This window comes from Leuciscus leuciscus (assembly GCF_965113295.1).
Source record: "Leuciscus leuciscus genome assembly, chromosome: 18".
Taxonomy (NCBI): Eukaryota; Metazoa; Chordata; class Actinopteri; order Cypriniformes; family Leuciscidae; genus Leuciscus; species Leuciscus leuciscus.
The window spans coordinates 9,212,985-9,334,880 of NC_138742.1; the positions used below are offsets into that span (position 1 = coordinate 9,212,985).

At 37.6% G+C, this 121,896-nt stretch overlaps 7 protein-coding genes and 2 long non-coding RNA genes across 14 annotated transcripts in view; 5 read left to right on the plus strand and 4 right to left on the minus strand.

Moving 5' to 3' along the window:
* Positions 1-2,089, minus strand: part of pip4k2ca (phosphatidylinositol-5-phosphate 4-kinase, type II, gamma a) — a 13,494-nt gene extending 11,405 nt beyond the window's left edge. Inside the window, exons 1-3 of the mRNA XM_082146237.1 lie at positions 1,637-2,089; positions 376-473; positions 21-117 (exon numbers count right to left, since the gene is read on the minus strand). Coding sequence (XP_082002363.1) covers positions 21-117; positions 376-473; positions 1,637-1,798 — 357 coding nt within the window. The 5' untranslated portion in view covers positions 1,799-2,089. The remainder of the gene's footprint in view (positions 1-20; positions 118-375; positions 474-1,636) is intronic.
* Positions 2,090-4,709: 2,620 nt separating this feature from the next.
* igfbp6b (insulin-like growth factor binding protein 6b) lies at positions 4,710-8,676 on the minus strand. Its single transcript, XM_082146287.1, has 4 exons — positions 8,080-8,676; positions 7,205-7,239; positions 6,594-6,713; positions 4,710-6,137 (listed from the first exon to the last, which is right to left on the minus strand). Exons 1-4 carry the CDS (start codon positions 8,447-8,449, stop codon positions 6,024-6,026), a joined length of 639 nt encoding a protein of 212 aa, XP_082002413.1. The 5' UTR covers positions 8,450-8,676; the 3' UTR covers positions 4,710-6,023.
* A 3,009-nt stretch (positions 8,677-11,685) lies between these two features.
* spryd3 (SPRY domain containing 3) lies at positions 11,686-60,075 on the plus strand. Of its 2 annotated transcripts, XM_082146239.1 has the most exons (11): positions 11,686-11,843; positions 13,127-13,263; positions 17,895-17,970; positions 22,185-22,309; positions 22,566-22,701; positions 25,910-26,098; positions 40,695-40,844; positions 49,865-49,922; positions 56,392-56,511; positions 56,658-56,791; positions 57,843-60,075. In XM_082146239.1, the coding sequence occupies exons 2-11, from the start codon at positions 13,136-13,138 to the stop codon at positions 57,975-57,977; spliced, it is 1,251 nt and encodes a 416-aa protein (XP_082002365.1). In that variant the 5' UTR covers positions 11,686-11,843; positions 13,127-13,135; the 3' UTR covers positions 57,978-60,075. The 2 variants fall into 2 exon arrangements, with proteins under 2 accessions (XP_082002365.1, XP_082002366.1); XM_082146240.1 differs by lacking the exons at positions 11,686-11,843; positions 17,895-17,970 and having other exon boundaries at positions 13,129-13,263.
* Positions 60,076-60,415: 340 nt separating this feature from the next.
* On the minus strand, positions 60,416-80,868 carry lima1a (LIM domain and actin binding 1a). 4 transcript variants are annotated; one of them, XM_082146203.1, is made up of 11 exons: positions 80,658-80,868; positions 78,809-78,960; positions 76,989-77,031; positions 75,017-75,316; positions 67,156-67,219; positions 66,754-66,860; positions 65,937-66,014; positions 64,814-64,859; positions 64,422-64,465; positions 64,147-64,280; positions 60,416-62,037 (listed from the first exon to the last, which is right to left on the minus strand). In XM_082146203.1, the coding sequence occupies exons 2-11, from the start codon at positions 78,928-78,930 to the stop codon at positions 61,080-61,082; spliced, it is 1,896 nt and encodes a 631-aa protein (XP_082002329.1). In that variant the 5' UTR covers positions 78,931-78,960; positions 80,658-80,868; the 3' UTR covers positions 60,416-61,079. The 4 variants fall into 4 exon arrangements, with proteins under 4 accessions (XP_082002329.1, XP_082002328.1, XP_082002331.1 ...); XM_082146202.1 differs by having other exon boundaries at positions 80,652-80,867; XM_082146205.1 differs by lacking the exons at positions 76,989-77,031; positions 78,809-78,960; positions 80,658-80,868 and adding an exon at positions 75,702-75,888.
* On the plus strand, positions 62,045-64,028 carry LOC309481400. The gene is made up of 2 exons (XR_014200000.1): positions 62,045-63,553; positions 63,703-64,028. It is a non-coding gene; the product is annotated as an uncharacterized lncRNA (long non-coding RNA).
* Positions 80,869-82,048: 1,180 nt separating the features above from the next.
* Positions 82,049-87,923, plus strand: LOC309481374 (uncharacterized protein). The gene is made up of 4 exons (XM_082146283.1): positions 82,049-82,211; positions 84,698-85,088; positions 86,085-86,153; positions 86,240-87,923. The coding sequence occupies exons 2-4, from the start codon at positions 84,764-84,766 to the stop codon at positions 86,518-86,520; spliced, it is 675 nt and encodes a 224-aa protein (XP_082002409.1). The 5' UTR covers positions 82,049-82,211; positions 84,698-84,763; the 3' UTR covers positions 86,521-87,923.
* A 694-nt stretch (positions 87,924-88,617) lies between these two features.
* Positions 88,618-98,311, plus strand: csad (cysteine sulfinic acid decarboxylase). Its single transcript, XM_082146222.1, has 14 exons — positions 88,618-88,776; positions 90,970-91,100; positions 91,456-91,582; positions 91,741-91,831; positions 94,137-94,359; positions 94,462-94,541; positions 94,626-94,680; positions 96,010-96,126; positions 96,286-96,350; positions 96,463-96,544; positions 96,731-96,930; positions 97,554-97,605; positions 97,708-97,797; positions 97,885-98,311. Exons 1-14 carry the CDS (start codon positions 88,761-88,763, stop codon positions 98,056-98,058), a joined length of 1,503 nt encoding a protein of 500 aa, XP_082002348.1. The 5' UTR covers positions 88,618-88,760; the 3' UTR covers positions 98,059-98,311.
* A 371-nt stretch (positions 98,312-98,682) lies between these two features.
* znf740b (zinc finger protein 740b) lies at positions 98,683-109,862 on the plus strand. 2 transcript variants are annotated; one of them, XM_082146269.1, is made up of 7 exons: positions 98,683-99,857; positions 101,815-101,975; positions 102,843-103,052; positions 104,830-104,964; positions 105,082-105,211; positions 105,304-105,422; positions 108,626-109,862. In XM_082146269.1, exons 2-7 carry the CDS (start codon positions 101,931-101,933, stop codon positions 108,794-108,796), a joined length of 810 nt encoding a protein of 269 aa, XP_082002395.1. In that variant the 5' UTR covers positions 98,683-99,857; positions 101,815-101,930; the 3' UTR covers positions 108,797-109,862. The 2 variants fall into 2 exon arrangements, with proteins under 2 accessions (XP_082002395.1, XP_082002396.1); XM_082146270.1 differs by lacking the exon at positions 101,815-101,975.
* On the minus strand, positions 99,260-101,808 carry LOC309481404. The gene is made up of 2 exons (XR_014200004.1): positions 100,622-101,808; positions 99,260-100,591 (listed from the first exon to the last, which is right to left on the minus strand). It is a non-coding gene; the product is annotated as an uncharacterized lncRNA (long non-coding RNA).
* Positions 109,863-121,896: the final 12,034 nt, after the last annotated feature.

Genomic DNA, 121,896 nt, shown 5'->3' on the forward strand with positions numbered 1-121,896 from the left:
AATAAAGGAAAAAAGGTCACCTGGTAGTCAAGATCTTCAATTCCAAATCGCTCCCTGAGGTTCCTGAAAACTTGTGGACAGTACTCCTTAAATTTAAAATGGCCTGGAAGATTCTCCCTGTAAGGCACAGAACGGTCATTTTACATTTGCATTGAAAGCTTTTTCAGTATACTGCATTTCACACTCTGCATTTCCCATCATCTGAAGGCAAAATGCTGCATTGATGTTACTGTTTTGCAGAAAAGCTGCCAATTACAACCTTTCACTTTCATTACATCGAAATGAAGGTGAACATGTTCCTACTGCAGCTGTAGGCACAGCACACACTGTGCAATGAAAATGTGTGTAAAATAATGATGTGCTTTTGATAAATACTTGTTGAAGAGATGGTTGTTCACTTTAATTTTGGTGTTGGCTTTGAAGTCGTCAGGGAGCAGCATGACGGGCACTGGAACTTGATTTAAATCATTTATCTGGAAAACAGAGTGGGTAAAAATTCATTTAAAAAAAAAGTTGCATCTGAAATGAATTCTGCACTGGCAGATTTGAGATCCATATCCCAACACTGAATGACTCAATGCATGTATATGCTCTCTTCTGACAAGTCACTGCATGAAGATTTCCCAGTCTTCTAATTATGCAACAACCAAATGCTTCATATAACACAAACTTGCACCTATAGGCAATTACTTCCCAATCCCTCGAAAGTCTTAAAGGAATGTGTAAAGGATTCCAGTTGGAATTTCAATGATAATTTGTACTGCATTTAAATAATTTAGATCGACTGCATGATTAGTGTATTTTGACTAAATTGTTTAATATAAATAGGGGAAAATATTATATGGAAAAGACAAATTTAAGATTATGAAATGTATATATTTACAATATTGACTTTCTCTGAAACAGTTAGTGATGAGAAATCGGATTCTTGTCAAACGGTTCTTTCGAACAGTGACAATGAACCGTTCAAAGCAACGATTCAGTGATTCGTTTACCTCATGACGTTATTATTACATTACGTGGTCCCCGTCATTCCAGAGTGGCATATTACATGCTCTAAAACGTTACAATAAAGTTATATACAGGCACATATGTTTAATACGTTTAGTAATATGGGTGATTTTTGGAATTAGGCTACATGTGTGCCATTTCAATGAAGCCGCGATTCAGATCACACACAAAAAACGTTTAGAATCTAATTGTAATTTGTATTTAAATTAAACTATACTAAAATTAACAATTCAAGTCAGACATGTCCTAAACAGCCGACTAGAATCGGATGACTCCGATTCAGTCTGTGAGTCGTTCAAGAAACGACGAGACTGTTAGCTCTGATCCTTTCAAAGATTCGACTCAAAAGAACGATTCATTCACAAATCGGACATCGTTCGCTAGCAACAGTTGCAAATTCGCCGCGTGCATTGAAACAATGTATATCCGGTTTGCGCGTGACCTCATATGTCAATACCATATCAATAACAGTACACACTAATCATGTATTTTTTTATATTACTATAGACAATGCTTTAAATATCTCATATCCCCAAATATACGTGCTTGCAGCTAACTGTTAAGTTAGCTCATAAAATGGCAGTTGTGTGATGTAGGATGTAAAGTGAATCAAAAACCACCTTACCGAATGATTAACGCCCCACATGAACACGCTGAGCATCGGGTCGCTCGCCCGGAACACTTTCACCTTCTGCTGCACGAAATGTTTCTTTTTGGTCTTGGTTTTGGGGGCGAGCATGACCATCGGGCTGGAGGCGCTGCCGGTGTTACCGAGAGACGCCATCATCACTGTCGGTCACTCCCCTGTAACGCAGCAGCAGCGGTCTGTTTTCCTCTCGGATCCGCCTCCCTCTGTTCCTGCTCCGGTTCCTCTAACTGACAATCAACGGTCGAACAGCACAAGCGCTAAGCTTAGCCGCGGGGGCCGGTTTTCCGCTGTGTTTTGCAGGCCCAGATGGACCGATTCTCCATGGAAGTGAACAACACTAGGTTGCTGAAGTGTGGCAGTGATCCAGATGCTCCTCCCACAAGTTCAGAGGAACAGATCTTGATGTATTGTGACAGCAGGAATGTGAGTCAGGCAGGATCTCACCTGAGTGTAGCCTACGTCATGTCATGTAGTTTTACAGGTGAGATGAGATAGTGGGAAAATATAAGCATTTATCTAACCATAACTATTAAACTCGTTCTTGCTAGTGACATGAATGACATATTTGATCAAACCGTTCATTTTGAAGTGGATCTTTTCAATGATTCAGTTGAACCGATTCACAATATCGGTTCGTTCACGAATTGGACTGGATCGGACCTTATTTATATTATATTAAAGAAGTGACTCATGTGTCTTTCTTGATTTTTGGTTTCTAATGTCATTCTAAGCAGATGTTTGTTTATGAACTTTTTAAAAGATGGCTTCCCTTACAACACATAAAATTATGGGAATATACTGGAAAATAAAATGCTTACATTACATAATACTTTTCCATGTGGAAACTAGTGCTTATACTTTTCAATATACTACAATATATGCATGAAACATGTATGGCTATACTATATATATATATGAAGACAAAAACTAGCCTACTAGAATTTTAAATGAATTAATTTATCTTTCATGACTTAACGCATAAAGCTAAACACATACTCATACACTTTTATCTCACTTTATTGTTTGCATATAGTTACACATTTCATAATGTCATATTTCTCAATATATCAAAAGTGGCAATTCCTTATGTATTATTAAATATATTGTAATATATTAATACAATGTATTATTCTGAATATTCTATATAGCCTATTAGAAATTAAATTGGCTATTGGTTGTTAATCATAGGCCTATCAGGAAATATATATTTTGCGTATAGCTAAGAGGCAGCTTTAGTCCATTTTCTCACATTAATATGATACTTTCCAAGACAAAAACATTGTATGATCAAATAAATAATAGGCTACTGTTGCAATTAATGTTTAGAGCATGTAATATACGCAAATATGTCAGGCGCTTCGTAATGACATCAAGAATCAACGATTTGTACGAAAGAACCGATTCGCGGAATTGAGTAGGACTTCCAGTCACTGGACTGAAAACTCAAATCGGAGGGCGATTTTTCATGATTGAAGGACGAACTCGAAGCGTTTGGGGATCAGAATAGAGACTTAGGGGTGGACTTTTGACTCGGGCAAGTAAGCAACTACCCAAAACCTGCATAACAACGCCTGAAATGTCACTCAGAGGACTGTTTGAATTACTCATATAGCAATGCCCTGACAACCACCAGGGCATTACTTTAAGTGCAGCTTTTGCACAGGTAAGCACTATTCACATTTTCCTAAAAGCTGTCGAAATCAGTAAATTAGTATATTTATTTTTTGTCAGTCAAATACACTCTGAGGGCCCTATCTTACACCCAGCGCAAAGCGCGAAGTGTTTTTTGCTAGTTTCAGTCCGACGCAGTTAACATTTTCACGTCCTGCCCCACATTGTTTAAATAGCAAATGCATTTGCGCCCATGGGTGTGCTGGTCTGAAAACGAGGTGTGTTCTGGCGCATTGTTGGCACGTTGTTAATTTTGAGGCAACAGAAATAGACTTCGCCATTGGCCAACTGAAACCTGGTCTAAAGTCAATGGAGCAATTTTTTTATTTTTTTATGTGGCGGGTCCACAACGCGCATACACTCTGCTTATTAAACACACATGGACGCACAGCAGTACACAAACATGCCTAATATTTAAAATAAAAGGATTACAATGTAAAAGATTATTATTGTGTACATAAAGATATGGTGAAATCCGCCTTGTCCCGTAGATCGTCTGCTTGTGCACTTTTACCTCACACACGAGCAGTTCTGTTTGCGCCGACGACTTCGGTCTTTCCACTGCGCTTTAGGCCATGCGCTTAGATCGTTAAAATAGGGCCCAAAGTATATTAACAGACAGTTGGAGTTGTCTTTTGAAAAGTCATTATTTCGTTTGATGTCTCTAGTGGCGCAGAAATCTTACATTTTAAGAATAAGGAACTTTTTTTATTATTATTATTATTTTATTACTTTATCAAATGTCGTGAATATGTGTGGGTAAAAATGTCATTTAGGCCTATATTTTTGCCCATATCACCCTTGCCCCGAATAATACATGCATACAAAAATGTTTCTTACTCTCCAAGTGACAGTGATAGAAAGTAGGACATGATGAAAGCGCAGACATATGCTATATTCTGCTATAGGCTATGTTGTTACCTTGGAAACAAGCATATGGATTGCTGTGTGAATATACATGTGCATGAATCTGTCTTGGCACAAAAGCTCCAGCACTCAAAACATTTACTCTTACATTTTTATGATAATTAAACGGAATAAATAACATTATATGTATCTACTTGGCTGATATAACAAGATATTATAGCCTGATACAGCATACACAGTCATTCTTAGTAAGCAAAATCTGCTCTAGGCTCACAGAAATGCACAGTCACCATAGCTCAATATGCACAAGGCAATATTTGAATGATGACATTTGTATGACCATATGGCTGTATTTTGGCTGCCAACAGCAGCATCTGCTCTTTCTTGTTGCTTTTGCTAATTCATCGCTTTCTATCATCTATTTCAGTGGTGCATGTATATGGTTTGATAGTAGTTTTCACATTCAATTTCATGCATTTGAGTTTCTAAATGAGATTCTGCAAAGAGTCCGTTTTTATATTAACATATGCATTTATTTTTCTCTGTATCCGTTTTTTTTTATTTTTTTTTTCATAGTTCTTGCACACGTTATAATTTTTGCAATGGGCTCCTTTTCAAGGGCCCACAACTACTGGCACATATATTGATACAACAAAATCATTGTGAGGTACATTGATCAGACATTATTTTGTGCACTTTTTTTCTCAATGCATTGTGGAAATGAGAAAACACAGCGTTCTGAACAAATTACCCAGAATACAATCTGAAATATTGAAAATTAAGCGATATAGTAACACTTTCCAATACTGAAGGATCAACATAAATAATGAAACAACTGACAAGAAATAATAATAATAATATAAAAAACACATGTACAGCAGTAAATGCTCTCTAAAGGGTATGTTTCAATTGTGTTTTTGTTTTTAATCCCTTTGTATGGTGTCACCAACATATGGCACTGATTCACTTAGCGAATAAAATAAGCTCTGTTTTGACAATGAAAAACTGCTGACAATATAAAAATACATGGCATCGTAGTTCATTAAATAAATCCACAATTTATATATATTTATATATATATATAAAATAGCATATTGAAATATATAAAAATATGCCTAACAACTTCTCAAAAAAGGTAACAGCCATCAGCATTCAAGAATATTCCACCTCATGACACAACCAACCACAATAAACTCACTTATGTACAAATAATCCACGATGTGTGTTTGCAGTCAGTGTCTTATGAATGAAAAAGGAGTACTTTCCGAATGTGCACATTATGATAGTGTTTAGATGTCGATTACGTGACAATGTGTACAGGTCCTCAAGGAAAGTATTCAAGGAAATTTAGTAATACTCCAGAATAAATTAGACGAGAAGGTATATTCCGTTTTCTTAAGTATAGTTTAGTCAGTGTATCGTTGGAGAAGGGGAGAGGGGACGGTTTTAACAGTATAACAGCCCATTGAGAAGCAAACATAGTTATCACACACACACACACACACGCACGCACACACACACACACAAGAAGTTCTACTGTAGGGCAAGGAATTAAAGATCTCTCTGTAAGAGCTGACCTATCTCGACTTAAGCTCATGTGGTGTAGTGGTCATTATTTCTGTGTTCTGATGCTGATGCTCATGATGGTCGAGTTTATGGCAGTGAACGTGCTCTGGACGTTCTGAGTTAGGGCCCGTTCCCATGTGAAGTGGTTTATCCCTGGTGTGTCCTGGTCAGGCAGTGTCTTGCACCGAGCTGAAGTCATCCCCTCTCCCTGTACCCCTCCTCTTCCTCCAGGCTCAGAGCTGTGGGGCCGTCGCTCCCCTCACTCTCCGTCACATGGTAAAGTGCCATCCTCCCCGGCACGTGGCGGCACGGTGATGCCCTGCTCGTCCACGCACCAGCAGTGCCCGCGCTGCATGCCCTTAGAGGACCGACACTGCAAGACCACAGGAGATTGTTCTGTTCTGATTTGTCATTTTTCTGTGCTTTACTACCCTTTTATCAGCCTCGAATTTTGTGTGTGAAATTTATGGTTAAACTTTAAACAAAATTATGACCACTAGTGAATGAAAACTAGATATGGACGGTTCAACTTTATACAAAATTAAATATGCCCACTAGTGGATGAAAATAGATGTAATCAAATGTTATACTAAACAATTAATCTCAACAAACATAATGGGAAACATGACAGTCTTAATTCTTCACTGAGTCTCTTAGGATGTACAAAATACATATAATAAATACATTTAGCTTAACAAAAGTCTCTTTAATACCCCTTCAGATTTCAAAACCTCCTCCTCAGTTCATTTATTTAAAACTAAAGCGGCAAAACCAGCTTCTGAACTTCCGCAAGGTCAAACAATACCAGCCTAATTTATTCAACCAATACCTGCTTTTTCCTGTAGAACCCACGTGTGTCACAGTTCGGGATGTAGATGTCGCGATCAGACTGGAAAATGGTGAGCTCAAGACCTCGCAAGACAGTGTTGAGCAGCTTACGACATGGAGCCTGGTGAGGAAATGTTGAAAACTACATATTGGAATATCGCATATCATACCTTTCAATTTGTATTATGGATCATTCTAAGAGACATTTTGATCATTCCATTGTATTTTGCCAAAAAAAATCATTCATAACACAACTCAGAGGTACACAAAAGAGTTTGGTGTAATAAAATCATAAAATAAGATTTGGATTTTCAGGAATACAGAATGTTTTAAAACCATTTAAGTTCCATTTAAATTATACAGCCACAATCTGACCTGTCTTGCACATTTATATATTTATAAATGCAATATTGCAATACTTAGAATTAATTATTAAATGTTTTTATCAGAATGTTTTGAGCATAATTCATATAAAACAAAATTAATAATAAAACACAATTAACCCTATTCCAGTATGGTATTTTTTTATTAAATTTTTTGTTGGTCTTTTTCATGCTCAATTGAGATAGTAAGCATTAATTATAGAAGTCAAAAACCAAAGGATAGACTCACCTTTTCTGTTTCACCACCGTGTGAAGGATGTGACCCTGTGAGAAAAAGGGACATCAGTACTGAAAAATGACTGCATTTTTGAGAGAAAGACAGTGCTTTGACTGAATTAATATATTTGGCTGTACTTTTTAGAGTATATTGCTTGCTTCAGGCTGCTTGAACTATAAACCCCACACATTTTTAGGGAATAGATCCTCAAATCATTGTCATGAATTGACAATATAGGCTCTCTTAAATTGTAATGACCTAAAGTAAACAGTAGATGGAGACATAAAATTAAACTGTCAGAATGTGGGTGACACTCACATATACTCAAGATCACACACACACACACACACACACACACACACACACACACTACTCTCGCTCTTCATCTCCTCTGTTGCTCTTCTCAATAGTTCTGATGCCCATATGCATGACATACGTGCACAATTGCAAATACGCACACACACACAGACACACATCTGTACTTGCACACTAGCCTTGCACATTCATACCCATGACCATAATTACAAGTGATCTTCATCGTGCACATTTATGATGTGTGAAAGCCTCAAATCACAGAAATGCCTTTACACCCTTCAGGAATTTACAGCCATCACATGCAAACCAGCAGCTATTCCCGGCACTTTATGCACATGTCCTTGGTTCAGTTACAGTTTTGTCATCCTACCAAGCCTCTGATATGGACACTGCAGCACAGCGGCTTGCAGCACATCCGTGGAACCTGAAATGCATCCTCGAGCTATCTTGCTTTGGCACTTAAAGCAGATTACCGTTCACCGCATGCGGCACGGCGCGACGCCGCTGAAAAAGAGCACGCCGGGAACGCGGAGGAAGGAACCGCAAAGGCATCCGTTGGCTGAAACTCTTACCTGTGGGGCGGGGCTTCTCGGTGGGACTCATCCTGCTCTGTTTGGCGCAGAAGCCTCTGCCCTGCAGCAGAGCCTGAAGGGGGCTGTGTTCACGCGGAGGGGGCACGCAGCGAAGCCCCCTGGCGCAGCTCAGGGTGTACACCCCACAGGGCTCCCCCGACGCCAACACGGTCGCGCTGGCCGCCCCGGCCGGGTCCCTGGAGGCCCGGCCCGCGCCCGAGGACTGCCCATCTTTACAGGTCAGGCAGTTTTTGTGGGGGCCCAAGCGACCCGCCAGGGACCAGGACCCACAGTGGACGATCAGCAACAGGACAACGGGTGTCAAGTTGGAAAGGAAAGACATCTTGCGTCTGGGTCTCAGGTTCTCCATGCTCGGTTCTGTCGTACGTGGCTGATGCTATTTCTGGAAGTCTGTTTCTTTTTCTTCCCCTCTCTGTTTCTTTGCTCGCTTTTCAGCTTTGCTTGGTGAGGCTGCAAGCCGGGAGTCCCCTGCAGTGCCAGAGGATACAAACCGAGAACGAGTGAGAAACGGCAAGCAGCGGCTTTTAAAGATCTGAAAGGCGGTGATAGAGAGCGAGAGGGAGAGAGCACAGTTATGACACCTTCAGGGGCTGGGACTGAGAGAGAGGGAGAGAGGGAGAGAGAGAGAGAGAGAGAGAGAGAGAGAGAGAATGTGTGTGTGTGTGTGGGGGGGGGGGGTGGAAAGAAAGAGAGAGAGAGAGATTATTTTTCCTTTTAGAAATCATCAAGCACTGATCCAGCTTTCCCTCACCCATTATTGTATCTGGAAACATTCCTTTGCCCAGGATACTTACTCTGGCTATGATGGTTACTTTTTCTGCATCATCTGTGAAAATCCTAGAGCATTCTAGTAATCTTTTCCATGGTAACAATGAAGATTCCATTTTTCTGGTGATTACATGCGACTACGGTCATTTGCTCGTGGGAGAGTCGCTCCATTAACCCTGTTGCTTCTAAGAATGCTAAAAAGCTCAGCCACTTCTTAGAAGTCAAGCTTTTTAATGTAGGATCGTAGTATTAGTAACTTTTTGAATGGTTTTATGATATTTCAGATGCAGAAAAAGTTGTGATGAAACTGAATTAGCAACAGGTCTTTTCTTCCATATTGCGCCGTATTATCGTAATGAAGGGCGTGGACTTGGTTCAATGAATGGGTTGTTGGCTTGTGATGAATGTGATCTTGCTGGGGCGGGTTTTATTCTGAGTAAATGATTGGCATACATCACCAGAGAGAAATCTACCGTTTTTACTGGAAGGTTATAACATTTTGATTAAACATTACATGGCCAAAAAGAAAAAAAAAAGAAAGAAAAAGAAACATTTTCATGGATCAAACGTTCACAATCTGCTTGTTAAGTCTGACACCATTTCCAGGTCCAAACTCTCTATCAGGTGCCAAAAGCAAAGAACAAACAGAGCTAATATACACTCATGGTGTGCTGTAAAACTTACTGAAAAATCATGATCCTAAACTTTATCTCAATGCCGAAATGTCACATGTCCTTTGTTTCATCTGAAATGAATGGACGCGTGAGCCTGGAGACAGTAGTACACTCTGAGTGATATTAATAAATAGTGAATAAACGGCTGTTGAGATTGTATTCTCAACTGAAACGAGTAGAGGCTTGGACCTGGAAACAGTATTCCTTATGTCATGACTTAGCAAGCGGATAAGATCAATAACATGCATTTAGAAAATATATAGAATTTTGATTTTACGTGACTTTAAGTGAATGTGAACTCAGAAAGGCACCTGCGTTGACCTAATTGAATGAGCACCTGCATTGCATCGAGAACGTTGCCTTATGTTGGAGCGATTCAACCAAGGGAGATTCTGCCACTTAATCGTTTATTTTGGAGAAGGGACCATCTGGATAAATGGGGCAGTGTTTTCACTGGAATGTACAAAAGACAGTAAATGCCAGCAACTAATAATGCAATCCATCAGCACTCAACCAGATAAATCTGATCTCTTTGGAGGACTTCATAAAGTTTTAGTCGTCCTTTGGCCCAGATACCGTTAATCGAGAGTTTATGAGTTGTCTTTTAGTGCAAAGATGTCACAGAGTGCTTTCGTAGAAGACGATAAAAATTCCATACAGTTGCCAAGGGGCTTTATACTAACTATTTATATCATCAGGATGCACCAAAGAGATGTGTCTGATGGGGTCTCTACATGCAAATGGCTGCTTTTAGGTCACACCCAACTGCAGGGGTCCCATAAGGACAGAGCTGTGTTTATTTGTTGTTGTCATGAAGCATGATGGAAGTTAAGATATCAAAGATGGGGTGGGATGAGTGCAGAAGGCAAACAGGATTTAGATGATTATCTTATGGTATTGACATGTGTGGTCATAGTTCTTTTTAAAACAAACATGTTTGCCTTCAGAGTGTCTGTTTGTGCTGTGGAATAGTTCTCTTTATCGGTTACGAATAGCATTGAACGGTCCCGATATGATAGGCCTACTAGTTATTCAACTTCTGCAAATCACAAAAGCTTGGAGCATTCCTTGTTTGGATTGATGTCGACTGGCTGATGTTCTCTTATTAGAGTTGACTACCCTTGGCAAAGAATGCAAAAATCACCTGCCGTCTGACATTCCCATCCGCACCACAGCACGGCCCGTTCTTTGTTTCCACATGTTCTGGCCGGAGAATGTTCCAAGATGTGTGCCAAACCGATGGGGTCTCTCCATTTTCAAATTCACCAGATTACACGGTTTTCCTCCTCATCTCTGTCTGCAAGTCAGACTTAGCTACAGTAGATGCTTCCAATGCAGTGTTTCTTTTTAAACCTTGCTGCATTCGTTTGTCAGCATTTTCTCAGTGTAACTTATACCAAAAATAAGATGCATGCATCATCCTGTCTTGCTGGTGTTATGCTCCATACGCTTACAGTATTATACTGCAGTCATTATGAGTCATGATTATAAGGTGCCCTTAGATTGTGCCAAATGTTCTGTAACCCACTTTTCAACTATTTGAGGTGATGAAATGCCAGACCGTTATAGTGGACTGGAAACAGGTATTTATAGTGAATAGAAAATGGAAATAGTTGTGTCAACACTTCATAATGCTACCTCATTATGCTTCTCTCTGGAATACTTGATTCTGATTGGTCAATCACTATATTCAATGGTCAAATATCTAGGAATAATGACACTACTCCAGGATGGATGTCTCTCTGATGTCTCTATAAGTAAAATAATCAAATAAATTCAACTCAAATCAGTGTTTCCTGTCTATTTATTTATTTTGTTAATTAGCTGTGAAATTATGTACAGTCTGGTTTTAATTTAACAAATGTGATTGAGGCCGTGTTTTAAGGGATGATGTATTTTAAACCCTGATTATTTGCGATAATGAACATCTGACTGTATATTTTCCCTTACATATTGCCACAATCACAGTCTTTTTTTAATAAAAAATAGCATGATTCTGTGATTATACCGTACTGTGCATGTGAGTTGTGCTGTGCTCATTCCTCGGCATTTCTTGAAGCCCAGCTTAAAAAAAACAGTCCGACACGCTGCGAAGTTTCTCATTGGCTAAGCGCCTGTCAATCAACTCTGTGACGCATTTCATTGGTGCGCTGCGTTCATTCCTCCACTGACGCCATCCAGGAAGAATCGCTCTCACTTCTGCGAAGTTTGTCAGGTAGCTTAGCTAATGGAGTCGATAGCTAAAAGTAAACACAAGTGGCCTTAGAATGTTATAACGTCTTACCTACTGATGTACATAAGGTACGTATGTGACGTCATCATATTTAGATACGTTACTCTTTAGAGACTGTGGGCATGTAGCGGTTATTGTATTTTATTTCGAGAAGGCCTCAAAGTAGCTAATAATTTGTTAGCTATGCAAGGTGATTAGCAGTGATTGAAACTATCCTGCTACAGCTAGTGAGCGATTGCATCTCTTGTTTTTGCATCTCTTGTTTAGTAATTATTTCGTTTCAGAATTTTCATTAAACACACAAATATAATTGTAATAGTATGCGGTTATAATATAAGTTATATAATACTTTATTTCATCATTTATGTAGTCAGTCTTTACATGTCTAAATACTTTATATTTGGTATTTTCCCTGTAGTTTTCTGTCTAACTTGACTGTAAACTGATTATGAAAAACTAATAATATCTGTGATATGTTGTTAAATCACACGACAATTAACGACAATCTGGAATTTTCCTCAGTCATGTCCTGGATGCATGAATGACAGCTGACACGTTAAATTATCTCTTGAGGCCTTTGAGACTCTTGGATAACTTCTCATTGAAGGAATTTATTGCATGCTTATAAAGTTCAAATATGAAAATGAGGCCCTACAATAATTGTTTGTGTGTGTGTGTGTGACTGATGACGTAACAGTTGACTCGTTAGATGATAAAGTATTTTGTGCTTAGAGATGTGGCCATTTTTTTTTTAAACCATACCATTGCATTATCCAGAGTAGGCATTCCCATTTTTTATTTTTATTTATTTTTTGTCAGTTCAGGGGTGCAAAAGTTCCTGGAGGGCCACCGTACTGTAGAGTTTAGAGCTATGTTGCAAATTATATGACTGTAATTAAAGTGAACCTAATGTACATTGTGTTCCCAAATGCACGTTTAGGCTAACTCACAACACATACAGGGATTGAGCTTGTGAGAACCAGCATGATAGCGATTTCACTTATTTTCCCGATTAACTGTGCAACCCTATTTGTTCACTTTAATTTTATATTCGATTTAATTAGTTTAATATTTTCATATTTAATAACCTCCTGTGGTTTCCTCACAAACCCAAGAACCTTGCTCTAAAGTTTAAAAAACTAAAAATGAAAACATAACCATGTGAAGGGGTTAAAAAAGGAGTACAAGTCATATAAAATGTGCACAGGCATTAACGCAATTTATGAACAGCATGTCAATTATTACTTATTCTTGTCTTGTCCATTATGACTCATGTCTTGAATGAATTGCATATCTCAGATCCTCAATCTAAAACCTTTAAACCTTACGCCATCTGTTCTCTGCTCCATAGCCCTCTGAGATGGATGACATCAATTTACACTACAGATTTCTGAACTGGCGCCGCAGGATCAGAGAAATCAGAGAAGTCCGCGCTGTTCGTTATCAAGAGCGATCCAAACGAATGTTGAAGAATGGAGACACGCTAAGGTAGGTTTGCCCAGCGCTTGACCCTTTCCCTGTTCTTTTTTCCACTTTGTTTGGAAATCAGCTCCCAGCCTGGAATTCATGTGTTGACCCCCCTAGTTTGTATGGAAAAATTCTGCACTGCTTTTCATTTATCCTTATTTATTTGTTTATTTTGAATTGCACAACCATCCACCCACATCGATATCAGTGAGCCGGGCTTGCGAGCGCAAAGCACTGCGAGTGCGTGTATTTGAGCCATAAGTCTGTACTAAAGACGTAATCAGCCTTGACCTCACTTATTGAAACAATTATAATTTCTGAGAAAGTCAGTGGCTACTTGTTTTTATTTGATCCGAAAAAAGATGAAAAGCAAACTCGATCCATCGGAAAAATAAATAGTTCTCCCACATGTGATGTTGTAATTCCCTTTTTTTAATATTGGAAGTCTCCAGCTTCTTCAGAATTAATTCGTATCAGTATGTTTGTCCAGTTTGAGGAGTCAAACAGTGCAAAACATGTGTTCAGTGACTTTAAACGAACAGTTCACCCAAAAATATTAAGGGGTTTGTTAGCCTAGATTTTCAAAACATTTTTTTTTAAAAGAATTCCCTTAAGCTCAACAAGGCTGCATTTCTTTGATCAGAAATACAGTAAAAGAAGCAATATTGTGAATTATTATTACAATTTAAAATAACTCTTTTATATTAAAATGAAAAATGTAATTTTTCTAGTGATACATTTTTTGCATCATTACTCCAGTCTCACATGATCCTTCAGAAATCATTCTAATATGATGATTTGCTGCTCAAGAAACATTCTTTATTATTATCAATGTTCAGTGAATTATGATAGATTATGATAAAACCATGATAGACTTTTTTTTTAGGATTTCTTGATCAATAAAAAATTCAAAAGAACAGCATATAATTGAAATATAATGATATTTTGTGTGACCACCTGGTTATCGGTCTGTTGCAGGACATATATGTGATTTTGTGAGATAAAATCTGGGACACGCATGAGAGAGATACATTTGCCAATATTATACTATGTAAATATTTATTTACATTCTTTGGAAAGCCGATTTGCTATTACATTGGATGATAACACGTTTGTGAGATGATCAGATTCTTATTTCACAATACGAGTCATTTTAAATATCTGTGAAATTTCACAATAATCGATACTTCAGCAAAAGGTCCTCAAAAAACATTACATAAGACAAGTAAACAGTTAGCAATATAATAAGAACAAATAAACTAATTATATGGAATCAAATTGTAGATCGGGTATCGGTGACAATGGGCAGGATCCGTAGAGGCATCAAATTACAGCGAGAGCGATTCGAAAGCTTACAAAGCAGTCGGCTCTCTAAACGCTCTCGCGGTATTTCTATGCTGTTCGCAAGTGTGTGATATCACGCACTAGCAACATGCGCAGCAAGCCGGCGGCAGGTAAACAGTTTCCAATTCAAACAAGCTAACATGCACTCCCGTTTTCCCCGGGAGCCAAAATGTCAGTTTTGTCGAGTATCCTCATAAGAGCAGACTGAGCAGTCTTAAATGAACGTAAAGCGTTGTGAGAGAATGAGGCGCGTGTGAGATCCGTGTTTCAGTCAGCAGCGGCTGCTCTTAAAGGGACAGCAGCCAATAATGCTGTCTGTCAGTAAAGTTACTCAAAGAACAAAGGGAACCGAGAAAATCACTCACTCCTCTTGACTAAAGAACTTTTGTAACTTTAATAAGGAGTAACCTATATATAATTTAAAATGTATGCAGTGCAAACTGTTTGAGAACTTTATAAAATTTCTGTATATTTCCTACCTGTTAGAAAAATATTGAAAATATACTGTCTTTCTTTCTACATTAATTTGGAGATTAACTGTGAAATTATTACATTATAAAATATATTAAAAACGTAAGGTGATTTATCACAGAAAAAAAAGTGTGATTAATCTTGTTAATTTTTGCAATCGATAAAAATACATAAAAAATAAACATAAGTCTTATCTATGTTTTTTTTTCTTTTTATTGAATATCATGTATTTATTTATGTTAATATCTGCGCAATTAATGTGTATTCAGCCTGCCTCTGCCATCCAGCACACCCCATAAAGTTAAAGTAATGTTTAAGTCAAGCCTGCCTGATGCCTTTCACAAAAGAATGATCCAGTCTCTTCCACACAGTGAGGCATACTGTTTATTAGGTAATTCAGCACTGTTTTTATTTTAGTATCGGATCGGTATCGGCCGATACTGAATCCCAGATATCGGAGGCAAAAAATGCTGATCGGAGCATCCCTAGTAGCGGTGTTCATTTCGACCCAGAGTCGGACAATAGTGCCTACAGTGTCCGAGAAAATACGCTGTATGGAGGTAGACAGGTATAGTTTAGTTTAATTACGGTTATAACGTATTTGTCATCTGCTTTTATCCACTATTAATACAAGCCTGCTGTAGCGGACCCCGTCCGAATGATGGCCAAAAATATACTGATGAGTTTAATGAAGTTTATTGTACATTACACAAGATGAAGCGTTAGTTTTACTCCAGAAAATCACTGTAAGAGCTGAATAAACACAGTATAAGAAGTGCGCTGTGCGCATTAAAGTCTTATCCATAAACTTTAAAATTAGGCTGCTTATTAGGCTTCTTACTCAACTGTGTACATTCACTTAAGACAAAATGTATGATTTTAGGCGCGTACCCGAAGCCCGTTTGATGATCCGCGTTCGACTCCGACTCGGAGCACGCACACAGAAAGCCGCCTGGGGAACAGTGTCTCTTTTGCGGCTTAATGCGCTTTTAATAACAGTGTTTAATATCAAACGTTCTGCAGTTTAGCAACAGTAGACTAAATTTTACAACACTCACTTATTTGGCTGATTTAAATGTTAAGTTTGGCCTTTAAGGGAGAAAATGTGGAATGCGGCAGTGGAACAATAATTGTTTTACCTTGATTATCTTGTTTTCATAATCGTTGGAAGCCAAAATCAAAAATCCGTTATGATTAATCACACAGACCTACAATGTAATATGCTCTCCAAGACCTATTCAGTCTGCTAAATATAATAAACTGAGTAACAAAAAGTTGGTAAAAATCACATTTTATACTAAAATAAATATCTACAATTAGCGACTGATTTATTATCCTTTATCATTAAATGCATTTTACTGGATTCAGTGCATCCTGAACTTGTATTCTTTGTTGAATCTGGCAGGTTTGATCAGGATGTTCTTATCCAGTATGTGTCTAGATGAAGTCGTGGCTGGTGTAGCTGTATTTAACAACTTTTGATGAGGTCCAAACTGATGTATTTGCTCTGTCCACGCAGTCGTCATTGGCGAAAAAAATCCCTCTCTATGATTGCGTTGGTTGGTTATTTTAAACAGCAGTCTCATTTTTCATTATCATATTTCTTATTGTGGTATTGTAACAATACAGACATAAATGAAATGCTTACATTATCCCACTGTTTACGTCTTGCCAAGCTCCCAAGAGGTCAAGTGACAGGGACAGGTGGTCACCTTAATATTATTTAGATTTAAATTAAAGGGTAACTCTCGCCAAAATGCAACCTAGGGTCTTTTTATTAATCTACCCGAGGCAAACATTCGTTTAAAAGCATAATTAGAATGGAAACGGCACTTTTAAGTTTGACCATATTTTCGTTTTCGGTCAAATTGCCTTTTGAATGGGAGTGCTTGGGGCACGGCTATGATAGCATTAAAAATCGCTATTTTTAAAACACTAAGGAGGCTCGACACAACATGAAACTTTCATTGAAGTATCACCAGGGGCTCTACACATGAACTCGAGCATTGAGAACATTGTTTGTGTACACAGAGTTTACTAAAAAGAAAGATTTTGAACATCTGTGTCCGCCGGCATTTTGTCAGTCAAAAATAGTCGATCTCCGAATGCAACGTGACTGGGAGGAGAGTAAAGATGGAAAGCTCCTAAAGCTTAGTTCCACATAAATTCACGGATAATTTGTTGTTTTGTCGTTAGTGAAAATCAATATTGACCTTGTATTTGAAAAAGGATCCTCATGTAAGAAACAATACTAAAATTCAGAGTCAGTTCATTCGCATTCGGAGATCGACTATTTTTGACTGTCAAAATGCCGGCGGACACAGTTGCTCAAAATCTTTCTTTTTAGTAAACTCTATGTATACAAACTATGTTCTCAATGCTCGAGTTCATGTGTAGAGCCCCTGGTGATACTTCGAGCAAAGTTTCATGTTGTGTCGAGCCTTCTTAGTGTTTTAAAAATAGCGATTTTTTATGCTATCATAGTTGTGCCCCAAGCACTCCCATTCAAAAGGCAATTTGACCGAAAACGAAAATACAATCAAACTTAAAAGTGCCGTTTCCATTCTAATTATGCTTTTAAACACAAGTTTGCCTCGGGTAGATTTACAAGAAGACCCTAGGTTGCATTTTGGCAAGAGTTACCCTTTAAGATGTGGAAGAGGTTATAGCATTCTCCAAAAGAAGCTCTCATCCATATCAGTGTGAAACATGTAGAAACACAACTGAACCTGATTTCAGCAGCTAGTCCACTAATCACTGGCCATTTTAATAACGTACCTATAGCAACAGTGCTCTGGTTATTAAAGATTAAGCTTTTTATTACTTCCCTGCTGTAGTTACCAAGGGAACTCTGATGAAGTTGGCTGCTACGTGGCTCCACGCCCCTTATCAAAAGGAAACTGTTACTTCGAGGTAAGAAGCACACCTATGTTGTCGGGTTGCTAAAAACATTAGAATCATTTCAACATCCTTTCTGTTGCCTTTGTTAAGAAAAACAGTAACCTAAGTACTAATAACTTTTTTGTAACTGTATGCTCGGAGATGTCGAGTTATTTCAACTTTTTTTAAACCAGTGTTTTCAATTTCATTATGATTTTGTAGATGTCTCATGCTTTAGTCAGTTCTATAATTTTTTATGTTTATGTTTTTAGTTTTCCAAATGTTTGTCTTGCATCTGGTCTTTGATTATCTGCCTTTTTCCACATGCCATTTTTCATAAAATTTCTGCAAAGAAAATAAGCTTTCTAAAGTGAATGCTGTTTGGAAATCTTAATAATGAAGATCTAATATGACACATTGACACTTTTATGTATTTTTGTCTCTGCATTTTTGTTACTGTCTATTGTAAATGACTTCAGACAGGATTAGTTTTCTAAATGACATTTGAGTTTTTACATTGGATGATTTCATTATCTGATTTGGACAGGATTTATAAGCTGGGAGTGAAGCAAGGTTGTGTGCGCTTGAATGAGTTAAAAATCACTTACAAATTCATTGTTGTCAACAACAAATTTCAAGAGCTCCTAGTCATTTAGACAGCTCACAGACTAGTCCGTTTTTAAAATGTTTAATGTTTCCTGTGTCCCTCCACGTCAAAATAGACACTGCCCTTTGAGTTGATGTACTCCGATATTACTGCTGCCTCTGTAGCAACTTTGCTATAAAATACAGTTTGAAAAAGAAGCTCCCAGGTGATTTAGTACCGGAAAACTTGCAGGGATTGGGCTATAAATTAGTCTTTGGGAGAGGGCAAGCGTGATTTAATTTATGGAGCTCAGTAGAAGCCGTCTGGTTGTGTATCTGAGGAGGGAGACAGCTCTGATGGGTTTTCTGCTGCTGGCAGATTGAGCTGGTGTGATGAACTTCCTCTCTGGGGGATTGGAGCGGGGAAAGTAACACCCTGTACGTTACCCTGATGAGTCCTTCATACAGCCAGTGTTTTTTGTGTCATAGTTTGAAATTTGTAAATATTTTGCCATGTCATATTGATTCATTTTAGTCCTTTTTAGACTTTTATCAACTTAAACGTATCTAGTATTAGCTACTTTTGAATTTTCTGAGTTTTTAGAGACCTGTCATTTAGGATATTGTATTAGGCTATATTTATCATGCAATGTTGTGGGAGTGTCTCCAACGAGAGGTGTGCATTTAGACTCATTCTCTATGCAGATGTGCGTTGTAATATTTAAAGTGTTAGTTCACCCAAAAATGAAAACTCTGTCATCATTTTCTCACGCCCTTGTCGTTCCATCCAAACCTCTAAGACTTTCGTTCATCTTCGGAACACAAATGAAGATAATTTTAATGAAATTGAGAGAGTTCTGTCCCTCCATCGTCAGCTACGCAACTACCACTTTGATGCTTCCAAAAGTTCATAAAGAGATCCATAAATGAATTGAGCGGTTTAGTCAAAATTTTCAGAAGAGATTGAACAGATTTAATTTAGGCTTTTATTCACATTTTAACATTGATCAGTGAACATAAACAGAAGCTCAACCGAACCTGCTTGACAAGCGAGAACAAACCTCATTGGTTCTTAAGGAAGCTCAAACATAATGCGTAACACATGAGAACAAACCTCACTGGTTCTCGCACGTCAAGCGAACATGCTTGAGCTTCTGTTTACCACAACTGATGTGTGTTGATGAATGTTTATATGTGAATAAAAGCCCTAAATTCAGTCTGTTCATCATATAAAGCGATCGAGTCTCTTCAGAAAATTTGGACTAAACTGCGCAATTCATATTGATTAGTTTTATGATCTCTTTATGAACTTTTTGAAGTGTCTAAGTTCTTAAAAAAGTTCTTCAAAAAGTTCTTCTTGCGGGTTTGGAACGACACAAGAGTGAGTAATTAATGACAGAATTTAAATTTTTGCGTGAACTAACCCATTTAGTCGAATTAATTTCGTTACACTTTAAAGCAGCACTCAGTAGCTTCGGGATTTCTTCGCTGTATTCTCGCTTTTTGCTCGCAGGTTTCTCTCTAGAGCTCCCCCCACAGCTTCGGGAATAGATATTTGACAACACTGTCGTAAAAACTCGTTGCTGATTCTCAGACACCAGAGGCTATAGATCAACGACATCAAAGCAGATGGGACATTCTTTAAAACGTCTTCTTCATTCGGGTTCGGACAGCGTGAGGGAGCGCAATAATGACAGCATTTTAGCAGATTTCTTTTGGCCGTAAAGCAATTGTTTACATCGCGAGACCTGATATCACGCGAGACTTCCTGACGCGGCGGCCGTCGGCCCGCCGGCTCAAAGTTGCAAGTGCGTATTTTCCGCTCACGGGCACCAGGGGGGTGCGAAACGACCACCATTCAACCCGAAATAAGTAATATAACCATTCCAATGACTCCGAAGCTGTTCAGTTAAGGTAAAAAAAGTTACTTAGTTCACCTTTAAAATGAATTTTGTCACAACGCTTTTTTTGCCTTTTCTTCATTATCAAAGATAATCAAAGAGCTCATTTTCATCAGTTAAATACAGTCCATCCATGACTGGTTGATTTTGAAAACATGTATTTTTGCACATCCTCCTTGTTATCTCCTAAATCTAGGGGTGTTTAGTTTGGTTCTGCCCAGCTTTGAAGGAATTATTGAGACTGTAACATTTATTCTAATTTAATAATCAACTTTGGCTTGTAAAAAGGGTATTTCTTAAAGCAGAAGTCACAAACTAAACTGTATTGCAATCTTATTGACCAAAAGCGTCACTCCATGCGTGAGTGTGCACCCTGGGAATATCTGCAGCCAGTGGAAATGAATGTGACATCTGCAGCAGTGAGCTATGAGTAATCAATAAAGAACTCGCTCTTGCTTTATATGCTCTACATCACCTGATTGTGACGCAGAATCATTCAGATTTGCAAAGTCTGGGAACTTTTTTCTTTTTCTTTTCCGTAAAGGTCATCTGCCAGTCGGGATATGCGTCAGCGTCGTCCTCATGTTTCCTTATTACTCTTTCACAGGGGTTTCATTTTAGCCCCTGTGGGCAGGGAAGCCAACGCTCCATCACAATTGGACTGTGTTGCTGCACCTTCACCGCCTATTTCAACATTGAAGTGCCATACAGTGATTAACCCCTGCTCTGTTTTCTCAGTGTGCTCACATGTGCATGTGCAAATCAATTTTGTCCTTAGTCAAGTGGAAATATCTCTATTAGTGCAATTGATTATTTTGCCTGGAGCTTCGACGTGGAATTTTGTAGCCACAAGGTTCATGGCACGGTTCTTTGTTGAAGTTGCGGTAATATAATTGAGTGCCCTTAAATTAATCATTGTGCAGCTTTGAATTTACAGCAGAAAAGGCTTGGAACCAGCAGCAAGCATTCGTATATAGGCTTATCAGGATTTACGGTAGCATTATAAAGCTTGGAAAGCAAATCCTCGAAAGAAACGACAAGGAAGATGAGGAAACTTGGACTTAAACCTCTTGGAAGTGGTGGGGTTGCTTTCTAAGTCCGTTTGTGGTTTTGGATGAGTGTGCTGTTAAGTTTAGTTTGTGGTGCAATAACTGGATTAATTTGTCTATGCTTGCCCCTTCCAAGGGTACGGCTACAACGGTTGAGTCATGTGTGGCAGGAGTAATCCGTCTTTTTTACATGATAGTCCCTCAAAATCAACAAATCCAATTCCATGTTGAATTTTAAATAAAACGAATCGCTTGGTCTGTCTGAAAACTTGATTAATGAGCATGAGAAAATTAATAAATGGGCTTTGGCAGTTATTACTACATTGCATAGCTGTATGTTGGAAATTTACTAGCGTTGAGGAGGTTGCAGAGGAGAGGGTGTGGAAGTTGTTCGGAGATGCTTTGCATACAAGGGAGAGATAAGTAGTAGCCGAGACTTTAAAATTCTTAATAACAGGTTACCTGACATTTCCATCCTGTGACTCAGCCGAACGCTCCTTGTTAACTCTTGATTCCTACAGCGTCTGTTATTTTGTAATCAGTGCTGCTCATGACGCACATAACCGTTGGCATTTGCTTAGAAGTCCCTGAAAGACATCTTTTGCCCTTTAGTCATTTAAAAATAAACTATCATAAAAAAACTGAATTGCTCAGCTGTACTGCACACATACTGAAGCTCATGTGTTTTTAATGGTTTTTATGATATTTCAAGGTGACCATTATGGATACTGGAGTGAGAGGGACAATTGCTGTCGGGCTGGTTCCTCAATATTACAAACTTGACCATCAGCCCGGCTGGCTTCCGCACTCAATTGCTTACCATGCTGATGATGGGAAGTAAGTTCACATTAAGAGTTGGTACTTATTTTTTATTTATTTATAAAATGCCTACTTTTGCTGTTTTTTTTAAATATATTTAAATATATTTAAATATTTATAATTTAATACATTTGTCTTTAACCAAAATGCGTTAGTTTGTAAACTTTGTTTTGTTGGTTACCTTGTGGGATTTTTTTTTATTAAAGATCACTTCCTCTTTCCATGAACCTTTCCAGTTATAAGTCATAAATGACTGTATCTCTCCTTTTCACAGGCTGTACAACGGCAACCCTGTCGGTCAGCAATTCGGTCCTAAATGTAACCGGGGGGACCGAATCGGTTGCGGAATCTATGCAGACACTTTTGATGCCGGACTCATCACTGTGTTCTTCACAAAGAATGGCAAGGAGGTGAGTCCATGCCTTGGTACTGAAGTCACAGAACAGTAATGTTGTCAAAAAATATAGATTTTTCGATACATATCGATCCTTAAATACCTGGTTCCATTTCCAGCAGTATCGATACACCGATACCAGTTGTGCATTCTCACTCTTTTCTTTACAGAGTTAACTCTCTATTGCACATCATTTTACAAATTCCCGCAGGTTTCCCGAACACACATAAAGCCGCCTCTCAAAACGTGTACCATATTACTTTTCCCGGCTTATTGCACTTAAATGGTTGCCTGGCTAACGTCAGACCTCTTTCTCTTTGAGACGTGGTCTGGGAACCACATGTTCATTTTCTCGTATTTGAGGCGTGGTTTACGAATGCCCAGAGCCGTTTATTGGGCGCTACAAATGTCTATCAAATGCTCCTGTACGTAGCTCATAGCCAATCGTTTCAATTATACCAGATGACGTATGTAGAGCGACAGATATTCAACGAAGACGACGACGACGATGGGTCAGAGATTTATGTGTACACCAGAGTCCTGCACGGGTCCGGTTTTGTAAACCCGTACCCGCTGTGCTTAAAACCGCACCCGACCCGTTTTCCGACAGCAGCACTAATTAAAATCTGCACCCGACCCGCTTAAAATAGAACCGACACCCGACCCGCACCTGAAATAAAATCAGTTTAGACTATCACATTATAGACACACTTACAAAAATGTTTATTGCCAGGTCATACAGAAGTTATTACACGACAATTAACACAAGGACAACTTCAGCCGAAGCTGTCAAAAGGCCGATACATGAAGAACATGGCTAACGTTACCACAAAACTGAGTAGCCTTATAACATTTTACCAATCGAACAGTCGCGGCTACAACACTATATGCCACGCAATTTCGTCTAGCCTACATCTGACCATTATGAGTTCAAACACGCCCTGCACGCCACACATACTTAACAGTGTTAAATATGAAAAATACCGTTCGATAGAACTGCTTTGTTACCACAGTTATCTGCGTGCTTCCTCAGGGATGAAGTTCCACATTTGCGGCTAACCAACACGAAAATGTTTGCAGCAAAGCCTTTCACAATATTTTCTTCAGATAACTCCAAATTTCTCCCACACACTGGACTTGATTTTTGATGACGTATTGTCGACAACTTTACAATCTCCACTAGCTATTCTTTTCTTCAACTCCTCAGCATCCATCTAGACGACTGCAAGCAGATCGCGTGCGCGGTTATGATGAATTTTTAAAAGTGAAAGTAGCCTAGGTAACGTTATAGATCCTGGGAGGGCGTGGCGCGTCGGCACAAATAAACTGATGTGGATTTTAAATTATTTGATCAACTTGAAATACAGGCATATTTTTGTAGATGTGTTCCTAAAAATATGCATATATTTTTACGTCTGTCATGTTGGATCCATAGATATAAACAAACTGCTTCGGTGTGTCGCATAGATGTCGTCATCGTGTTGCTGCTCCCTCCCCGTTCTGTGATTGGTTCCCTAGCTGAGGCGAAAATCTGGTCCATGGAATCCATGCTGACTAGCAGCGTGAATAAAATCGCGCTGCGCTCAAGGCAGCATGGGGAAACCCAGGCTACTTAAATGGTCAAATACACACAAAATTATGTAAAATGCCCATCTTTGCGAGTATTTATGTAAACACAATCAGTTATCTTAAGTGAATGTAAACAAATGCAAACAAAGAAAACATGTATAACAGTACATTCAGTCTTAAAGTGACAGAAGCCTAATAATACTGCTGCAGTTTGTGTCATTATTGTTAATCAAACAACAAAAGAAAAAGAAAGTTTAATTTTTACAAAGAAGACTATCCAGTGTTATTTTACATTTAATTACTTTGTGCAAGGTCCTGCTACTGAAACTGAATAGACTTTTTGAGGGTCAGTGTTCCAAACAAAAAGGAGGGGGGTTGTCAGTTTCACTGACTGTTTAAGTGTCTTTTTTTGTAAATTAAATTTGAAGTTTAAAGATCAAGCTTACTTGTGCATGTAAGCTATTTCAAATACATTGAGTGAGCAAACATTTAGGTGAGGTAATTGATCAATGTTTATATGTGAATAAAAGCCTACTTTAAAATTATGTAAAATAATATAAAGCGACCATGTCTCTTCAGAAGACTTGGGTTAAACCACTCCATTCATATTCATTTGAAGCTTAATATTGATTTCCTTGACTTTCAATGGTTCGGACAAAAAAATATGAGATGATATTTAAAATATTTATATGGCAGTATATAGGGCAGTTTTCCCCCATGGTATCAAAAATGGAATTTAATATCGATATTTTTTTAAGGTACCGAAGTTAGAAATTCCAGTATGGTGACAGCACTACAGCACAGTCACTCTGATGCTCACTACTGTTCAAAATTTTGGTTCAATAAGATTTTTTTTTGTGCAAGAAATTATTAAACTTTCTGTTCATCTGTTCATACAAAAAGTATCACGTTTCCACAAAAAAATTATAAGCAGCACAACTGTTTTCAGCTGATAACAATAAGAAGTGTTTCTTGACCAGCAAATCTACATATTAGAATGATTTCTGAAAGATCATGTGACACTGAAGACTGGAGTAATGATGCTGAAAACTTAGCTTTGCATCACAGGAATAAATTACATCTGGTAATATTTTAGAAAACAGTTATTCTAAATTCACAATATTATTGTTTTTACTGTGTTTCTTATCAAATAAATACATTAAAATTCATACTGACATATCAACGTGTGATATATGTATAGGTAATATATCATAAACTATTATAATGTCAAGTTGAATAAATGCATTTACAGTGTTAAACACCGTTAATTAAGTACAATTGTAAACTTTAACAGCACAATGTAAATATAATCAGACACCGTATATTTACGCATTCTTTCACAAATTACATAACATCTACATCAAACTATGAATTCTATGTACCATTGTGTGTAATGGTTTTGTTTATTACTCCATTATAGTGGTTACAAGAATCTGTAGAGCTAAAGTCTTTGAACACACAATAGTCTAGTCTTCTAATTGAGGGTTGTTTTCTGATGACTGGTTTTCCTGCAGGCCTGATAGAAGGACCAGGAGTGATACAGACATCATTTCAATGAGCAGTCTTTATTCTCAGTTATAATATGCTGTAAAATAGTGGTTAGCTTTATGGAATGCTTTAACAGAGCTCTCTTTATGTGTATGTGTGAATGGAAGGTGGGGTCAGTGGTGGTGCCGGTGGCTCCAGATGGGCTTTTCCCTGCCATTGGCATGCACTCCCTCGGCGAAGAGGTACGGTTGGACCTGCAGGCGGAATGGGGTTCAGAGGAGGAGGACAGCGTCATGATGGTGGACAGCCATGAGGATGAATGGGCACGCCTGTATGATGTCAGAGTCAGCGGCACGGTGAGTGGGGGGGGGGCTATCGAAAACCAGACCAAATGTGTAGCCAATTAGTTTCAGAATCATTTTTTAATCTACAGGCCCTTGGAAAGTGTGACGGGTTGAGTGCAAGCATGGTGAAAGACTCTAAAGTAAACCATATTTTACACTGGGTTATTGGGAAGTCATTTATGTTAGGAATTAGTGGTGCTTGCTAAGGCAAGAATCACGATTGCTGTTGCCATATGTAGGGTTAGGGATTGTAACAGGCCTCAAATCTATTGAACCTTGGTGCATGACTCGACAATAAGGACTGCCCGATGACCCGGGGTCGGTCAGCGTGAAAGACACTCAGACCAGTTGACGGAACAGTCGCTTGCCCGATCGGGCCAGTGCTGCATCTTCACGGAAGTGTAAAATTTGCTCATTTTTAAGCCTTGCCAATTTAAATATTCAAGTGCAAGTAGATGCGAAAGTACCTGGGTCTCTCAGTTTGGTACTCGCGCGCTGTATGATAAGTTTTGTGTGCGTAGATTATTTGTTCTTATTTTATTACTGATGGTATGTAACAATATTTAAAATTTAAATGAGTTTGGCTAGTGGTTTTAGTGTCATAACCTTATTTATTAAGGTTACATGGATCAAAAACAACTAAAACAATTAACAACTCAGCCTATTTTATTTTATTTTATTTTATTTTATTTTATTTTATTTTATTTTATTTTATTTTATTTTATTTTATTTTATTTTATTTTATTTTATTTTATTTTATTTTATTTTATTTTATTTTATTTATAACTTTTTTTTGTGGTGGGGCCAGGCCAGTAGAAAAAATCCCTCGCGTTGAGCCCTGATTGGTGTGGAACTAATCCTGCAACATTTGCATGGACATGAATGATGACGTTTTGCTGGCTAGTTTCTAAGCAGTTGAATGTACAGTTTCTGCCTGGTGTATGATGAAACTGGCTCATTGATTTGCAATGAAAGAGGAACATGAGCCATATCTAGAGACTTTCTGGTGGCATGTTTTGCACAGAGAAGTACCAGCCACATTTGCAATACCATGTTACTGCACTATATCCACAGTTGCTAATAAAATGTCCCAAAATAGCTTATTTCTTAGCGCCAATTACATGGCGTTGCACTCCACCACATATTTACATGGCAGTGAAGTCAACCAGAGCACCATGTCCTGTTTTCCTGGTAAGAGAGGATAATGGCCATTGCCATAGAGTTCTGATTACCACCCACATTTGCTTTTACCTGGAAAATCAAGTCCTGCTATTTTTGTTCAGATTCTTCTTAAAGAATAAATTTTTTTTACTCCCGGTTTCACAGACAAGGCTTAAGCATAGTCCCAGTCTAAAATGCACGTTTGAGCTGTTTTGTTTTGTGTTAAGATGCACACCAGTAATGTTTTTTTCTAAGGCATGTTTATTAAAGCTACTTAAATGCCCTATTTAAGCTAAAGCCTAATCCTGGCTAAATCAAAGCCCTGTCTGTGAAACCGGGCCTTAATGTTTTTAAAGTCTCTAATGCTCACCAAAGCTGAATTTATTCCATAAATGTTATGAAATGTTGTTACAAATAACTGTTCTATTTTAATGTATTTCAAAAAAATATATTTTCAGCAGTCATTACTCCACTCTTCAGTGTCACATGATCCTTTAGAAAATTTCTTATCAATTTTCAAACAGTTAAAAGTTTTTGACGGAGCTGCTTAATATTTTTGTGGAAACCATGAAAATAGAAATCTTGAAAAACATGATAAATGTCTTCACTCTCACTTTTGATTAATTTTAATGTATCTTTGTTAAACAAAATTATACATTTCTTAAAAAAAAAATATCGTACTGACCCCAGACTTTTGAATGTTAGTGTTATTGCGATAAATAAGGTCTGTGTTCTCAGCACTCAAGCCTTTTAGTGTTACTTTGATGTAATCCTTGCTTGAAGTATTTTGAGTCATCATACCTCACAGGTTTGCCCCAATAAATTCTGACATGAATGATGTGAATCCAAAAAACCACACATTACTTTACTTCCTGTCAGCCATTTACTAAGTTGACATTATCATTCTTAGAAAAAAAAAAGAAAAAAAAAACACCTGGAGGAACACAGTGATAGAAGAGTCTGCCGAACTTAAGCGTGTGTGCTGTTGTGACTGAGTGGAGGGAATTGCTTGCTGGAGGCAACGTTTTTTCACCCATAATTCCTCAGAGTAGTGTTTAGATAAAGTTGAAAGGAACAAGCAGTCTTGTGTTCGGGTTGGTTATGGAGTAAAAACCTCCCAATAGAGTGAGACTCTGGATCCAAGAGACCAAAAAGTGCAGGGAAAGGATTGTGCGCCCATCATGCTCACCTTCCCATCTGATGCCCTGGACCTTCTGAGGCATATTAATGCTATACTGAGGTCATGAAAGCATACAGCATAAAGTGCCGCACTGTCGTTACGCTTTACTGGGCTGATGGCACGAACCGGGCAGCGCAGGCCAGAACTGGCACTAGACCAGCTTGTAAAAACTCAATAAGAGGACTTACGGGGTGCCAAGGAATCTTTTTGCCTGTTTAAAATGTGGTTGAAGGTTTTCTCAGCTGTGTGCCTTCTCTGTGAGTCCTGTTGGCTTGGCGAGAAGGTGTCCCAAGACTTATAGACTCTGCTGATAAGGGCATGTTTTGACAAGATGGAACCAAGTCCTAATGCCCCATGGTTTAGTTTCCACATTAGTCAGCATCAAGTAAGTTTCTTTGAGATTGGCGATCTCCCTACAAGATAGATTTTGTGCAGAGCACTCCTCGCCATCAGCAGTATGCTAATAGTAAAGTGTAGGTTTGATGGCTGAGGTTCGTCGGGCAGCTTTTGACGATACTCATCTCCTAGTCTTAAGGCACGATCTAATGTAAACCAAAACTTAAAGTGTTCTTTAGCAATCTGTCACAAGAGTCCATTTTGTGGTCTGTCTCTGACGGATCCAACATACTGTCTGTGTTTTTCAGAACTCCTCCAGTCATTCCTTCCATATATGGAGCAGTTCTTGTCTTTCGGTGATAGTTTCTAGTAGGAACACATTCTCATTCTGTGGTAAAATGAATTAGAAATATCTGTCTTTCAGTAAGCCTTTTGGAAAAACAAGTATATCAGTATAGATAACAACATCAGTATCTTTGTTAAACCATCTTTGTTTATTTATCAAACAACGCCAGCTGAGTTTTACGGAACTTTTACGTGATGTCACCATAGAACTATGCAGTGAATTTATTACAGGGACAAACCTTAAACGACCTGGGTAAAGGTAAAGTAGAAATTCCCCCAATGATGGAAGCTCTGTCATCATTTAATCTCTTTGGAATACAAAATGAGACATTAGCACATTTGCTCATTTATACTTGGTGTGTCATCCTGGGATTGACGTCAATGGCACCAAACCCTATTGGTCCTATTGGTGATTGTGACATGGTAAGAATGAACATGCAAAACTGGAAATGAGCATTTTAGGACATCACCTTACATAAAAGAAAGTCATACAGGTTTGGAATAACACAAGGGTGAGTAAATGATGACAGTTTTCATTCATAGGGGAATCATCCCTTTAAGTGCTCTTGCGGAAGTGCCAGCAGATCTGATTACAGTAGCACTAATTTGCTCTGTTCTTCTACTGTTCATGTTTACTTTCATTACAATCACAGGGCCACCCCTGTTTAGATGAGAAAATATCACATTCTGACACGCTGCTAACCGCTGTCATAGCGTTCACAAACACTCCTTGATTTCTTTTTTTTTTTTTTTTACTGTCTATGGTTTGTCATCGGTCTTCATGCATGTGATAACATGGAAATATTTTGGTGTGCGAAATAGTGTGATTCACAGTTATAATAGATTGTGTGAGATGTCTCTTACAACAGCTCATCATGGCCTTTCCTTCCTCTGAGTGCCCACATAGCTACAATAAACTTTATAACCTGTAGTTGATGAAAATGTAATGCAATGCACTTACTGCCTCAGATCCGGGCGGCCGTTCTAATGACGGACTGGTCAGAAACCTTGTAACTTAACTTTCGGTAGAATGTTAGTAATATGATGACACATGCAAATGTCTGACCATATATAAAGCCACAATATCAACTTTGGCAACACAGGGTTAAAAAAAAATGTTAAAGCATTTTTTTCCATTTCCTGAAAAGTAGCATTTTTGGATATATATATATATATTTATATACAAGGACAATATATAAAAGGTGTTCCTAGAACTAAAATCGTTCCCAGTTCCTGCACAGAAAACACCAAAAAAGAAGATATTAGCAGAACTATGAAACGGTTCCTCCGGTGCAAAAGCCCCTTTTGTGAGCATAAGAGACTTCTTTCAAAAACATTATTATTTTTTCTTTGCACAATCTGGGATATCACGCAGATCAGTGCTGTCCAGATGAGATTATTGGTTTCGGTGGAAGATCCCTTTCACAGATGAATTGTGGGAAACTGAAGATTTGCTGACTCCTCCACTTCTCTTTCCAGTTAGCTTGTGTAAAGCCACTAATTAGCCCATTTCCATCTCATTTAAGTGGTCTTTCTGGGTTATTCTGGAAATTCTGGGTTAAATTTAGCATTAGTTTTACTGGATCTGGCAACTTTAAACAGTACTATGTCTGCCGCCATTTCTGGTTACAATTAATGCATGAAAACAATCACATCATCAGAAAGAGATAATTACAATCAAATGATATGGAAAATGGTGGAGTAGTATGATTTACTCAGACCTATAAATCTTTAGATTAGCTCTGATATGTGTAGCCAACATCTACAGCATGCAATCTCGCATTGAGCAATGAATTGTCACACATAGGTCAGCCCTGCCTTTGTATGTGTCTTCGTGTTATGAGGAGGCGTTTGGCTGGCGCCGCTGTGTACGTGCGGTTCTATGCGAACGCATGGCAGAGATCAGTTTAGCTGTTACTACAGCAGAGCCTCTGCCCACCGACTAATCTCCCTACGGCTCTGTGGCCGCCAGACAGCAACCTGGACTACTGCACGCTTTACCCAGCATACACATCCACACCAATGCTAGCTTACACATACTCACTTCCAAGGCCTTGCATACTGTTTTATACTCATGCATTGCACATACACTGACTCACACGCACGCTTATGAGCTGGTTGGGAGTGATAACGTCTGAGAATGCTGGCTTCAGAGCAAAGATTTATGGTCATAGCCTCTTTGGCCCTTTGTCTTTTTTTTTAAAAACACTTCAGCTCAGAGTGTTTGTGGTTTCATCAGGCCTGGCAATGTTGCTGAGTGTCTGAAACTGAAGGGGTGACTCAAAGGGTTCAGCCCATTACTGTACGTTTCCCCCGTCCCAGTCAGAGAAATGAATTAATCTTAATGTTGTACACAAGAATGAATGACAGTCCTCAAGCCTTCTGGCGCTGTAGATGTGCCCTGTTAATTCTGGTTAGGCTTTTGGAGCCACACTCTTACAATTAAGCCTGGACGGGAATACATTATTCATTATCGTTATGGCCGCTTTAACTGTATTACTGTAACACTAACCACTGTCAGACGTGTTTCATAGTTTCATCTTGAATAAGCTACCAGGGAAGTCTGTTTCTTTCCTGCTCTTTTCTTTTCTTTTTTACACATCCCTACAGGGCAGTTGGATACAGTTTTCTGTATTTCCATTCGGTTTTGATTTCATCTGATGAACCTTTAGTGTCCATTTCAATGGACGGTCTTTTTGGTTAGCCTGAGTTCATCTGTTTCCCACAACAGGACGCTTTCAATTGAACTCGGTGTGTGAGAACACTGGAACATCACTTCAACCCTTAAACGGAACTTGAAAGTGTGAGAAAAAAGGAAATAATGACTTATCTGTAGCAGGGAGAGGCTGTTAACCTGCTTTAACATGTAATTTCCGTAGGGTTTGCATCCTTTTTGATAAAAAAAATAAGATAAGTTGACCCGAAGTTCTCAGCACCACCATTCTGTTGTGAAATCGCATGAAAATTGCACAAATAAATTCCAGACCTAACAGTGATCCTCACTGCGGCAGATCTTTGGGAAAGGAAATAATTGTGACTACTTACTTTATGGGTGGATTTGTTTCTAACTTCTATTAACTTTACAAAAAGTTTTGATTCTTATAGCCAACATGAACTAACAATGACAAATATATTTTTTTACAGCATGCAATTAATTTTTGAAATGTTATTTAATTAAAGTTGTTCATTATTCATTTATGTTAGTTCACAGCACATTAAAGGAGCTGTATGTAAGAAATGTATTTCAATTAATCATAAAATGGCCCTGATATGTCACTAGACATTAAGAAATCATGTTCATTTCAAATACTTATATCACTGACAACAGTAGTCCGGCCAGGATATTGTCATTTAAAAGTGAAGTTGCAGCCCTCAACTGATGTTGATGTTGTCATCTTGTGTTTTGGCCTGAAGCTCCACCCTCCACCTATCTACCAATCACGAAGGCAGTAGTGTTTCGGCATCGGGGTTGCCAGCTCTGCTCTAGTTACCACAGCTAAGTTCCTGCTGGATCCTGCAGCCTATCTGGCAACCTCGAGTAAGGGGGGAGGGGGAGGGGATACACCGCTCTACAGTAATTTGAAAGTGATTGCAGTACCAGTTTTGGCCACAATCTTACATAAGGCTCCTTTAACTAATGTTAACAGATGCAACTTTTAATTTTCAAAATGTATTGGTAACTTTTGAAATTGATATTGAATAAAAATTAATAAATGGTACCTAAGTACTGTTCATTGTTATTTCATGTCAACTAATAGAATCTTAAAAGAAAGGCTTACCAACTAAAATGTCATTAAGTTTAATCATTGATGACCCCTGTTTAGTTTTGGGGTCTCTTTTTTTTGTTTTGTCTTTAGTTAAATATTTCTCACCATCTGGTTAAAAGTGAATAAATGTTCTGAAAAACTTTTATTTTTCCTTTTCTTTTCTTCTTCTTCAGTGAGACATTGCAGTTTCGGGTATTGACAGAAGAGTCAAATATGTAGCAGTCAGGGCTCCAGACTGTAACCAAATGCATTTTGTTACCGTTTTTCCTGCCTGTGCGACTAATTTTGTTAGAGGTCGCACTGCTGCCACCACCACATTATCCAACTGATAAGAGCTGCCATTTCTGTTGCATATGAGAAACAGCACAAGGCAAATGAAAAGAAAAAGCGGAAAAGAAACCGCGTTACGCGTTTGAGCTGCGCAGCACCGACCGTTTATCATTTCGGAGCAATAATAATGCAGCACTAGCTCAGAACAGGTTTTACTAGCGGACCGATCTCGATCACGCAACACTGTTACTACACTGTGCTGTAAGATCCTGTGAGAAATCTTTAATAGAATTAATAACACTATATATGGTGTTATAGACCATAGATATTAGAACACTGGACGTGGAAACCAGGAGAAATATTGTCGCATGAACAAACAATTTATAGAAGGCTTTTCAATCGACAAATCACCAACATTCACCATGGATTTAATGTAACATCGCTAACTGTAACCATGGTATTGTGACAGAAATAGTAGAATTATTATTTTTATTTTTTCATTATTCTTCTCAGGGTTCAACCTTTTGAGAGTGAAATTCAAGCACTTTTCAAGGGCTTTCAAATGCTTCACACTTTTTCCAGCACTTCAAAGATCTAAATAACATCCAGTTGTAACTTTATTTTTAATGTGATGATTTGTAAAACTAAAAGTTTTAAGATGTAGGAAAACTAACACTTAGGGCCAGATTTACTAACAGCTTGCGCCAGCGCAAACCCTCTTTTGCCGTTAAAAAAACTACTGTCAGGATTTACTAAAGACACGCTGTGAAAAATTTGTGCCGAAAAGGTGTGGACACAGTCAATTTTGTCGCTGACCTTATTGCATATGCATATGTAGGAGTTTCCCTTTCAGGCGCAAAATGTATGGGAGGAGAGTATTTAAGTGAATCACGCAAGGTGATTTACTAAGGTTTGCGCCTGTCAATGTACTGGTGTTTGTGCAATTATTTATCGCCCCAAAAAAGCATGTCTTAAACATGAAAAAATTCATTATGGGAATTATCTGACTGCGTCTGTGTTCTTAAATTTGCGCATCGTCAGTGGATCACGCGCAGAACCACTCCCGTCGGCGCTGTTTTGGAATTGTGCTCTCATGCTAAATTGCCCTGTTTAGTAAATCTGCCCCTTAGTGTCAAACAATTAATTTTATTTAAAAACAAAAAGACATGAAATTACCAGTATAACCAGTAGATGGTGGTAGACGAGCTTTTTTTTTCTATACATAGAAATGTACGTACTAGCTGTACTTGCTTTCTATGTAAAAAAATAAGTGTGATACTACAGAGACAGAGCGCAATGCGTCATAATCTGAAGACAACGCCCACCAAGGGGGAAAACAATCCAACCGTCTCCATTGACTTTGCATTGCGAGAGGCTGCCTCCTTGTCATTTCTTGCTTCTAACAAAAGACAGAATAATGCCTAAAAGCTGCTATGTGACAAGGTGTACAGCAAACAAGCTAAGAAACCCAGAAATAAGTTTTCATAAGCTGTCGACCCCAAAAAGCGAGCGTTTGAGGACATAAAAGTGGATACAGGCTGGAAACGAATGGGTAAATTGTGGGATCCTGACACTCAGTATGCACTAAAAATACACTACGTGTGCAGTAAGTTAAACATTTGGTCACTGGTGAGTCAAATATCCAAATGTCAGTTTTATATATTATATTTCTGTAAGATAAACTATCCTGTGTTGCCGATTACGGTCTCCTCCAGCGGGCGTACGTTAGTTCTCAGAGTAATGAGACACGTGACGCTCTGTCTCAACAGCCTGTATCCACGTTTATGTCCTAAACACTCGTTTTTTGGGGTCAAGAGCTAATAAAAATGTATTTCTGGGTTTTTTAGCTTGTTTGCTGTACACCTTGTCACACAGCAGCTTTTAGGCATTTGTCTGTCTTTTGTTAGAAGCAAGAAATGACAAGGAGGCAGCCTCTCGCAATGCAAAGTCAATGGAGACAGTTGGATTGTTTTCCCCCCCGGTGTGGGTGTGGCCTAAATGCGCTCTGTCTCTATAGATTAGAATGACAGTAGTACATTTAATATGAGTATAATATTTATATTTTGCTAATAAAAATTTGTTACTGTTAATAAAAGTTAATTTCATCTGCATCTCAATTGAAGCTCAGTGCTTTACTATAAAATTTCCCCCAAAAATGTAATAATATTATTAATAGCTGCACTTATTAATGCGAAACAATAGTTATTTTATGATTTACATCATCTTTATGATTAAAATTCCACCAAGCGCTACCAAACAGGTGCTGGTGCCACCATCTGTAGAACTTAGTGGCACCGGTGCTACTGCTCTCAAATGTTAGTCTGGAGCCCTGGTAGCAGTTTATTTTTAACTCCTCCGTCATTTCAGCTTGAACTAATCAAAGAAGAAACCAAAAGAATTTTGTGGTTGATATTGTTTTTCGTGTTTTTTTGGTTGTTGTTTTTTTTGTGGAGATTTGCAGAGCCATCTAAGTATGTAAATGTATTTTATCACGCTATGTCCAACAGCATCAGTTGCAGCAGTACTTTGGCAGGAGTGAATGATTATGGTTGGGCAACATCTTCCCTGCTGCAATAACTGGTAGTGATAGTTGGATCTATTAAAAGGTGGTGAAAGACACCACAGACCAGGCCACCGTTGAGATTTCCAGCTAAACACTAGTAGTTTTATTTTGAAGAAATGCATGGGGCTCAGTTTTGATTACATAATATTCATAAGAACGTAAAGAGTTCTATTTTTATATTTTAAAAAAATCTTGAGGAATCTTAATTTTTAGGAATACTGAATCTGTTTTTGTGAAGTCAGATGAGTTAAAACATGCTCACATTTAGTCTAAAACTACAATAACCATCATGTTTACTTTACATAGCGCACACAATGCCTCCCGATTTCTCTCAACATGGGGACAGGAGAGCTGTCAGTCAATAAATAAGAAAACAAAATAACTTGTACTTATTTTAAAAAAGTAACTCAGATATTTTGTTGTAATGCATTACTCGTTACATGAAAAAAGTAATCTAATTTTATAACTCACATTACTTTTAATGCATTAGCCCCAACGCTGGTAATGAATACATTTTTCACTCTGTCTCTCGATTTAAACGTGTGGCTTTGGTGCTTCTCAAACACCCACTGTTATGATTGGCTAATATCTTTGCATAGGAAATTAGTATGCTGACAACATTTAAAATGATCCAGTCAAACAGTGAAGGGTTTATAAATCTGCATGTAGCTGTTTTTCTAGCCCAGGTAGTTTTACTACACCCTAAGCCATAAATATTAAATATCCAACAACAGATGCTTTACATTACATTATGGCTTGGGTGCTGGCAAAGTCCTTTTTAAGGAAAGTCGATTCACTCTGTGGCCATATTTGCAACACCATCCAAGACCAAGTCCTATCTACTTGAATGGGGGAGTCCTGAAATCTTATGAGTCTCCTTCGGAAAGTCATGCTGGTTTCCACAGCCACCAGCAACAACTTTTTAACTTGTCTTGGCGTCTTAAAAACGTGCTAGCGAGGCACACAGTAATGGTCAAAGACATCCGTCAAGTGCATATTTATGTAGAAAAATCATTAAAAACAGTGCAGACTGACATGTTTTTGCTTTCTCGCAGCTAGACACAGCAGAGTGGACGTGACATGCTGAACTTCTTTTAACTTGAAAACTTGTGTCCTATCTGAACAACCTCTAACTGTAGCTTTTTGTGTGTAGGAACAGTATGGAGATGATGATGATGATGATGTGAAAGTAGACATTGGTGTGTCCTTTATCTAAAAAATAAATGAAGGAATAGGGATATTCCTGCCACATCTTGTCCTAAAAACATTTAAGAATTGTACTGGGATACCATGATGTAAACATACCAAATACTTTTCTATCATAGATCATATGAAATCATTTTGTTTTGCTTTTTAGGACTGTCTGGGAAAGTGACAGGAATTCTCAGCACTCCACAAAAAGGAATCTGCATGTTGAGGCTTTTAATATATTGTTGTGTCAATTAGACAAGCAGCTGAATGCCAAGTTAGGCTTAACACTATGAAGAAGTAAGGATAAATTGTGTTTGGACTGACTGTTAGTAACTGCTAGCCGACAGACTTGTAACGACATCATCTGATGCTGTCAAAACATAGATCTTATTTTAAAGGCTGAAGACAAGTAATGAACGAGACAAACATCTCAGTGGCTCCAATTGTAGGCGTCTCCCTCTTTGTGTCCTCCACCTTTTCCACATTCTCCGTACTCTGACAGGAAGTTGTGGGGCTTGCTCGCAATGTTGCACCTGTTGCCGGGGCAGCGGGTCAACAAAACAAGCTGCCGCCTCCACGCAGGTCTGGGGATGGTGACGTTCGAGAGCATATCAGATCTGTCAGCGCTGTCATTCAAGCATGCTGGGAGCTGTTGAGAGCCGTTAGGAGTGGTATAAAGGTAGACAACCTTCCCATTACTCAGCATCAAGGAGGCAGGAATGTGTGACTAGGTGCAATTTTGCCTCCATCCTCAACTGAGCAGGCAACTGTCCTGGCACGAAAACTTGAAGATGTTGATGTTGAAAAGAAGAGTCGGGTGTGGGCACTACTTTGCGTCTATAAAAAGCAACACATGATTAATACTGATTAATGGATTTCAGCCCTTCGGTGGGTGCATTCTCCATTGAGCATCAAGAGATGAGAAGAGAATAACTTCTGTTTGTGAAACACACATTCTTCCATATTGAACACTGATCGGTTTAGTTGGAATGATCAAGCCTGCTTTGATCAAAGTGATGCCTGATTGTTTGCAGGATTGTGCGTCTTACTTTCTGTAGTTCATCAGTGTTTTTGATTTCAGTTTGGGATATTCTTGGACGACTCACGGCAATCTGTTCCTGCCTGTTTAATGGCTGCTTTTGTCTTTTGCACGCACTTTTCTGTGTTTTATAAAATGTGTGGTCATAACCGGCATGTTGCGGTACGAGGCCCTTTGTCAGAGTCTCCTTCTGACCTGCAGTCATTTACTGGCGTAAACAAGAATAGCAAAGACTGTTGTAGATGGCATCAGAGAAATCTTTCCATTGCACCTGACCAACAAAGTGCCGATTCTGTCAATGCAAACGGAAATTTTTAAGTAATTAATGACAACCAGTTGTAATCTGAAAGTAATCATGAGGATGTGTTGTGAGTTTAGAAGCTGTGTGGCCAGAAACAGAACATGAGAGAAAGGCAGTAGCTTTTTTAGGCATCATAGGCATGTGGTTCCCAAAAGTGCTGTCTAGGTTGGCAACTCATTGTGTCCTTTTTGATCATTCAGAAGTCATATGACGGGCAAAAATGTTGTCTAGGTTTTAATCTGAAGCTGAAGTTTAAATTGAACCTTTGAATGTGCACATGATGCCCAAAAATGATGTCTAGATTGGCAGCTTACTAGTTTCTAATTCGAACTGTAGAAGAGCACTCATATCATGGCAAAAAAAAAATTTGTTTAGGTTGTAATCTTAAGTTTAATGATGTCTAAGTAGGCAGCTCACTAGTGTTCTCCGTTTTGACCATTTAAACAATTGTCATGCCCAAAATTGCTGTTCATGTTGTAACCCAAGTTAAAAGGTTAATTTAATCTCCAATAATACAGTCTTAAGTAGGCAACTCACTAGGTTTTAACTTTTTGGATGTTCAAGAATGCATTTGATAACCAGTCTAGTTTTGGGCTTTAAATTGAATGTTCCAGAAGTGCATATGTTGTCCAAAGAAGCCATTTGGGTTGGCAGTTCATTAGGTTTGGCCATATTTTTGTCCCTTTGATCATTTGAACAGACATATGATGCCTAAAAGTGTCATCTAGTAGGCAGCTCTCAAGGTTTAACCTAAAGTGTTGAAGATTTGGCCTTTGAATTGAATGGTTGAAGGTTGAGATGGTCTATAGGAGAAGGCTCAACCTGGCATTAGTTTCACCATCTTAAAATCTAATTAAACCTCTTAATCTGCCACATACAGTCACAACAGTAGAAAAGACCTTCATGCATGCAAGTGATGAATTGTTTTCCATTTGTATTTCATAATATATGACAGAAATTTGATCTCTTGCCATGTCAAAAGTGTTCCATTGGTGAATTTCTTTTCGTAGGTGGGGCTGTCGATACCACTCACATGTCTGTAATTGAAAGATCTTGCCCCACCCTCGGTATTCCATGAACGTATTGAAGACATGTCAACCTTTTTGTCTTCTCTAATAATCTTATTACACCTTTCCTAACACACCTGATGGGAAAAAAATAATCAGTCAGAATATGTGTCATCACTCCTGTGTTTGAGTTTGCCCATACTTGATCTAATTTATTGTAGATTATTTTTCTAAATATTCTTCTTATAATATTCTCAAGTGCCTTTATCTCAAAAAACCATTCAGAGTTTGTTTTTCTTTATAAGTGTGTGTGTGTGTGTGTAAGCCTGGGTGAGTAAGATATCTCTTAAAAAAAAAAATTGTGTGTGTATTAGTAAGAGATATCTTACTCACCCAGGCTGCATTTATTAGATTTAAAAAAATACAGTAAAACAGTAATATTGTGAAATATTATTACAATTTAAAATAACTGTTTTCTATTTTAATATATTTTAAACTGTAATGTATTCCTGTGTTGGCAAAGCTGAATTTTCAGCATCATTACTCCAGTCTTCAGTGTCACATGATCCTTCAGAAATCATTCTAATATCTTGATTTGCTGCTCAAGAAACATTTAATAATATTATCAATGTTGAAAACAGTTGTACTGCTTAATATTTATGTGGAAACGGTGATTGATTTTTTTTCAGGATTCTTTGATAAATAGAAAGTTAAAAAGAACAGCATATATTTGTTATATAATTATTTTGTATTCATGTAAACGTCTTTATGGTCACATTTAATTAATTTAATTCATCCTTGCTAAATAAAAGTATTAATTTCTTTCTTTTTTTAAAATCTTACTGACATCACACTAGTTTAACTGAAATGTAAGCTTGGCCAGGTGTGTTTGCAGCACATCATTTACTAATAATTCATAATAATTCATTACATTTATATAGCGCTTTTCTAGGTACTCAAAGCGCTTTTACATAGAAGGGTGAATCTCCTCAACCACCACAAATGTGCAGCATCCACCTGGATGATGCGACGGCAGCCATAGTGCGCCTGAACGCCCACCACACACCAGCTTACTGGTGGAGAGGAGACAGAGTGATGAAGCCAATCACTATATGGTGATGATTAGGAGGCCATGATGGGAAAAGGCCAATGGGCAAATATGGCCAGAATGCCGGGGTTAAACCCCTACTCTTTCTTTTAATGACCACAGAGAGTCAGGACCTCGGTTAAATGTCTCATCCGAAGGACTACTCACAGTCAGACTGATTAATTTGGTTTATGCCAAGTTACGCTTTAAACTGACCAGATAATCCACCCAACAAGATCCTGTTTACTTCTAAATGAGCAAACAGTTGAAATCTCGAGATTACAACATTTGTAATGATGTCTAATACGCTATAATGTATCTAAATTAAGTCTGATTAAGGCTATGATATGTTCTGCCACAGCTTCTGGAATATGTTGGGAAAGGGAAGAGCATCATGGATGTGGGTCTGGCCCAGGCCCGGCAGCCCCTCACAACACGAAGTCACTACTTTGAAGTGGAGATTGTGGATTCTGGAGAAAAGTGCTACATCGCCCTGGGCCTGGCAAGAAGAGTAAGTCAATTGTGTTATTATTCCTCATTTAAAAGTTACTTCTGATAAAAATGTTCGCAAAATCGATTAATGTAGGGAAGTGCATTCACACATGCATGACATTTCCCATCCTTCGTTATATTCTCCTAAATGCTCTGTAATACTTGTCACATTTCATCATGCATTGCGAATGCCATTTAGATGCCATTTAGGTTTTTTTAAGGTATTTTTGGCAATGGTAAAGTATTACCAGAGTTCAAATTCCCTGTGGTTTTGGCCTGCACAAGAATGGATGTGTACAGTAAGCTCTGGATATACACCAATATTGCAAATGCGGCTCCACAACAGTGCAACCTCATAACAGTTACAGTTTGACAGGCCCTGAGGCACAGTATGTAAATAAAACAGTGGTTTGAGAGAATCACCTTGCTGTCAAGCTCAAATGAATAACTCACTCCTCTGTCATCATTTACTCATCCTCTAGTTTTTCTCATTACTTTTTTTCTGTCATAACTTTTCCATAACTTTGTTTCTTCTGTCAAATGAGGGGCTTTCGCAGCAGAGGAACTTTTCACAGTTCCTATAACTAATGGCTGAAGTACCTGCTTTTTGTGGCGTGTTCACACTGCAGGAACTGGGAAAGATTTTAGTTCTAGTAACGTCTTTTAGGGGGGCTAAATTAGCTCCTACTTGAGTAGAGTCTTACCCAGCACAATAGGAACTACCAGTGACATAAAAGCCGTGTAAACATAGTTCACGTATACTGACTCTACAATCTAACTCCACAAACACGTTCTGTTCTTTTCTCAGCCTTGATGATATGTTGTCATGACGTAAGTTGTCATAGAAGATTTCGTCTCTTCAGGCCCTTTTACACGGAGCGCGTTTAGGCGATGCGAATGTACGTCACGATGACGCCCTTGAATCGACACAATAGTTCCCTATGGAGCCATTCACACCTGCCGTGATCAATCGCAGCATGTCCAGTATGTCAAAAGTGTGAGAGTAGTGGTGGCGCTGTTTTGAAAGGTATTCCGGAAGAGAGAAGGGAATGAATGTTATCATTGGTGTTTGAGAACAGATTTATACTTGCATGTTCTTTATACAGATTATAATTTTTATTCATTTTTCACTGAATTATGTGATTTGAAGAGCTTGATACAGCGTACAGTCACAGAGCGTGGTTTTGTTCCGTGCGTGTATGTTGTGAGTCAGGAAGCTTGTCTGCTCTAGAGCCGTCAATCATAGTATACGATCATAACTCCTGCCCTTCCGAATGATGACGTTGTTTTAATTTCCTCGTTCTGAGTTCTGCATGGTTCCGCTCATAAACAACTGAGAGAAACGTTTCTACAGATGAAACATGAAGCCAAACAAATATATGATTACGGCGATTAGTATTCCGGTACCAAGTCGGTACTATTTTTTTTTTAAACGTCACGGTACCAGGTTTTCTCTAACCCGGTACTTGATGCGCGTGCATGCCCGAAGCGCGTGCAGTTGCGTCCTCTTCATAAAAGCGCTGATGGCGATCGGCGGTGCTGCTGCTGATGTGGTGCTGATGTTTTTGCGCGTGCAGATACGTTATTTCAAATGGCGCGCGGCAAGCGCGCTCATAATAGAAGCGGCGCGCTCGCTTTTCCATGTGCGTTCACGGATGCATAGCAACGACAGACGCCACGGGAGTACAAACGCTTGAGCGAACTGCGCTCTCCATGACGACGAGGAAGTGTGACATAGGCCTATTAATTGATTTCTAGCCCTTGCATTAGCTTTACTACTAGATATATTTATGGAGATGAGAAATAAAAAGCCGTCATTAATATCAGTCCGTCAGAAAAGCAGTTCTAGTCTTATTCTTGGCTGGATAACTCTTAGCAGGTTTTGGATTAAATAAAAGTATAGTCAAGTCAAATAAAACATATTTTATCTCCTGTATAGTTTGGTAATGCTACAATAAGATACCATTCATTAACATCACTTAATGCGTTATCTAACATAACACATTGAGTGAACAATATATTTTTACAACATTAATTAATGTTTGTGAATGTTATTTAATACAAAACACTTGATTGGTCATGTTTGTTCACTTCATTCATTGTGCATTAAATAATGTTAACACAAATAATGTTAACTTTTGATTTTAAAAATGTATTTTTAAATTAACCCCTAAAGGAGAATAATTGCGACAGTATATAACTATTGTTTTTTTTGTTAGGTCATTTTATCTAATGTTATCTAACAAATGGAATCTTATTGTAAAGTGTTTTTAATAGTACAGTTTCCATCTTTGTGATATACACTTTAATATAATTATGTAAATTTAATCTAAATTAAGCTTTGGTACCGAAATTGGTACCGAGAACCGTGGATTTTCACTGGTATCGGTACCGAATACTGAAATTTTGGTACCGTGACAACACTAACGGCGATATATGTTCTGTATGTGTTTTTCATGCGGCTTGGGGTATTTTTATAACAAAGAATGAGAAATGCTTACATGAGAAATGCTAAAACACTACAAATAATGCATCTCTGCCAAATAATGCATTCTCAGCGCCATCTATCGGGCAGGCGTGAATTAGCTGAAGGCAATCAGTTGTTTCCTGTTTAGTGTGAAAACTATGTTCGTCGGTGATTCGCTTTATCACGCCATGCTCAGTGTGAAAGGTAGCCTAGAAATCTAGACGCACCCTAGCAGCAGCAAAATTTATTTTGCAGCCAGTGTGGTCTAGCAACTCTCCGTTGACTTTCGAGCTGGAAAAACCAAACTCAGGTCAGGCCAATCACATCGTGTATAGAGTAGGCGGGGCGGGCTTAACATAATGACGACAAATGACGAGTTGCGACGGTTCCCTGCTACTTGAAAACAAAGAATGGCTGCTGCGTCTGACGAACAGCGGTCTTTCGAATCGGCTTTGGCCGCGACTCTGGAGGACTTGGAGTTAAGCTTTTCTTTGAGAAAAGAGCAAAGAACGGCACTTAAGTCATTTAAAAAAAAAGGAAGATGTGTTCGGAGTTCTGCCGACTGGATATGGCAAAAGTTTAATATACCAACTAGCCTTCTTCGTTGCTCTGATTGGTTGTAGCGCTATCCTATTGTGTGCAGAGGGATTTTGAGAGACAACCGTTTATCCCGCCCCTCGGATTGAGCCGTGCCAATGGTGAGTTGCCAGACCTAACATCTTGATGTAGGCCTTTAGCCCTCCTTTTTAATCTTTCAAATCGCGTTACTTAAATGACTACATTCCATCTCAGTTATCACGAAACCCACGACACACAACAAAAACACCGCTCTGTTCACAGTGTCCTCCATCCTACAGTTGTTGATGTTGTTTATGTCGCGCTTAAATGACGTCGCTGTCGGCCAGCTTACGCCATTTTAGAGTTCCTACTGGCGGTGCGAATATAACCAGGAAAATGGCTCTAGGGGAAATGTAGTTTTCTTGGGCACCACCCTGTTTGAAAGCCCCTATGGTGACCAGTGGCTGTCAAGTAGGGCTGTGCTGGTCAACTTGACAACCGCACCACCGCGGTTGTAAAGCGCCACTGCGGTGGCTGAGTAGCACTGGCGGTGGTCCGCCAAAACAATTGTTTTACATGAATATTATGACAGGAGTGAAGCACAAAGCTTTGTGTACAAAATAAATAATAGGTTAGCAATTAAATGTTACATCGCAGCCATGGAAACGTTTGGATTCATGACGAATGAGAGAGTTGTGCGTGAGCCCATAAATTTAAGCTTTGTCGGCTTTGTATTCTGTTTTGCGATCCGGTCACCCGATTATCAGCGAATTTAACAATATTCCAATAGTTATTATTCCACTGGACATGGAATCTCTTGTTTCTTTTCCCAAATCTTCACTCACGTCTCACCCATTTTCGCAGGGGACTATAAACGTGTCTTCCTTTGGTTCGCTTTTAAGTAGGCCTATTATATCCGCATTCTTTACTGTGGTAAAGTAGAAAAACACTGTAGGGAAGAGAGCCTATCTTTTTACTTGCACATCAAATTCTTTTTAACACCGTTTGTGCTTGTTGTTATACTTGGTAAGGCGCGTCAAGTTTATTTGTAAAGCGCGTTTCACACGCGCGGGTGATTTTTTTGTTGTTTCGCTTTCTCTGGCAGCGCAAAATCAAACATAGCTTAAATGTCTTGCCCTTGTGGAAGATAAAATTCGCTCTTCGGACCTTTTACAACAAGTAGAAAACATGAAGATATATAAAAAAAGAAGAGCGGTAGGCTTAGGCTATATCACAAGTCTTTGTGTGGAAATATTAAACAAATGTTTTTTAAATATTTAACTATTATATTATTTAAGTTGATATTATTTACTGATATTTATTTCAATGCTTTACAGGCTTTAGTGTGATGTTTCACTGACGGAAGTGCTCAAATAAACACGCATGTCTGTTACGAAATGGATGTTTGAGCCTTGTTTATTATTATTATTTTATTTAAAAATGTAGCCTATTTAATTGAGGTATATATATATATATATATACACCACGAATGCATTATGAATGGAGTCCAGATGGCTCATGTGCAATATTACAAGTCTTTGTTAAAGCCCTACAAAGTCATGTATGAGCAAGAGACCAGAATTCTTAGTCATTATTTACTCAAAATTCTCTCCTCTGGCATAGTTCTCAAATCTCTGAATATAATGGAAGTCATTGGACTACCTTTTAGGGTGTTTTTAAGTCACTTTTTGTGATTTTTTGGTGCTTGACAGCCCTTGGTCATTCATTTTTGTTGTATGAAAAAGAGCAGCTTGAACTTTGTGAAAGAAATTCATACAGGGATCATGACAGTATTATTTACAGTATATACCATTATAGTTTTTATTAATTTACTTTTAGTTTTAGTTTTTAATTTAATTTTAGTAATTTTATGTGCTTTGTCATTTTTATTAGATTTTATATAATTAATTAGGTTTAAATTATTTTTATTCCATATTAATTTGTTTAGATTTAGTTTTTATTTCCAGTTAGTACATTTAGTGCTTTAACAATTAAGTTTTTAATCTACTATTTATAATTTATTTCAGGATTATTTCAGTGACCAACATTTTTTTTTAATAGTTAACAATAATAACCCTTGTTCATGAGTGAGTAAATGATGGCAGAGTTTTTTATCTTTGAGTGAACTATTCCTGTAGTCAGTAAAAGTCATGTAGTGATCATGCAGGGTTGGAACAGGAACACTGCACTGTGTTCTCCTCTCTTCCTGACGTTCTGTACAAGAAAGTGAAGGGTAATTAGTCTCAGGTTGGGAACTGCAGACAGTAGACAAGTCTGCTGTGTCGAATCGTGGAAAGGCCTTTGGTTGCTCAGAGAAACGGAGAGATTTAGCTGCCTAATTACTATTTACTCTCATTAGATGTGTACCCTGTGTTCCCTGCATCCTGTTGTCTGGAGAGATGTTTGCAAACAATGTGGTTGTTAATTGTTAGAACATCAAATGCGCGTATCACCTCTGCCGTTTGAGGAACAACAACAAAATGGTGACCAACCTTGTTAATGACTTGATGTCTACTGCGGTGGGAACATCAGATGAGCCGAATTATAAGCTAGCCTGCTCTCTGATAGTCCCAGTTTCGGTCTGAGGATGATGGTGGATGTGGAGAGGAAGAGCCAAGCTCTTATCTGCAATCAGTGAACCCTGACCCCCCTGTGAACGGGGACTGGACCTGGCCGTACGAGCTAGTGCGCATGCATCCGGAATACACTGGGTTGCTAGGATGCAAGACAAAGATTTTCTGGGTTCTAACAAGGGGCGGAGGTGCGTACCGGAGCCTCGGCGGCCACGTCTACGTGAATGGGTCCAACCCTTATCACCTCCTGACCTTCCCTTCTTTCACCAGCCCTTTCCTCTGCTCTCATCCGGCACCGCAGGCTTCGGTTTCAGCTTGCTCTCTAGCACTTCCCATGGAGCAATTGAGGGAGTGTGTGTTCCTGACCCTGGTGTCCTCATTTATTTTGGAAACATTCACAAGTGGAGATCAACTCTTGAAGTGGTCGGCAAGGAACACAATCTGTCTGTCTGTCACCAATCCATCTGACCTATTCCAGTGCTCCATTTTACTGTATGTTTGGGTGTTCACTTCAAACACATCATTATTAAGGCCAATCAGATACAAGGACTTGAACTAACTGGTGTGTGTGTGTGTGTGTGTGTGTGTGTGTGTGTGTGTGTGTGTTGTGTGTGTGTTGTGTGTGTGTTGTGTGTGTGTTGTGTGTGTGTTGTGTGTGTGTTGTGTGTGTGTGTTGTGTGTGAGAGTGAGTGTGTGTCTGTGTACATATATATATATATATATATATATATATATATATATATATATATATATATATATATATATATATATATCTTTACTTTCACTTTTGATCAATTTAATGCATCCTTGTTGAATGAAACTGAGAAAACTGAACAGAATTTGATTGTCATTTCCGGCCAATCTGTAATTTTGAAGAATTTTAATCAGTAATTTTATTCCAAAAGAATGTCAATTCCACTACCATTATTTCCATCACAGAATATTGAAACATAAGACATGTTAAATTTCAAGTGTGGTGGAAATGACAATTCTCCTGTGATGTATGAATATACTCTGTCAGAGGTCAAATTAAAAGTGTTTTAAGAGTTAATTTTCTAAAAGTGCTCATAGTTCATGGTTTAGTGATGACAGGAGCTTGCACAGATGCCATTCCAGCGCCCGTATTGTGGTGTTTGGGGGCCTGTACCCTCTTGGCCTAATCTCTGCTCTGTATGTCATGTGCAGATGTGCATCTGCCTCCACCGGCAGCCTCTCTGCTACTTGTTGTCTTTGCCACAGTGTGGAAATGCAGGCAGCTCGAGTATCGCACATAAAAGCCCCGGGTGGATCTGATATGGCTCTGCCACGGACACATATGCTACTGTTTGTGTTTCTTGGAAGCTCGATGCTTTCTCTCTAATGGCTTTTGCAGTCTCCTCAGGGGGCCAAAACACTATATGCATGAATAGCTCCTCTTCTCAAACAGGAGTATGTGGTATATAATTTCATTTGACAGATTTAAAAAAAAAACTGTTATGTGGGTCGCTGGGGCGAGCGAGGTGATTTATTGCTTGTGTGCTTTGCGTGGCATGTTGAAGTGTCTGTTTGCTTGTGTGTTTATACATGGTACTTGATATAGAGCACAGATGTAATCGTACGAATACACGGAATGCACTATCATTTTTCACCTTGTCAGGGAGCAGATGTAAACTCAATTGAAATTAAGTAATGTTTACAAACAGTTTACTTTCTCATGTGTTGTTCCAGAGAGCCCTACTCTATTGTCTCTACATGTTTAGATCTGTTTGTCAGATTCGCCTAAGGTATCATCATCATCCCCGCGCGCTCTGTTGCACAACTTCATTGCGCTGGAGCCGATATAGCGCTTCACAACACTAGTGGGGTGGAAAGCGACCAAGGGATGTTAAACGCGTCACCTTATTGTGGCTCTCATTTAAATCATCTGTCCGTTTTGGGTCCGGGCTTAGATCGCGAATAAATCAGTTTTAAGTCCCCCTGGTCTATGTTTACTCCTCTTCCTTATTAGATAAACAGATTAAAAGATCTCGACTTGAACCATAACACAACCTTCTATCAGCCTTAACCAAAACAGATCTCCATGTAAATCCTCTAGACCAGATTACAGAAATGCCAGCACACGGAGACGGTAAAGACATTTATAATTTTACAAAATATTTCTTTAGAATTTTCTAATGTTGAAAGAAAATCCATCATGGTTCCCACAAAAATATCATAAATGGATTTAGCAAATAAAATAAAAAATGCAATAATTCTGTGCATATGGAATTATTTTATTTGAAAACAATTAATGAATTATCTATTGTTACATAATATCTTATTGTACATAATATTTAGTCGTAATTCAGTTAAGAATTGATGACAAATGTTTCAGCAACATTTTAAAAGACTTAAAACGTTATAAGGTTCAATATATTAACGGTCCTTAATGCATTAGGTATGAACTAGCAATGTATAATATCGTGTACAGTATTTATTAATATTGGTTAATGTTAATTTCTACATGTGCATTTTTAACCTTTTAAGTTATATAAATTAATTTTAATATATTATAATCAAACATGAATTAACAAAAGCATAGGTGGATTAATTCTGTAAAATATTGTTTATTCATGATACAAGTCGGCATGAAATGGAAGTTGCTTCCAACTTAGTGTTTTCTTCCTTATTGTGAAGTATATCCGAGGGAAATGGCTTCTTGAACAAGACTTTTTTTTTAGGTCGTTGCTTGCTTTTGTCCGTCGGGAATTGAAAATTGGTGGTTTGATGGTTGTGATATTGCTATCGCTGGATTTCATGTGAGTGACAGGTTGTCCCGCCCTCACGCCAGTAAACGGTTATTTTAATTAAAGATTGCGAGGTCACATGAATTAAAAATAATAAAATAATGACACGCACAGATAAATCATTTATAATTAATACTGCAATATAACATTTAAAAAAATAACAATTGTCAATTTTTATTTCATTGTGACTAACAATTTGGATCTTTTGAAGATTATAAGCTGTAAAATGAATGCATTAAAAATGTTTTTTACAGTGCATTACACATACAGGCTTCAAAGGGAATTGTTAACAGGCTTTAATAGTCTCTTCAAATGACAACAGAGAAATACCAAAAATATCTTTGCATGTTAATTGCATCTCAGGTCTTATCAAAATATTGGCTGCTCCTTGTGTTTGTGCTGGCACGGTTTATCTGTATATAAAAAAACATAACCTTTGCTGCTATGTGACTTCAATTCTTAAACCTAAAACATTGAGCTGTGATGCTGTAATCGTTTTCTGTCTATAGAGCTCAATTCTCTCTCCACCACATTAATATGAAAGTGTTGAGTGAGATTGTTGAAAGTGAAAGCGTCGCAAGTACGTGTTCACAGTAAATCCATCATTGGTATCTATAAAACCAGACTGTTGTCTAATTTTTAGAATTTGTGTCTTATTCTTCCTCTCTTTTGTCAGGATTACCCAAAGAACAGGCATCCGGGCTGGAGTCGAGGTTCTGTTGCATATCACGCAGGTGAGTTGTTGATCATTTTTAAAGATCTTGTCGTTACAACAGTCGGTATGTTTACATGCACAGTTATTTTCGAGCTACAGTATTTTTTGTGTGTAGTCAAGCTAGTCGTCATCTGTCTAAATGCATAACACAATGCATAATCAAACAGTTTGAAGGATTGAATGCACACAGCGCTTCACTTTTTTCATCACATATGCACTATTGGTGTGTTCAAGACCTTGAAATTTCGGATTTATGAGTTAGGAAGTCGTAATTACGACATCAGATGAGTTCAAGTCACTTGGTTGGAGGAAGATGGCAATGTACTACCTTTTCTACAAAAAACAATCAGCAATAAGCAGTGTTTTTAATTTTGATGTTTTACTAATTTATGAACAGCATCATAATTGTACAGTACTTTCGCATTTTTACATGAAATTCAGCTAGTTTTATTAATTTAATTAATTTCAACAAATTTACAATCAATACAGATGCTGCATCTGTTAGGGAACATGGGGAAATGCCTGTTTCTTTCTCCTCCGATTGGCCTAAAACACTGTTCATAGTTAAACGCATCATAAGCCCAGGCCAATTGTAGCCTGATGAACATGAACACATGCTGGACACCCTGATCTTAAAACGCGTTTGTTCATTAATGAGTAAAAGTACAATCAAACTTGTACAAAAGTATAAGTTTGTTTAAAAGAGCAATTTTTTTTTACCAGGTGCTTGCACATTAAATAATGTATTCAAACTAGGGGTGACCCCGAATAGTCGAAGATTCGATGCTTCGATAGGAGGAGCCTGATTCGACTACCGATCTCACGGTCGAATCTTCTCAGAGGTGTTATGAAACGAGGATCATGCCACTTTGGCTATATGAGGGCGCTCAATGTCTGATTTCACATAGAACTACCGGTTTTCTGTCAATACGTTAATATTCAGCCTATTATGATAATGCTTTATATAAAAATGTGCAAAGAAAGAAGCTTTAAATAAATATTTTTTAACGTGCGTGAATAAATCCAAACACCCCGTGACAGATTTAAGTTTCACTTTCAATCCGTGACCGACAGAGGAGCGTCTTCGCGGCAAGGATTTAAATCTTTAACAATGTCTGGGATAAGAAAATCTAAAGTGTGGATGTACACGATTAGAAAGGATATTCTCCAAGGCTGGATTTAGCATCAGGAAAACCATGATCGCACTTCTGCCGGCCAACGTTAACATGTTTCACGCATAGACTGGGTTTCACGTTAGAATGTATTTTATCCGCGCGCACAATTTGAAAATACTCCAACGGACAGACAGAGTGAAAGACGTTCAGGATTTGTTCTCTCGATCAGGTAGGCTACAAGTGATTTCAAAACTTTTCAGCCGGTTCTAATTTTATTTTTGGATGCTGTGAAATTTTTTAGCTAAAAAGACTGCCTCTCCAGTTTAGCTTATTGTTGTTTCTGCAGTTTAAAAGACAAAGTTGAAAATTCTGGATACTATCGTTATTTTAATAATTTCTTTATTTTTATTTTATTTATTAATCTGTCAGGGTTATCTAATCGAACTATTTGTGGCTTGTGTTTTGAATATGTTCCCCTGCACTTTAGGCATTTTGCACACATTTGCTCCTCATCCTGTGACTTGATTCTGATTTATTTCGTTTTGTATTTTTATTTATTAGAAAGGTATATTCTGTTCTAATTTAATTTAGTAAATTAATTGTTTATTTTTTCGGTGCATCGATGTTGTGCTGTAGGCTGGCCTGCTCGCACAGGTAATTTAGCCGATTTAATTTGATTTGCATGTGAAATGCAAATCTGCAGTGTGGCCTTTCTGGAGTTATTTATGTTATTTCTTAGTTTTATTGATCAAAAATGTTTTTATACATTTTCTTCTATATCTTTGTGTGATTTTCTGTACATCGTGGCTTTGAAACGTTAAAGCCCCGCCCCCAGCCCCACCCCCATACACATGATTCGACTATTAGTCGAATATAGGCAAGACATGACGATTCTGATTCGACTATGAAAATCCATAGTCGGGGACAGCCCTAATTCAAACCATCTGAATGTTGCTATTATTGCTCATTTGCCAGGTTACAATCACATTCTGTAGATCTGTTAGCCCAAAAATTGCATTGCCATGATTTAATTCAGACTAAGGACATATTAAAAAAAAGACATGCCTTCATGTTCACTATCTGTTTTAGTCCGAAATCTGAAATGAAACTTTCATGTAATGTAGAAGTACTAAGAAGTCCCACATAAAGTTATTTTTATACACACAAGTCCACAGATCCTGTTTACATAAAGTTTGTTTTGTTTTCTCCGTTTTGTCATCTCTGGTTGTATTCCTATCACAGGTTACGCATGGATTACCCAGAATTCCTGCAGGTGGTGACTTTTTTTTTAAAAAGCTTTATTATTTGGCTCCTCTTCTCTTTTCAAGCCTACTCATCTATGGGCACCATCTCTACAGTGTGTGGAGGTCCTGGATGATGATGATAAGAGGAGTGTAGAGAGGAGATCAGTGTGTTGATTTGAAGAAAATCCTCTTGAAAATGGCATGAGGATAAATAGCCCTATCTCACTCCACAGGTCCCATCTTTCAAAACAACTCAAAGGAAGTTGATATCGGATAAGATTTGCCTCTCAATGTAAAGATGGCAATCTTTGTACTCAAACCCTTCATGCCTTCATGCCACTCCACATAACAGATTAGTCACTGAGTATCATCCTGAATGAAACTGTGCTTCTGTGGTGACTCAGAGCCTATTGTTTAAGGGTGAGGGATTTTGCCTGTAAGCCAGATAAACAGTGACGGTTCAGATTTTTTGATATATTTTATATATAAATAATGTAATGTGGCAACGTTACTTCCATTAGTGTGTTATTTGGGTTGTAGCTGCAACAATAGAGATGCTATAAAAAATAAACTGGACATTGATAGATCTGTTTTCCACTACACTACTACCAGACCAGTGTAAATCACTGTGCAATTCTTGTGACTTTAAGTACTTCACAACTCTCAATTTGACATTAACATACCGTTGGATATACTTAGTGAAGTTTTTTATGCATGTATCTATTTATAACAACCGATATTCAATATTTAATTGTGCATTACCATTCCTTATATTTTTATGTTTAGATTACATTTGGCATTAGGGATGTGCTCGAAGCCGAATACTGTGTTCGGGAAGGAAATGACACGTTCTACGGAGCCCTTAAAGGAACAGGGTGATGAAAAAAAAAAAATGAGATGGGAAGAAAAATTATATTTCAATGATTTTGCGTTTTCTCGCAATTATATAATTGGGTATATTGTATATAATCTGCGGGTATCAGGCAGCCACTATCTATATGCGGGATATTGAAATTGCTTTTGAATGCACGCTTGCTTTTTACTTTCACTTTCAAATGTGCGATCACACATACTCTGTGTATAGGGAGCGTCAGTACTGACCACACATTTTACAAGATAAGATATTTCTCAATGACACTCAGGATCTGCTGCACATTAAATCCTCAGACAGCGTCCTGTCGGTCCTCTCTCCTTACTATCTTTGCGTGATAAGTGAAATCTGATGTACTGTAATATAAGCGACTACCACAGCAAGCCTAACCATGTCCCTTTAGGGGCTCCGTAGAGTGCGTTACTCATTTTCCGTGCCTTTCCGAATTCACAATTAGGCTTAGAGCACATCCCTATTTGCATCTAATGCTTACTTAATCTTTAATAACTCTAATAATATAAAAACATTGTTAGATATAGTATTTAGCAAATCTTAAAATAAATATCCAGTTTCATAGCACATTGTAATGACATGATGCCTAAATTCGTTCAATTCAATTAGTTTAAAATACATTTTAAATTTAGATATATATATAAAAAAAATTGTTTTTTAAATATAGATAGATAGATAAAAAGATATAAAACTTGAAATACAAATATTATACTTTATATCAAAATAACTGTGTGTGTGTGTGTATATATATATATATTAAAGCACACAAACGTATATATGAATTCATTTAAATGGCAATGAAAATGACTTATTAATTGCCATTTAAGTGAAATTACTGAACTTAAATATACAAGCTTGATAAAAATGATCATTCTAGAAGAAAATTTCAGATGGCACTTAGAGGCTTTTGCATCTGAACTCTTCAAATGTATGTGTATTTTTCTTAGCATTAGTATCCTCTATTTATTGGTTGACCATAACATGACAACAATTATTCTACCGATCCAAAATTTTCATAAGGGTGCATCCCTAGTGATGGAAGTTTGTTTATTTGCTAGTGAATTCACCCAGGCCCCGTGTTCTTCTCGACTGTGAAGAATTCAGCCATATCATCACTCGCATCAGGGCGATGCAGTTTGTCAAGCCCTCTTGTCAGCTTTTGCGGAGCTGCATTTATGGGGCATATCTTTTTGCGCCTCATTGCGGCACCCGCTGATGGAGGTCTGGCATTGCCACAGAAGCGGGTCAGATTAGGGGGGCATGACTCATTGTCCTGCCCTGATCTATAAGAGACCCACATCTATGACTCATAATCCAGTTAATCATCACGTAGAGACGCGTTACGGCCTCTGATTTGTCGCTCTGAGGGTCAGTGTCCTCACGCGCATCATAGCCAAGGACAAGAGGGGCTCTTATAATCTCATTTGGATTGAGAAATGAAGTCGGAAGTCGTGTGATACGTTTTTTGGAGTTTGGAACAATGATTTTATGCCGTATATGATCCCCGTTCCTGTTTTAATTAATCTGCTGACCGTGCCAAGTGGGTCAAAATAGTTGTCAGAGTCGCTTTACCCCAAATCACTATTTTCAGGTTTCAGTTCATTTTCAGTTCACGTTTGGTAATGCAATAGGGCACGTGACCTTTCCCTGTTTAGGTTACTTTAAAATGTTGACGACATGAACAAGCAAATAGTTTTTCCTTTCTGAGCCCCCCAGGCTCATAAAACTGCCTTCTTGTTTGCGGAAGCAAGTCTACATTCCCGGTCTTTTCCAGAGAACAGCTCTGACATTCGAGGAAAGCCCTCTCTGCACTCCGGTGTAGCGTTTCCTGCCAGAGAGCCTGAAAGCTCAGGCTTGGTGAGAGCGCGTGCCCAAGCCCCCGTCTATTTTTAGTCGCCTTCTTCTCCCACAGTGGTCGTGGTGTTTGCGGAGTGTGGTGTTGGGACCGAGGCCCACATGGGAATCATAATGATGCAGTGTTTTCATCTCCCTCCGCATGTTCAGATAGGGATTGTTTAAACAGTATCCTGAGCTGGGAACGGGTCCCATGACAACTCTACAAATATTTACCAGCCACACACTGCAATAAGGTTTTTTTTTGTCTGCAGGCTACCTTTCCGTGTTTTTCTTTCACTTGCTCTTGATTGTTGTTGTCTTTTTGTTTTGTTATCTTCTTATATAAGGAGAACTTTGACTTAGGAGAAAGAAAAGTACAGAGGCATGAAAGCACATCTCCTTTCATCCTGTCAGTTTCTGGATGAAGAGTATAAGTCTTCTCTGGATCATTAAGAGCAAATGTGTGAGGAATGCAGCATTAGTGCTTGCTTATTCAGATTCACTTCAGGTCTTCACAGTGCTCTGATGCCAAGCACTAACTTTAGCATGGCTTTTTTTTATGTCCTAAAATTCATTCAGATGTTCAGTTGTTAGCTCTGTCAGTGACTATAAATGAATCACCCAAAAAAGAGACTTTAAAAAGATAATCAGATGAGATACAGAAACAAATATTATGAAATATGAGCTCAAGCACTCATTTTACCTACAGTGATGCTGTCCAACAGCGACACCAGCAGATGATGTTTCTGGTGGAGGTGGGACTCAAATTAATAGGGCACCTTTGGACCTGTGACTCATGACATCTGTGTTTACCATGGATTTGTTTATTTAATGGTCTGAAAAGATATATATACACGTGTAAACTACTATTCATACTACCGTTCAAAAGTCTTGAAAGTTCTTGAAAGAAGTCTGTTATACTCACCAAAACAGTAACAACTGTATTATTGTGAAATATTATCGCAATATAATATAACTGCTTTCTATTTGGATACATTTTAAAATCTAATGTATTCCTGTGATCAAAGCTGAATTTTCAGCATCATTACTCCAGTCTTCAGTGTCACATGATCCTTCAGAAATCATTCTAATATGCTGATTTGCTGCTCAAGAAACATTTCTTATTATTATCAGTGTTGAAAACTGTTTGCTGTGTAGTACTTTTGTGGAAAAGGTGATATATTTTTCTCAGGATTCATTGAAAAATAAGAAGTTAAAAAGAACAGCATTCATGTGACTAATAGAAATCTTGTGTAACACTATAAATGTCTAGTGTGACTTAAAAAAAAAAAATCATAGTATTAATGCCCAGGATATTTAGAGTTGATTTGCATATCAGATTTGAAGCAAGGTCATGGTTTACTGATGAAAGGAGCCGCATTTGAAATGTCCATCTTATCTGCTCCATAGATGATGGGAAGATCTTCCATGGAAGTGGAGTAGGTGACCAGTTTGGCCCTCGCTGTTTCGAAGGGGACATCATGGGCTGTGGAATTATGTTTCCTCGCGACTACGTGCTGGACTGTGAAGGTGAGAATACACACGTGGTGCTCAATAAAAGAGATGAGAAGAAATTTCCTACTGCCAATTCATACTTTGATCCATTTAGCATGCTTGTCAAGACTGTAGTCCAAGTTTTTTAGATGTCCATCCAGCTCAACGTGTTTCTCTGTTAGATGAAATTGACGACTGGGATGCTGCTGATGTAAGACCAAAGCATGGGCGTGTCGAAAACTTACTGTATTTGAATGATGAAGATGAGGAAGAGGGAGATGACCCAGAACAAGAACATGAGGGCCGGAAGGTTATGGTGAGTGTGTATATATATATATTGAAAATTCAGCTTTGCCATCAAAGGAATAAATTGGGTCTAAACCGGTTTGATCTTGTCCACTTTTGACCACTTCCAGAAGTAGTCAAAAACACATTCGACCGGATTATGCTTTCGTAGTGTAAACGCTCATGTGGTCGAATGTGTTCGAACAGCCACAAAAGACTGTCTACTCTCCGCCTACTGAGCTAACGCTAAACAGTGCGCTAGCCAGACGGGATTTAAACTTTGTCGGCTGAAGAGCCAAGTTTGGTTTGAAGATGAAAAACGAACCAAGCACAATGTTCTCTCATCATTCCTGATTTCTAACACACACTCACAGCGTTCAGCTGGTCTTGTGGCTGTCAGAGAAGTAACTAAAGCTGATGCTCTCCGTATATTTCATCTCCGGGCACGTTCATATGTAAATTGAAGAAATCAAGACAGAAGTGGTTGAAAGTGGACGAAAGAGACGGATCAAAACACCAGGTGTAAACGGGAATGTGTCTCCCTCGTCTACTTGTGATCCGATCGACCAAAACACATCTTAACACCAGGTGTAAACAGGGCCAAGGTCTCCCAGTGGGACGCTAAACGATCAAGACTGCTAGGTGCCAAAAATTGCACCGCACGACTCTGTAATCAACCAGTTTCCGGCCGTCGTCTGGTCAGTTTTCACCCCACTGGGTGAGGCTTGCTTCCATGCTTGTGCAAGATTATGGATGACCTCGCTGTCAAACTCTCTCATGAGAGCTGTCTTTTGAGGGTACAGGATATCCCAGATGTGGTCAAGACGAATAAGCTCGTAGATATTTCAGTCACTCGCCTGGAAAGGCTTATTGGAAATAAAAGAACACAGGATACCCTCAAAAAACAGATGTTTGCTAAGTGTTTTCTTGTGCTCATGTCGTGTCCTGAAGTAGCCAGAGTTTTGGCACTAGCGTGCACCAGGACTGTCTGATACCCTGTACCTATGGAAATGCTGACTCACTCTCTTCCCTCTCCAGCTGTGGAAATGCTGACTCACTGTCGCCCCTCTGTGCTCATCTAGGTGTTCTTCACCCGGAACGGCAAGATAATCGGCAGGAGGGAGGTGGTGGTCCCGGTCGGAGGGTTCTACCCCACCATCGGGATGCTCAGCAGCGGGGAAAAGGTGAAGGTGGACCTCCATCCACTCAGCGGATAATAAACCAGGAACTTCGCACATCAGCCAGACTCACCCACAAAAGAGCTAGAAACTTATGCTGAGATTTCTGTTATTTCTTTATCTCTGAAGGCACTTCAAAAAAAGTTTAACCTGTCTAACACGTTCACTCCAGTGCATGTCTCGCGGTAGAACATATCTACAGCGTTCACCTCGGCTTAAAAACGGTTTACTGTGAAACCACAAATGTTTAATATTAGGCCTCAAAAGAACTGTTTAAATGGTGACTGAAAGAATATTGTACCGAAGATACATTTAGTTTATTAAAAATGCATAGAAAATATAGAATTATATATTTTTAATGTACTTGTACATATGTAAATGTATGTATTGGCTGCTACACAAACATTTATTTTGCTAAATCAATCATGAATATTAATAAACAGAAGGACACCCTAGAGAAAGTTAAAGATTAGGCATGAGCGGGGTTAATAATTATGAATTATTATAATATTGTTCAAATAACTTCACAGTTTTCCACAAGCACTCCCTTCTCACAAATGACTTGTGAAGGTGATGAAAGGTCGTTTTTTTTCTTATTGTGATTTGTTTGAATGTCATATTTAATCAAGTGCCATTTTTTTGCTGTAATTTCTGTCTGAAAATGAGCGGTTGAGGGGATTGTGCTTGCCAGTAAATAGCATGAATTAATTGCTAATTGCGATGTCAGCGGAGGCAAGTTGTATTGTCTCCGGTTGTATATCTTACACGGTCATCAGGAAACGCCATACAGAAGCTCAAGACCAGAGAGCGGAAGACAACACACCGCGTCGGCTACTCTTTGTGTATCTGTCTACGAATGCATCTTTACAAATCAATTGAAGTTCTTTAAGCCTTCATTCTGTAAATGTAGAATTTTACTTTAGTTTGTGGACGTTTTATCAGATGTTTCAGGGCGTTGGAGTCAGGTTGTTTATTCAGGCATAGTCCACTGTAACGTGAACTCGTCCGGTTCACAAATGCCACAAGCACTTTAGAGATGTCAACTTAAGCTGGTAGTCGGATGGGCGAGCGGCCATGATGCCGCCCTCCAGACTTGTTGCATTTTGCACACCTCGCTGTTGCAATAATGCGCTTCCTCTTCTGTTCTGTTACATATCACTTATGGAACAAAAAGCTTTCATATTACATACGTTGCCAAATTTAATATCTTAATTTTGTCCCGTTCAGAATGGGTTTTCCTTCTTGTTTTGTATAAATGGAATCTTTCAGTGATATTAAACTTTTCTCTATATTGCCCTAATTTAGGTGCCTCGGTTTCATAAGTTGCATCCTTCAGTTCACTAGCCGAATGTCAGGACATTGGTTGTGTTTGCTTACTGCAGTGTATACTCTGTTTATAATTAAGTGATTGTGTTCATTGGCTGCTGGAAATGGAAGCTCAAGATGAGTGCATTGCATTATGGGACACAGCACCCAGTGCAGTGTGCACGTCTTGCCATTTTTAGGGGTGTTCTATGCATAAATGTTAATGCTATGCACAGTATACTGAAGAAATGGAAATGGTATGCTATTCTGAATATAGCCATAATCATATCTGACACATTGGTTTTCAAAGGGCATCATTGAATAATGGGCTTCGGTTTATTCATTTGAAAGATTATCGGTGGTTTATAATCCTGCATGTTTATCATAGACTATTCGGCAACATTTGTTTGGAAATATATTCTGTGAGAATCATGCGGTTGTTAATGAAAAGAAGCATCTCTTTAGAGAGAGGAATGGAACTCACAGTGAATTAAAGCTCTTCCATTTAGTGGTGAAATGAATATTCCAGATCAGATCATTTAACATAAAGAATTGCTTGTGTTCCAGACATAAATTGACAGCACAGGGAAGCCAAAACCAAATACCTCTATCAGTTAAGCTTATTCAAAAAGCCAAGCGGTTGTCCTCTCCAAGATCATCTGAATTCTTCGACTGGAATGTGGTTGCTTGGCGCATAAATAGGTGATGATCGTTTTGGGTTCACAGTCTTACTAAATGGAGATTTGCGTTGAAGATGTTATGTTGTTTTACTTGTAGCATGCACTCTTTTGCTAATGTGTAAATAATAAAGACATAATTATTTCCACACAAACTACTTGGGTTGCAGTGAAATTCCTTTTTATACATTTTCATGTTCGCACTTTTCAAATAAACTTTAACCCATTTGATCCCACTAGATAAATTGTATGTATTGTGTACATATAAACACACACACATATACATAACTTTACTATCATGCAATATTTATATGCAGTTTTACGAGACTGATTTTCACTGTAGTTTCCCAACTTCTTACAATTGCTACCAAAAAAAATTATCTTTATAAAAACTTTTTAAAAAGGCTTGCCATTAGCCAATACATATGCTCACTTTGCTGGGAACAAATATTGAATTAATTGTAGGGTCATTGTAAGAAAACAAAGCTCACTTGCTCAAGATTTTGTAATAGTATATTTATTTGAAAACAAAAGTATTTCAGGATATTTGGTCCCATGATAGAAAAAAAAAGGTGACATTTAAAATAGTTAAATACAATTTTGCAATAAAACATTCAAAGGTTGCCAATTCAATCAAATGTGGTACAGCCAGGGCGTGTTTAACATAAAGTACATCCAAGTGCATTACAGTAGTGATAAAAAAGAAAAAGAAAAAAAAAGATTGGTGCTTGAACTAAACATACTAAAATTGGCCTAAGAATCACATTTAAACTCAAAGCAATATCAAGTAAAAAAAATAAAATAATAATAATTGTATTGCTTCGAAATGCAAATATTTTGAAATTGAACAGCATCAGAATAAAATATTCTAGTCTACTAATATAGAAAATATAGAAAAAGTACCAAACAAATTAAAATATAAACCTAGGCTTGAAATGACTGTAAGAGCTCTAGTGTATCGTCTAGACTAGAGAAGTCTTCTGAATAGCCTGACAACTACTTGGTTTTTAGTTCATTTACATTTATAGGCACATGTAAAAGCTGAAGACATGAAAAAATTGCACAAAAGACAGACGGAGACCCACAACGCAGACTACGTGAAAATACGCTGGTGCTTCTGGGAAATGAAAGTCCACGGACATCTAATCTAATCGCTCAGTCAGACCACATCATCCTCATCCTCGTCCTCGTCGTCATAATGCCGGTTCCTCTTAATGAGGTCCTCCACAGAGACATCCGCTTTATCTTCCTCAGCTTCTTCTCCATCCCAGAAGCCAACGTCTTGTGAGGCCTTGTTCTCCTCGGGATCCAGCCCGGACTCGTTCTCGGGCGACGATGGAGGACTGATCTCCGGTGAGCTGCATTTCAGAGAGGAAAGTTCCTCTTCCTGGACATCCACTTCTTTCTCCTCCTGTTCCATCCTTTCCTCATTGGTCTCACCCTGTTCCTCCTCCTCCTCCTCTTCTTCTGATTGGTTGTTTTCAGTCATGTCCTCGGAAGAGATCAGCGTGTCTGTGGTGGAAGAGACGGGTGACATTACCTCCGAGGAGTCTGGCTTCTCATTTGAAGGAGATCTTTGGCATGTCTTGTTGGGTTGAGTGACCGGTGCAGAGCTGAAGATGGAAAACGGTTTGCTTCTCTCCTTGAGAGAGACGCTCCTGCGAAGCTTTGGAAAATCAGATTGGTCCGAGTTGCTTGATACAGAGTCGCCCTCTGGAGGCCATTTCGGGCGGATGGGTTTGATGCCACCGCCGTCAGTAGCTCCACACACATGGGTCGCGCTCTCGTCCCCTTCTGACTGTGGAGGCCAGGATATCTTGAGTCGTCCCGTCTCCAGCGGCTTCTCCACCCTCTCAGAGTCGACCTGTTTTCGGGTCTCTAAAGTGGCCGCAAGCACATTAACCTTTACCAGTGGAGACTCCTCTACTGTTGGGCTGGAGGTTGTTTCTTGAGGCGAGAGCTTCACTTGCTCCTCGGCTCCTTCTCCTCGAGTCTCCCAAAGCTCCTTATGGGGTCGGTGGCCGAAACCCTCGTCATAGTTGCCCTTGGCTTTAAACAGCTGGCAGTAGTGTGGCTTGCAGTAGACGTTGTTGTGCAAAGAAGCATAGTTCACCAAACTGTCCAAAAGAGGGCGGCAAAACAGAGCGAGAGATTAGAAACAAACCAAACTGAGCATCAATCCTGTCCTAAATGCCATAAATGTCCTAAATTAAACCATCTTAGTGCTGCCGGGATGGCGTATTTTTGTAGGCCAAAACCAGGAAATGAGTTAGCATTTTAGCACTTCTGGTTCCATCGTCCTGAAGTCAATGGGATTTTGAATGGGTATTTGGTTAAATGCCTGAAATATGGCTGGTGGTATAAAACAAGTTTAAGATAATTTCATTCATTTTTATTCCACAACATAATATACAAAAGCAATGCACACTAGTGAATTTTTTAAGCTCTTGTCTTGAAGGTGTCTGCCAACAAGTGGCTAAATGGGTCTACTACAGAGACATTAAACATCATCACACTGAACAGGTAAACTCATCTACTGACTGGTCTGCTTTTACAGCCTTATTGTGTCTATAAATCACACTAGCAAATTGTTTTTGTTTTTTTACATGACTGAAAGAGTTGTCAAAACGAAAGCTTAATGTTGGTGAGGTTGAAGTCATGCGACCATGGTAGTTCGTTTATAGCCTATACATTTAGCTTTTTACTTCTGCCCGATTGTATTTTGACAGATTTTTAAAAATGCTGTTAACTGGTAAAAATCATTTTGTTGGTTACAGAGCTTATTTTCTCCAATAATTCATTATTCAAAAGCCAATAGAAAATCCTATTGGGTTTAGGGAACCATGGGTCATTCTAACTTAGCCTACTGGGTTAGTCTAAAATAGCCTACATTTTTAACAATTTATTTATGTAGAAGAAAATAAATGGCTAAATTCAAAAAGTTCGTGTTTAACCCCATATTTTAGTAACAGGCGTGACTCTCAAACTGTAATTTTCATTCATTACAACAGGTTACAAAACTGGCGGGAGCTGCTCGCGGGAAGGTGAAGCGCTTTTGCTAGAGGTTAATCTGTGGACGACGACAATGACTGAATATGAAGCCTTCAGATGATAAACAGCTCATATCTCCATCTCTGTAAGTTACTGAACACACATGAAATAAACATAGGCCTACTAGAAGTGCCTCTCTCGACAACTAACGATACTGTTCTGTTCACACAACGGGTTCGCTTACAAAAATGTATGGTTGCGAGTTTGGTTGCAGAATACGGATATGTCGACTCAATTTCGTAAACAATTGTATGTCATGTATAACTGTAACTTTATGTCAACGTATTAAGCACTAAAATACATAACTGACAAGCGTATTCTGATGTCATGGACGTAACCAATAGCCTATTATTGCTTCAAATAATTTCATTTATTTAAAAAATGCTTTGCTAGCATGTTAATTAGCCTAATTAACCAAACACATTCTATATATAATGGCAATAATCAGATATTCAACAAACAACTGTCTGCACAAAATGTCACAAATGCGCAAGTGAATTTTAACGTTTATTTAAATGCAATGCTATGAAAACTTCTTGCTTTAAGTTGTGTAGCCTACTCAATGTCATTTAATAAGATAGTGTTTTTATAACAATAGTTTTTACATGTTTATTATATCAATTAGAAAACACCATCGCACACCTGCAGGTGATAGGTGCGTGGGGGAAAAAAGACCAAATAAGTAGGTCAAACAAATCTACAAAAAACAAGGAACTCCAGGAATTATAAAGCTTAATTGGTTACAAATGGATCTTTACATTGATTGGTCATGTGATTATTTTAAATGGGATTGAGTTTGAATATTTGTATATACCTGATGAAGGTTGTGAGACCGAAACGTTACTAATAAAATTGATAATCATTTGCAAACTGATGCGGGAGTTCCTTGTTTTTTGTACATGTTTATCATATAAAATGCTTGAAATTTTGATTTAATTCTGCATCTCATCAACTAAAATTTTACTTATGCGCAGTAAAATTTTATACCATTAAAAAAAAGATGAAGACTAAAATAAATGAATGAAAAAACAAAAACAAAAACAAAAAACTGTAAAAAGTAACATTGGCTGTTGGGTAAGCAAATAGGGGACACTCAAGAGCACCCCAAAAATTGACAAATGAGAGACCCAACAGTCTAGTCTAGTCAGAGCCATGGTAGAGTCTCTTGCCCTCACCTGAGTTTAGTGTTGCAGTAGGCACAGCGGAAGCAGGTGTTGTGGTAAATCTGCTGATTCGCTACAAGTTTCTCTAGCGGGTACACAGTCTTAAGGCACGCCACACAGGTTTCACGGACAGGCAAACGGAACTTCTACAGGTGCACAAAAATCTTTTAGCCAAAGTGACAAGCCATGTCTGTATTTTTCAATGACACTTCACAAAATGCAAAAACAGAGATAAAACTATATGGTAAATAAAGAAATAGATATTTATTTAATAACTGAATTCTCACCCGAACAGCTTTAGACTGGTTTTGATCCGGACTTATAACAGAGCCTGTAAATGGAGAGAACAGTGATTTTTGACATTGCCGCAAAATGACCTCTAGATGGCGCTGCGATTCAAAGTAACTAACTGAACAAAGTGTGTCAAAACACTTAAAGGGATACTTCACCCCACAATGAAAATGCTGTCATTAATTACTCGTCCTCATGTTGTTCCAAAGACTTTCATTCATCATCTTCATTTGTGTTCCGAAGATGAACAAAAGTCTTGCGTGTTTGGAACGACATGAGGGTAATTAATGACAGAAGGTTCATTTTTGGGTGAAAAGTACAAACTGTTCACTCATGATTTGTACAGCATGTCATTATGGATGCAAGAGACCACAAGCAAGAAACTCACCATTCCTGTCTGTAGTGGGACTTTTCATAGTGTTGGATTCAGAGCCCTGCAGATACAAAGAGAAGTAAGGCAAGTGACTACTAAAAAAAAAACCTATATACAATCGGTCATTGTGTTAACATGAAACTGCATTTCAACCCTTTTTGCTTTCATAATCTGACATGCCAGAGTGAAACCGGATATTAAAAAAAGGATGAGAACTGATTTTGTCGACAGAAAAATTTATCGAATCATGAAAAGTGAGTGAAAGTAAAAAGGCATTTAGGAAGTCGGCCAGAAATAAAAAAGTTGACGTGGAGCAAGTTATTCAATGAAAGATTATAGAGACAAAAATGTTTTGTGCACAATACAATCATGTATTGAAGTGCCCCTTTATGCTTTTTTAAACATTCCTAATTTTGTTTTGGAGCTCTCCTACAATAGGTTTATATGCATCCCAGGTCAAAAAAAATAAATAATCATAATGTACATTGCAAAACACCTTTTTTCTCACAGTGTCTGAAATGGTTCGATAAAGGATTCGGTCTCTATAAACTCCTCCTTTCCACGCCCTTGCTCTGCTCTGATTGGTCAGATGACCCAGTCTGTTGTGATTGGTCTACTGCTTACAGCACATGTTGGAAACAAAACTCCAATTAGCATATCTGAATTTCAGCTCCGGATCTTCCTCAGCACTTGATACGAACAGTAACAATGGCGTCGGTTTTCCAGCGCGAGTTCTCATCTTTTGGAAGTGCAAGCAAAGTGGATTCGCAACACAGAAAATACCATCTTCTCCACATTTCGACATGTTGCTTCTCAGTACTTTGACCTGCCCTCAAACACTGTAGTTGTAGCTAAGTAGACACTGCTCACGGGCAGCCAATGCAGACCATAGGCTGTTTGTTACAAACTTACGTAGATATGTTACGAAAGTGAGACTGGAATTGCTGACGACTCGATTCTTTTTGTCGTGCACTCTGATCTTTAAAACTTTGCAGACCTTTTACATTCGCAAACAGCTTTTACACACTGCCTGAAAGGTAATATTTGAAAAAGCATAGTAGGGGCATTTAAAAAAAAGAAAATGTATTGTGAATTCATTCACAGGATTTCACGAAACAAAGAGCCTAACAGTTCTTACCACATCAGCACACACTGGTGGCACATTTTCCTTCTGCTTCCCACTGTGACTCCGCACTTCATTGTCTGCTGGTTCACTCTACCAAAACCAGGAACACAAAAAGGGAAAAGGTTATCAGTGAGCATGTGCTCCCTTAAAGGAACAGTTCACCCAAGAATGAACATTCTGTCATAATTTATGCATCTTGAAGTCATTCCAAAGCCATGACTTGCTCCTCATGCAACATGAAAGACATTTTTTTTTATTAATGAGGACTAAAGACATCAAACTTCAGAAAATTATGCTAAATTATTACTATTAGAATATCATGAAATGGTAAAGTCATATGACAGATGGCTGAAATTTACATAATTGATGATCATGACATCCTCCCCTCCCTCTCTCAAACCCCAATTCATGAATAAATTATTCAGATGAGATTTGTGAACATTCATTGATTCATTCTTTTCAGTTGAATTTTTTTCCATTCACATATTGTACGTCCCTACTTGTAACACAGCTCCCAAAGAAGAACTAGGGATTTTTACATCGACTTAAAAGTAGTCCGTATGACTTGTGTGAAAAGTTTCAGTCCCTGTTCATTTTAATCGCATGAAAATGAGTTTTCCACTGAATTAAGCAATAAAGTCATATTGGTTTGGAACTAAATCAGAGCAAGTAAATGACATCCGTTTCATGTTTTGGGCGATCTATGCCTTTAAACAAGAAACAAAGAGTGTCGGGTCAGCAGACATATTGCATCTGATGAAATCATAAGAAGTGACAGTAATTGAGGGAGTGTTTTATTGTGAAAGGGGTGGGGGGGGGTGAAACTCACGGTGGGGGAGGAAGGGAAATCGTGCTTAGTCACAGCTGCCTGGTACATGGCCATCCTGTCCCTGAGAGGGGTCGACTCCACCATTTTGACTCCAGAGTCAAGACTTTCTGTGAATTAAGAAAGAAAAAGAGAGTCAGTGGGGTCTCTGATAACTCATACAATGAAGAAAAGGAAGAAAAAAAGCATATGCGCAAGAGAAAATGAGAGCCACAAGGTCAAAGTGGGAATGGGAAACAGGAATTTCCACAGAACTGCCATCAGCACTTTTCGCAGAAAGCTCATTCTTACAGTGTTGCAAAAAGGAAGCAGGATGTTCAAGATGTGAAATCCTTTAACTGAAAACATATTGCTCAAACTATTAGACTGGCGTGTTTGTGTTTAGTGTTGCGTTTGATTCTGTACCTTTGTCTCCTGGTTCCATAATCTCAGATCCACTGTCTCCTGTTTTCCCTGGTTCTCTGGACACCTAAACAGACAAAGAAACATGTGTTAATGAGGAGTTCTGAGCACAGAGCAAAGACAAAGAGAGCATTAAAAAGTCCTAGTTTTTTAAAAAGTTAACATGAATAGAGAAACATATTGAGCCAATGAAGATTTGATCCCATTCCCCCTCTCTCCCCAATAATTTCCTGTTTCTCTATACTGTCAAGTCTAATAATTGACTTTTTTATTCAAATTAGGGATGCACCGATATTCTTTTTTTTTTGCCGATACGATTACTGATAATTTTTTTATATTTGAAAGCCGATAACCCACATATTGGCCGATAAATTGAAATTTTTATATAATTTTGAGAGTCTGGTTACAAAAACAAAGGTCTCACCATTAAAAGCCACGTCCCAAACACACAATTATAATGTTCTCATTCTCATTTTATGTAGCCTATATGACCGAGACATGTTGCACTTTACTGTATTTTCCCTTTTTTCAAGTGATTCCAATCATATTTCAAGCAATTCAAAACCATCATGGCGAACAGTGCACATCTGAAGTGTCTCAGCTGAAGGAAACAATCCATTATTTATCAACTTTAATATATCAGCCAAATTTTCTTATCAGGCCGATAATGATAACATTAAAAACGAAGAAATATCGGCCGATACCGATATGGTGGCCGAGACATTGTGCATCCCTAACTAAAATATAATGTTTATTAAATATTTAAAATGATTATTCATAGCAAATTGGCTCATGCATCCATCTTCAATGTATATAAACAATTATTAAATGTTATTTACAAAAGTCAAAGAATGCTATATGATTGCCATGTCATTATTTTATTGGCCGTCATAAAAAAAGTATAAAAATTTAAAAAATATCACACTTCATTAGTCGGCCTTATTTTATTCTTATTCTGTGTGGGATGAGTTACGCTCCAGAGCTTAATACTCTGGATGGGTAAGGGGTTTGTTCAAATCCCCCTAACCCTAAGTATGAGCTAAAGTCATAATGATGCTTACTTTAGCAAACAGCACTAATTAGTAAGGTGACAACAGACATTTAAAGCCATGACAGCAGTGTTTAAACATGTCTCCTTGCCCTGACTGGCCAGTTCCTCCACTGGCATCAGTAATCCTCTAATGAGCTCTGAGAGAGCCGTGGACAGACACCAGCGTCTGGCTTTACTGCCACAACAACTCCAGCACACACAGCACAACAGCTCTCGTGCAATTCAATACACCCGGTGGACAGACACATGGAGACCAGAACAAACCAGTGGACAACAGCACCGTTACTACACTTACATTAACCCAACAATTTGCTGCCCTGTTGATACAGCCGAATTGTATTACCTGTAATTAAACTAATAATAATTAAATAAAAAGAGCTGCTTTTGTCACAATGTTTGGTCCATAAACTTTCCTATAAGATGATTAACTGGAAACATATTAGTCTATATATAAAGTTCATGCACCATTTTGCGTTTTTTTAAATTGTAGTGGTATTACTTACTTCAATGCTTTTGTTTCAGAAAATAACAAAACATGTACTTTTCAAGAAGTGCCTAGCACATACTGTCCAACAACACTGCAATCAATCCCAGCACAAACACATCCTCCAAAAAGTCTGCTGTATCCATTGCCATTGTTCTCAGGAAGGCAGTACAACAGGAACTAAAACTGACATCATCCCACCGAACAGAGAGTTTCCACATGGAACAATATCAGTATCGACCTGAAAGCCACGCGTCTTACCTATTTAAAATCAGACAGGCAGCAACGGGCGGTCCGCAGTGATTCCTGGAGATTTACAGAGCCGAGTCTGTCTGACTGAAGGCCGGCAGTGCTCTGAGAGCAGATTAAAGACGGTGAGCATGCCAGTGTTTTGCTGGCAGCCGCGGGAGAGATGGAGAGGGGGAGGGCTGAGAGGGTGGGGTGGGGTAGGCAGCTGGCTGAACCTCCAAATCCAAACAGGGCGCTGAAACCAGCCCACCCCCCCTCCCAGTCAAGGATTAGCCATCAGCGGGGCTGTAAGGGGATCCAGCCGGCCAGGCATCAGTGCAGCGTCTCCAGGCTGGTGTGCGGACACCAGGGGAGAGGGAAATAAACACAGTACAAAAGGCAAAGGCAGCGAAGCCACAGGGGGCATTAGCCCAGACAAAAGACCCTTTATTAATCCCAAACACACAAAAGATGGGAACATCTGAGCCACAGTCTGCCAAAAATGAGGAGCGTCCTTTCCTTATGTTATCAGAGAATAAAATCTGTCGCAAAAAGATGAAATGTACTATATCTATTAGGGATGCACGATATATCGGCCACCATATCGGTATCGGCCGATATATGTTAATTTTTTTAATGATCGTTATCGATCCGATAAGAGGATTTATTTTAAAGCTGATTAATAATGGATTATTTCCTTCAGCTGAGACACTTCAGACGCGCACTGTTCGCCATGATGGATTTGAATAGTTTGAAATATGATTATTATTTCTTTATATATATTTTTTCGGTAAGAAAAGTTGGCCAGAGGAGAGTAAAATTAATTACATTTACAGTGGTTCAAACTAGGCAACTATACTTTTGTTTTTTGTTTTTTGCTTGGGACAAAAATTTGGATTTAGATTTACCGGCCAATACATCAGTTATCGGCTTTCAAATATAAATAATTACCGGTTATCGATATCAGCCGAAACTTTCATGTCGGTGCATCAATATCCATAATATCCATCACATATATAATCTTTGTCTTCATAATTTTGTTTCAGTATGCTTTCATTTTATTTTATCCTTGAAATAATGTGGCAATTATAAAAACGATCAGTATTAATAATAATTAGTAGGATTAGTATTATCATTATTATGACACAAAATTGCTAATAAATGTATAATGTCTTCTAGTCTGATTTATTATTCTACAACTTATGACGTATCCCGGATGGCAAAACACCTACGAAGGTCTAGTTTCTTACGAAATGTGTCCTCCCTACAGACACTGCACATCATCACGTCTGATCATATCTAGTAGAACTTCTCTTTATTAACTGCTTTTTACAGTCAGTTCAACTCTCCAAGCACCCCAAATTCAATATCCACTGACATTTATAAAACAAATCTCTGCAGGAGATGTTTTTTTTTTAAATGCTGGAGGAGGTAGATGATGAGTTCACTTAATTTCAGTCTCTCTCTCTCTCTCTCTCTCTCTCCCTCATGACTATCCCCCAGGTTAAAGGAGAGAAGTGTGGCTTTGATGAGAGCAGAGAGCTCGAACCCTGCAGCGATCATGTGGATGTGTATCTCATGACATCAGCCCCCCAGTGAGAACAGCAGACTCTACATGAGAGCAACTTCATCCCAGTCTAATGATGGAAATGTCTTTTGAGAGGTAGAGGAGTTTGGGTTTAACCCAAACATGAAATTATGTGACTTTGCATAACATTTTTTTTTTTAAAAAGTCAATTAATTTGAGAAATGCCGCAACCAGATCATTGAGTCAGTGAGTCAACCAGATCTCTGAACAGTGTTCCTTTGAAACATTTCTTTTCCATGAACTGGCTGATTGGATTAAACAATTCAATGATTCACAAGCAGTATTGTGTGTAATGCATTACTAAGTCATTAATTACTGTAATTTAATTACTTTACCCTTGAAAAAGTAAAGGGATTACTCTTAATTTTACTGTAATTTAATTAGTTACTTCTTATGTAATTGCATTAAATACTGTATAGAATAATTATATATAAACCAATTTAACGTCTAAATGTTAAAATGTTTTTAATGTAACCTTCTCCCTTTAGATACTTTGGTCAGTTCAAGAATAATTTATGCAAATGTACATTATTTTAATTCATTAATTTCATGTCTGCCTTGTATTGTTCAAATAGTTGAGGTTGATATAGGATCTAGAAAGTAATTACTAATAAGTAATTCGACACTTTTTAGAGAAAGTAATTAGTAGAGTAATCGGATTACACTGTTGAATATGTAATTAGTAGCTAGTATTTAATTACTTTTTTAGAGTAATTTACCTAATCACAAGTTCTAATCACGGATTCAGTCGTTAAAAATCACAGCAGCTGAACGTATAATGCTTTGGATTGGGGAAGTGAAAAGCCCCTAGTTTGAGCAATAATGATGTTTGTCTTTAGAAGAAGGTGTGGATCAAAACATTGTTCATTGCATGCTGGGATGTTTTAAACCACTGGTGACAGTGAAATGCATTCAGTTTCAGTCTTTCCCTCTCCTCCACCCACGCTCCTTTAGCTTAATTTTCCAGATAAAATGTTAGGGCACGATTCCCTTTGCAGTCCGCGAAACAAGAGACACCATTGTGTATGGTGAAGTCCCGGTTTATTTTAAACTCATAACCTTCGACTGTTCCAAAAAACAAAATGTGATTAAAGAATAAACACAATGTCCGATGAAGACGAGGTGTGACTAGAAGGACACCACAAGAATGTTCATTTTATCTTTAACCACACAGATTAGTAGAGAACAATAGATCAGCGATTCAAAGCAGTGAAGTACAATGCATCTCGTTTAAAAAGAAGCTTTAGAAGAGCTGGATTTTTACATCTTCTGACAGAAATGTGAGTGGTTATTGGCATTTAAAACATCACAACAATGCTAGGGAGTTGTGGGTGTTGCTATGTGGTTGCTAATGTATTCTGACTCGAGTGATTTTTAGTTGCACTGCTATGCAGTTACTAAGGTGTTCTGATTGGTTGCCTACATGCCCAAGTCAAAAGAAGCCCCTCCCATTTCTCTATGCACTGTAAAAAAAAATAATAATTACTTGATCAACAAGTTGACATGTTTTTACATTGCTTTAACTCAAAATAAGTTAAGCAATTTTAAAATAATTCAACTCATTATTTTAAGTCAGTTTAGTGTAATTTAAGTTGCAATGACTTAAACATTCATGTTGATTGTACTTCATTTAAGGAAGCAACTTTTTTTACACTTTTTTCTATTCACTAGACAGTTTTTGGCCATTTTACTGTCGGTCAGGCAAAAATCTAATCACTTAGAAAAGTAATATTACCATTTACATGGCATGCCAAAGTTTAGGGATAGCTGTTTAAACAAAGCACTAACTCAAAGTAACATTTTATACAAAGTTAGAGAGCACAATCTGACAATAGTTGAACCTGCAGGCTGTTTAGAAGAGCAGTGAACCTACTGAAACCCCAGAACCCAGAGAGAGAAGCACACTGGTGTCTTCATGACCACAGACCATGTGACTCACAGCATGACTAGTCTCTTGAACGTTTTGAATACAAGCAGATATCCAGCAAGCAGAACAGACAGATACTGTTTGATCAAGTCGTCTTGATGACTGCGATTAATCAAACTCTTACATGCATACAGTATGCTTTAAAGGGGTGGTTGAATATGATTTCACTTTTCTAACTTTAGTTAGTGTGTAATGTTGCTGTTTGAGCATAAACAACATCTGCAAAGTTACAATGCTCAAAGTTCAAAGCAAAGGGAGATATTTGCTTTTAAAGAAATAGCTTTTTAAGGACAACAAACGGCTGGTAGGGACTACACGACATTCCTCCTGAGTGACATCACCAACCCTAAAATTTACATAAACCCCGCCCCCAGAACACGATTGATAGATTATCAAGACAGAATATGCTAATCAATGACTACACATAAATTACATAAATTCATCAACTAACCATTCAGAAACGTCCTGTTGCATTCTATATGTTGTCACCTTTTCTTGAGTCTCTCCATCATTGTCTGAATCCGGTTTGAACATAAAGGGCTAAAAGTTTTTGAGTGTCTGTGTGAGTGCAAGCTGTTGAAGCTCCGCCCTCTGTGACGGGAGCAGAAGCTCATTTGCATTTAAAGGAACAGACACAAAACGGTGCGTTTTTGCTCATCCTCAAAAATTGACAATTTTAATATGCTCTATAAAAATATCTGTGGGGTATTTTGAGCTAAAACTTCACATACACACTCTGGGGACATCAAAGACTTATTTTACATCTTGTGAAAAGGGCATTATAACCCCTTTAAGGGGACGACATATGATGGAGAACTTCAATCTTTTACTATTAAAAATATAGATCTAACATGTACACATAATACAACCCTCACAGTGCAAAGCATCCTTCCCAGTCCACCTACAGTCAAACCAAAAATTATTCAGACACCTTCAACATTTCTTACATTATCTCAGTTTATTTGCTGTAGTTTAGAAAATGGTAATAAAATATGACGAGAACTCAGAGTTATCAAATCAGTTGATATTTTACTGGTTTTGGCCATCCTTCTGTTAGATAATATTAGATAATAGCAATTTAGGTCAACAAATTACCAAGCAATCCTTAATTTTGTTCAGTCTGTGGTGTAAAAAGGTCGCATTAGCAATTAAAGAAAAAACACTCAAGCAAAACATGGTCAGGTCAAAGTGTCTGAATAATTTTTGGTCCCAAATTTGTTTAAATTTTACTGGTAGTCCACAGTATGAAGAAGTTATTGGTATTGTTACAGTTTACTTTATTTTGCTATAGTGTCCTGCGTCCACTAGTAAAAAAAAATCTTTTTTACAAAAATCATATCTTTTGGCTTGACTATAGAATATTTATGAATGTGTTAAGCAAAAACAGGCTGTTCAGAAGTTTAAGGTTGGAATGACTTTATAAAAAAAAAAAAGAAGTTATTTTTGCTCACCAAGGCTGCATTTATTAAATGAAAAATACAGTAAAAACAGGATCAATGTGAAAAATTATTAATATTTTAAATAACTTCTTTCTATTTTAATATATTTTAACGTTTAATATGTTCCTGTGGTTTCAAAGCTGAATTTTTAGCATCATTGCTCCAGTCTTTAGTGTCACATGATCCTTCAAGAAATATTTATCATTATGATTATTAATGTTGAAAACAGTTTTGCAAATAAATATTTTTCTGGAAACGGTGTACAGGATTCGTTGATGAATAGAAAGTTCAAAAGAACAGCATTTATTTGAAATAGAAAATAGTCTCTCTTTACTGTCATTTTGAGATTGTTCAGTTTAATGTGTCCCTGCTAAATAAAAGTATTAGTTTTTCAAATAATAATAATAATACTGACCCCAAACTTTTGAACAGTATTGTCTGTACAAAACCATCAGTTCATTAACATAGGACCACCATAATTTACATATCAACACCTCCATTAGCCAACCATAACAGAGGTCATTTACATAGCGAAGTCTTAAAACTACAGTAATCAAAAAGGGTTTTTTATTCTGAGGGTCAGAGAACAGGTTAAACTGGTCATGAAAAACTATATTTTGACCGTTTTGGTCGAAGAGGCCTCAATGAACCTTTTTTATAACAGGAAACGATATGCAAAGTAGGAACAATTATGCAAAATGTGAAAAATATGGCCTTTTTACAATTGCACACATGCAATTTAAATAACTTCATGCACACCAAAGACGTGTTGGTGAACGTGATTTCGCCAAGTGCAACATGTTCCTGGATCAACAACTTTGTTGATCCTGGAACAACATTTCAATCAACCAATCAGATTTGAGAGACAGCTTATGTCAAGATTTACAGCTTACGTCAAGTATAGGCTTACAACCAGGTTTAGGTGCTTCTACTTCAGCGTCATTCACCTATCATTTCTCTCGGATTTTAGGGATAAGTTACGGGTGGGATTAGCTTTAGGACCAAATTTTTGCACAGGAACAAAATATGTTGATCAGGGAACATGTCTAACTTGGTCAAAATCACGGTGACCAAGAGGTGTTATCTACTAAACCCGACAAATACCTTAAGATAATATGTACCAGTTTAGATGATTAGTTGTACTTACATTGTTGTGAATGGTCTCTCCTTTCTCAAACATCATCTTCAGGCTGTTGAGAGGCACAGTGGGAGTCTCCACATCTCTTGGTGTCCACTTCTCCATTGGCTGGTCACTGTCGCTCAACAGCTGGACGTCTGTGGATTCCAGTGGAGTGTCAAAACTGGGATCTAAAGGCTGATGGTTCTCCGTCTGTCGTGAGTACGTTTTGGGCTCTGGAGATCTAGGCGTCTCGGCTGGTTGTTCCCAGAGCTGCTTTAGGAGACTCAGATTGCCGTTGCGCATGGAAGGAGTCGACTTCTCCGGAGACTGTATCAGGACAAAGAGAATTTCAGAAGAGTGTTCACTCCTTGGGTTTCTCAACTTCTTATCTTTAACAAGACGAGACAATCAAGACGGTGGACTAACTGTATTGATCTATTCCTAAAATCTAAAATTAAAACATAAAACAACACATTCAGATTTAGCCATTTCATTGTTGAGTTTTGAATAATACATAGCTTTAAACTTAAATTCTGATTAAAAGTCCAAATAAAAAGTCCATGATTAAAATTACATTACTCACTAATCAAGTCTCTGAGGCCTTCAAACGAGGAAAAGCAGTAAACAGAATGAAATGATTGAGTATCTTGTCATTAGTTGGTAGATTAGTAGTAGTTTGTTAAATAAGGTTGAATACAAAAGCTTCAGAAACCTGGCAAATGGAAGGAGTGGCTCCCTCAGTCTGTTCTGGTGGAAATGGAAAAAAAAAAAACGCAGCACCAGATGCTAGTCTTTTGAAACTATCTGCATGAGGGAATTAGGCCAAACCCCTTACAACGGGACAGACAAACCAGGAAGAACATAAAAAGAGGAAGCAGAGACAGGAAACGGGGAAAAGGAAAGTTTGTGTGAAACAATTAACATTTAAGCTTTTTATTACCAATTTTATATATATATATATATATATATATATATATATATATATATAAGTTATAACCGTTGATGAAATATAAACTGACAACAACATATTATAAAATTAGTGTTAAAGTATTTAGTATTCTGAACACAGGCATAACTTACTTTTAAAACAAGTCATTGATCGCTTAATTTCAGAATACTAATGACTGGAAATGAGTATGTGATGTTTCCTTCATTTTTTATGTACACTACACTATTATATTCAACAGAGTCATTTGTCATATTATATTCATGGATATGTATATATCACTTGTCATGCGTAAATGTCAACTACACAAAATGTGAAAGTTTCAATAAAAAACTAGTTTCTAGAAGAAAAAAAAAACATTTCAATATAAATCTATTTTGCAAAAAATCTGTCAAGCCCTAAAGATAATCCATTTTTCTTGTGTGCTCACATACTAAAGCAACTAAAGCATGCTATTTTGACACTAGTTTTGACCCTGCATGCTACAACAGCTCAAATACTTCTGGCTCAAAAAATTCCAGGCCTGACACAAACACTCTGAACTGTCTGCCAAAACATAATGCAAGGCCCTCAACAATGGGGCAGAAATCAAAACCTTTCACTTAATAAGTCTAACAAAACTTCAATGCAAAAGCTAAACATGACGTGAACCAGCTGCAATCTCCCTTTCAAATCCAGTCAGATAGTTCATACGTACATCCTTCATCCTGCACATCGTCATTTCTGCAACTCCTTCATCCTGACAAACACTAACACACAGTTTACTGAAGTTTCCTCACAGTATTTATGAAGACACACACACTCTACACATTCAGGAGGGCACAGATTGACTGAACCAGTTATGTAAAGCACATGGGGAATTACCTGCAGATTAAGACTTCTAAAGGATTAAGATAACTGGACACTGAATGCGTGTGTCTAAACAGAAGCAGTGTGTTACAGACAGACAGATAGACAGACAGACAGACAGATAGTTAGAGAGACAGATAGATAGATAGACAGATGATGAGTCATTATAACAATGGAATGAATAACAACATGATGAGAACTCACTTTTCTCTTGTCTGAACTTGTTTCTTCTGCTGCTTTCTGGTACCTGAAAAGAAATAGTGGAAATATTTGTTCACTCAACGGTTCTCTAGTCCTCAATGAAGAGTAGCTAGTTTCTATGTATTTTAAATACCATTATATAAATCTGGCCAATCAACAGATGGTGTTTTTATTGTTTGGCTTATGCTCGTCTGTATCTCCTTATCTCTGCCTAAAAACTAAAAGACCACTTTTGATTATTGGTGGCCTCTACTGGTCATCCGTAGCAGTGCAAACAACTGAACTGTCTTGATTTTAATTCGTTTTAAATTTTATGAACTGAATGTGAACAAATTAAAGCTGAGGGCTTTCCACAATTACTGATTTGCTTCAAGGAGACACTCAACCATTCAACCATCAGCTGTACGCACTTGTGTTTAAATGACAGGAGAACATTAAGAGGGTCAATTCAAGCAGAACCATCACACTCGGATCACATCAACACTTCAGAGCATGCTTAGACAAGTCTCCCAGAAGTTATCCTCAAACCATCCTTAAACTCACGAAAAGCAATGTTTACCTAGTCAATAAATACTGTTCCGAGTTTAAACGCTGTATCTCCTTTTATCTGCCTAAATAAAAACTAAAAGATCACTTTTGATCATCGGTGGCCTCTAGTGGTCGTAGCAGTGCAAACAACTGGACTGTCTTGATTTCACTTCTAGTTTTATTTTTATGACATGTTAAAAAGGAAACTTGAAAGCTAGCCTGAAGGGCTTCCAGATACACCAACCATCTGTTGGAGGGACTTATAGAAAAATTCCCAACCACTGAAAGCAGGAAGTTCAATCTGATTTTCTAAGGAAATCTACGGCATACCGATTCAAACTAACGGCTGGCTCCGAATGAAGGTTAGCTGGAAAGATACACAGATAAAGACAATAATCATAGCCCTGCACGTACTGTAATACAACAGTTGAACAGTTTAAAACAGCCAAATGCTAAACACACAAAGGTCAGTGATCATCAGATTATAAACTATTTAATCTTTCACTTTGATGCTCACTAATTCAGATGGCAAATCTACAGTTTTGAGGATGTGGAAGTCATTGATGTATGTGTAGAGAGGAAGCCAGAGGCAGAACCCTGGAAAAGACATCAGAAAATCTGACAGGAGATGCACTGGAAAAACTCCAGATGCTTGGAGAAATTCCTCTGCACAGGAAACACACTGACCGAGAGCCAACAAAGATGCTTATAATGAGTCGGGCAGCAGACATTCAGCTGTAAATCAAACATGTTTCAATGTCTGAGAGAATTCAATATGGAACTTGCATTTGGAAAGCTTTAGGATTCTGAAAATTTCAAGATAAGAAACGAAGAAGAACTTAACACTCATTTTACGTCACTATTTTTAAATGCAGTAAATGTGTGGAACTTAATTCAAATTTGTATGCTGATAATATAATTTATACTTAAAAGTGGTATTAAATTGCATTAAAAATACAAAATGGATGCATTTTTATCAGTGGTCTCAGACTTTTGGACCCCTACCGTATCTCTGTCTTGCTGTTGACTCCATTAAAAGATTTGACGCCACTTTCATGGTGAACAAAAGAATGAAGAGAAAGGGAAAACCTCCCAATAATGTTGGAACAGAGTTTTGAACATCGTAAACCAATTTAGAACAAAACGGCAGCATTTAAAACAGAAGTGCCTTGTTAAAAAAGTTGTGAAACACTGTTTAAAGAGCACTAAAAGGGGTGCTAAAGTGAAAGCAAATAGGAGAGGTTAAATGACAAGTGAGATCAGCTTAAGATATGCAAATCCTGTAATTTGCTTACTTGGAAAATCGCTCGGCAATGGCCGTGCTTTTGCCTCGCACACCAACAATGGAGAGCTCCCTTGCCGTAACTCTCAAGGACTGTGAGGCCCATTGCCCACGTTGAAATGAACTGACTGCCATCTTGGTATCTTGATGTCTTCAGTGGGATTTCTGTTAGGGTAGAGGCATTTAAAATATGAAAATTAAGACAAGACAACTTGCTCCCTTGTTATTGATAAAACCAGACCAGGGGTTTTCAACCTTTACAGATTCAGTGAACCCCACTGCAAATATGAAAAAAAATTCAGTACCATGTATATTTTTCAATATTCCATCACAATATGCATATCAGAAATTAACTTAATACCTGGAACCAGACTTTAAGCTGTACAATGCTCAGTCTGCACTAACTGTGTAACAATCATCCAAGTATACTGAAGGCAACCGTGGGATTGCACAAATCAAATGCGTCATGAAATCCCCAAAACACCTGAGGAACATCCGAAAGAGGAAGAAAACGTTTTCCCACATTACTCTTGAAATTAATGAGTCATTCGGCACCAGTGCACAACACCTGAAGCCGTTCACCTGATCATTCAGACATGCTGTGACTTATGCCTGATGTGACAGGAAACCATGGAGCAATATTCTTATCTCACATGATCTCATGTCTGCTAAAGTTCTCACAAAATTCACAGGAAACTGATTATTTGGGGGCAACCACAAACCGGTCCTTAGCCATGTCTTTAATATGATAGACAGAAATAAAGTTCTGATAAGGTTTCAGTGATAAAACTGCTTCCAGTTAACCAGCATTTGATCTTTTCAAGCATGTTTTCCCACCCTTTACAGCTGAGCCGGGCTTTGTTTTGAGTGATGCAAGGGAAAAGCATCAGCTGAAACGTCAGTATCACAGAAGCTGCTGAGACAGTAACTGAGTCATCGTTACCTCAGATTACTCATGCATCATGCTTTACATCTATAAAACCATAAACACAACTAGTTGCTTGCTATATAGTCTGGGAAAGAATCATGTCAAAGTGGCCTTTATTTGGTCAAGTTTTATTCATCTAAGAGATCTCAAGGGTGTGTTGTATAGAGACATTAGGATGTGACTCAGGAGATGATGAACTCTTTCTCATCCAAAACTTCCTAAATGTGAGCAAATTAAAGCTGAGGGCTTTCAACAATTACTGATTTGCGTCAAGGAGACACTCAACCATTCAGCAAATGCTGTACAAAAATGTGTTTAAATGACAGGAGAACATTCAGAGGGTCAATGAAGCAGAAACATCACATTTAGATCACATCAACATGCATGCTTAGACAAGTCTCCCAGAAGTTATCCTTAAACTCACGAAAAGCAATGTTCACCTAGTCAAAATACTTTTCACTGTCGAGATTTATGAATTATCCAGGCCTATTTAAAAATTTCAATGACAGTGGGAGCCCTGCATAATGCATTAATATATGCGCTCATTAAACTCTGTTATATGATCACTAATCAGCATATTTAGTATTAAGCTACATATTAAAGCTCTCATTTTTTTTTTTTTTTTTTTTTTTTTTACTAAAATCAACATCTTGATGTATCACAGAATGAAAGACAGCCATTTTAAGTTTTTCCTTTTCATTTCATGGTAGCCTACTCAAAGGAAAGCTACCCTTTTTAAATGAAAAATCTAATCCAGAGACTCATTCAGAAACATATGGCTGGTGAGACCATTGAAAAAACAGTGAAAGTGGGAAGCAGCTCAAACAAACAAAACCACAGAGCATGCACTCAAAATGCAAAACAACAAGCCCTATGAAGGCATTAACAAAAAACAAAGGACAATGAAACACAATCAAAACATACATACTCTTACGTTTGCAGTCTTTCAAGCCTCCTCTTGGAATCTTTCAGTGGATGTGCCAAAGAGTTTTCTTGTTAGCCTCCCAGTCCTCTCAAAGCTCTGAACACTCTGCTCTGCTGCTCACTCTACCATTGTTAGTGAGTGAGGAAATATAGTGCCTCCTCTCAGCCAATGGGAAGAGAGCTGCTTTGCACCTAGCAGGTAATGCCCCTCCCACTTCAGGGCTCAGCAATTCATCATCAGACTCTCAGTAGAACAGACAAAGTGAGTCAACAAGGCTTCTACTCAGTCTGGGAATCCCACAGGATTCCTGGAAGTGAGTGAAAGTCCCCTCCTTCATGTCCAGCTCATATTTCACCCCAAAATCAAAAGACAAAAATAAAAGCCATTAGGACAATAAAAATTGTAAAATAATTGTAAAAAAAAAAAATTGTAATTCACATTTTTATTGTAATGTTCTTTCTCATTAGATTACGTATGTACCATGTACCAAAAACTGTGGGAACACAAAGCAGCGATGTCTCACAGAGGAGCCTCTCCGGAAGTCTTCAGGCTCACTGGATCACTTTCATTAATCCCTGTCACATGGAAGTCTTGCTGGAGAATAGGCACAACATTCCACAGTGTTAGATTACACTTTTCTGCACATTACTAAATATTATTTAAACATATTGTATATACTGTATGTGTGTTCATATATATATATATATATATATATATATATATATATATATGTGTGTGTGTGTGTGTGTGTACATTTATATTAAAATATATATTTATTATATATTTCAAATATGTGTATATATACTGTGTGTGTATATATATATATAGTATGTGTGTGTAGGCCTATATGTATCATATCAAATATGCATCATACACACTTTAGCCCTGAGCAAATGTCCTCTTCCACAGAAATCAGACATTATAATCAGAGGCTATATAGAGTCAGGCAAAATATGGTTATTATCATCATCTCTTTTTATTTTCTCTGCTAGTGCTATTTCAGATAATAAATGTCAAATACTGAATATAGCCTACTTATTGCTGCCTAAAATATTTTCTATTTTATCTCAAATTATAGGCAAGGTAGAAATGTGTGCCAGGTCACAAGGCAGACATGAACAAAACATCTCTGAGACAGAGAGAAGTAATATTTGCAATCACCAGTGGAGAACAAATTTCTTCATAGTTAACCAGTTCATTATTTTCTGTCTCAGCAGTTTATTATGATCACCTCCCTTAGGCTAGATTGACTAAAGTGCAGAAGTGTAGATGTTTCATCAGACTCCCCTTCTTGACTCATTTTAAAGTGGGTGAATCACAAATTCAGGGAAACTTTAAGTTCAGTATGTCAAATCTGTAGAATAGGATTAATTAGAATAAAAAAGAAGGGGCACTTGAGTTGTTGATAGTGAAACTCTGCAGACAGAAATAGCATTAGTTGTAGGTAAATGAATAACAATGCCTGTCCAGAAGGCGGCGGCAGCAGCACTAGATGTTTTATCAATATCATATTACATGCGGATGAAGTGTGGATGAGACATCGTTTCCCGCCGCCAAACCGAGGTAAACAAAACTGACTTTCGTGCTCAAAGACTTTCGAAATGTTATTTCATTAATGTGTGTAAACCATTCGGTGATTTCTATTTCTCTGTGTAGATGAAAAAAGCGCTGGATTTCAAACTTTCAGTTTGCTACAATAAAAAATAACCTGAAAACAACGTGACCGCGCGCAAATTTGCAACCCGTAACAATAACGCTATTTTATTTTAAAACGGAAGTAGATCGGAACTGAACGCGCGTGCTGCATCAGTTGTATCTCTTTGTTCTTTTCCGTTTTTCGCGCGTCTTTTTTGCTTCTCTAATGATGCGAGTGTCTGCAAGGTGTTTGTAATCGATATGCACTTGTAAATTAGGCAGTTTAGGCTTTTCTATTATTCCTGAGCAAACAAAAGCTCTACTAATTTAATAAAATGGGCGCCATCGTCGTTTATTGAATGTAAACAAAGATGACGCAGCTGTGATAGTGAAGCACTAAACTGGAAGTCCCCTATGCAGAGGGAGATGCGCCATTCACACTTACACCAACAATAAAAGAAACATTGTGCAGCATTATTCGATTAATGTGTGTGTAATCATCACGTGCATTTAGCCTTGAAATCTATAAGTTATGTGTACTTTATAATCTGGAAATGATAACAAAGAGTAGGCTAGCCTTTGTGCCGCGCGGTTTGTAAAAACTTGTCAATGGGAGGGACTCATGATGAAGATGAAGAACACCACCAATGATGCTTCAGCTACTACAGTCATGAGGTCATCTGTTGATATGTTTTTTATATTGCTGCTTATTGCCACAACACCAAGTATTTTATTACACGATATATGCTCTATTTTATTTGTTTCATCTTTCACTATATTATTGTATTGTATTTTATTATTAGTTATTCTATTTTTTGATATGTCTATTTGTGCAATGCCTCAATTTTCCCTAATGGGGATCAGTAAAATATTCTCCTGTCCTATCTATCAAGTCCTTTAGTTCTGAATTTTTCAGCGTTTCATATAGGTAAAAATGGGGTAAGAACCATATGGGGAATAAATGATTTATTTTTTAAATACATTTATGAACAGATCAGTGTTGGATGTAGTGCATTACAAGATGTGTAATCAGATTACTTTTTCAGGTAGCTGAGTTACTTTTTCAAATAAGTAACACAAGTTACTTTGTTTTCCCATTTATTGACTGATAGCTCTCCTGTCCTGAGAGAAATCAGGAGTGTGTGAACATGATGGTTATTGTAGTTCTAGACTAAATGTGAGCAGGCATTTACTCATCTCACTTGCACACAAAAACAGATTCAGTGTCCCTCAAAATGAATAAAAACGGGATTGCAAACTCAGAATTTTACGCAAACCTGCAATGATTAAGTATGGTAAATAATGCAAATATATTTTATGTATTTATCTCACTTTATTAAACAACGTCTTTTCTGCTGACCTTTGATGATCCAATTCAACCATACGAATAATAAAAAAATTACTTTAGATAAACATCACATTGTGTTTTATTTTCTTTGTTTTTATTCGTATTTAGTAAGTGTGTCAAACTTCTGCTTTGTCCTATTCTTCTGCGTTCCAGAACAGCAGCACAGCTGTAAGGTTTGTTTGAGTTGCGCTTTCTACTGTACAGGCGTGAATTTGCATTTCCTTCAGCCTGAGGCTTATTCATTTTACTCATGGTGAGAAAGGGCTCCGGTGAAAAAAATGCATTACATTACATAAAAAGTAACGCAATTAGAGTACGTTTACACGACAACTATGTACTAAAAAGTAGGTTTAAAAGGTTTTTCCTCCGTATTTTTCACATACAGATGTCAAAACAATCCCTGTTCAAATGGATTGCGAAAACGACTAAAAACGCTGTATTGTTCATGCCAGGCCAGTAGTTGGCGATGTGACTTTGTAAAGAAACATGTAATACGCATGCGCATGCGCATGACGTCACTGTTTTCACAAATTCGCGTTTTTGTAGTTTACACAGAGACGATAACGGTATTGTTTTCAAAAACGTCCACTTTGAATCCCGTTTTCAGAAGTTTGTGTTTTCAGGCCCCAAAACGCCATTGTCGTGTAAATGAACAGCCTAAACGCATAAAAAGTGATCCATTTTTAGTTGAAAACTCCCTTAGTTACTTTTTAAGGGTGTAACAATATTGTAACAAATTACTTTTAAAAGTAACAGATATCATAACTGAGTTGTTTAAATAAAAAAAACTTAAATATTTATTTTGCTGATCCCATTTATTTGCATTTCTTACAGATGTTGATTAACTACAGCAAATTATTTCAAATCCTTTTCCAACTAGTTCAAGGTCAAGGTCAACTTTAATGTGAAGAAATTGACAATAAAGTTGACCTTGACCTTGACCTTGAACTAGTTGGAAAAGGATTTGAAATAATTTGCTGTAGTTAAAGTGCCGTGGTTATTCATTTTTATATAATTATATACGTTTTTTTTTTTTTAAACAATTTAATTTCTGATTTTGTTACAGCCTTAATCTTCGTTTTCAAAACCAGTGTCAAATCCAGGTTTTCACACTGACCAAGCACAAGAGGCAATGGATGGACCAGTAGATGGCACTAAGTTCATTCAGAAACACAAGCTAGCTCTCCTGAAGGCCCTGATGGGAGATACAGAGTTCCTGCTTCAGCATTGCCATGCCCGTGGCATACTGTCCAATAATGAGTACAACAACATCAAAGACATTAACAAACGTTCAGATCAGGTACGGGACATCTTGGATTATGTGATTCACAAAGACAACAAGCGTGCTCTGAGTTTCCTCAAATTGCTGAAAACACCAGACATGCAAGAGACATTTCCTGAACTGCAATTCCTTAAAAAATTGCAAATCAACAAACGCAAGACACCACACAACACAGGTATGATCTTATAAACCATCCGTTATCTACTATGAAGACATTAAGACTTATTGTAACGTGTCGTCATTTAAAAAAAAAAAAAAAGAAAAGGTTTTTATTTAGAATTTCAGCAGAAGATAATTAATTTTGTAACTACACTTTTTTAAAAATGAAAACTTGCATTATAACAAATAAGTAAAAAAAAAAGATTCACATAAAAGTAATAATAATTGAACAGAAAAACTGAAATGAATAAATATATAGAGAAAACTTCATGTTATTTTCTTTTTCATTTTTAATGTTTCTCATTACTGGATAGTCATTTTTACTGTATTATAGTAAAAAAATACTGTCTTGCAATGATTTTTGAAAATTACATTTAATTAAATAAATGCCATCATAATGTATAAATACTCTTGAAGAGAAAGATAATATATATTTTTATGTAACAGTTCAAACTGTCACAGCACAACTTTGTATTACATTAATGAAAACTGAGGGTTAAATTGAGCTTAATTGTCATGAAAATAATGTCACAATGCAAATAATTGTAAAGGCCCATTCACACCAAGGATGATAACTATAACGATAAACATATAGTTCTAAAAATCATTTCTAAATGTAAAAGAATATAACAGTCCACATCACAGCTATAATGATAACAGAGAAACAATACCATTGGAATCACTTTCAGAATGATATTTTCCAGCTGATGAAAGGTAAAAACATTGACAGCCAATCAGAATCCATCTTGAGGTAAAGAGACGGAGCATTTAAAGCGGCAGACGACAAAACTGCAGTGCCTGCTTAGAATAAACAACGGTATTGTATATAATATAGTTATCGTTCTTGGTGTGAACGAGCCTTAAGGGTCCTATTAGTATATTTTTTCTCTGCTATATATATTCCCTTTTAATTTATGGCGTAAAAATGCCCGTTCACCCTATTGCCTTCAAACTTTGTTAAGCAGAACATGCATAATCTATTTGTAATTTGAAAATGATGTTGGTTTATCAGAGACGACAGCCAAACGAAGGCATGAGGTGTTGGAAAACGATGTTCTACAGGAGCAGCTGTCTATAATCAGTGAGTCACATACACACTTCTGCTTTGCATCTTCTGTTCAGCTTCACGTTCGCACGGCTGCATTACGTAACTTTGTTTTTCCTCAGAGCCCAGGATGGTGAGTGAGAAGGAGATGATGAAGGTGGCCGGCTACATTGGGAACAGCTGGAGGCAGGTGGGCATAATGGCACTAGGTATGAACACCACCACTCTTCAGCAGATCGAGGAGGATAACAAACTGCACAAAGAGCGGGTTTTCGCCATGCTGCGCAAATGGAGCATCTGTGAGAGGGACCAAGCCACGGCAGCTCGTCTCTATTCCCTCCTAACCCAAGAGGACAGCGGCGTAGACCCCCGAAATATCAACTTCCTGATGGAAAACAACTGAGTCCACAGAGAGGACTGCATTTATGTAGCACTTTGCATGCGTACACATGCAAGCACACCACTAGAGGGAGCTATAACTGCTATTCAGTTATATTGAAGAATGTTTACTTAATTCACAATTCATTTTTGTGTTGGTTTGTTTAGTAAAAGCCATGAATAAGGCCAGCTAAAAGCTTGAAATAATATGGAAACGTTTAAACGCAACAAGCTAAAATGCGGGTATTTCAAATAGTTTTCTTAAACCTTTTTTTAGGTTATTTTAAAATATGCTTACATTTTTAAAAAATGTAATACATACATTTTTTTTTTTAAAGGGCAGGACTGAATAAACTGTTAGACTTTTGAGTGTGGAAATTTGTTTGTTTTATTTTTTTATGGCATTATTATTACTTATTTGATCAAGTTACATTCCTACCTTGTGTGTGTGCTTTCTGGAATATAATATTCTTTACCTAACAATATCAGGTGAGCCTGATTTGTACCGTAGCAATTCTACATTTCCATTTTTTTTCTTCTTTTTTTTTTTGTAAATGAATGTGAAAGCTTTTATCTAAGTCTTAAAACTTGAACCGATTCCATGAACAGATAAGGAAGACTCATGTTTATGATGGAAATGTACAAAGATTTATGTTCCAATAGAGGCAGCTATCTGGCAACATAACGGCGACCTTCGCTCTCTCGGCAAGTATCACGTTATTTCACCCTGATGCATTTTCACCCTGATGCATTTTCACCCTTGTTCACCCTTGTTTTGCATGCCAAGCAGGTGATAGGATTGGAGGCGGAGCTTTGTACAATTCCATTGCACAGGCCAGTCATTAAACAGCGTCTAGTCCTTGCAGACTTCATGGAATCTTTTTTTATTTGATAGATTAAAACCTTATGTGGGAACATTAATTTCAAAATTCTATCATGCTTGCATTAATTTGAATATTTCATGTTACTTTCTCCTGTGATTGTAATTTTATATTGATTTTTTTTTTCTTTTCTTTTTTCTAAATCTCATTTCCATTTTGTAAATAATTGATCATGCTTCTGGTGTTGGGTTATTTTCAAGTAAATATAAATAAAGAGAACAAATTAATCATTACGATGAAAGAGTTTGAGGTTATTTCTTTGTTGTTGTTTTATAGCCTGTTTTATTGTGTAATTAAGATATTTGTCAGATTTACGGTATTGTGTTTATTGTTTTATAGGCTATAAAATCTGGCTCCTGGAAAGTTTTTTTTTTTATGAATCTCTATCTCATCTGAATCTTTGTATCTCATTTACTTCTTTAATTTCATATTGATTCAGCTTTGATCATACAAGTTTTAGTTAACCCTGGATCATGTAAGGTTTCTTTTGTATGGACAAAACATTAAAAACTATATGGAATTGTAATAAACTTTATCATGAGGTTGATATCATTTTTTTTATTTAATTTCCAATTCCTTTTCATTTTTCAAAATGAGTACGAGCTGATGACGCCGATCTAAATTGTGCATACAAATATTCACAAGTATTCACAAATATTCCATAGGAAACACTATTTCTATAAGATAACAGATTTTTTTTTTGAACCCTGTGACATTCCATTCCTCTCTTGTGAGTGAGTATGTGTGGGATCATTGTGCAATCTGACAAACATACGTGGAGGGATATATCTTTCTTTCATCAGCAAACTCAGTCTCATTTGAACTTAGAACAACACCCAGAGTTTGGAAGATGTTGAACGTTGTACCCCTGTTTTTCAGCATGCATTACCCAAATGAATGTGTCTGTCATTATATAACATGTAAAGCTGTTGCACTGGTCATTCTTATTGGTTGCTTGTGTGCGAGACAGTTTTAGCACAGTAAATATATCTGGCCCCCTTATCAACTAAGATGCAGGACCTTGCCAATAAAACTAACCAATGGTTTCGCAGAAGGTAGAATACTGGAGATATTTGAAGAAATCAAACAACCATAACAGCCATTAATAATTATGTTACTAAAAAAATTGCATTCAACTGATAGCCAATCATAACTGGGTATTTAGAAAGCTATTTTTTCTTTTTAAGTTAAAGATTGATTTTTTTTGTTGACACCCATATCACTCTAATCCAATTATAGGATGACACTTGAATGACGAATCGGGCGTGTGCATCACGTATATGAAGGCATTAAAGCACTGAGGGTCTCGTGGCATCCTAACCACATCAGATAGGCTACAGTAGAATTGAATGTGCTAAGTGCAGAAAGGACACGATAGATCACAATGAATTCATCAAAAGGTGAGAAGTTGGATTGTTCTGTTTTGGATGCATGCATGCATAAAGTTTATCTTAAATTGACTAATTTCTTAGTTTTGCTGAATCGTGCTTTTCAAGCTGATGATGTAACACTGTCCGCGTGCAAACGTTTCATTATAATAAGAAGCAGGGGAAAAAGTAGCAGCTAACGTTATATGGGTTATTATGGTGAGCAGTCGATGAATGATGCATTGTTTAGAAACTATTGCATAAGTTGCAGGAATTGCTACGTGTCGTGGCAAGAACTTTCTAAACAGGAAAAAGGCTGCAGAAAATATTTTATTCCGCTGGTTTATTTCTTAACAAAGATGTGGGGGGGAAAAAAAGGTGGCATATCACAGTTAAATCTTTTTGTCTTTGAATCTTTTTACAGCCGTTTTGCTCTTTGGTGTCATATTTCCAAAAAGAAGAAAAAATAATTGGGTCGTCGATGACGTTTTTCTCATAAAATATCGCGATTGCAACATGGGAATTAAAGCTGCCTTCACGTGCTATCGTAATCATCGTAAAAACTAGTTTCCTAGGTTAAAAAATTGACATGAACGCCCTCTCAAGACAAAATCTGAATACGACATGCTCGTAATCACGACTTCAGAAGTCGGAAGTAGGACCATTTTTTGATAACACGTGGAAGAGCTGGTCGAAGGAGTGTATCATAGCCAGTAAAAGTTCATCTAAAGTGGGACTTCAGGTGAAGAAGGACAGGCGTTTCATGTTCGATTGCCATTTAAAGGAACACTCCGACTTTTTGGGACTTTAGCTTATTCACAGTATCCCCCAGAGTTAGATAAGTCCATACATAACTTTTTCATTTCTGTGCGTTCTGTAAGTGTTATTTGACGCACCCACCGCTAGCCTAGCTTACCACAAAGACTGGATGTAAATGGATAAGGTAGCATACTAATCCCAATAAGTGACAAAATAATGCAAACATTTTCCTATTTATGTGTTGTGCTCTGTATAGTCACAGCGTGTACAAATAACAAGGCTATATGAGACAGATACCATTTTTAATCGTATAAATACTGGGAACTATATTCTCACTAGGCGTCGGAGCACAGCTACTTGGGCGGAGTGATTAGCGCAGTGAGAATATAGTTCCCAGTATTTATACGATTAAAAATGGTATCTGTCTCATATAGCCTTGTTATTTGTACACGCTGTGACTATACAGATCACAACACATAAATAGGAAAATGTTTGCATTATTTTTTCACTTATTGGGATTAGTATGCTACCTTATCCATTTACATTCAGTCTTCGTGCTAAGCTAGGCTAGCGCTGGGTGCGTCAAATAACACTTACAGAACGCACAGAAATGAAAAAGTTATGTATGGACTTATCTAACTCTGGGGGATACTGTGAATAAGCTAAAGTCCCAAAAAGTCGGAGTGTTCCTTTAAACAAAATATACGAATGATATATCTTTATCATAATACAATAGGCTACAATGTAAAGAAATATACAATCATCCACATTTTTTATTGTGTCTTTTAAATTAAATAGATGATTGGATCCTGTTTTACTGTTTAAACAATGTCCAAACTGGAAGATGTTGATCTTTTTAGTAGAGACATTAACCTAATTAAACTTTTTTATATATAAAGCACCCCCCCCCCCCAAATGAACATATGAAAAACAAGCAATTTTCTTCAATTAAAAGTAACAAAAACTTAAAGACTACAACAAATTTTTTTTTTAAAGCAAAATCCTTCTATAAAAAATTTTACAAAATATAATACAAAAAATTATATAATATATAATAAAAAATATATAAAATTTAATGATTCAAAAAACCTTTAAAAACAATTTAGTTGCTTTATAGAAAACCCTTTTGTAAATTTTAATTGAAGAAAAATTATTTTAAAATGTTTTTCATTGTATTTAAATATATTTTGTCACTTTTTATAGAAGAAAATTGCTTTACCAAAATGTTTTTTGTAGTATTTGTTAGTAACATATTTGCTTTAATTGTAAAATTGCTGTGCCACAAAAAAAAATGTAAAAATGATTTTGTTCAAAATACATTATCACATAGAAATTACATTATATATATGTATGTATAATTTATCTAAATATTTTGAATAGGGTTTGCAAAACACTCATATATAATATTTGATTAACGCATATATTGGTTTATTTTGTGATGGATGTACCTTTAAATGTGTTTCACAGCATATTTGAATGGCCATGCCAAACTGGAAGAATCAGACATGTACGAGTCGGATGGGAAGCTGTTCCTTACTGAGGCTTTCAAAGTGATTATGGAAGAGATACTTAACAAAGGAACTGACTTGAAGGAGAAGGTTGTCTTTTAAGAGTTTATCATTTCATTTAACAACTTCTGGGTGTTCCCTATCTTATCTTGTTTCTTCTGAGATGTTAATAGTCTTAAAGGGATAGTTCATCCAAAAATTCCAAACCTGTATGAATTTATTTCTTCTGCTGAACACAAAAAAAGATATTTTGAAGAATATGGGTAACCAAACAGTTGATGGACCACATTGACTTCCATAGTATGAAAAAAAAATAATAATATGGAATTCCAGAATAAAGAAATTCATACAGGTTTGGAACAACTTGAGAGTGAGTAAATGATGACAGAATTGTCATTTTTGGGTGAACTATCCCTTTAAGAACTGCGTGCCTTTGCATTCACAGGTGTGTGAGTGGAAAGATCCAGATCAACTGAGAGCTCTTCTGGACCTCGAACTCAGAGAAAATGGAGAATCTCACAAGCAGTTAATGCAGAGGGTCCGAGATGTGGCGAGATACAGTGTTAAAACCTGTAGGTGGCATATGTTGGGATCACATTCCCCTATTTTTTCATATTAGCTGTCGTCCTGCATGGGTTTTTCAGTGATTTATTCTGAAATGTTTACATTTGTTCCTCCCAAATCTTGAATATGTGGTTACATCCTGATCCAAAGCCTTTCTCCTTCACAGGTCATCCTCTGTTCTTCAATCAGCTGTTTGCTGGGGTGGACTACCATGCATTGACAGGACGGCTCCTCACTGAAACCCTCAACACCAGCCAGTACGTGTTCATGTTAATATGTTACAGTGAAAGTGCATCGTAGGTTCTCAGGAGAGAGTTGTAAATGAGTCTATATGGCGTTTTTCTTAACTGAGGAGTGCATCAGTGTTAAACTTCCAGTAAACTGTTACACTGTTGCTGAAGTGTTCCGTTAAACCCTGTTGTAATAAGTAACTTATCAGAGCACTTGAAGTTATCAGATGACACAATTTGACAACAGCATGGAGCCACATAATCATATAGCCTGATCTAAAAAAGTGTATTGATTAGAGATTGATGAAATTAGGGTCTGGAATTTTGAGATAATGCAAACAGTGTTGTTATCATTAACTAAAACTATATATCAGTGCTGTTAAATTGATTAATCGCATCAGACATAAAAGTTTGTGTTTATATAATATGTGTGTATACATTTTATATGCATACATACATACATATACACACATACACACACATATATATACACACACACACACACACACACACACACACCTAAAGGATTATTAGGAACACCTGTTCAATTTCTCATTAATGCAATTATCTAATCAACCAATCACATGGCAGTTGCTTCAATGCATTTAGGGGTGTGGTCCTGGTCAAGACAATCTCCTGAACTCCAAACTGAATGTCAGAATGGGAAAGAAAGGTGATTTAAGCAATTTTGAGCTTGGCATGGTGGTTGGTGCCAGACGGGCCGGTCTGAGTATTTCACAATCTGCTCAGTTACTCGGATTTTCACGCACAACCATTTCTAGGGTTTACAAAGAATGGTGTGAAAAGGGAAAAACATCCAGTATGCGGCAGTCCTGTGGGCGAAAATGCCTTGTTGATGCTAGAGGTCAGAGGAGAATGGGCCGACTGATTCAAGCTGATAGAAGAGCAACTTTGACTGAAATAACCACTCGTTACAACCGAGGTATGCAGCAAAGCATTTGTGAAGCCACAACACGCACAACCTTGAGGCGGATGGGCTACAACAGCAGAAGACCCCACCGGGTACCACTCATCTCCACTACAAATAGGAAAAAGAGGCTACAATTTGCACGAGCTCACCAAAATTTGACAGTTGAAGACTGGAAAAATGTTGCCTGGTCTGATGAGTCTCGATTTCTGTTGAGACATTCAGATGGTAGAGTCAGAATTTGGCGTAAACAGAATGAGAACATGGATCCATCATGCCTTGTTACCACTGTGCAGGCTGGTGGTGGTGGTGTAATGGTGTGGGGGATGTTTTCTTGGCACACTTTAGGCCCCTTAGTGCCAATTGGGCATCATTTAAATGCCACGGCCTACCTGAGCATTGTTTCTGACCATGTCCATCCCTTTATGACCACCATGTACCCATCCTCTGATGGCTACTTCCAGCAGGATAATGCACCGTGTCACAAAGCTCGAATCATTTCAAATTGGTTTCTTGAACATGACAATGAGTTCACTGTACTAAAATGGCCCCCACAGTCACCAGATCTCTCAACCCAATAGAGCATCTTTGGGATGTGGTGGAACGGGAGCTTCGTGCCCTGGATGTGCATCCCACAAATCTCCATCAACTGCAAGATGCTATCCTATCAATATGGGCCAACATTTCTAAAGAATGCTTTCAGCACCTTGTTGAATCAATGCCACGTAGAATTAAGGCAGTTCTGAAGGCAAAAGGGGGTCAAACACAGTATTAGTATGGGGTTCCTAATAATCCTTTAGGTGAGTGTGTGTGTGTGTGTGTATATATATATATATTACACATACACAATATATATTACACACACACACACACACACATATATATATATATATACTGTATATATAATAGAACATATATGTATATACTGTATATAATATATTTTTTATACTCTGCTAAATGCAATGGTGATGGACAAAATTAAATGTCAATACTTTTGCATTCTCTCACAAAAGTTTTGTGTCCTTTTCAAGCGGACACAAAAGTTTTGCAAGGGAATGTAACGTTTCTTAGGGGGACACAAAACTTTAGAGTGGTGTGGGGATGATGTAAATTTGTAGGCCAATCGGCAGTTAGCATCACCCTTGTTCCCTCGACAAAAACCCAATAGGTTTTTTTAAAAGGGTTTTGGATTATCGCAAAAAAATAAGCTCTGTAATCATCAAATGTATAAGATGCTTACAGATCATTTGTCAGCAATAACCAACAGCAGCAGATCTAGTCAAATTCTTAATAAATACTATAATAGTATATCAATTATACTAAAATAATACTAATACATGTGCATGTGCATGTGCATATCATGCCTGACCAATACACAACGTACTCAGTGTGAAGTTGTTACAGATACACCTATGAAGTGGCTCCGGTGTTCGTCCTGATGGAGGAGGAAGTGCTCTGTAAGCTCCGCTCTCTGATTGGCTGGTCAGAAGGAGATGGGATATTTTGTCCCGGAGGTTCCATTTCCAACATGTATGCCATGAACGTCGCACGATACTGGGCCTTCCCTGAAGTGAAGACAAAAGGCTTGTGGGCCACACCACGGATGGCTGTATTTACATCACGACAGGTACAAAGACAAGAATTACTTATTCTAATCTAATCTTAGATTTAATAGGGCACATAAAGCAGTATTGTGTAATATTTGTTTCTTCATCTTTTTTTTTTTCAGAGTCATTACTCAATGAAAAAAGCGGCTGCTTTTCTTGGTATCGGAACTGAAAATGTTTTCATTGTACAAGCGGACGAGAGGTACAGGTTCTTATCTCTGACATATTTTGGAAAACCAGCGGTTCACTTTGAATTATTAAAAAAAGTTAATTTTTTCCACCACAGTGGCAGCATGATACCAGAGGACCTGGAGGCTAAAATCGTGCAGGCAAAATCACAAGTAAATATTTAAATGATATGGTAAATTAATACATTTAATTTACAGAACCATTTAAAAGTTTGGGATCAGTAAGCTGCTTTTATATGATTAAAAAAATCCAGAAATATTATTACAATTAAAAATAAACATTTCTATTTTAATATATTTTAAAATATAATGTATTCCTGTGATGCAAAGCTCAATTTTCAGCATCATTACTCCAGTCTTCAGTGTCACATGATCCTTCAGAAATCATTTTAATATGCTTGGTGCATTTCTTCTTCTTATTGTTGTAAACTTTTTCTTCGTCGAAGCAGAGACCGGGAGACGTTGGGATATCTTTCAAGCATAAGTTACTCTTTATTGAGAACTCGCTGTGCGTCGCTTTAGTCATCCAAGTCTAACTAAGGCTCAGCACAGTAGAGTTTATACCTTTCAAGGGGGAGGGATTACATAGAGGCGGAGACAATCTGAACAAAGCATGCAAATGCAGTACAGGAGTCAGCCCTTCACCGGAAGTTCCCCAGCCCTGATCTCATCTGCATAACCGTGTCAATCAAGTGCATATATGCTAATCCAATCAGCCTGACCGTATCGCCCATACCGTCACATTATCATAGAGACAAAGCCTTGAGCTTAACTTTGGACACTGCCCAATGGTCAGGAGGTGCATAAAGACAAAAGGTTGATGTCAGACACCTGGGTTGCTTTACTTAATCTTCTTTGAATCTCATCATCTATACCTCAAAATGTTAAACACAATGTACAAAACTTTCTCAGTTTATATACTATTGTAAACAAACCTAGATTTAACATTTTATTGTAGTCCAACATTATCAATGTTGAAAATAACAGTATTATTTTTTTACTGACCCCAAATGGTAGTGTATATAATATTAAAATGAATTATTATGGTTAACTGAAATATTGTGTATAATTGAGAACATAGTTCACTATAAAAATGAAAACTCTGTAATGATCTATTATCTCATTCCAAACACGTATGACTTTCTACCTTCCGTGAAATTTAAAAAGGAAGTGTTTTGCTGAACGTCCAAGCTGTTCTTTTGCATGAAGTGAAAGCAGACAGTGACCATAAAGTCTTCTGAAGACATTTGATAGCTTTTTTTGAGGAAGATCCCAAAATACACGTCTGCTTTCTTGATAAATGGCAAAGAGCAGCGTGAACTTTACGCGAAACATCTAAGTTCTGTGAAAAAAAAGTCATACAGGCTTGGAACCACATGAGAGTGAATACATGCTGACAGAATTACTTTTTACATTTTTGCATGAACTATCACTTTAATAGAGTCAAAGGTTAATGGTGTTTGTCCAATGTGTCTCCTTCAGGATGCTGTTCCATTTTTTGTTAATGCCACAGCGGGTACCACAGTGCAGGGCGCCTTCGATCCTTTGAACCGCATTGCTGACATAAGTGAAAGAAACGGCATGTGGATGCACGTCGACGTAAGTGGAGCGTGGTTACCTTATGCAACATCATTGTGCAACACGTCTATATGCTTGTGGCCCCCACTTTAAAAGTATCCAGTTGTTTGCACTTAAAATATTCACATAGCATATCTCCCTATCCTAACTGTTACTATCTGGATCTCTCTCCTTTTACAGGCCGCTTGGGGAGGAAGCGTGTTGTTTTCCAAAAAACACAGACATCTGGTTGCAGGACTAGAAAGGTTTGAGCTCTGCACATTCTGAGCTAGTAGAATGAGCCCTGGATAAAATGTGCTTTGAATAGAGAAATTGCTTGACTGAATCATTTAACATTTCTCTTTTTTTAACACTCAGAGCAAATTCCGTGACTTGGAACCCTCACAAAATGCTTCTAGCGGGCTTGCAGTGCTCTGCCATTTTGTGCAGAGATACCACGGTATGAAAGCTTGTGGAATGTAGAAATCCATCTCTCTTTTCTTTTTTTACTTCTAAGCACATGCAAGTCAATTCATGCAATGTTTTTGCTTATTAGTCAAAAATGAAAGTAGTATATTGACTTGCCCGCAAATGCATATTTAAAAGTGCAGTGCACTCATTTTATCCACTGCTTCTCAATCTGTAGGATTTGCTAATGCACTGTCATAGTGCAAAAGCAACCTACTTGTTCCAGCAAGACAAGTTCTACGATACAAGTTTAGACACAGGAGACAAATCCATCCAGTGTGGCCGTAAGGTGGATTGTTTGAAGCTCTGGTTGATGTGGAAGGCAATAGGAACGCACGGTCTGTCAGAGCGAGTGGATAAGGCCTTTGCCCTCGCAAGGTATTTGATGCATCGGTTGGATGTTGTTGTTGAATAATGCATCATCAATCTTTTTTTAATGTTGCATATTGTGGAACACTATTGACTTATATTATTAAATGCATTGCAATATATGATTAATATATACAATACCATTAAAAAGGTTTCGGTTGGTAAGGTATTTTTCATTATTTTGAAAGAAGACAAAAATGCTCACAAAAGCTGCACTTATTTGAATCAAAAATACAGTATAAACTGTTATATTTTGAAATATTATTACAGTTTAAAATAACTTTTCTTTATATTGTAAAATGTAAGTTATTCCTGTGATTTAAGCTGAATTTTCAGCATCTTTCCTACAGTCTTCAGTGTCACATGACCCTTCAGAAATCATACTGATATGCTGATTTGCTGCACAAGAAACATTTATTATTATTATTATCGATGTAGAAAACAGTTGTGCTGCTTTTTTCTGGAAAACATTTTTTCATTTTTTGTTGTTGTTGATATAAGTTCCAAAGAAAAGCATTTATTTGAATTAGAAACTTTTGAATAAAATAAAATAAAAGCATCATTTTGAATAAAACTGTAAAATTATTGAATATATTTATATGTATTTATTTTAATATTTATATTTGCACCAGGTATTTAGTTGAAGAAATGGAGAAAAGGGACAATTTCCAGCTGGTCTGTAAGGTACAGTGTTGCACTGCATACAAACCTAAAACAGTATTCTTATGTTTATGTAAATACAATTCATGTTTATATATTTCTCTATGGTGTGTTTTTTTCCAATAGGGGCATTTTGTGAACGTTTGCTTTTGGTTCATTCCACCCAGTCTGAGAGGGAAGGAGAACAGTGTGGATTACCAGGAAAAGCTATCAAAGGTCAGCTTCGCTTAATTGTCGGTGTAGCAGAGAATTGAATCATTACACATTGAATTATTTCATGTCGTTTTCAATGTACACCATCAGGTGGCGCCAGTCATCAAAGAGAGAATGATGAAGCGTGGAACAATGATGGTGGGATACCAGCCCATGGACGAACACGTCAACTTCTTCCGTATGGTTGTTGTTTCACCTCAGCTGACCACCAAGGACATGGATTTCTTCCTCGACGAGATGGAGAAACTAGGGAAGGACCTGTAATTAGTTTGAATATGAATGGTCCGTCTACCATTATCCCCTCTCATCCTGTCACTTTTAAATTTGCGATTATCTAAAAGTTGCTAAAACTCATTTTGACTTATAAATAGTGCATAATACTGACTTCATTGACAAAGCATGCAAAAATGTTTGCATCTACAGAAGTCATAAAGTGAATGAATCTCGTAGATTCTGGCCCACATACACTACCATGTAACACTACACTAAGCTTGGAATAATAGTTTTAATTAATAAATCATTTTTTTTAATGTTTTTTAAAGAAAATCATTACGCTCACTATGGCTCCATTTATTTGATTAAAATGCAGTAAAACTAATATTGTGAAATAGTATTACAATTTAAAATGATCTTTTTTTATATATATTTTAAAATAGAAGTTATTCCTGTGATCTAAGCTGAATTTTCAGCATCATTACTCCAGTCTTCAGTGTCACATGATCCTTCAGAAATCCTTCAGATATGCTGATTTGCTGCTCAAGAAACATTTTTTTTATTTTTTTTATTAATTATGTTGAAAACAGTTTTTACTGCCTAATATTTTTGTGACACGTTAGATACACTTCCATAAAAAAAAAACCTATTCATCAAGGATGCAAGCAGTTTTCAAAAAACTATTTTCAACATTGATAATGTTTCTTGAGCAGCAAATCATCATGTTAGAATGATTTCTGAAGGATCATGTGACACTGAAGACTGGAGTAATGATGCTGAAAATTCAGCTTTGAATCCCATTTTTAAAGGGTTATTTTAATTTGTAATAATATTCAACAATATATCTGTTTTTACTATATTTTGGACAAATAAATGCAGCCTTGGTGAGCATAAGAGACTTATTTCAAAAACATGAACACATCTGAATTATTCCAAACTTTTGACTGGTAGTGTAAGTATTTCATTTGGCACACCTGTCTCCACTAATGAGCTGACTATATAGATCACGTGTGTTAAATAAGGACGACATCCAAAATGTCCAGGACCAAGTTTGAGAACCACTGCTGAAACTGTCTGTAAACCTGATGTCAGCAAACCTGAATTGGCAAAAATGATTTACTGGCGGAAAGCATTTCTGATTGGCTAAAGCTTGGGCCGGTCCCCTTTTCAGAGCCTAGGGCTGTCACAGAGACAGGTGTGATTTATTAGGACACTCATTTCAGTGAAATCTGTCAGATAATAGGGTGATTTTTGTGTGTGCTGTTCCAAAAAGTAGTTTTACATTAAGGTATGCAAAAAATGTGTATTTTAGTGAATTTATTTGATTTGTTTTGCTGTCCATAATTTACCAAGGATATTTAAAAAAAAATCGGATGATTATATAGTGACTAATAAGAATTTGTGATAATTTGTCATTTTGTTCAACACAATACATGGGTATATAGGTCATATGTAGGTCAATGTGTGATAGGCTGAATATTTTCCCTTAAGTTTAAAGGTTTTTTGTGTGTTTTATTTTGCTTTGCGATTTGTACATGAAAACACCAATATTTGTCACAAGAACGTTTGCGTTATAAAGATTAAAAAATATGTTTTCCGTTTTTAAAGTCTAATTTTGCAAGCAGCTCAACATTTTACACATGAATAAAATACATTTCTTCATAACACTCGTGGACTTTATTTACACCGGAAGCGTGTAATCGTTTGCCAGTGTGGTGATCACGTGACACATGCTCTCCCCAGAGAGCACTTCCGGTAACGTTTCCTGTGTTTGTAAACTGGAAAAAAAAGAGAAAAAAAAAACTGTTCGACAAGAAAATATTGGGCTACGGTAGAAGAAGAAGAGTAAGGTAAACCAAATACGTGCAGGCTGCGATACTACGTTTATTAAACCTATAACAGCATTTAAGAAAATACTTAATCGCTCTGAAATGTGAAGTTAAATAGACGATGAACTCACGCCCTGTTGTGATGTGGGATGAATGGAGGAGTTCACATCAGTAATGTGTTTACAGTTACAGACTGAAGAAGAATGCATTTCACTCTCATATTGAGATTATTGATATCTGAATTCACGCCCTTTGTTGCTTTTAACTCGTTAACACCTGAATTATGTTCCACAGACACAGAGAACAAATATAACAATGCATTACCTATACTCTAAATTAAGACATGTTGTGAAATGTATTATTTTATATGATTCAGATTATTGTAATAGTTATTTCTGGTGTCCATTACAATAGACACTGGTTATGAACAGTGGGAACAGAATAACTGTACACATGGACAAGTTAATAAAGAACTTTAAATACATTTGATAAATTGGTAACACTTTACAATAAGGTTTCATTTACTAACGTTAGATAACTACATTAGCTAACATGAACTAGCAATGAAAAATATTTCTAAAGCATTTAATAATCTGAGCTAAAGTTAATCTCAGCATTTACTTAAATGTGATTGAAATCAAAAGTTGTATCTGTTAACATTAGTTAATGAACCTGAACTAACAATATACAGTAATTTTTTTTTACTAATTAATGTTAACAAAGATTAATAAGTACTGTAACGATTGTACTGCTCACTGTTAGGTAATATTAGTTAATGCAATAACTAATGGAACCTTATTGTAAAGTGTTACCGATACATACAAATAAATAAAGTTAACGCTAAATTATTGTACTTTTCATGTTTTAATTCAAATGTTTTGCTAAAGGGAAATAGGGAACATTTTTGACAATAAGGTCCCATTAGTCAATGCATTAAGTTTCATTAACAATGCGCAATACATTTGTTACAGTATTGATAAATCTTTGTTACCGTTACTTTATAAAAATTCAACGCTTTATTGTTAGCTCAAGTCCATTAAATAGAATTAACAGACACCACTTTAGTTTTTAAAAATGTATTAGTAGGCTAAATGTTGAAATTAAAATGTCTGCAATGCAGTTAAATGAGTTATTATGGAGTGTATCACATAGATGCAATTGAATTGTTCTCGTAAAGTTTGTTTTCTTTGGCTTGCTTTAGATTGCTTTCTGTTTGCCATGTGATAAGACTGACGCAATTTTATTTTCTATGTCCTGAAATTAATTTAACCAACATAGTTGGTTGCCAAATCCACTCACGAGCCAAATAATGCTATTGAACATCACAATATACAATATTCACCCACTCACCTTGATCTATATGTCTTTTGATTTATTGCAATCATACTATGTTAATTTTGTGTAGTGCAATTACTGTCCATGTCCAGTGCACTATCCATCCATGGCTTCCATGCCTCATTTTGTTCATTTATTTATATTTGTGTTCATCTGGATCTTTGAGGGTGAGTTAGTCAGACTAATGCACGGGAATATGCAGTGGAAGGGAAGATGGTGGTTGAAATAAATCTGTTTTTAATTCCAGTGAATCCCAGAATCCGACCAACCAAATCCAAAATCAACAGGGCATAGACGCTCGGATGTATTCCTAGCATTTCAGTTTGACGGAACCAATGAGAATCCACTCCACTCGGTTTCAGTTTTGAGCTGGTTTGTTTCCAGATGTCATTTAGGGACTCTTGACGCCTGGAAATGTGACTAGCCGAAGCCAAACTCGTACGGCTTTAAAAACACAGCCCTATAAGCCTATATAAACAAAAGTTTGGCAATGCAGACATGGAAAATGTCTGATTCTAGCGAATAAAAGCCGTGATTTGTCCACGGTTGACAACTTCTGTTAGTGGTGGGCTGGATGTGTGGCAACATCATAGACAGAGATGGATATTACCCTGGCTTTATATCCCCCCCCTTCTGTTTCTAGGCTTGGGCCCCTGATGATTGGGGCTTGTGTGGTCTCTAAACATTCTCGCTGCCCAGAGCGAAGCTCTCTGTACCCCAACACACACACACACACACACACACACTCTCCCCACAGCGATGTCACACCTTTCCAACAGCTCAGTGCGAGATCACATGAAGTGGGTCAGTGTTTTTTTTTTCTCTTCTTCATTTGCATTTTCTGCATTTGTCCACATTTGTTTGAAAAAGATATCCTTCATTTTCTTTTGATTGACTTTTCTGTGTTTTAACATTTTGTAATTCACTTCCACAGTCTGACTCTGTCTGTGACACCAGACTTTTACACGAGTGTTTAAGAGTAATGGGATAGATCTCACAAAAACTGTCCAGAATGTGTGTCAGTTATTTCACCCTGAGCATGAGGAAAATTAAGCATTTTTTAGTTTTTAATGATTATTTTCATGATAATTAAGCACATTTCTCCAGTAAAATGAATGTATACATCATTGTAGTATTTCAATTTTTTTTTTTACTTTGTTCTAGTATATTTTTAATGCAGTACACTGAAAAAATAATCTATTGCAATAATGGAAATCATCTTTTTAAATAATATAATTTAGATTTAAAAAGAAAACACTGGACTGATAATTTTTTTATTTGCTCAGTTATGAAAATGTCATAATGCAAAAATCTTAATAATCCTAAAATTATTATTTTATATTATATTATATTTGCAGAAATAAAATTAAAAGCATTTTTAGGATTATTAAGATTTTTGCATTGATATTTTTATGTTGCAACATAATAATAATAATAATAATTACAAAAAATCATGATAAATTATGAATTATTATTATATTTTGTGGTATAATTTTCCCTGGACATGTTCTTGACATAATTGCACTGTGACCTCTGAATTAACTTGACTGAAAAGTATTAATTATGTCTTAAACTGGGTCACATTTGTGGCAGATTTCAAGCCAAAAGTCCAACATATCAGATTAGTGACATAATTTTTAAAAGTGTATGTTTGTGTTGTGTGCCACACAGGCTGGGTTGCTGGGCTGTGAAGCGGTGCTGTCCAGCATGGCACTCATGCAGGCTGGCTCCATGTCCAGCCATAAGAAGATGGGCTCTCATCTGGGCCAGGGACAGAGAGAAAACCATCACAGCCACAATCACAGCCAGAACCACAACCAGGACACACACAGCCAACACGGCCACATGGTGCTGCCCTCAGGAGTCAGCTGCCCACCACTTGTAAGAGAAAAATACATGGATCACATTGAAAGTCATATGGGCTTGGAATGAGTTTTTAATTTGTTTGGTTAACTATTAATTTAAATGTTGAAAGTTCATGGGCTCAATTCCCAGGAAAAGCAATATGAGAAGCTTTGGATAAAAGCATTTGCCAAATGCATAAATGTACACCATTATTAAAAAGATTGGGAACAGTAAGATTTTTTTTTTACTTTTAAATACTTTAATTCAGCAAGGATGCATTAAACTGATCAAAAGTGGCGGTAAAGACACTTATACTGTTATGAAGAATTTTCATTTTAAAAAGATTTTCAAGTATAGGCGTTTTTTTTGTGTGTGCTTTATATTCATCATAGAATCATGAAAAAAGACGTATTATGGTTTCCACAAAGAAATTCAACATTGATAATAATAATAAATGTTTCTTGAGCATCAAATCAGCATATTAGAATGATTTCTGAAGGATCATGTGACACTGAAGACTGGAGTAATGATGCTGAAAATTCAGTTGTGCCAGCACAGGAATAATATGCAATTTAAAAAATATGTTAACATAGAAAATGAAAATATTTTACACTATTACTGTTTTTTTACTGTATTTTTGATCAAATAAATGCAGTCTGGGTGAACATGAGAGACTTTCAAAAACATTAAAAAAATTCGGTAACACTTTACAATAAGGTTCATTAATTAATATATGAACTAACCATGAGCAATACATTTTTGTTACTGTATTTGTTAATCTTTGTTAACGTTAGTTAATAAAAATACAGCTGTTCATTGTTTGTTCATGTTAGTTCAGTGCATTAACGTCAACACGATTTTAATCAGGTAAAATTAGCATCAACAAAGATTAATAGATGCTGTATAAGTGCTGTTCATTATTAGTCCATGCTAACTAATGTAGTCAACTAATGAATCTTATTAGAAAGTGTTACCAAAAATTCTTACGGACCCTAAACTTTTAAAGGACAAGTTCGGTATTTTACACTTAAAGCCCTGTTTACAGATCGTATCTGATGAAATAGAACGGTTAAGATTAAAATTTGGACACATGCTGCTGTCCCGAGAATTTTAGGTTTATTTCGCTTCACCCACCCCCACAATGGTTGTCTATGTGCACTGGAAGATTCCGTCCTAAAAACACATTAAACTTTCGTTTACAAAGACGTGAAACTCACCGAGTGGTCAGGGGGTGTTCACTGATATGTTCACTCAAAAATTGCTGAAAAAGATGCATTCCAACAGGTTTTATCGTAGTTTTTGTCCAACTCCATTGACTTAATAGGACGTGCTGTGAGACCGCTGCACCTTTACGGTATTACTCCGCCGCTTCTTCTTCTGCTTCTTCTGTGTATTCAATGAAATGCCCGTGGTTTGCTTGCAATTGGCAAAGGTGCATTATCGCCACCAACTGGGCTGGAGTGTCTATTATTCAAGCTCTCAATGGAAGAATCACGGGTGTGACGCGTTTGGCAAAATAGGTCCACAAACGCGAAATAAACCTAAAATTCTCGGGACAGGAGCATGTGTCCAAATTTTTATCCTAACCGTTCTATTTCATCAGATACGATCTGTAAACAGGGCTTTAAGTGTAAAATACCGAACTTGTCCTTTAAATGGTGGTTTGTATTTAAATTCTAGATGCTGGATATATTTTGTTAAAAGAACTTCTGAAACTGTGTACTGATTTAATGTGAATGTTAACATCGAATAGCTTGAATGTTATTTTTCATTCAATCCGGTGACCTTATATTCTCTGTTTTTTTGGGGGCAGCTCATCCGCAAAGATGGAGAGTTTCACTCATCCAGGCTCTTGGATGAAAAAAACATGCAAGCCAGACAGAACGTGCAGCCAAAGAAGAAGAACAGGAAGTCTGGACTTCCCACCAAATTGAGAGAAAAGCCCCAGGCATGCGTTCAAATCTGTCTGCAGGATTGCCCTGCAAGTGTGCCTGTTTATCACATTTACACACTTCCGCTTGTTTTCGTATCCTGACTGACTGCTCTTTTCTTCTGTATTTGTAAGGTGGAGATTCCTGAGGTTAATGACGATAACTCACTCGGCTCTCAAGTGCAGAAGAACTTCATATGTGAGCACTGCTACAGTGCTTTCCGCAGTAGTTACCATCTCAAACGCCACATTCTCACCCATACGGGTACGCCACGAGCCGCTCCGCTCTCACATCATCTTACGTTTCATATAAAGAGATGCATTGAGTAAATGTGTGTACATCTGTGTGTGTCCTAGGGGAAAAGCCGTTCGGATGTGATATGTGTGACATGAGGTTTATTCAGCGCTACCACCTGGAGAGACATAAGCGTGTTCACAGCGGTGAGAAGCCTTATCAGTGTGACCGCTGCCAACAGGTGAGACGTGACAAACAACAGGCAGTTGTATTCACAGAGAGTTGTTTGTGTTTTTATGATAGGACAGCGAATGGCTTCATAATGGGAGCTTAGCATTATGTAGGCTGCAGCAAATGACATTCACAACTAGGGCTGGGTATCGTTCAAAAAATTTCTATACCGATACCTTGATTTCGATACCGGTTCCTGAACGATACTTTTTTCGATACCAATTTTATGAAATCCATTTTAACAAGATTACATAACACATTACCTCAGAAAAACTTTGGTTTTATTTTTTCAGTTTGACTCATGCTCCTTAGTCAGTCCAGAAAGGAACAAAAAAAAGCACAAAGGAACAAAATATTTTTTTTATAAAGAAATCATGAAATCACTTTTCATGATCAGATCGATTCCTGATGTTTCACTGAGAATTATGAATGTAAAATGGGTTGTGAATAGGGCTGGGTACCGAGTTCGATACTTTTTAGGTACTGACCGAATTGCCTCGATACTATCGAGTATCGAAAAATTACTTGTTTTTCGGTACCAGATTTCGATACCTAAGGGGTTAACTCGTCAACGTCAGTGCTCAAACAAATACATATGAAATGCACAACGACACGCCTAAAGTCGCTCACGCACATACACGCAAACTCTACACACACGAGACGCGCGGAACTCTGCGCACATACTCATATCTGCGCACACCAAACCTGAATTTGTTTGATCAAAAATACAGTAAAACTTGTAATATTGTGGAATAGTATTACAATTTAAAATAGTATTTGAATATATTTCAAAATGTAATTTATTCCTGTGTTGTCAAAGCTGAATTTTCTAAATCATTACTTCAGTGTCACATGATCCTTCAGAAATATGAAAACAGTTTTTGGAAATTATGATACATTTTTCATGATTCTTTGATGAATAAAAAAATTCAAAAGAACAGCATTTATTTGAAACAGAAATCTTTAGTAACATTACACATCATTTTTGATAACTTTAATGCATCCTTACTGAAAAAAAATTCTGACCAACACATTTTTGAACGGCAGTGTACATTCAGTAGGTCATTATTGCAATATAAACACTGTCAGAGTGATCAACAGGTATCTCTTCAGTTACCAGTCGAAGACGGAGCAACTTTCTGCTCTTATGTTTACTCCGTGCACTGTCAAGGGCTTCATCATATCTGTCGCGGTACCGTCTTTGCAGAAATTATTTTACCGCAAATACTGCATCGCGCGCTTGGCATCGAGAATGGAGAAATGTAGCCACACTTTTGATCGGCTTTTCCACATCTTTAAGGTATTGTGAGTGTGTGTGCTCGCGTCTCATTGAGTATGTGCGCGAGTTTGTGTGTGTGTGCTCGCGTCTCATATGAGAATGTGTGCGTGGACAGTTTGTGTGCGCGCGCGCGTCTCATATGAGTATGTGCGCAGAGTTCCGCGCGTCTCGTGTGTGTAGAGTTTGCGTGTATGTGCGTGAGCGACTTTAGGCGTGTCGTTGTGCATTTCATATGTATTTGTTTGAGCACTGACGTTGACGAGTTAACCCCTTAGGTATCGAAATCTGGTACTGAAAAACAAGTAATTTTTCGATACTCGATAGTATCGAGGCAATTCGGTCGGTACCTAAAAAGTATCGAACTCGGTACCCAGCCCTATTCACAACCCATTTTACATTCATAATTCTCAGTGAAACATCAGGAATCGATCTGATCATGAAAAGTGGTCATGTTCTCAGAATGGATAGAGGTGGTTGAAGGGGAGGAGCTGAAAAGTAAGATAACTTGGTAGCTAAAAAAAGAAAAGTTGTTTAAGAGGAAAAGCAAGATATTACATTTAGAAGAACAGATTAATACATTTTTATTTGGAATGACGTGCACTGGATGAATTGTGCACAGTAAGACCAGAAACATGAATGAATAGAAAGTAAATATGGTCAGTTTTGATTTCATGTTGATTTTATGAATCAATACCTATCTTATTGCTGCTGTCATTGTGACCATCTTAATGCATGAACTTTTATTAGCGACTATGGCTAATTTATGTCAGATTCAGCCCGATTATGAGAGAACTGTGAAATGTCATTTGTACTGTTACTCAAAGTGTTTAAGATTAAGGATTAAGTTGAAGATTACGTAGACGTTTATGGTTGCGTTATGAAACCTGCGATGATTAGTCTACTATTAAAGCATGAATTTGATGTAATCAATAGATATACATAATATTCAAATATGCAGTTCATAGGGGACATAATGTATTACATCATGAAATAATATTTAAACCTATAACATTTTGCATTGATAACTTTTATACCTATGACATTTTTATCTCACAATTCTGACTTCAGAATTGCGGGATATAAACTCGCAATTCTGATTAAAATAGACAGAATAATAAAAACAAATTTATCTCGCAATTCAGATTTTTCTTTTCAGAATTATGAGATTTAAACTCAGAATTGCAAGAAAAAAACTCTCAAAACTGGACACACACACACACACCACCATTCAAAACTTTGGGGTCAGTAATACTTTAATTCAACAAAGATGCATTAAATGAACCAAAACTGACAGTAAAGACATCTATAATGTTACTAAAGATTTAAATTTCAAATAAATGCTGTTCTTTTCAACTTCACAACTGAAGAATACTGGGGAAAAATGTGTCACGGTTTCCACAAAAATAATAAGCAGCAACTTTTTAACATAAGTGTTTCTTGAGCAGCAAATCAGCACAGAAGGATCATGTGACACTGAAGACTGGAGTAATTCAGCTTTACATAACAGGAATAAATTACATTTTAAAATATATTTGCACAGAAAACTGATATTTTGCATTGAAATAATATTTCACAATATTACTGTTTTTACTGTATTTTTGCTATTAAAAAAAGAGCTTTGGTAAAGCATGCATATCAAAAACATAAACATAAAAAAATATAACTGACCCCAAACTTTTGAACGGTAATGTGCATTTATATTAAATGCACTCTGTAATTCATATAATTGAATACACAGTGATTACAGAAGTAAGAAACCAAATAATTACTGTGTTTACAACAAAAGAACACCCTAAATGGCATGCGAGAGCTTTTGACTCTTGAGAATCAGTGAATCAGTTCATTAAAAGCACATCCAAAAGAACCAGTTCATAAAACCGCCTGTCTTCTCTTGTCAAAAATGGGACTAACTCCGAACCCCTTCTATCACACAGAACTTTTCCAGAACCGACCGGTTACTACGGCATCGACGTTTGTGTGCCGTGGGCATCCCTAAAGAGGAGAACCAGCCGTGCTGTGAGGGACGGCCATATTCTCAGGACCCCTCCCAGCACACGGCGTCCTGGAGCCCACTGCAGACAAACAACAGCAGGCTGGCGGTGTGAACGCCTTCCGATCGCTCGTACAAACCTCTTCCCAGCAAACACCACCTGAACGGGGGATTGAACCTGTAAACTGATTAAAGACTCCAATATGTCCAGCTCTGATCCATGCGGCTCAACCTCAGTGGACTCTGGGAAATAGCATATTTTGTATTTTTAGATGGTACTGTGATCAGCAGGCGGGTTAGTTGTGCATTCAGTCCAGGCAATAACGACGTCCGGTAGTTTAGAATCACTTCCTTTTTGTAGTTCCCTTCGGAGCGCTGTAGATTGTTGGGATTCTCAGTGCTACAATATTAACCTGTGAACATCTTGAGCCATTAGCACTTGGCCTTTTCGATCAGAGAAGTTAGCCGTAGTGACAGTAGACGCATTCTGGTAGGATACGTTTTTCTCAGTGTGCACATCAATTAATCATTTCCTATTCTCATTACATACTGTGATAACGGCTCGTGACCATTGACCGTTTTACACAGGCTTGTTACGGTTTTAGCAGAAACATCTGGAACATCATCCATCCTACATCCACAGGAGAGCTCATTTTTTGTGAGCTACATTATGGTGTCAAGCTTTTGAAGTTGGCCTTTGGGTCAACATGAACACTGACTTTTCTTTAGGTATTAGAGAATGAATGGCAAATTTCGTCACAGTATGATGTGACTCATGCGATAAGTCTGCTAGCATCTCAGTTTCTCTTCTAAAAGTCACTGGATCGACAAAGCCGAGCCAAGAATAACAAAGCGAACCTTTTAACAGGTTGTACAGTTCATAGAGAGACAGATGTTTATATAAAAACCGCTAGTTTATCGCAGAGGTCTCGTTATGTTTCATATTACGTCAACCTCAGCCCTAGAACACGGACTTCTGACGCAGTTGAGCTTGAGTTAATATATTTTTTCAGCGTTTTAAATAATTTAATTAGAAACCGTAGTAGTATTAGACAGCAGTTTCACTGTATTTTTTTACATGTACATTTTGCATGGTCCTTTCGTTAAGTGCGTACCGTAAAAGGTTCTTGTATTGTGATTGTTTAAAAGAATGAAATACACTTGTTTTTGTAAGAACATTATTTTGATCCATTTGTTTGGTATTTTTTACCAATCTCTAACGCGAAGTTTATTCTTATCATGTTAGACACCTTTTAGTGAGGACCTCAAATTGACAATAAATCTTCTTTTCTAAAAAAAAAAAAAAAAAAAAAATCCAGCTTCTGTTTTACTCCACACAAGCTTATTTGTACTTGTTGTTGTTCTTTTTTTTAATGAAGTGGTTGAGCATGGTGCTCTTTGTTAGCACAAAGACTATGAATTTTGATTAAAACAAAGTCATCACAGGGAGTAAATTGATCAAGTGTATACATTGAATGCACTGCGAGTTACTTTGGATAAAAGCATCTGCTAGATGCATTAAAGGGATAGTTCACTTTGAAATAAATTTTTGGTATGTTTTAGCTTACCTCAAGGGCATCCAAGATGTAGGTGTCTTTTTTTCCGCAGTAGTTTTAATTTTGATATTTTTAGGTCAAACCGTTCTTGTCTGTCAGTCATATAATGCAGGTCGATGGTCATTATCTCAAAGAGCATGCACAGAGTCCAAATTAAACAATTCCCCATCGTAAGTACACACTGATGGCCTAAGACACGAAACGAGCGGTTTGTGTGAGAAAACGAACAGTATTTATATCGTTTTTACCTCTTATACACAGCCATGTCCAAGTGATCTGATCTGACGTGTACGCAGACTGGTGCATAGATATATACACTAGATGTCGCCTTAAAGACATTCGTTCCAATGAACTGCCGTAGACAAGGCGACATCTAGTGTGTATATTCTATGCACCAGTCTGTGTACACGTCAGATCAGATCACTTGGACATGGCTGTGTATAAGAGGTAAAAACGATATAAATACTGTTCGTTTTCTCACACAAACCGCTCGTTTCGTGTCTTAGGCCATCAATGTGTACTTACGATGGGGAATTGTTTAATTTGGACGACGGGGAATTGTTTTAATTTGGACTCTGTGCATGCTCTTTGAGATAGTGACCATCGACCTGCATTATCTGACAGACAAGAACGGTTTGACCTAAAAATATCAAAATTGAAACTACTGCGGAAAAAAAGACATCTACATCTTGGATGCCCTTGAGGTAAGCTAAAACATACCAAAAATTAATTTCAAAGTGAACTATCCCTTTAAATATAAAATGTTCTTTGTAAGAAATACACTACCATTCAAAACTGTGGGGTCGGTAAAAAGTATTTTTGTCTCACCTAGGCTGCATTTATTTGATGAAAAACAAATTTAGGTGAGTGAAAATATATGTGCTAAACTTATTCGTTGCCTGTAAAAAATTAAATGATCAATAAGTTATGACATGTTTTTGCATTGCTTTGGCTCATCAAAATAAGGTCAGCAATGCAAAAACATGTCATAACTTATTGATTATATAGCTTTCAATAAATGGTTAGATTTTAAAAAATGTGGCTGCGATTTAGTTATAACAACTTAAAATTTGTTGAGGTAACTTAAATATCCAACTTAACTAAAGTTAACTAAACTTAATATTTTAAGTCAAGCATGAACACATACGTTTTAAAGTTGAAACAATGTTGGATTTTAAGTTGTGATAAATAATCGCAGCAATTTTTTTTTTACAGTGTAATATTGTGAAATATTACTACAATTTGAAATAATAATTAATATTTTAAACTGTAAGTTAGTCACGTGAGGGCAAAGCTGAATTTTCAGCAGCCATTAGTCCAGTCTTCAGTGTCACGTGATCCTTCAGGAATCTATTAGCAGTGATGAAAACAGCTTAATATTTTTGTGGGAACTAAACTTTTTTTTCAGGATTTTTGATGTTTAGAAAGTTCCAATACGGCCTTTATTTAAAATAAAATTATTCAGTGACATTTTTAAATGTCTTTCCTGCAAATCAATTTGATGCATCCTTGCTTAGTAAAAGGATTTATAAAAAAATAAATAAAAAAATCTTACAAGCCACCAACTATTGAAAGCTAGTGTGCATGCTTACCAGCAGGTGGTGTAATCCACCAACTTTCATTGTGTGACAAGTCATATAAATCCTTTAAAAGTCCTTAAAATGATTTAGCAAAGTTTTTTGGGGTTTTATTTCCGCTGTCATCATTCACTACCTACATTACTAGCATATATGTGCCTAGATGTACATATTTGGTCTACATGCTATATAAATTACACAGCTGTTTCGGTATGATCCAGTAGAGGGCGCTGTGTTCCTTGTCATGTAAATATTACTAATGACAAAACAATTGGGACTAGTGTAGTTATACTCGTTTAGCTGTATTTTGACTGCAAACTAGCTCTTTATAATGCGTATGTATTTACTAACCCACTATAGAAGCAACTTTCATTGCAGTTTGGGAATATGAGGGAATTACTTGTATTGGAAAAAAGAGCTTAACGCTGGCAAGACGAACTGATATTTCCAGTAGAAATGTAATGGAGTGAAACGTTCAAGGCAGCTCAAGCCGCATTGCCAGCGAGGGAGACAGAGTTAGACAAAGAGTCTGGCTTTGTGTTGCTTCAGAGAGGCCATAGTCCTCTCCTCTCTAGCCTGACTGCTGATCCTGATTTATAACACCCGTGGGCTGAGAGCACTTAACACACTCGCTCTCAAAGCCAAGGCGGACGAGAAGAGAATTTAGACATGGCAGTGCTACGTTCATACAATTCGAACGGTTAAGAGAGAGACCCTCAAAACACTGTTGAAGGTTGGCTTTGTAGCACACAGATGTTGCATGTGCAACCATTCGTATACCAGCGACACATTATTATTTGAAGTCCAAATTTCACATGCAACCGTCCTCAAAACCCTTATCGTAGGGCCTCTTTCACGTCAAATCGCGTGTAGAGCACCATTTAAAGTTTAATTCGTAGATTAATCAATCTTCTATACGCCGCTGCAGCCATCGGTCATTCTGCTGACAGCGTACCTTTACACGTTAATTAACAATGATATTTAACCAAGCAGAGGTCAGCGAGGTTGCCATCTTCATTAAAATTTCAGTCTTCCCCGGATACAGCTACAATCATGAGGCTCGGATTAATACAGTGGGACCAAAATGATGGAAGGGAGGTATTGAAGTGTTGCTCCTTCTTTTGGAGTGGTGTAGCCTTGTGGTGAAACTTATGGGCGGTTTACCGTAAGTTTGTAGGTTTAAACCGTACAATAGATCTTGAACTATTATCATTGTGCCTTTTGAGATGTTTCAGGATCTGAGTGTGTAATAAGTTTAAGGCCTTATAGCCACCAGACATTAAGGGGCTTCCTTCCAGTTCTCAGATAGTGGATGATCAATACGGCTTTTTCAGTCACCAAAATTACCTTTGGTTTCCCTTCAATATTGAATATTGGTTATTTTATATAAATATAATTCATTCCTGTAATGCAAAGCTGAATTTTCAGCATCATTACTCCAGTCTTCAGTCTTTAGTTGTGAAAAACGTGGTACTTTTCTTTTCAGGATTCTTTGATTAATAGAAAGGTCAAAAGAACAGCATTTGTTTGAAATAGAAATATTTTGTTATACATTATTATAAATGTTTTACTGTCACTTGATAAATTTGATGTCTTAATTGATAAAATTATTAATTTAATAAAAGCATATATTTTAATATATTAAGTCAATCATGGCCCTCGTGACAGAGGAAGTGTGTCATAGAATTGCTACAGAATTGATTGTTTCTAGGTTCTAGTGAAGATTTGTACACTGAAGGAGTGCAAAAACAATCAGTCCATGTGTTAAATACATTTATGCATTTGATACTTTTATGGCTTGTGATATTTTTAGGTTGTGTCATATAAATTACAACATATATATATATATTGCAAGATTCTTTTTTAAATGGAGGATACAGAAACAAGTGTGAGAGATCAAAATACGGCCTTGGAGCTGATGAAGATTAATTAACCAGCTGGGTTTTTTTTTTTTTTTTTTGCCATGTTTTCTCAAAAGAATCACCGTCACCGACTGCTGATGGCAAACCGGGGAATTCAGAACACATTCTTTGACCTACTTTTCTGTCCAAATAATTCATGAATATTCATGTGAAAATTTCACTTCTGTGTGCAATGGCATAATTAGTTTCCTTTCAGCACTTTTGCAGCCCTCACACAGAGCAAACAGGAAATGATAAATGACACCCTCACATTATTCTGACTGCTGTTGGGTTTAATGAAGAGAAAGAAATCACAGTGTTTTCTGCTGTATCAACATCAGGATCAGCATTTGATTAACCCAGCTTTAATTAATAAAAGCTGCCATGAGGGGCAACCTAGTTTTAACCAGGTTACACCACAGTTTGCAACTATATATATTCAAGAAACAAAAACAAACTGTGGTGTGTGTGTGTGTGTGTGCGTGCGTGCGTGCGTGCGTGCGTGCGTGCGTGCGTGCGTGTGTGTGTGTGTGTGTGTGTGTGTGTGTACACACTAACATTCAAAAGTCTGGGGTTAGTAAGAATTTTCTTTCTTTCATTTTATACTTTTATTTATTCAGCAAGGATGCATTAAATTGATCCAAAGTGACATATAATGCAACAAAAATTTTTTTTATTTAAAATAAATGCTGTTCTTTTGAACTTTCCATTCATCAAAGAATCCTGTAAGAAATATATTCCAGTTTCCACAAAAATATTAACCAGCAAAACCGTTTCCAACACTAATAATAATAAGAAATGATTCAAAATCAGCATTTCATAATGATTTCTGAAGGATCATGACTGGAGTAATGATGCTGAACATTCAGCTTTGCATCACATGATTAAATTACTATTTAATATATATTTATATATATAGACTGTTATTTAAATTGTAATAATAATTCACAATATTTCTGTTTTACGTTTGTTTGATCAAATAAATGCAGCCTTGGTGAGCTGACTATGTTTGAATGGTATATTTGTATATTTAATGACACACATGATTGTCTAATACCTTGTTACATGGTGTATTGCAATGAAATGCTAATTTGCTTTTATTTTTAACTAAATCATTGATTGTGACAATATACAACACTTATTATGAAAAATGCTTAATCATCATGTCCATGATGCTAATTAAAACAATTACATTGTAAATATAGAAAAAACAACAGCAAAAAAGCAATGGCAGTAGCACATAACAGCTTTCATTTCCTCTTGCCCTTGCTGTTATGTTTGAAGATTCCTTCGTCAAACCCCTTAAACTCTGTTTTACGAGGGAAACCCAAAGTGCCGGGACCGGCTCAGTTGACCAGCGCCTCATTGTCAAGATTTATCTTGCTCAAGAGTCATCCACATTCCTAATGACAGGACGAATGCCTCGGCGTCCTGCCGAGAGCGTTAAAATCACTCTCACGCTGAAGCACATTTCGCCTCGACAGATACATTAACATACAGTGGCCCCGCGCCACCCCATCAATCTGTAGCTTGTTGGGTCCCACCATGGCTTCTTTGGGCCTCCCTGTAGAAGTCCATGGGCTTGACTTGGGCAGTGGTGGCCCTCTTTGAGTCAAGGGTCCACAGATGATATGGTCTAGGTCACTGGAACCTTCCGGAGGCCTCGATTATGAGAACTTAAACTCAATCTGGATGCAACTAGCATAATACACTCTTAAATTTTTTTATTTTATTATTGGAATCAATGGTTCAATGAGAAACATTAAACATCCATGGAATCTTTTAATTGCTCAGTGTTCTTCAGATTATTAAATGTTCTTTATACTAAGAAAAAAGGTTATTTGGGGAACCTACAATAGTTCTTCTATGACATGAAACCTTTACTTGAGTGTAGATGTTGAGTTTGGGTTTATTAGCTGTGTTATTTAATGTTTCTGCGCTCTTTATATTGCCAATATCCTTAACCACAAGTCTACTGCTAAAGCTGCTACATGTTTTTTGCCCATAACAGATTAATACGTAACTGGACTCTCTGAACATGATATATCTTACTTAGACGGCTACTTTTACCCTGCGTGAAGTTGTGCTTAATGGGAATTTTTTAACTTATCACCATGTTCTTTTGCAGTAGATCAAGTGTCTTTATGAGCTTCAGCAATTTTGCTTCAATATTGAATAATAAACTTGGCAGAATAAGTATTTTTTCTTTTTTTCCTTTGCCATTTTCATGAGGATTAAACGATGTTAAATGTTTGCCCTGACTGCTGATTCTAGTTTTTATTTTTGCATGGGCGAGATTTCTTCTCCCAGTTGTGATTTGTTTATGGACTGTATAGAAAAATTGATTAAACTAATAAAGGTTTGAACATTCGCACCTCCCTGACCTTCCATAAACAGCTTGTGTCATTGTTTCCGCCACTGAGATGTTTATGAGTCCTGTTTGCTCAGAGAGAAACATAACGCGGACTGCGCAAGTATGCAATATGCCTCCAGCAGAGACCCGACGAGTTCACACTGCGATTCGCATGCAGGCGTGCATGTTAAAAAGGCCTTAATGCGTCTCTTTAGATGTTATGCAATTACATGCGAGCATGGGAAGGCCTTTGTGCACCTCCATTTCGTCCCACTGCAATTTTCCACCTGAACAGACAAGGTGAGGCGAGAGGTGAGGTGGAGGTGCACGTCTTATGAATCCTTGAGCTTTTGACAGACGGCAGCGGCCTTGCTATTTACCCTTAGAAATTTTCACGGGTCACGGCTGTTACAGGGGGTTCACGCACGCCAGCGCTGATCTCCTCGTGCGACTGATGCACAGATAAAGGGGATAGATGGACGAGGGGAAAGCGTTTAGGGAGATGAGAGTACAGATAGACAGTAGGCCAAAGTGACTTTGGCAGTGGGCTGCTATTGATCAGCTTTATGATTCATTGATTTATACCAGACAGTTTCAAGTGCTTTGAAGAGATATGATTCATATACATCCACGCTAATCTCAGGGGTTGCAGGAGGGGACTATGGTTAAAAACTGTTTCTGAAATGAGCAGACAGCCTTATGATGTCTTAAGGCTACAGCCGCACGGTCATGCGATGCAAATATCTGTAAGGAATAAAGGTGTATGCAAGGGAAATAAATGGCCGGAGAGCTGCTTTTGATCATTTTAGGGAAATTATAAGGGATAACATGATATGTTCTCATCTTTCAAAGGAATATGGGTTTGCGGGCAAGGCGATCGCAAGACGACACGCCCTCGCACAAATACGCCGACACACAGATAAAGAGATCGAGTGAAGATTTATGTGACAGTGAGCTAATTGCATGCTGCCATTTGTCTTCAAGAAGTGACACCCGATCCTTTCTCATGGTTTTTAACAATTATATCAGAAGAAATATACTTTCTGCACACTGGAATTATAAGCTGAAGTGCAACAAAAGGCATTAGTTATAGGCTGGAATTCCAATCGGTTTGCAAAGTATGTTGGAAATTATGTGGTTAATAATAAAACACTAATTTAAAAGAGACATTTTAATAGAACTGTACTTCATGTGGTAACATCTAAAAAGTTTTTATTCATTGCAAAAATATTGTTTAATATGACAACATTAGGAGGCACTAACAAAGTCAGTGTTAGATGAGGAAAGATTGCATTTTAAAGGAAGAGTTCACACTAAAATTGAAATTCTGTCATCATTTACTCATCCTTTAAGTCGCTCCAAACATGTATGACTTTCTTTTCTTTAAGATATTTTAAAGAACATTGCATGGGGTCCAAACAACACTGGTGCCCATTGACTTCCATTGCATGAATCTAGTGAACTATCCCTGCTATTTACTGCACATGTTCATTTTTTATGGTGTACTTGAATGAATTATCTGGTATCACTGTGAATGTTGTTTCAGAAGAGGCAGAGGAAGTTGAAGCATGTCGAGAGGTCTTTCATTGCCAGAGTCAATTGTAAAACAATCTTTCCGCATGGAAGCAATATGTTGCAATGTAAAAGCCAATTTAAACACATGATACCGTGTAGTGCGTGTTATTTCTACATAGCATCGCATTAAACTGTATAATCGCATTAGTAGTGTTTGATAAAGCAAACATCTCCATTACTATTTCTCTAACTTGCATATTGTACTTCAGTGTGCAGTTCATCCAACACTTATATTTTACATTTATGCATTTGGCAGACACTTTTATCCAAGGTGAGTGAAGCTGCATTCAAGCTCTCAAGCATTCCCTGGAAATTGAACCCATAACCTTGGCCTTTGCTAACGCCATGCTCAATGTTTGAGCTACAGAAAGGCATTATTTGTGACACCTCAAATCACGTGCATGGCTTGTTGAGGAGAGGTGTGCGTTTTATGTTTCTAATGGCCCAGACATAAAATAGTTGGGAAATCACCTAGAACAATTTAGAAACCCACATATCAAGACGTTAAGAACCCACTAAAAGTGATAGGTCACCTGAAAATTATCATTATTTCATCGTTTACGTACCTGCATGACTGACTTTATTCTGTGGAACACAAAATAAGATATTTCAAAGAATGTTTCAACTGTTTATGTCCATCCAGTCAAAGTCAATGGGGTTCGAAACAACATTGGACCCCAGTGACTTTCATTGTATGGACTATAAAACACTGACATTTTTTTTTCAATATCTTTGTTTGTTACACAGAATAAACAAAATTGATGACTGAGTGTTCATTGTCGGGTCATCTATCACTTTAAACACTATACTCTTTAAAAAAAAATCAAGTACTAAACTATATTATAGTTAATTTATGCAAATTGGGGATAACTGAGAATGCAACTTTTGCCTAAATGCCTCATTAATCAGCAAATCACACTGTGAGGATTTAATCATGAGAATTATAACATAGGCTATATGTGGTTGGTTATCAGCGGCAGGCCGCAAATTTATCGTAAGCAAATATCAACTCTAGTAATGGGATACGGCGATGACAGTCATGTTTGCATTGCTGATGTGCGTTGATTGAGATGAATCGTCTGGTCGGATCGTTCGCATTTTTGCGTCGCATAAGAAATGTTTTCTTTGAGTGTCGGGTGTTGAAACAGGATATTATTTTGGAGTTGGAGAGTTAGATGTGAACGCATTCCACAAAGAAACTGCAGCAGGCCTGTGTGAGTGAAAAATGACTGCAGCTACAAATCATTCCCTCTCTCTCTTTCTCTCCTCCTCCTCCTCCTCCTCTTGCTCTCATGACGTCAGGAATGTCGAGCACTCCCTGCTCCTTCCCTTGGGGAGAGGGTTTTACGATTGAAACCTGACACCGTTTCTGTGTCCCATAAGCAACAGAGCGGTAACTCACATCAAAGACAGCCAGCGTCGAATCACAGCACGGCCATAAATTAGCTTGTCGTTCCTGGACCAATCAGAAACGAGCATTAAATCAACTCTGTCATGCTGGCAGCCAATGGTGGGACTGCAGCGGTAAATCTGTCAAGCGAGCGTCTGTTAACGGGCGCAGTGGTGCAGATGGGGAATCCACTAGGGTGGGGGGTGGGGGGGGGGGAGTATATATGAGAGAAAGAGAGAGAGAGATGGAAAGATGGAAGGAGGGAGGGGAAAAGCTGAGCACTTAGAGCTAAAGCGTGCAAAAATCTTGCTTTGGTTACCCAAAGATTCATTTCTGAAACCCATAATGGCCGAAAATCAAAGTGTTTCGCAAGTGGTAAGCCGTGAAAATTCGAGTGGAACAAGACCAAACACGACCGCATGAGAGAGCGAACACGCATCCCAAAGAAAAACGTCATAAAGCTTAATTGCTACCACTGCTGTGTGACATTGAGTGTCTACAACAAAAGTGAAATACGGCCTCGTCTCACTCTACAATTACATCACTATCTTAATCACCGACTCTTGTCACGATTATTTCAGTTCACGACACTCATTATACACATTCGGCCCATTTGAAATGCGCGATAGCTTGTCAAACGCAAACCTCAAACACTTCTTTATATGATATGACATAAAAAAGGAGACTGAAGCATGTCGGAGTGTGTGAAACAATGACCTGTGGGCCCTTTCACGTTGCTGCAAGGGTGCAGACCAGATGTTCTCACACGTATGGATGTGCCTGGCTAAAAGAGCCTGTTTGTGTGTGAATGCATGTGTGTGTGCAGATGTAACGCAGCGGGACGGACTCTTCTGGGATTTGAGTCTCGTTCTAAATCACGGGGAAGGGAAAGAAGGGCCTCGTCTCTTAAAATGTCAACAGGCGGCAGCTAATACTCCGCAAACATCTCCAGCTCAGATCGACGGCCCTCGTTTTCAGCGGCGGACCACGGCCAAATTCGGTGACTAATGGCGCAGGCGAATCGAAAATAGAAATGTCTAAACAGGCTTGTGGACATATCCAACTGCCTGGCTGATAAATGTAGCGTGCCTTCGCTTGAATTTATGTGTTTTTAAACTCTCCGTCATGTGATATGAAAATAAGGTGTACTCTTACCAGCCTTTCCAGCCAGAGGAATAACATCTTAGCCTTTCTGAATGGCACGTTTGAAACGCTTAATGTGCTGTTGAATAAATATTGTGCAATTATGGATTTAATTCAATACTTATATGGGAGTTGAGAAGTTGGGGTCAATATATCAGATTTATCTCAAGCCTCTTCCACAGATTTTAGACCTGCAAACATTGACAGCTTCTGATGATTTCAAGAGACAAATAACTGAAGTAAAATACTGCAAAGACGATGTTATTTTTACACCGGAAAGAATAGCTTGTTGAAATACTACTGGATCAGCAAAAGCTGTGGCATTGCTGTTGATTTTGGCTGCCTCTGCCTCCAAGGTGAAATGATTTTCTATTCGACGGGAATCCATAAACAGGCCCTGTGAGGGCAAGAGGCGCCATAAAACACATCAGGCCCGTATGGAGGCGTTTCCGTTTGCGACCAGGCGAACCTGGGGACGGGGGCGATGGCAAGCAGAGCTCTTATCTCGGCCTGGCGGTGACCAAATCCATTCGTGCATTACCCTTGCTCTATTCGGAGCCATTTTCTATGGTCTTTTGATGAATTTGGCCTGTCTAAATTTGCCTGTTCCGAGAGCATGCCGTAATTTACCTACATTTATCGCAGGCGCGCTGTTTGCTCAGCTTCGGCCCTGGGCTGCATGCATGATTAATGTGAAACACTGACGCTTCTGTGTCGCCCTCCCCCTCACCTGAGAATAGAAAATGACTCTGATTGCAATAAGCGTGCAGATTTTTGTGAAAAAGGGCAGTCGATGTGTGCATGTGAATCTGGAATACTCATTTGGTGACATACAGACTGTAAGCTTGCAGATGATGATAATTTATTGAGTGCTGCACACATTCACCACTACACACACACACACACGCTGCATCTATCAATTACAGGCCTCTAGTCCACACGCCTCTGACAATTTTACTGCTCGTTTTGTACGGCGTGTCAAGCCGCGCTGTTTCAGTCTATTATACTCATTCCTCTATAATAAATATATATTACATTTTTGCCTTTTTACAGCCGTGCCACTGTAATTAGTCGATGAAAGGCATTCATCGGCTGCCCGTAGGCGCTGCTGAAATATCCAAATGAAAGGCCGCAGGAGCATCAGGCATGTTAGCGGGCTGTAATAATTTGTTACATTTATATAGCGCTTTTTTACTCAAAGATATCTTTTCTACTATTTTTGCACCACCAATGTGCAGTATCCACCTGGATAGATGAAAAACAGGGGGCAAATATAACCTAATTTCTGCCCTTCTGGAGTCATACAGAAGCTGATCTCAACATCTGTGGATCTCATACCACATAAAGGGTTAAGAACATGATATTCAAATCAGCTGCACCAATATAGTGATTGCTTCAGGTCATAAACACGACCATCCGAGGGAACGTATTGTTCCTGAGGGCAATACACTTTTTCAGGTGTATTAGCATATGGTCATGGTATGTGTACTTTAGCTCAAAAATGAATGTCTCTTATTGCTCAGAGAATCAGGGGCCTCGAAGTGTATTTGGACACTTTTGGAACTTTGGATGTCTGAATTTTAAATGGTCTAAACTTCATAGAATAGAATAAAAAACGTGGCATCTGCAAACTAATGAAAAGTACAGTATAATTGAAAAATTGTTCAATGGGTTTTAAGGGTGTTTTAGTGGATGTATGAAGTCTGTTCAAACAGGTGTG

What these genes read in the sequence shown, in the direction of transcription:
- igfbp6b (XM_082146287.1), bottom strand. Translation starts at nt 8,449, where the DNA reads ATGGAGAACCTGAGACCCAGACGCAAGATGTCTTTCCTTTCCAACTTG. An exon ending in CGAGAAGCCCCGCCCCACAG is followed by an intron (nt 7,240 to 8,079) that starts GTAAGAGTTTCA and finishes TTTTTCTCACAG; the next exon opens with GGTCACATCCTTCACACGGT. An exon ending in ACGGTGGTGAAACAGAAAAG is followed by an intron (nt 6,714 to 7,204) that starts GTGAGTCTATCC and finishes TTTCCTCACCAG; the next exon opens with GCTCCATGTCGTAAGCTGCT.
- spryd3 (XM_082146239.1), top strand. Translation starts at nt 13,136, where the DNA reads ATGGATGACATCAATTTACACTACAGATTTCTGAACTGGCGCCGCAGG. An exon ending in CCCTGGGCCTGGCAAGAAGA is followed by an intron (nt 40,845 to 49,864) that starts GTAAGTCAATTG and finishes CTCTTTTGTCAG; the next exon opens with GATTACCCAAAGAACAGGCA. An exon ending in TTCTGTTGCATATCACGCAG is followed by an intron (nt 49,923 to 56,391) that starts GTGAGTTGTTGA and finishes TCTGCTCCATAG; the next exon opens with ATGATGGGAAGATCTTCCAT.
- lima1a (XM_082146203.1), bottom strand. Translation starts at nt 78,930, where the DNA reads ATGGCAGTCAGTTCATTTCAACGTGGGCAATGGGCCTCACAGTCCTTG. An exon ending in TATGGAACCAGGAGACAAAG is followed by an intron (nt 66,861 to 67,155) that starts GTACAGAATCAA and finishes CTTAATTCACAG; the next exon opens with AAAGTCTTGACTCTGGAGTC. An exon ending in TCCCACTACAGACAGGAATG is followed by an intron (nt 64,466 to 64,813) that starts GTGAGTTTCTTG and finishes CTCCATTTACAG; the next exon opens with GCTCTGTTATAAGTCCGGAT.
- LOC309481374 (XM_082146283.1), top strand. Translation starts at nt 84,764, where the DNA reads ATGGATGGACCAGTAGATGGCACTAAGTTCATTCAGAAACACAAGCTA. An exon ending in CAAGACACCACACAACACAG is followed by an intron (nt 85,089 to 86,084) that starts GTATGATCTTAT and finishes TTGGTTTATCAG; the next exon opens with AGACGACAGCCAAACGAAGG. An exon ending in GGAGCAGCTGTCTATAATCA is followed by an intron (nt 86,154 to 86,239) that starts GTGAGTCACATA and finishes GTTTTTCCTCAG; the next exon opens with AGCCCAGGATGGTGAGTGAG.
- csad (XM_082146222.1), top strand. An exon ending in GAAACCCTCAACACCAGCCA is followed by an intron (nt 91,832 to 94,136) that starts GTACGTGTTCAT and finishes AAGTTGTTACAG; the next exon opens with ATACACCTATGAAGTGGCTC. An exon ending in ATTGTACAAGCGGACGAGAG is followed by an intron (nt 94,542 to 94,625) that starts GTACAGGTTCTT and finishes TTTCCACCACAG; the next exon opens with TGGCAGCATGATACCAGAGG.
- znf740b (XM_082146269.1), top strand. Translation starts at nt 101,931, where the DNA reads ATGTCACACCTTTCCAACAGCTCAGTGCGAGATCACATGAAGTGG. An exon ending in TGCGAGATCACATGAAGTGG is followed by an intron (nt 101,976 to 102,842) that starts GTCAGTGTTTTT and finishes TGTGCCACACAG; the next exon opens with GCTGGGTTGCTGGGCTGTGA. An exon ending in AATTGAGAGAAAAGCCCCAG is followed by an intron (nt 104,965 to 105,081) that starts GCATGCGTTCAA and finishes TGTATTTGTAAG; the next exon opens with GTGGAGATTCCTGAGGTTAA.